The following is a 144,179-nucleotide window of genomic DNA, read 5'->3' on the forward strand; positions in this document are numbered from 1 at the left end:
TTCGAACCACACATTCAGCTGTGGAGTGTGATCCTGGGGACCTGTCCCCAGCATTCTGGGTCTCTGTGTTCCGTGGAGTCTGGGAGGTTTAGCAGTTTTGTATCTGGTGGATTTTTGCTGTTATTTCTTGACTGTTGCTGTCCCTGTTGTTGGTAAACATACCTTTTCACTTACATCTATTTGTATTTATCTCTTACTGGTGGAAAGGGAGGCAGCTCATTCCACAGTGTTCTCCTTCAAGTTGCCTTAAACCAAGATACAAATTATTTTTGTTTAGGAATCCTAAGTAATATAATGACAGGGTATCTATTGCAGACCTGCTATGATGAGCAAACTGAGTCCTGGGATCTACAAATACAGCAGAAGAGGAACTCACACATGTTTTCAAGTCTGCATTTTTTGTCTACCCTGCTGTTCTGGCTCCAAGCATGTGGTTTGTGTTCCACCACTTTGGTGGCCACAAAATCTCTGGCAGGAAGAAATTTTTATCAAATCTTCTTGATAACTATAAATGATACTAGAACACAAGCAGAATTCTAATAATGAAGGATGCACTACTTTGCTTTTCTCTGTGCAGCACACTATGATACTTGGCGAAATACAAAATAAAGAAGTAAACTATATATTTAACTAGTATCATCTTGAGAAGCTGAAAAGTCTGAAAACTGCAAAGCCTCATCAGCACTTAGATTTTACCACCCAAATTTTTTGGGAATGTGTTTCTAATGAATTAAAGCATTGCCATTAATGTAACAAAACAGCACCATCCTGGGAGGTTGTTTTCAACCAGAGACCAGATAGTTCTGTTCCTGTTTTGAAGAGCGTGCAGCATCTACCAAATGGACCTAGCAAACTTATTTTAAGAAATATTTGGGGATTAATCAGAACGCATCATGTGTCTCCAAATCAGTAATGCTCTTGCAAAGCTGCTGCTGATTTTTATCCACACACTCCTTGCTCTCCTTAGAATGACTTACATGGACTTTCATAAATAGACAACATTTACATTTAAAGTATACTTAGACCATATAACCTTTAAAAGCAGATGACTTGGCCAACCAAGCACCTTTGCAATACTTAGGTGTTGGAGAAAGAGTTGCAGTGTTATTGTGTGCCTTTGAGATACTAGACGAGTTACTGATAAAATGACTTGAAATGCTGTTCTAGCTTAAGACTTATTTGGATCTTTGGCATAGTTCAGTTTTAGACTTTTAGTCAATCGACCATTTACCTCACTCCAGAAGAAAACTTCTGGCAAAGACTTTTGTGGCTTTGGAAACTAAAAATGTCTCACTATGATAGCCTGATTACATTCACATTACATTCACCCAAAGCTCTAGGAGACAAGGCACAGTTACCTGCTTAAGGTGCACACAGCTTTTACCCTAATATGAAGGTATATTTACTGTCTCATCAATGTCCCTCTCATGTCTTCTCTGAAGTGCTCGTTGAAGGTTAGAAAGCTATTTGCCCTCTTTAAGCAGAAAAAATTGGAAATTAAACATTAAAATTAAAACCATTTGTATGGTTTACCAACCATACTCCTTTACCAACCACAACAGCAACAAGACCATTTCAAGGTTTTCTCATTATTTTGAAAGACATTAGACAAGACACCTTACTAATGCCCCCAGGAAAAAGTTAATGCTGAGATAATTTCTTATGGTTACTTATGGTTGACCCTTCCTCACTGGAAGAGTAATCTGTTTTTAAGACCATTTCTTTTACATTGTCCTCTTTCTTAAAACATATTACTTGCTATTTTACTAGAAGTTTGTTAAGATTTTACTTCCTTGCACAGAAAGAAGGCATCTTAACTGAGGGAAAAAAAAAAAAAAGAAGATACAGTGTAGACATTTTTATCATCATCCAATAGAATTTACAAGGGAATCATTCTTTCTTTTTATGGCTATTTACAATTAATAACCTCACAACTCAAATTGGTTATGAAGTTCTATATGTCAAGAGTTCTAAAGTAGTATCATGCTAACATTTCAGTCTGGTGGTACTCAAGATGAATGGAATGTCACACCAACTTTAAACAATGAGAGTTATCTGAACTGTTTAAGTGATGGTAACTGACACAGTTACTAGCTCATTAGACTTGTCCACAAAAAATTTTTCATTTCTGTTTTACAAATATTTATCAGGTGAAGTAGAACCAACTTTATTATTCGATTTTATTGAAACAATGCAAAACAAGCCTATCTCATAACTTGGAATGCAACATTTCCATCTTTGACAATGTTTAAGATATCTTTCAATAACTTCTCTTTTCAGGATAGTATGCTTATATGCTTCTAACTTTGAGAATGTTGAAGATAACTTTCAAGAACTTCTCCTGTTTTCAGGATAGCATGTTTATACTTTGCTTCTAGCTTTACAACCTTCCTTTTGTAGTACACTGCAGCAATCTGTGACCTTTGATGACACTGTCTGTGGTATAAAATTTGGTGTTAGTCTGATTCAGCAGCAGTGCATCAGTGATGGTCTCAGGACTAAGAGAAAAAGGGCTCTTTTGTTGCTTTCTCTTGCTTAAAAACATAGCATTAAAAATAGGGAACACCAAATGAAGATAATTCTTTTAAATACAGTCTCCACTTCTGAGATGCTGTATGCAGAATGACAGGCTGAAAGCAGCCCCTTGAGATTATCTACTTGTGTGCTCAGAGCAGGGTAAGCTACACTGGGTTGCCTAAAGCTGTGTCCAGCTGAATTCTGACTGCGTAAAGATGAGAACTCCGCAGTCAGTACCAGTGTTAAAAGAAGTTGGTTTCTAATTTCAGATTACATTTTCTGGTTTTTAGTGTGTCACCACTGACTCTTGCCTCTTAGAGGGCAGTACAGGAGAATGTTCATTTCTCTCTACTCCCTCCCTCAGATATTCACATATAACAGTCAGTATCCTGCCAAACCTTTTCTTCCCCAGGATGAACAGCTCAGCTTTCTCAGCATCTCTTCCTGTGCTGGATGCCCTAGCCCTTCAGTCACAGCTGTAGCCCTGCACTGGACTTCCTCCAGTACATCCATACCTTCCTCATGCCTAAGCCTAGAGCTAGACCCAGCATTTCACACATATCTGCACTCACAGTGCAGAGAACAGGGGTAGGATCACTTCCCCATGACCTGCTGGCAAATCTCTGCCTATTGGGCCCAGAATGCTCTTGCTCACCTTTGGTGTATGGGTGCATTGCTGGCTCATGTGCAGCCTGTCCCAGCAGGATCCCCAACTCCTTTTCTGCTAAGTTTTCAACAATTAGCCCCCTACTTACATACTGTTTTCCTTATTTCAGATATTAACAGCGTAGTGGGAAAAATTAGTATCTGTAAGACCTGGACTATTCCAAAAGAGCAGTACCTTGTTGTCCAATGTCACCCAATTACAGGAACCCAAAAACAAACATGCAATATTTTTCCCCTATAAAAAAAAGTCTTGAAAAGGAAAACAAATTTAAAATCAATCAATAATAGTAGCTAACTCAACATACATTAGAATTCTTCGTTGCCAGAAGTGGGAAGTAAAGAGAGGTGAGTTTTATAGAGTTGTGAATATAAAAGCAAAACATGTCCCAAACAGATCCCACCTTTAGAAGGTAATCACATAATTTACATACATGAAGTTGGTTTGAAAGCTGATTTGCCAACATTTCTAGAACTGAAAAAGACAGTTTACTGTAAAATATGTCTCTTAAAGAAAAAGAAAACAAAGCAGGAATGACACCACAAGGCTTACAAACCACTCTTTTCTTTTCCCTAAAATACAGGCATTGTCTTTTCAATGAATGCTGAATCAACTTTATTTATCAGAAGACAATTGCATCTGTACACTGGAGAACAGCCCATTGTCAATTTTACCAAAACGAAGGCATAAGAATAAGACAATCAGGATGTCAAATGTTTTCTCCATTGCTGAAATAGGTCAGAGTTGCTCTCTGTCACTAACAAGTTTGCTGCCATAATACAATCTGCACTACAGGCTAGGCTATGCCTAAATTCCATTTAAATTCCTTCACATATCCAAATCATATGAAAAAATACATATATAAAACCTAAATCAGCACAAAGTGGCAATAACTACTCATGAGCAAATGGCGTACAAGTGACCAGAAACTCTACTCACCAGTGCAATCCAGCAGAGCTGCACATACTGAAGACAAAACAGTTAGTTAGATGTTTTGTTCTGTTTCAACAAAACACAAACAAAAGCAACAAAACTGCTATGACACCTTTTCTGTCTTTTTCAATTACAGGGTGCCATAATATCCCCTGGCACAACCAGTTCTTGTGATGATCTGTTGATCATTTACCTGCAATGGGCAGGCAACCAAAACACAGCCAATATATATCACTTAACACTGCACTTCTACACTCTTTATTTGTTAATTCCTGAAGGTGAATCTCAGAACAGGCTTCATTCATCACAAAGAAAGCACTTAAACTTTTAATGGTAATGATTTCCATCAGAGATAGTGGGTAGAAGTAGTAAGAAAAGGAAATCAAACTATGTATTGAATACGTCATAAAGCTGAGTTACACACCTGTATCCAAAAGTCTTGAAGTAGGATGAAAATCCTTAAGTCTAATGTTGTTGGTCCTGAATATACTCTGAATTTCAGAACTCACAGAAGCATCCTTGATCAAAAGATTAAACAGGAACCTAGTTGCTTGAGAACAAATTTCTTTCTACTCAATTAACTCGCCAAAGTGCACAAGACAAGAATTCCTTTCAATTTCAAAGAAGGAAGTAGTAGAATTTGTCACAGGAAAATGAGTTTACAAGTAGCTTTGCAGCAGAAAGCCTGTGTTCTGAACTGTCAAACTCTAGTTAGGTGAGGCATGGGGGTAGGAGGGTGATCAGAACAGTAGTTGCTGATGAAGAAATGTGCTGGCAATTCAGAACAATGGGTTATTGCTTTAGATGTCAGATTTTCTTGAATAAATGAGTAGTTGAATGAAACAAAAAGGAAGAACTGCAAATTTGTGGAATATTGTTTACTATTAATCAACACATCCTAACCAGTTTTTATAATACTCAGAGCTACATTTAAGTATACAATAGTCTCAATCACAAAAAAACAAGCAGTACAATTAAACAACCTAAGGCCTTAAAAGCACAGTGTGTATTGTTGGAATATTATTTTGTTTACAGTTAGGCTACATATAATTAAGTTTATTTTTCATAGTTTGATTCACACGAAATGCATTCAAGGGAAAGGCAACTTAAGTTTATTTCACTATGAGTTAATAGAAAAATGTCAATATTCTCTTCTTGCCACTCCTCCCACCCCATCTAGGCCTGATTAGTAAAATTTCCACACAATACTCAAAAAACAATAAGCTTTTACACTAAATATCCAAAATTAGATCTGACCAGTTAAATGCTAAGTTGCAAACTCTCTATTATAATATTGGATAAACTTCAAGGTTCTTCTCAATGACATATTGTGGCTCTAGAAAATCAGTGTTTAAAACTACATGGTTCAAGAAGCCCTCTAGGTTTTAAGTCTTACTGGCTTCAAAGAGGTATTTTGTGGCCTCAGCAGCAATCATGCAAATAATACTTGCATTACAGCAATGATAACTTCTGGCATTATTTTGGCAAGATTAGGACTCCTGAGAACATGAGTGGGTACATTTTGTTATCCTGAAAGCTAAGGGACAACATGAGTACAAAATAAGTAAAGGAAAACTAAGCACAAAAGAAGTGAAAAATATGGAGAAGATATTTGCCTGCCTCTCCCTATAAAAGCATATGAGTAATTTCCAGTGACTGTTTATTCTTTTTACATACATTAGTATTCACTCAAATTTCATGGCTATGACATTTTTACAGAACAACTGCTTAAAAGTCTGTTTTTTAATTACACCTGTGCAACAGAGTAAGTCACAGTACACTTTGAGATGTTTAAAAAATATTTATAAACTTGTTTGTGATATGCTAAAGCACTTGGCAACACTTTTACAGCGTTTGGTTTTATATAATTAAATCTTCTTACAGTACTCCTTGTGATTTTTTTTCCTTAACATCTAAGAAAAAATAACTCACACAAAGAAATATGAACTGCCAAGTCTGACTGCATGATCATGTAATTCCAGTTTATAATGCTGGCATTAAAACCTTCATTAATTATGTTGACAAATCATTACCTGTACATTTAATGAAGGCAACCAAGATGATTTAAAAACACAACATTCAGGTTTTAAGTTACATGTTACTTTTTTATCAAGGTGTGCAGTTGTGCAGTGAAATGAAAAAAAAATGTAAATACACACCAAAAGTTATAAGTTCAAAAGTTCCTGTGACACAAACTGTTTTAATCTTTCAAGGTATTGTCCATAGAGTTCCACATCATTATGGCCTGCTCCTTCTACCCACAGTGGTTCTACAGGTCTCTGGCAACGCTCAAATAATGCCAGGCCATGTGAAAAGTCAATTACTTCATCTTCAGTTCCATGGATTATTAAGACAGGAGATGTTATTTTAGAAATTTTGTCAATGCTGTAAGAAAAAGATTATATGTGTGAAAACAATGGCATAGTTATGAAAAACATAACAGGAATTTTCTTCAGTTAAGATGTACTTAGTTTTTGGGTCTTACAGAAATATATTGCAAACAACTTTGTTCACAGTTATCCAGACTAACAATTCACTGGATCGAACTACTTGTTAGAACTAGGGATTTACATGTTATGTTTAGGAAAATGAATTACTTCCTTACAGATATCCACTTAAATGATTAGAGATGCAAAGTGCCTAGAAGGTTTACAATGTTTTGTAAACTTCTTCAGAGCAAATGTTCCTCTTTGATCTTATTCACTGATTTTTCTCCAATTGTTTTAATAAACCTTTGAAAAAAGTTTCAGAGAATTTGCCAGACTACTTGTTTTTCTGGTTGAAAACTTCTGGAATAGAGAAAAGGAAACTGAAAAAAAGAAGGCCTACAACTTACTTCGGGAATGCATCAAAGCAGTATGTCTTCTTTGTATCAGGAAAAGCTACTCGCATTCCTGAGGTCAGTGGAGAATGAAGAATCACAGCAGCACTTTCATACCTAGCAGCAAGATCCACAGATGGTACCGTTCCTATACTCTGGCCATATATAATCACATTTTCAGGGCGAATTCCATACCTAGAAAATTAGAAACATTTTAAAAGTGGTGTTTAATGTGAAACAGACAAAACCTACAGAGCAAGACAAAAAAAGCATTTCTGAAGATGAAAATTTTCAGAAGGGTACCAACTATGAAACATAAGCTGGTAGAAGAACAAGCAAGTCTGTTCTGTGACATTCCTGACTAAAACACACAATTATTTATTTACTATTTGCAGTATTTTTTCCCTTATGCCTGAATGATATTGAAATAATGATTTAATTTTTTAAATACTGATTTGTGAATGCAGTGTGGCTTGTATACTAGTTAAAAGTCTTTACTATTAACTCCAGTGGACCTACAACAGAAAACTGATAAGACTCTTAATAGGTCTTTGGTTATCATCACATGAAGCATAATCAAGTCTGCAAAAATTTGATCAGCTTTTGATCTCTGATCAAAATACTCTTCTGATACTTGACTAAACCTGCAAGCTGGTAACATTTTTTATAAATTTAGAGACTTAAAGCATGCCCATACTGTCAGTATAGTAATACTAAGCATTCCATGTAGTAGCCAAGAAGCTTGTTCTTATCAACCTAATGCACAAGCAAGATAGCCCAACAGGGAATGCAGAACTAAGTCAAACCCTCTCTAGTAAGATGCAAGTAACAGGGGCAAACAAAAGAAACATCTAGTTAACACTTATACAAGTCAGTTTAATACGTTTTTCGGCATTAGTGTGAATACAAAAAGCAATTGCTACTCCAGTTACATGGGAAAAGCCTCCGAAGAGAATGGTAATGTGGCCAAGAACGGTGCCTGCAACAGAAGTGAGCTGCTGATCCATTGCCCTGTACTAACCAGGTACTCTTACCACAGGTCAGATTGCAACAGCCTATCTAAACTTGGGAAAGGAAGTACCTTGAATAGAAAGGGATACTACATTGCATTAATACCAAACCCCATGCATAAAAAAGCCTGAAAACCAACAACAACCACACTCCCCCAGAACTCCACAAAACAAACCAAAATTCCCAAAACCCCAAAACTAAACCAAAACCCTCAAACCCAAATCATTGCTCTCATGCATAATTAAAAACTTGTTCAACTTTTTAAGTAAGAGCAGCCTAGCCTAACATCACTGTGGAATAGCATTAAGTAAGTTTGATGTTTCCCACTTCAATTCTGAAAGCAATGAAAATCAAGTGAAGGAAAGTGCACCGGTTACCTTGTCTGCAATAAAGGCATGCGTAATTTCTGTCAACACTACATAACACCCATACCCACAAATAAGTTATCAAATTAGTATATTTTGCATACCTCCAGTAAAGTCAGGGGAGCAGAAGTAACAAAAAAAAATCTCCAGTATTTATAAACATGGGTCAATAACTGTATAGGTAACCAAACACTAAAATCAGTAAAGTCTAAGAGACTAAAAATTCAGGAACATTAGAAAAAAATGTGTTTCATGTGTGCCAAGACATTCAAGTTACCAATCAACAAAACATCTCTCCCTAAAACCACAAGTACTTCTTAATAAGCCAGAAAAAATGTCCTCTAAGTTGCAACAGTATATAATAAACATTTAATTTAAAAAAAAGTATCTAGGAATATTTCAAGATTGTAGTATTACTTACATCTTACGTATCGGTAGCAGAAATCATTAGGTATGCCAATAACTCACTAAATTTGGTTTAAAACCCACTGTTCACATCTAACATTGTCTATTTAATATTCACCTCTTTATTTAAATTGTGTTCTGATAGACTGAAATGTAAAAGCCTTTAAAGTATTAGCACAGAGGCAGGCTCTGTGACACAGGAATCTTGGTGCATCATGACTACTTAATTACTATTAGTGTTTCCTAGAAAGAGTTTCTAGTCATAATCAGATCATAATGAAATTAAGACTTCTAGAACTCTAAGTCTTCATCATCAGCCTGGAAGTAGCAGGCCCTTCACCCCACTACAGTTCTCAAATAAGCAATTTCAAGCATCAACAAGATTTTCTGAAAATTCCAGCACACAAATACAACAAATTAAAGCTTTGAAACAAACCCCAAATCTAAAGGTCTTCACTATTTCTGCATCTCTTCTGAAACATCTAAGAGTATCTTAGCACCTATCCTTTTACAATTCATCTCCCAATTCACGTCACATTTGTCCATTCTGAAAGTACAGTACGGCCTTTCTCCTTCCCACAATCTGAAGAAAACTTGCACTAATACCTGACATATTGCATCCCTAGTATGGCATGCAGTTTGCACAGCACATTATGATAAAACAGTTTACAAATAATAAACCTTGCCAATTACTGCACTTGTGTTTTCTTGGATGTTGAGTTTTACAAGATACAGGACATTACACAAGAATTTAAAGCACAACTTTAGGTTTAGGGGTCACTCTAGGACAACAACTTAAAAAGTATGTTTTGGAATATATATTCTCATTTTCTCATTATTCTTTCCCCTATTTTTTTATCAAATTCCTTAAGCCTGAAGATAGATAAATAATGGCTACAAAAAAAAAGAAGCCAAGAGAAGCATTTATGATATCTGGATTAAAGTAATCCTTACTCCACCATAGTCAAACAGATTGTCCCACAGTGCCTACCAGAAACTACACGCTTTGCAATCTGTAAACTAAAATAAAGATGTCAATAACCAGAAGTGGTGATAGACTTCTGAATATTCTGGCTTTAAGAGGATGAAAACCTAAATAATCAACCCCTGCCTCCCAAACAACAAACTCCAAGCAGCTGGAAAACAGAGATTATATCTGCTCATTCCAGTCTTCCCTTTCTTCTTGAAAAGGTTTAGTGGACTGCCCCTGGCTGGATGGCAGGCACCCACCAAAGCAGCTCTGTCACTGCTCCACAGCTGGACAGGGGAGAGTAAATTTAACAAAGGGCTTGTGGGCAGAGATAAGGACTGGGAGATACCCCTCATCAAACACCATCATGGGCAAAACCAGCTAGAAGTAGAGATATTAATTGAATTTATTACTAACAAAAGCAGAGCAGGATAATGAGAGGAAAACAGACCTTAAAAACACCTTCCCTCCACCCCCTCTCCTTCCCAGCTCCACTGGCTACCACAGCAGTGCAGGGAGACTGCGAATGGGGGTTATGGTCAGTTCATCACGTGTTGTTTCTCTCGCTGCTCAGGGCAAGGAATTCTTCCCATGCTCACCATGGCATGTTCATGGAGAGCTGTTCCTCTCACAGGAACAGCTCTCCATGAACTTCTCAGATGTGAGTCTGTCCCACAGGCAACAGTCCCCTTAAATTGCTGCAGTGCGGGTCACTCTTCCAAGGGGTGCAGTCTTTCAAGGACAGGCTGCTCCAGTGTGAGCTCCTCTCTCCAAAGGTCTCCCATGGGGTCTCAGCCTCCCCTCAGGCATCTCCCTGCCCTGGTATGGGGCTCCTCCCTGGGATGTGGGTGGATCTCTTCAGCCACATGGACCTCCATGGCTGCAGGGGCACAGTTGCTTCACCATGGTCTGCACCAGGGGCTGCAGAGGAATCTCAGCCCCAACACCTGGAGCACCTCATGCCCCTGCTTCCCCACTGACCCAGGTGTCTGGAGGCCTGTTCCCATCACATGTTCTCACTTCATTCTTTTCTTGCTGAAATTACAGTGGGCAATGATATTTTTTTCCTCTCTTTGTCTTAAGTATGTTATCCCAGAGGCACTACCATCATTTCTAATTGGCCCAGCCTTGACACATCCATCTTTGGAGCTAACAGAGATTGGTTATGCCAGACATGGAAGAAGCCTCTGTAGTCTCCTGCTACCAAAGATTGGCCATGCAAGCCCAATACAACAGGCTTCCGAAATGTTTGGAAAAAAAGAAAGCCTAACTGTTCTTCTGTTGCTGTTTCTCAAAAGTATCACTTCACAATCTAAAACAGATAATTTCTTGAAAAGGTAACTGGTTTAAAGTTAAAGGGTAAAAAATGAAATAAAATAAAATATAAACATAAAAATTGTTTACTTCTCTTGATAGACTCATAATCTGTCAAACTCCAAGAAGTTTCATGTCAAATTATCAGATGACTACATACCTGGTCTCCCACAGGAGGAGTGTCAGATCAAAAGAAAAAGTTGCATTGTTCTCCTAATCAGTGCCTTATAAATACAGGCCATTGTGAAGAAGGGGAACATGACATTTACAAAGCCATATGTTTTAAGTAGTTCCTCTGGTTACAGGAGGTCAAAGACACGCTGTAAAGACTGTTGCTATCTTTGAAAGCTCATTATGTCGATAATAGGACTAATGTAAACACTGTTGTCCACTCAAGTAATCTCAGATAACTTGTGTCAGCATAGACAGACCTTCAGTGTGGGGGTGAAGGTAATGCAGAGTGTTTTTAGGTTTGGCGATAGTTTTGAAGCCATAATCACCAAAAAGGACCTTGGAAGAAAACCTTAAAAGTAGCTATGCACAGATGTACCTTCTCAGAGAAAGCACTATTCCTCATGGACAAGTTATTCAGGGCAGAATCTGGTACAAAACTTGACAGATATTTTCTGCAGTTTAAAGGCTGACTGCAACATCTTTCTCTTTCCCAGAGCAACTGAGATTCCAATTCCTTACAACACCAAATTCATCCTTTATGTTCACATACTTAAATGTTACCTGCCTGGAAAGAAAATGGAATGTAAAGAGCATTTTTGACAGAGAACCTGTTTTCACGTAAGCCTCCTGACATCCTCACAGAGTGTCTGAGCGCTCACAAACTTCTGCTTCATCACCATGCTAAAGGCATCGGTTAATGTCACTACAAAGCTAAGCTATTGCCAAAGAGAAAAGAACCACTCTCCTATTTTCAGCTTCAGCAAAGTGTTCCCCTCTCATTAGGTTTTAACAGCTAGTGAAAGGAACTAAATAAATCTTGTTTGGGAGTAGTGGAGCAATTGCTTTTGTGCTCCTTTGTGCTGCCTGTGTTCAGCGACAGGCAGGAAAAAGCATGCCACTGGTGGACTGAGGAAGGAGCAAGCCAATAAGCTGTAATGGTCCCAACTGTTCCACTGCCTCGAACCAGGGCCCAAGATAACACTAATGAAGCCAGTATCCTCTTCTGTGGCCCTATATATGCTGACAGAGATAGATGGTGTCCCATAAAAGAGGCAACCCTAAACACTCCTGGCCTGATTGTGTCAGCTTCTGGTAGGAAAAGAACTGCTAAACAGGAATGAAATATTCTTTTTTCTTTCCCTTTGTGATGAATTTCATGTGATTTAGCAGAAACTCTTCCACTATTTCCTTGGTGTTTCTGTCTTAGCAACAAGATCTTTTCTGCACTTTACTAAAAACCTTACTGGTAGTCCACCTTTTCTCTGCCCCGCCTTCCTCTTTTTTTCTCTTTGTGGAATCATAGAACAGTTAGCTTGGAATGTGATATAGTCCAGGCCCCTCCCACAGGGAGGTAGTATTTCACTGAATCAATCTGTTCAAAGTGCTGTCTGACCTTTCTTTGAACACTTTAATGGGATGTACATCACTTACATTGGATATTGACCTTACTTTATATTTTCACTGGGTATGTATCATATTACCATGATGCGCAATAAACAAACTACAAGATGCATATCTGTCTGGCTGTGACAAGGTAGGTAGAGTTTTTTTTGTTTATTTAGGTTTTTTTTTCCTTTGTTTTTTGTTTTTAATAAAAATATCTGCCATTTTGATCTGGATATACATAAAGGAGACTAATTTATACTTATTTCTGAACGACCGCTCTTAATCTAGAAGACTCGATCACTTTACAATAATGAAGTGAAATATTGATAAGATCAAGCTTAGAAGGATCAATTTTCCATAGTACCTCTTTAGGTTTACACTAGCTCTAGAGAAGCTACAGTTTGTGAAGATATTGCAACACACACATTTAGAAAACCAACACAGCACTTGGGGCACATGGAACAAGGGGGAACATCCTGAGGGAATTTTCAATGCACATTCAAAATCTTCTGTCATCATGGACATAACACATGAAATTACAGTTGCAAGTTGCATAACATGAAGGGCATGAACATTATGCACACCTGTAAGTATCAACATTCCAGGCCATAAATAAAATTCAGGAGCATTCCTGCTCTTCCTCAACTGATGTGCGCATTCCCCTTCTTGTGCATACAGTATTTTCCATTGGGACAAGAAAAAAGGACCTATGTTTTATGAGAGGCAAGCTCATTGTCCACATTGTAATCAACAAACTGCATCTTTTCTGCCTCTCTCATGACAGTTTGACCCTTTCTAAACTTTAAAATGCTACCGATACATTTGTTCTATTGTCAAGATTTCTCTTCCATGATATTTGAGCTACTTTTCCCTATTAATTTAAATAAAACCTCAATTTCTCTCCAAATGTACAAAGTTACAGTACCTCAACTTCTAGCTGAACTCCCTCACCCGCTTCTACTTCTGCATGAAAAAACCAATAATTTGTCAATTGTCAAATGAACACTTTTGGCCAGCATCTGAAGAGATTCAGTATTATTCCTATACCCGACTGTTCAATTTATGGACATTCTGTCCACTTTGACACATCATCTGATAGTGAGGTTTACCCTTCAATTTTTCAATTATTATGTGGTCCATGATAAGCAACAATGAAAGGGATGTTTGGCTTCTTACAGGTAAATCTGGTCATGAGGCAATTCTGGCATGTTTTCAGAGGTTTCTGAAGGAGCTCCACTTGCCCTGCACTTGCCTGGGGCTGGTTAAACCTTTCCACCCTTGCTAGGGTGTCATCAAAGGCCTTCAGAGACCAGAACAGCAGAAAATAGGCGTATCCCAAAATGACTCCTGGTATTTCAGCACTTGGTAGCTGTGACAGCTGGAGAAAGAATGTCCTCGCTTGCAGCTTTTATATAGTTCCATAGTAATATTCACATTGCACATGAATATGCAACAATATACAACTTTTCCAAACCTGATGAAGGCAGGGAATCACACCATCTTCTTTCATGGCTGTCATCTACATAGGTAGCTACTGCTTCCTATTAATATATTCAAGGTAAAGAATAGGGACATAACTAAGCATCTACATCTGCTGTTTACCCATTCTGATAGGCTGCCAAACTAGTTTTCTGTATTCATTTACAAGAATATTAATATTCACAGCAAAATCTCATCATCACCCTCAGTACAAGTTCCAGACTATTTCATCCCAGGTGTCCAGTCCACACTGGACAGCTTTGCTGATTTACAGGTGAGTATGAGAATTGTCTTTCCAAGACGCAAAACTTAAGATTCTAGCAAGTCTTTACCACAAGTGGTTGTCTTGACTGCAGAATTAAGCCCACACCAGCATTTCAATTACCCCAGAAACACCTTATAGTGCTGCGTTCTATGATTCCATTTTTCATAAAAGGGAATGCAGGGAGCTATGGGTAACTGTGGTCAATCTCTAAAGGTAACTTCTCCATTCTTTTCTTCATCACATCACGAACTGTGAGGCACAGTTTAAAATTCTAAGGTCCCTTTCTTATCTCATCAACAAGAATTTCCAAGGAGTTATAGCTATACACATATTTATCCTGCAAACAATCTGTCAAAATAATTTGTTTTTGCAGAATTAGTTATAAATGTTAAAGATGGTACCAGTGTGAAACAGACAGCAAGGGCTATGCCATGAAAATGAATCAAGATTGCAGCAAATGCTCAAAGGCTTCGTTCTGGTCCAGATTATTCATTGAGTATTTTAACACAGCTGAGCACTGTCTCAGGACTCAAGAGAATACCATTGCTGGATAATCAAACTGTGAGCCTGTATATCCAAAGTCATGAGCTGAACTTCCCCGTGATACATCCAGCATTCAGATAGAAGGGTGAGACCAGGTCACCCAGTTGGAAAGCTGTTCTAAGTACTACAGATCTAACCGGAAACACCAACCTCTTTTTCAGTAGTAGACCAAATTCAGTTCACATGTGTGAAATTCACAAGTTGGGCAGACAAATGTAAACTTTCTACACTCTACAGAATTACCTAATTTCTACTGGAGGGGAAATAATAATAAAAAAGGCAGACGAAAAAAGGGACTAAGGTGAGATCATTCTGAAACATAAGAATATCTTATAAGATATATTTAGAGGTCTCCTCAGCCATGTCTGCTCATGAAAGAGTACACTTAGATGGGACATTACAATCATAGAATAGTTTGGGTTGGAAAGGACCTTTAAAGATCCTGTAATCCCACTTTATCTGCCATGGGCAGGGATACTTTCCACAAGACCAATCTGCTCAAAGTTCCATTCAACTTGGTCTTGAACACTTCCAGGGATAGGGAACTTGCCTACAATTTCTCTGAGCAACCAGTTCTTCTCTTGGCAACTGCTCTGGGCAACCTATTCCAGTGCTTCATCACACTCACAGAAAATAATTTCTTTCTTATATCTAATCTCAATCTACTCTCTTTCAGTTTAAAGTCACTAGCCTTTCAATTATGTCCTATCAATTGTGAACAATCTTATTTGTTCAGAGAAAGTATATTTCATTGCTTAAGAATCGAGGTGTGAATTCAAATTGCAATCACATTTCCTTGCAGGTCTTCTATTCAGACATTTGTTATGAGGAAGAAGAGACAATAATTACAAATTATTTATAAAACAGAGCCTGTATACTGACAAAGTATTATGTTTCACCATCTAGTTCTCTTGTATTTTCTGTTACATTTAAATAATTCTGTCTTCCACATTGTTCACAAATCACATCATATTTTTGGTAAACATTACCGGCTATTTCACTGAGCAGCTAATGTCCAGATTCACCTACCAGCTACAAAACATAGTCAACAGTGAATTTGTTGCAGCTCTTGGCTTATGGAACAGGCATATCTCAACTTTCCACTGTAATAAAAATAAAAACTGAAAGTTAATCTAACAACCTAGTATGCATGTTTTTGAATAGATGAAGCTGAAAACCCCTGTGGTTGAATGGAGCTTATGATAATAAGCTTTTCCCCTGTTTATTACATGGATAACATATGCTTTTTTGAAAAGAAGTATCATACTGTTGTTAAAATGTAAAAGGAATGCAAGACTAAAGGTATATTTAAAACACTCAAAAGGGTAACCTGCTCATTAATACTACACTGATGAAGTTCTAAACTCACTGTGACAATTACCAGGATCCAGGATTCAAAATCCACATGCCCTTACACTAAGTCATATCCTTGATACTATAATTACTAAACAGGATGCTCAAGTTGCAATGACCAAGCCATAACAACACACTTCAGGATTTTTTTACCCTTTTGGTGCAAAATACAAAGTGTGGTGGGAGTTTCTGGTGAGCAGCTACTCTTACGATTGCATACTATTTTAAAAAATAGTTTTTGTAGTCCGGGTATTTGTAAAATGAGAGGAATATTGACCTAAATGGAAAAATTATGGAGAAATTTGCTCAAATTAGAGAAGCTGCACTTATTTGGTGCAGGACTGTCTAGGAGTCTCACCTGTATCAGTGAATGTGTTCAGAATCTTTCATCTTGTTATTTTATCTCTCACAAAACCAGAGGCTTAGAACACAGAAATTCCTAAAATAACATCTTTCCATTTGCAATTTTTTTTCTTGACCTTCTTATTCTGCTTAACACCACTGCTCCAAATTGCTCTTTTTTTGTTCCCATCATAAGATATTTACCCAGATCCATTACAACTTCTCCCACACATTATATTTTGTGAAGATAGCTTTCTGTATAAAGCAAAAGATGTTTCTCACTTTGAAAATACTGTAGCTGCTAGTCAGAATTCTGAAACAAAGGTGATCTCAACACCATACAGAAACAAAGTCTCAACAAGTTCTCTTGTACCAGCTTTTACTCTGCCCCTCCCTACAAAAAAAGTGTGTCACGGAAATTATCTGAAGAAACAACCTGCATTTTCTCACATCCACACCCCAACAGTGGGGTATCAACTCTAATGGATTTTTCTGACCTTTTTAATTTTTGCAGTTGAGAAGATTCAAAACTATGACAATAAGGATGATCCTCTAATGGTTAAAGACTAAACCACAGCTTAATAAATTTAATTCCATTCTTAAGTTTTCCAGCACGTAAGTAATGTATGCTGATCCTACTTAATACTGACAATGCCTTCAGCACCAGGCACCACCAGACAGCTTGGAATCCACTAATTCTAAATCACAGCACTGCTGTTTCAACTGCTAATGCATGTGAAATAAAACCATTTGACAAGGATCCTGTAAAAGAAAAATGGCAACTAATGTCTTACCTTGTTCTAAGAGCCACCCAAGCAGCATCAATGTCAGCATACAGATTCTTCTCTGTTGGCTTCCCAGAACTTGCACCATATCCAGAATAATCATAGGAGAATATATTGCAATTAATCCGTGAGCCCAGTCCTATATAAAAGCTGCTCATCTGACCCAGGTCGACAGCATTTCCATGTGAGAAGAGCAAAGTGTACTTGGCGTTAGGTGAGCAACGCACAAACATACAGGCAATCCTGTTGCCTTTACATGTTCTAGTCATGAAGCACTCAATGGCATCTTTTTCTCTAGAAGAATATTGCCAGTCTGCTCGCTCTGAGAGATGTAAAGTCCAGCGACTACCACTCTCATCACACATCAGTGTGTATGTGGGATCAGGAGGTAAGAATGCCAGCTTGGAGGCAATTTTCCCTGGGCATGGTGGACAACAGAACAGGCAACACAGTTCACTAAAGGAAAGATTATTCATCTTCTAGTCTGAAATGGAAAGAGAGAATATATCAGTTTCCAGGTACAATCTGACATTAAAAAAACCCAACTTAAAAAACGTAAACAATGTCTCTAGAAAATAATGCATAACTTTTGAACATTTAACAAAACAAAGACTTAGATATACATATGCATATTTCCATATAATATCTAATTTGATAATATTAGTTGCTTCACAATGAGTATATTATTAAAGGGAAGTGATAACTCTAAAGCCCTGCAAAACATCAAAAGCAAAACATGATTACCCAGGGAAAGAGCAAGCATGAGTTTTGGAGTTCCTTTGGAGGAAATGAAGTTCCTTATATTAAGATGTTACAGAAAGTGTTCTTCCCCTTGAAAAATACATATGTCATAAAGAAGAATTAAAATATGTTGCAGAGTTGCAGCATACTAAGGTAATGCAGATTTCTGCAGCTAAAAATTATGACAGCATTTCCTAAATACAAAGAATGCGTATTGCAATCATGAGGTATGGGCTCCTGCAAGCACTATCAGAAGTATGAAGATTGCATGAAGGTCAAAACGTAGAAGACAAAACAAGATGATGCTTCTGGTTTAGCAAACATTGTAGAGTTTTGTTACATGAAAATGTAGCCATAAACTTATCTTTGCACTTCATACTTGCTGATCTAAATGTTTTGAAAACCTTCAAAGAAATTCTTAGCTCTTTGCACATAGGAATTGGGATTGTATAAATTACACAATTGGGGTTTTTTTTCATGCTTTAAGAAACACATCCCAAACTAAATGCTCTATCACAGATATTTGTTAAGCAATATAATCTATAGTACCAATTCAAAGCCTTGGTTTTAACGGTGGGGAAGGGTGGAGGAAAAAACAAGTAAATACACTATACCTAAAGCAAGACAGGTAAAGATACAGTTGCCCTTAACATTGTGGAGACATTGTGTTCTCCTAACTTAGAGCAGTGAGAAGGGAGGAAAATCCTTTGTCGAAGCAATACTTTTTCTAAGAGATAAGAAAAGCAATGAAATTTGACAAGTACCATGCTGGAAATCAGCACACAAAAGATAAGCATTTACCCTGCTTTCCTTGTGTTAAAGCATCTGACATTTCATCTTAATGTAAACAACTTGTTCATACCAAATCTATCTACAGGTCTCAAGTTCATCTCCTGACAGTTCCTTGTGAACATAAGCACTTACAGTTTCACGTACTGTCTTTGACTCAGGCTTGAAGCAGATTTCAAACAGATTTCAAACAACCAGATTTCAGTTGTCTACAGTACCATGCTGTTCCAGAAGTATTTGGGTCCTCCAGCAGTAAAATCTTACTGCTAACTGTGACACCTAACAATATTTAGATATTTCAAATTTTATCCTTAAATTTGCACAGAAGCATAGTTTTCATGTGTAAATTTCTTTCTAAAAAAGCTTCAAGGGCAGTGTTGCAAATAGACTTTAACATATATTACAGAACAACTACCCATATTTTTGGATGTGTGAATGGTCTCTTCCTGGTGGTACAGTATGAAAGCATACTGCAAACAATGTTACATGGAGCCTACTTTTAGAGCAACAAAAACAGGCACAAAGAGACAGTCTGACAAACAGCATGACCATTCCTGGAATACTACGGAAAAAGAGTGCACAAAAAAAGAGACTGCCACAGCTAAGAGTTTTCACCCCAGGTCTCTAATTTTCTTCAAAACGGAGGGAAATCACGTATGTTAGACATGGGACATCAACACTACGAGTTTAGAGGATACGGCAGGAAGCTCCCATATGAAGGTAGATAGGCTCTTAAAGAAGATCCTGAATAAAAGTCCATATTCCTGCCAGCTGAAGTAACAATCACCTTGTGAATTAGCACAATTAGTCACTCAAATGTGGAATAACTCATCCCCATCAGATGAGATTATGTGACCACTAAGTTTCAGTTATAGTCAAAAGTCAGGTTAAGTGGAAGAAGTCTACGGAGGAATTCTAAGTATTCACAAAAGGTTTGGACTGTCTCATTCAAAGTAAAAACCCTACTGTTTGGCAGGGGGGCCATGGTGGTGGTTGCGTGTATTTGTTCTTTCTTTACTTCTCTTACAGTTATGGGCACCAAAGAAGCAACTTCTTTCACCTCTACTAATGAGTTCATCTTCACCATCCAGAAAAGCTCCTGTGATGCCTCAACATGCTTTTCCCCCCAAGTATTTATGACCCAATACTCATAACCGCCTCTATTTCACTCAGAAACTACTAAATGGATCTGTTCCAAGTGAGTTTTCCCACCTTTACAGAAACACTGAAGGTGAAGTTAGATATTATACTTTATTATAAGACCTGATTATTATTTTTTGGGAAAAATTTAATGGAATTTGTATCTCCAAAGGTGAGATATAAATAGTTTGTTCTGCCAAGGAACAGCAGATTGCATTCTACACCAGCATACAACAATAGCTACAGAATTTCTTATTTCTTCCAAATCCACTTGTCAGAAAAAATTAGAACAGGAGTTTACATTATTTATAAGTACAAACAGCCCAGAAACACCACAAATATGATCTCATTCAGAAAATATTTGCTATTTGCCAAAGTAATTTCAGAAGACTGGAACCTGGCCCACGGGATTCATGCACAGGGCAGTACTGCAGTAAACCACAGTGAATCAGCTGATATGGTAGTACTGTCCCCCAAGATAGCTTAAATGTGCTAAAAATGGGCTGTCACCAGATATGGCAAATGACATGCTGAAGACCACAGATGATGTATTATTCCTCCCCTGTGCTAGACTAACACAGGCTTTATACATTGATCTTTTATTGCAATGAAACATATGCATACTGAAACAAAATGTTCTGATTCCAGAGTCATTCTCCAACTAAATCATGGCTAACAACAATTTTCTTTAAAACAAATACATGCTACTTTCTCCACTGAGAAGACCCAAGAAAAACAGCAGGTCACTAACTGAACCAGTTTGACACAAAACACCTACTGAACTTCCACAGGAGAATAGTCCCAACTAAATGCAAACAATGTTTCTATTATACTGGAACTGATTTGTCATTCACTGTGATGGATTGTATTCACATGAGAGTGTGAATAAGCTGGATACGTGTTTTATCTGGATTCTTAGCCAAGCTGAGGCAAAAACAACTCTGACTAGATTACTTTAAGCATATGGTTCCACAAGTACAGATGAGTAACTTTAATGGGACTCATTTGACTAAGATATGTTGTGAATACCTAAGGTCTAACACGTTCTGAGCATGTATGATGTAAACCTCTGTGCTTATTACAGTATCATCAGATTCTGAGATCAACACATCTCAACAACACAACTACCTTACCTTCTATTTGACATTTCAGTAGCAATAAAAATGCCAGTGCTGTTCTGCAAACACAATTCCTGCAGTTGGTACAATATTCTAACAACACAACACCTCACAGAATACAATAAAAAATATACATCCTCTTTAAAATTATACTGCATTTTTCATAGAAATTACATAAGAAAATTCTGTGGAAGAAACTGCAGAAAACTCTTCTATTGCAGCAATAGAAGCTAAGAAATAAAACAGACCAAGCTGTATCACCCCTTCTGGGGTAGCTTTTAAAAGGAGAACCAGAGCATCTTATCAATTTCATCTCTTTAACTCTCTTATGAATAAAGACCTAACATATAAAATTACAAATGCAAAATTGCCCACATGCAGTGATTTCAATTAATTTTGTGGCAATTAGCCTTCTCATAAAGGCTAACAGAAGGAGGAAAGTGTCTATTTAATCTTAAAGAACACCTCAAGTATTTATCTTGAGATTCCTAGGACAAAACAAATGTAGTTTTTTCATATAAGCAATTCTTCCTATCCTCCTATCTCTGTACATAACAACAAGAAAGTGGAACCTATTATTCACATATTTGAATACTTCACTAAGTATTAGCCTCAAAAGCAGCCCAACCCTTGCAAACACTTATCTAGAAATCTTATATTTACATTAAATATAAATTATTCTAATTGTTTATTTAAATTAGATTGCCTATTTCATATGAACTATTCACAAGAACAAAGCCAAACATAAATACAGCTGCTGGCTTGGAACTTTAAGTGTTGTTCAAACCATAAAGAGCAAGATATAAAAATCGTTGAGGTTTTTTTGTTTGGTTATGCGTTTGTTGTTTGATTGGGTTTTTTTACATCTTTACTGTTCATTATATACTGCTGAAACAAGAAATTCTAAAGTATTTCCCCTCACATTTTCATTGAACACAATACAATGAAAATTTGAGTTCAAGCCAGGACTAATATTTACTTCAACACCTGTGCTATATTAAGAATAGAACAGAAACATATGAGCATCCTTTAACTAGTCCAACAGTTAGAACAACAAAATGTTCAGTGAGAAAGAAATCATTAGTGTCTGATTAAGTACCACACAGAAGGATTAAGAGAATATTAAGAAAGATTACACAGCAAGTCCAGAAAACAACACAAAGGAAATCTATTCAATTATGAAAAAGCTACACTAAGAAATAAAGAGAAGTAACTATTTAAGATATTTTTAAAAGGACAAAGCATAGTACATGAAAACAGAGAAGCGTGTCAGAACCAAAACCTTACTCTGGTCAATTTGATTCTAAACAAATAAACACCCCTGCTAGTCTTACAAATTCTAGCTATAACAGCGTATATAGAGAGACATTATTTTATCTTCTGGTGGTTACTTTTTATCAAAACATAACGGCACAGTTGAAAATAGAAAGGGAATAGAGGAAACACTAACTGAAAAATCCAGACATTCTTTATCACCCAAAGAAGAACAAACTAAACATCTAAAGGTTCCAGATAGAAAACTGCGGGATTAAGTCGATTACACAATGCCTTGCATGCTCCGAGCAAGACTCCGCACCCCAGACCTGCCCTGCTAAAGCCACCGGCGGCCGCCCGGCGCCGAAGCCCCGGTGTCCCAGGGCGCAGGCCGGCCGGCCACCGACACGGAGCTCCGCCCTTAACACCGCTCTGCCTTCAGGTGGTTCTACTCCGATTTCCGCAGCCGTGAAGTTTCCTAGTCAATTACCGAACAAATACTTTAAATTTTTATATCTGTAATACCTGAGAGCAATGTTGAGGCCAGCGTCACTCCCAGCCTCAACAGCAGAAGCTGAATGAATAGGTTCAACCAGGCTGGCGGGAACTAAATTAACTCCTCAGGTGTCCGCATTTGAAAAGGGTTCCGCCGAAGTCCTTAGCAGTGACTCAAAGACACTGTGTGGAGCCGAGAAAAGCCAGACTTTAACAAGCGTGTCACAAGTCAGGGCGCCCGTTTCCAACAAAGGAGTCCGGGCAAGATCGCGGAGACGGGAGCACCGGGACACACCACCCCCAACACCCAGGCACCCTGAGGCAGGCGACACCGCCAGAGACTTCTGAGCCCAGCGACACAGGCAGGCGGGCAGGAAGGCGGCCGGGGCCGGGAGCTCCCCGGCGGTTCTTGCCGGACACCAAAGCCGCGCCGCCCGCCTCTCTGAGGAAACGTCGGGGCTGCCGCGGGCCCTTCCGCTCGCCCCAGGGGCCGACACACGCCTGCGCCAGGCGGCGCGGACGGGCCGCGGGTCCGAGCGGCGGAAGAGACACGGACGGACCTGCGAGGAGGAAACAGCTCGCCCACACACCGCGGCAGCGGATCACCCGCACACCATCCATCCCCGCAACGCCGGCGGAGGACAGCCCCTACCTGCAGCTGGCACTCCGCTCGGCGGCCCCGCGCTCTCCCGACTGCCGGGTCGGTGAGGTGTGGGGACGCCCGTTGTGCCGAGTAACGGGGGAGGCGGGGGGAGGCGGGGGGAGGCGGGGGGAGGCGGGGGGAGGCGGGGGGAGGCGGGGGGAGGCGGGGGGAGGCGGGGGGAGGCGGGGGGAGGCGGGGGGAGGCGGGGGGAGGCGGGGGGAGGCGGCCGTCACCACCCCGGCCCCGAGCGGAGAACGCGCGGCCCTAGCAGCGCTGAGCCCGCCCCGCGCAGCCTCCGGAGCGGCGCCAGCCCCGCCTCGCCCGCAGACTGCACCGGCGCGGGGGAGGCCGGGGCGGGACCCCGCGGGCCGCAGCGCCAATGGGGGCGCGGCGGCACCGCCCAGCTCGGGCGGGCCCGCGGAGCGGTTCCGGGGCAGGCGGTGCCGGCCGGGATGAGCTCGGAGCGGGGGAACGTGTCGCGCACGCGGCCCCAGCGCCACCAGAACGCGCGCGCCTTCAAGAACGACAAGTACGATAGCAGCGCCCGGCGCAAGGTAGGCGGGGGACCCGGGGGCCCGGAGCTGTCCCGGCGCCACAAGCCGCCCCTCTGCAGGCTACGCGGCGCTTGGGGCCGGAGCCCCAAGGGGAAGGGTTTCTTGCCGAAAGCGTGGGCAGGTGCCCCTATGGCCTCTGAAGCCATGCCCTGTCCCTGTGAGGTCCGGTGCCAGGTCCTGAAAGGCTTCGAGATGACAAACAAGTCACGGCGCAGTGGATGCCGAGGCACCGTTGTAGTGATGGAGATACCTCTGGCCCGGATCCGCCCACACCGAGCACGCTGCTGCCAAGAGAGAAAAGTAACAAGGCGTTTCAGACAATTGTCGCTGTAAGAAAATGTGTAGTGTGATATTTGAATCATACTTATGACCTGAAAGGACCTAGCTAAGCCAAAGAATTACTAAGAGGAAAACTGAGACAAAGTGCTTACATTTGTGCAGTGTGTGTAGTAATTGAATGTTCCATGGCGCGTTATCCATATGACTTCTTGAAAGGTGTTTTGTCGTCTCAAGGCTTATGACCATGTGGTCATAACTCAAGAGTCTTCATGTTTTGAGACCTTAGGTTGAACAACTTTCCCCCATCACACGTAAATACTCAGCTTCGATCTACATACTTTTAAGAAAACTTTCATTGTACTTTAATTTCTTTTTTTTTTTTTAAAGGGGGTCTCTTCTGATCAGTTAGATAGAAAGGTGTCTTCAGCTAATCTATCAGCACTTTTGCTACAAAAGTTATCATCTTCACTCTATTGTTTCAGAAGACCGTTTTGACTTTTTTGGTTGTGAGCAGGCCAAGGGAAATAGTCTACAATACATTATTGAAATATGCACTCGGCTTGTACACAAAGCTTGTAGCTTTGGTTACTACGTAATATGCGGAAGGGGCTGAAGAACACCTGGTGTGTCTGAGCAGTAACACTACCAAGGTGCGATGTTTCATCTTGCAGGCTAAACCGAGAGGGTGACTAAGACAAAAGAGAGTTTGAATAATCTAGGAGAGTTTATCTGGTGCAGTTGCTGTCATATCAATATCCCTTTAAGTGAACCTGCCTGGGTTGTCAAAAAGAGCTGGGAGGAGGGGAACAAAGTATTAAGTTAAAACCTTGATGCCAAAGAGAGAGGTTTGGGGTTTTTGTGAGTTTGTTTTGGTTGGGTTTTGAGAATTTTTTTGGGGGGACTGGTTCTGCAAGTTGAACAGGCTGCTTTCCCGAGATTCTAAGCAGTATTATTTGTTGTGTGAGTCACTGCATGACCTCTGATAGGAGAATATTTTCTGGGTACAAACACACACACAAAAAATAAAGTAGAGAACTGGTCTATCAAAAAGGTTTTCAAAAAGTAACTTAATTCTGGTATCAGTTTTGTAACTGAAATAATCACCATAATACTCACATGGCTGTTTTTCTGATTTTCTTCCCTTTGAAAATAATTTATATCCTGTAGAACTGGCTGCACAACATCATGCACTCAAATAAATATATATTTTTTTTAATGTAGCCAAGATTTACTGTGGACATCAGATTGTCTCTTTTTTCTTTCCATTTCAAGCAAATTATTTATTTTCCCTCTTTACCTGCTGTTTCCTGGAAAGGGCTGAGTGTATGGAAGTACCATCCTGAAGAATGTGCTTCCTATTCTGGGGTGACATAACAGGATATATAGAAAATTTCCCCTTTGGTAAGGGGAAAGGATGCATTCCTTTTTTTAGGGCATACTGTCATGTACAAATTCAAGTCCTGAGATATTGCCATGTTTTAGGAATTACATTCCCCAGTTTAGTGTTCCAACTGAAACACCCTAAACCTTGCACCATTCATTCACTCACTCACTCCCCCCTCCCATTTGGTCTCTCCCTTCATAGCCCGGAGAATTAGAGGCACAAAAGGCAAAGGTCACAGGTTCAGATAAGGACAATTTACTGGAAACAGTAAATGAAATAAGAAAACAAACACTAACAGCAATAGTGTAGAAGAGATCATCCACACACAAGCATTTGCTGTGTGGGTCCCCTGGCAGTACCTGACCACAACATGCTATGTGACCTGAAACAGACCCCTCCTGACATTCCTGGAAAATGATGTGAGGTAGTATAGAATAATCTTAGTGTCCTAGCTTAGAAAATTAACCCTGACTTGGCCAGAACCAGGGCAGTGATACACAGGGTTCATTATAATGATGACTAGCCCCATTTCTGCTGTTTGTGAAATTTTAAGGAAGTTAGACTAGCAAAGTCAAGCAGTCATCTGGAGAGGCCTGGCTGATGCTTATGTATAGCAACGTACGCTGCTCATAAAACGAGGGGCACCATTTGCCGAGGCCGTCTCTACAAACTAATAGATCTTAAAGGTCCAAGAACATTTTAAAGTCTTATACAAAGTTGTTTATTACATGAAAACATATATCTGAAGGTGCGAGAGTCCTAAATGAGCATTCTTACAATTGGTTATGAGCATAAAGTCTTAGAAATAAAATACTAGTAAAGTAACAGTCTGAGCACAGGATTTAGCACAGCATCACAGCTTCCAGGTAAAATAACTTCCAATTTCAGACCCCAAGCAGGGTTCCCGGCCGCAGGGTCGCAATGGCAGGAAGAGGGTCTTGAGATCCCGAATCGCAAACAGGGTTCCCAGCTGCAGGGTCACAGTAGCAGGAAGGAGCTCTGAGGTCCTGAATCTCAAGCAGGGTTCCTGGCTGCAGGGTCGCAGTGGCAAGAAAGGGTCCCGGGATCACAAATCCTAAACAGGGTTCCTGGCCGCAGAGTCACAGTAGCAGGAAGAGGTCTCGAGATCATGAATTCTAGACAGGGTTCCCAGCCGCAGAGTCGCAAGGACAAGAAGAGGGATCCCGAGGTTCAGAACCTGTGCAGAGTTCCCAGCCACAGGGCCATGATGGCAGAAAGGGGGTCCCGGGGTCCCGAACCCGCGCAGACTTCCAACGGCGGCCCCAACCAGAGCTCTGGCAACGGGCGCCGCAAGAGGGAAAAAGAAAGGGACCCCGGGGCCCTGATCTTGAGCGACAAAGGCTACAATAGATAGTACTTCTAACATCTCATTTCAGCTCCCTGGCAGGGCTCTTTCCCCAGGCTGCAGAAGGTGGAGGTTGGATCAATAGATCAGATCGATCAATACCTCCACCTTCAACCCAGAAGCTTTTTATCTGTATGGTACAAATGCATATTCATACCTTTATCTACACTATTCAATCTAGTCTCAATTGTCTTAAGTTTGTAAAACTATGAAAAACTATGAAAAGCAGTGTCAAAAGCCTATGCACATAGCATATCTATTAGTGCAAAAAAACTCTATCTTGCTAATGTAAAAATTCTATCTTATTGTGCGTAAAACCTCTATTTTAGCATATGTGAGAAACTTTATCTTATTTGTGCAAAATTCATACCAAAATTTATAAACAGTACCCTGCTTTATTTTTGTTATGTCTAAACTCTATCACTAAGCCTGAAGCTTTTACACTTAGAGTGCTTAATTGTGTGACGCTTAAAGCTGAAGCTTAAATCTCTATGTGTGTGTGGCTTTATATATTTTAATTTTTCTAAAGGTTTTAATTCAATTCCTGCACTTCTCACTCTCTGCAGAAGATCTATGGAAAAATGGACTCCAACAGTGGTTAATGTCATAATTTAGATATGGACTGTGCTGAATGATGGCAGTTTTGCATCTCTGTGTTTTGTAATCCTGGATGATCAGATGTGTCATGGATGTTCAATGTGTGTTGACGAAAATAAGAAATCAGAAATTCTATCACAGGTTCTGATATATGAGTGAGGCTTACTCTTTTCTACCTCTCCTTACCTCAGATCAAAACAATGCTTAAAGATCCTCAAGGAGAGTGGATCTCCTGTAAATCACTGTTAAATGTGTCAGAGGTTTTGTATTTAGCCTACTGTTGTACGCTGTCCAGTGCAATACTATCTTGAAAGGCTGCAAAATGCTTATCAGCTGAAAATTTGAATCCTGCTGCACTTGTGCACTGCATTAACAATGTTGAATATTTATTACAATAGCTTCAGGTTGTACAGTGGGTGGAGTTGAGGTAGTTAATGATGGCTTTATTGCTATTTATCTCAGTGAAGCAGTATCTGCAGAGGAAATTGATCTAGCACTATTTTGACTTTGCTGGCAGTCATTGTCCAGTTGTTTTGTCACTTTTTGAAATGTTTTGTGCTCTTTGTTGGACACTGACTGTGTCATCCATTTTCTAAGCTTAAAAGCTATAGATCTGATACTTGAGAACATGCTAGAAGATCCATCTGTCTTTCTTCTAATGATCAGTCTTTACTACAGCATTACTACAGCATTGCTCTGAGATAGGCTTGTTGAGGTGAAACATCCTTGCAACAAAGTACACTGCCTCTCTACTGTATTTGGGCAACAGCCTGCAGTGCTGAAAAAGTTTGCATCTTAGGATGACCTGAAGAAGTACGAGCCAGGACAGGGTAAGACACTGTCTTATTAGTTATTGAATGTTGGAATTTGTTTATGGGTGTTTGCATTACATGGTATAATCCTGAATAGCTCTTCTCAGCAGCGTGCTGAGGAATACACATTATGTTATATGAATATATATTTTATGTAAAGCGTATTATGTAACTCATCATGGAGGCTGCAGTAGTTCTAGAAATGGAAGCAAATATAATTTAACGAGAATACTTAGAATTCCATTGTAGTAAGATGGTAAACCATGAAGTGATTCATATTTACACTCAAATGACTGATTTGTTTCTCTGTTTCTTCCCTTTCATTAAGTACATCCAAGATGATAATCCACATTTCCCTAAATTTCAATGGTTATTACCTCTGAACCTCAGCTTTACCACAGTGTTAATGTCAGTTACATTTTGAGCTGGGTGCATGGATAAATCACTTGTTTTAGTGGAAACACTGGTTGAGACTGCAGGAAAGCACTAGGAAGAGAACAGCTGAATACAGAGCTTAAATGCTGAGTCGGTAATGGTATTTTGAAGCACAGAAGGGAGATAGAGATAAACCAGTGGCTGACTGGAAATGTTAGATAGCCCTATTTCAGTTTTTTAGATAATGTTCTTGTTGCAAAGTAGAGTAGCTTGATAGGCTGAAGTGTACTATCTAGCCATTCCTGTTACTTAGAATTCTGAAGTACATTCTGTCTTGGGTTGTAGCCTTTCATGCAGGGAGAACTGGAGCAAGTATAACATCTGCTCTGGACTCTAACCCAGCTCTGGAGGTGGGACAGAGAGAGAGAGAGAAAGAATGTGTGGGTAGGTGCAGGAGATGTGTCTGGTGTGTTTGTTTATGTATCTTTGTGTATTTTCCGTTGTTTCTGGGGGAGATGGTGAGAGTCCTTCCAGTGCTCTCTTAAATGCTATATCCATAAGTTGCTTAAATTTTGAAATACACTTGATGAGAAAATATCTGTGGAAAAAGGAGTTCCAAGTAATGCTGATACAATACGTGAGCAAGTGAAGCTCTGTGGGGGACAATTTCAGCCTGTGTAATGTGTATTTGAACCCTGAAATCTGGTGTCAGTTTTCCATTTGTCAGTCTACACTGACCTACTCCTAACTGCTTTACAGTCATGCAGTGGAGGTCCTGTGGAGTTTTGTTTTTCTGAGAAGTTAATTTGTTCAGTAATCCTGCATTCATCCATGTGCAGCCTTTGTCCTTCTGCTGCATTTGTCCTTGCTGATTGAAGCAGTGTCACCCACGTTTCTGATAAGGAAGTTTATGGCTGGCATTAACATTTACACTCATTTACAACAGAATAGACCACTGATATGTGCTCAGTAGCAGGAATCTGCTTTCAGTAGAAGAAATCAAAACACCCATAGGTTCACTCGTAATTAGAAGCTTACAAACAGATGGTGAAGCTTCTTTGAAGCCCTGTCATTGCATCTTACCTGTGAGAGCTTTAATGCTAGTTTTAGCTAGGGATTAATTTGTGTGCCAAGTTAGTAGGTGTAGGTGCATTTGTTTAATACATTCTGAACTGCTTTTGGCAGGTTGTTAGGTGATTTAATATTAGGTTACATGAGCAGGCGATGTTGGTACACTAATGTGCAACTGACTGTGCATATAGTGTGCACATGGAATATTTTGTGGCCTCATACCTTAAGACTGCTTAGGTATGTCTGTATTGCATAACTGTAATTTCCCTGGATAATGTATAGACAAACTGTAAGCACTGGGTGAGTTGCACGTGTCCTTGGAGCAGAGTACACTAAAGAAAAGAGAGAGCTGTTGACTAAAACAGGAATGAGCATAAAGAAAACCCTAGAGAAACTACTGCACAGAAACATAATATAACATGTTGGAGTAGTTTTCACACCAAGAAATTAATTTCACACCAAGAAATTAATTTCAAGCACTACCTCCTATTTGTGTATGAGGGCCTGACTACCTGGATAAAGCCTGGGTAGAAAAGTTGAAAAAGAATAATGAATTTTTCAGGGCTTTGTGTGGGTTGTTGTTTTTTTTAATATCCTTAAAGGAAAGCAAGCTATTGAATGGCTAAAGGAAGAAAATATAAGCTTGTGAAAGTTTAAACAATATACAAAATATATTAAAAAGTAAATATTAATAGGAAAAATAAGCACCAGAGGGGTTTATTTGATTTTACTGGTGACTTCCCCATTCTGACTGGGAACTGATAAACAAGAAAAAATTATCCTCTGGTTTATTATGAGAACTTCTCTCACATATTTTTTTAGCAATTCCAAAAATATGCAAAAACAGACTATTCAAATCTTTCATTAGCAACAGCTTTCTTCTTAAGGTCTGCATTGCTTTTGAAAGTGGTGTATTATGGGCTTTTTTGGTCAGAGGAGATACTGAATTAAGTGTAAAAAGCCACAGTAAATTAGCAAGTTAAACTTTCTAACTGCTTACTTTACATCAACCCATTATTCTCTATTGACTGTTTAAACCAACTGCCTGGTAGGGTTGTAGAGTCTTAGTGTCTCACGTATTCACATGTGCTGAGCCAATGATTAATTACAACACCCCATACTTGAGTTATCAAAATTGAGTAAAAAATACAGGAAATTGCTGAAGAGGAGAAAGATGCTGTATGTGTGCCTCTTAGAAGGAGGAAACTAGAACTTCAAGGCTTTTGTCGTTCTTCCAGTTTCTGACCTTCTAAGCAGATGCGATGTGATTTCTTTATCAGTAGTTGTGTAAGATTTGTGGTCTTATCATGTTGAAAAGTCCAGGCGTCTTTATGCCTGGATCAGGATGGTTGAAGTGATTTTTGACACACATAAATGTGATGATAGAATCATATAATGGTTTGGGTTGGACGGGATCTTAAAGATCTAGTTCTAAACCCCATCTCATAAGCAGAGACACTTCCCTCTAGAGCAGGTTGCTCAGAGCCACTTTCAGGCTGGCCTTGAACACTGCCAAGGGTGGGGCATCCACAGCTTTACTGGAGAACCTGTTCCAGTGCCTCACCACTCTCACAGTAAAGAATTTTTTCCTAAGATCTGATCTAAACCTACAGTCTTTCAGTTTGAAGCCCCACCCCCTTGGCGTGTGACTACATCCTCTTGTTAAAGTTCCTCTCTGGCTCCCTTGTAGCCCCTTTCTGGTACTGGGAGGTGCTCTAAAGTCTCCTCAGAGCCTTCTTTTCTCCAGACTGAACAGCCGCAGTTCTCAGCCTGCAGCTGAGAGGTGCTCTAGTCCTGTGATCTACTTAGTGGCCCTCCTGTGGACTTGTTCTGACAAGTCTTTCTTGTGTTGGGGGTCCCAGAGCTGAATGCTTATGTGGTGTCTCACAAGAGCAAAATCCCCTCACTTGCCCTGCTGGCCAGATTTATGGGCTGCAAGCATTGCCAGCTCATGTTGAACTTTTCATCCACCAACACCCACAACGTCCTTTTCTGTAGAGTACTCTTTGTCCATTCTCCACCTACTTCGTATTTGAGCTTGGGATTGCCACAACCTAGGTGCAGGACCTTGCACTTGGCCTTGTTGAACTTCATGAGATTTGTATTGGTTCACCTCTCAGACCTGTCCAGGTCCCCCTGTATGGCATCCCTTCCCTCCAGTGTGTTGATCATGTCATGCAGGTTCATGTCATTGCAAACTTGCTGAGGGTACACTCAATCCCACTGTCTAAATGCCTTTTCCATGTCCTGGGTGACCAGGTCTTCTGTATCCTGTATGCCTCCTGAAAGGACCCATATTTTCCTGAGTCTGTCTTTGATCGCTGACATACTTAAAGAACTTTTTTTTTTTTTTTCCCTTAATGTCCTTTGCCAGATTTATTTCTGCCCATACTTTAGTTTTCCTAACCATCTCACTAGGTCTTTGGACAATTTCTGTGTATTCCTCCTAGACTACTTTTTCCTGCTTACACCCTCTGTAAGCTACATGTTTAAGTTTCTCCAGGAGCTCTTTGTCCATTTGTTTTCTTTCTTGATTTCCTCTTTGTAGGGATGCATTGCACTTGAACCTGAAGGAGACAACTCTTTGATATCATCCAGTCCTCTTGGACTGCTCTTGCCTGCACAGTTCTATTCCATGGCACTCTGCTAGGGAGATCCTTTAAGATGCCAAAGTCTGCTCTCTTGTAGTCCAGGGTAATGTACTTCCCACACTCCTCACTGCCCCAAGGACCTCAAAATCAGCTGCTTGATGATCACTGCAGCCCAGGCTACCCTTGAACTTCACGCCCCTCCTTGTTGGGGAGAACAAAGTTCAGCACAGTACCTCTCCTTGTTGATTCTTCTGTCACTTAGAGAAGGCAGTTGTCATCAATGTACGCTAGGAACCTGTTTGGTTGCCTGTGCCCTGCCATACTGCCCCTTCATCTTTAGCATCTTCAGCTTTTGTGATGGTCAGTGTTTTAGTTTGACTGGAAAAAGGAAAAAAAGAAAAATTGAATGCATCACTCTGTTATTGTTGTGTATTCTAGAGCAAGATTATAAGGGTACTGGGGTGAGGAAGAGCGTTGTAAAGCTCCATGAATAATAACTATACATATTTTCTGGTTCCATAGCAAATATTTAGCAGAATTTGTAATAGGCTGCCTGGTGATGAACTTTGGATTTGCTCCAGATTAGAGGTTTCTGAAGGAGTTTCTGTTTCATTCTTTGTGGTGTGCAGTCCTGGGCACAGGCTCTCGCATTCCAGATGCCTTAGGCTTTGCTGAGCCTGCCCCTGCATCACTCCGTGGCATGGCTCCTGACCCCACTGCCAGCCTGTCAGGATGAGTTAAGGGAAACAATGTCATTTTTGTCCATGAAGCTAACTACTTCTTTGTAAAGACAACCATCTACCTTCAGCTTAAGCTACTGCAGTCTTTTCTTATTCACTGGGTTCTGCTGCAGCAAAACTAGAAATAGCTGGGATCAATAAATGTATCCCTACGTGGAGAAATAAATGACAATGTTTGTATCTTACTGCCCTCCTGCATTACCAATTAATGCAAGTCGGGAGTGAGGGGGAGCACTCACTAATGCTCAGGCTAATTTGCAGATTGTTGGAAGCTTGTGTGGGCTATAGCGCTTGGAGCCTTACTTTGTGCTGGTCAAGTGCTGAAAACAAGGCTTGTCTTTGAATTGCATGAGTTTTGAAAGACAGCACGGCACTGCTCACAGCAGTTTGAATTGCAAGATACTGAATTGTCTTTAGCAGATGTCTGCTGGGAACTTACTGATTATTTTCTCCTCTCAGAAATTTTGCACATTAAGCAATTGTTTGTATTTTTTGGAAAATACATTTGTAATGCATCAGAACCACAGCTTTCTGTATTCTATATTCAAGCAGTATGCAAAACCTTGTTTGGCTGGCTTCTTAATATGCCAAGTTTGTATTTGATCATTTAGAAAATAATTTTATTTTAACTGAAGCAGCCAGAAAGTACCACACATTCAGTTATCCACACCATAGGAAAGCTCATACTAGATGTGTAAGTTTAATAAAAAAGGACACAATGGAATATAAGTCCCAGAGTACAGTTTCACTTGAGAGAAGCATCCTCTCTACCATATACATTTTTTGGAATAGAATAAGATACTGTATTTTTAAAGCTTGGCACTTTTTTTTTTGTCTTATGTATTAAAGTAGAGCTTTGTGGAGTAGTAAGAAACTCTTGTGGGTCACGAAGCAGGAAATTACTTCAGAAGATGCTGTACTGATAGAATAACTCTTTTTTTTCAGTTTATTTGTGAAAGAATAACATAAATTGTAATCCAGATTAATACAGAATAACTCCTTTTAGGTATGCTAAGAAGTAGATACGGTTTAAACCGTTTTATTGATGCAATGTTCATATGGTAGCCATTTTTAAACTATCCTAAAAATACATTTTTTGTTATATGTATTTTTATTATAGAATAAATTATATAATAAAAATCGTTATATTTTTTAACCATGAAATTTCTATTTTTAAATTTCTGAATGAATATAAATACCCATGTGATAGACAACATTACTGCTGGCATTCTTAAATAGAGAAGAAATAAAATTAGATTGAGCATACAAGGATATAGCTTGTTATTTAAGGTAAAAGTGTGGTTTGGTGCTGTTTCCCATCTCAGAATAACTTCTCTTGTGCAAATACTACTGGCCAGTTGATATTTTATATTTCTGAGAAAGCTAAACACAAAATGTTGTGTTGTAGTTTAAATTTTGGGGGGCTCCTGGGGGGCGTCCCCCGGGAGACCCCCGGGGTCCTAGGGGTCTGTTGCCTTGGTTTTTCTGAGATTTTTTAAAGCCTTCTACTTGCTTGTAAGATGGAGTCAGTTCTTTAGCTACTATTGCGATATTAAGAGTCAGTCTTTTACTTTCTCATGCTTTAGAACATAAACAACCCTTCTTGTTTTTGTTCACTGTCCTTTGCTTACATATTTCCAGCCTGAAAATAATGTTAGTTGACAGCTGGTCTAGCCAGTGAAGTGAAAGGGTAGTAACCCCAGGAGCCAATGTGCTCCCAGACCCACAAGATTATAAAAAGAAAAGAATAAACAAGCTAACCCCTCTTTTCTCGGTGAGGAGCAGCTTTCACTGAAGACTCTACCTCCATGTTGTTGATTATGGCGTTCCAAGCAACAGAGGTCGGGGTTGTTCCCGTGCTGGCAGGCAAAGAGACTCAGACGCCGGTGGGGTGCTGATGAGGTGAGGGTTTATTCACTGAGGAAGAGGGGAAGGGAAGGGGGAGAGGGAAGGGGAGCGTCTGGAGCCCTCCAGGGGAAGAGGGGCAAAGAGAGGCAAGACCCCTTGTGTTAGCATTCTTATCACAGAGGTTCAAAGGGGTGCAGTAACAGTCTCCAGCCAATGAGGTTACAGATAACTTGATACTGCAGGGAGGGTACAGACTTGGGATAAACCATACATTTTCCAGGGGTGAACAAGAGCAAACCATTTCCATAAAATGCATTTCCACAATTCACCCTTTTTTTCCTTAAAATGTGAGAAGAGAAATATGACATATGACAATTAACAATTTAAAAATGAAACAGTAATTACACAGTTTTGCAGCATAAAAGCAAATACAATTGCAGTAAGGATTACGTTATACTGTGAACTTTTATCTGACCTTGTAATTGCAGTAAACTGATTATGTGGGTTTATATTGCAAGATTTGAAACAAATTAACAAATTTGTTTGAGCCTTTTCAGCGTGACTGGCCTAATAGTGTCTAGCCTTTTCCAACTGGCTTTTCAGACCACCACAGCCCCCAGTTCTAGGCTGTGGCGCTGACTTCTGCTCCCACTCTAGGGACAGGAAAACACGTGGAGTTCCCCGGGCTCCACACACGGCCTCAGATTCTCCAGGTGGCCTGCTGCAGTTCCCCCATTGGGGCCAGGCAGGGGCAGTGAGGAATTTAAATCAACTCAAGCTGCCACTGATCTGCCATGGGATTCCCATAAGGCCTGAACAGCAAGTCACCAACACTCACGGATCTGAGCCAAATCACTCCTTTCACTTTCCAACTGGTTCAACCAAAAGGACCTACACTCTGCATGCAATTGTTTACATTCGTCCATATGTACCCATTGGGGATTTTTTTCGTCCATATTTGCACCAGAAGTGTCAGAGACCTAACAAAAGACCCCCAGTTTTAGGTCATCAAAAGAAAAACAAAAGAAAAAACTACAAAAACTGTCAAATACTTTCTCAGACACTATATCAGGTTATCAGTCACCCTCAGAACTAACTGAGGACAGCATAAACCCAAAAGCGTTACCGATTCAATAGTCTACCACTGAATCGCGCCTTACAAGAAGACAATTCAAAAACTGCTTCCCTTGGATCTACCCTTGTGACCTGAAAAGGCTTTCTAAACAGAAGGCTTTCTAAAGGCTTTCTAAAACAGAAAACAGGGGAATCTACAATATTCACACACACAAAAACTAGAAAGGCATAATTGTAAAAACTACTTCATGGGGAAAATAGAATTAACAATTATACAAGGCTGTAAAACTGGTATTACAAATTCACTTTAGCTTTGGGGTTTGGTTCTTTAGCGTTTACCTTGTGGCACTTGGAAAGCGGAAGATGGGACTGAGGGTACGTGGCCATGGTGGCCATGTGGTCACAGCACACATGGCACTAGCCATGCCGTGCCAGGTTTAGCAGGAAGGGGTTAACTCTTGGGGGTTTGTTAAGGGAAAGGGGGTTAGGGAGAAGGAGCACTGAGGGAAGGAGGGAGTAAAGGTGAGGAAGGAGGTTACAGAATTTACAAAACGGAGTTTTGGAAGGTGTGGGGCTTGGGCAGAGTTGAAGACTGCTTTTTCCTTCTCTGATTGCTGTCTCGCTGAGTTCTTTTCGCTGCTGTCCAGGGGCGTTGGCTGCTCGGGCTCAATCGACAGTGTGCGGGGCCCTTCTCGTTGCTGCTGCCGGGCGGGGGGAGGCCGCCTGTTCTCTGCGCGGCTTCTCCCGGTGCTGGGGCCCGCATGCACGCTGCGGCGGGGCCGGGCCGCTCCGCCGCCGGGGCCGCGCCGGGCCGGGGCCGCTCCGCCGCCGGCTCTCGGGCACGCGCTGCGGCGGGGGGTCCCGCCACGCCGGGACTCGCACCGGAGCCTTGCCACGCCGGCACTCGGGCCCGCGCCGGTCTTGCCGGGCCAGCGCATGCAGTGGGGCCACGCTGGGCCGGGCCCGCGCCGTGGCCACGCTCTGCAGCAGCGGTCCCGCCGCGCCGCGGCTCACACCAGAGCCTCGCCGCGGCAGAGCCGTGCCGCCCGCGCTGCCCAGGGGGCTGCGCAGCCCACGCAGCGCCGAGGCGGGCTGGGGCCCCAAGGGGCTGGGACCCGGGCCCGCGCCGGGCTGGTCGGCGGTGGTGGAACAGCGGCATGGTGGCTCACGAGGTCTCTGCACGGTGGGGGAGGGGCCGCCCCGGGCTGCAATGGCCCGGGACAGCCGCTCCGCTGGAGACGGCACCGAAACAGTGTTACCATGGTCCATCGTTGTCCCAGGGTCGTTGGTGCTGTTGCCCAACGTTGGTGCGTCATCTGTTGTAGTTTAAATTTTTGGGGGGTCCCTGGGGGGAGTCCCCCGGGAGACCCCTGGGTCCTCAGGTCGTGGTTGTTCCCGTGCTGGCAGGCAAAGAGACTCAGACGCCGGTGGGGTGCTGATGAGATGAGGGTTTATTCACTGAGGGAGAGGGGAAGGGAAGGGGGAAGGGGAAGGGGAAGGGGGAGAGGGAAAGGGAGCGTCTGGAGAACTCCAGGGGAAGAGGGGCAAAGAAGGCGAGACCCCTTGCCTTAGCACTCTTATCACAGAGGTTCAAAGGGGCGCGGTAACATTCTCCAGCCAATGAGGTTACAGATACAGGATACTGCAGGGAGGGTATAGACTTGGGATAAACCATACATTTTCCAGGGGTGAGCCAGAGCAAACCATTTCAATAAAATGCAATTCCACAATGTTGTAGGAGATGTTAAGGTGTTTTTTTCATTGTCTTGAAAATATGTCACGGTTTAAATTGTTGTTTTAAAGAGTTTATCTTAAGTGTAGAGAGCAAAAATGTTTTTCATAAAGGAAGACTAGAATTAGAGAGAGATTGAATAATTTGACTGCAAATAATGTGTGGATTCTACTTTATTGTTATCTGAGGAAAAATCCTGAGGCTATATAAACTATGTAGTATAGTGATAGCTTGAGCAATAGTAAATTAAATGCTAAGTCTTGTAAGTTGTCTTCTTTGGACAAAAACTGTGGATTTCAGGGCTTATTTCTTCTTAAATCCATTTTGTAAAATTTCTAGAGATGAAAAGAATACAATACCTACAGTAATCAATTATCAACAATATAATAACAAAAAGTACAACTATTAAGAACATCATCATCATGGTAACAATCTTGTCTTTAATCTCAAGGTACTCTTTCCATTGCAGAAAATTTCTAGACAAATGTATATGAAAGGCTTGAGGTTAATATCAAGCAAGCATATTTATAGTAGTGTCAATCATATGATGGGCAAAAATGCTTTCTAAGCAAGATAATATGCATTACAGCAGAAAGTTCTCAATATTTTTGTGCTTTTTTTTTTTTTTTACTTATTCAGAAAATAAATGCTAAGCTTCATGATGGAGTGTGTCAGCATTGCAAAGGTATCTTGGAGTGGCGAGTAAAGTTCAGGAAGTACAAACTACTGACAAAACCTAAAAAATGGTGAGTGAAGACACTTTTTGTTAATTGTTGATCCTGTAGTTGTGTTAAAACTGGCTGAACTGTAGACCTGTAAGTTTCCAAGATCATCAGTGTGTCCTCCTGAACAAAAAGTCAAACCTGAACCTGTTGTAAAACAATTTTCTAAAGTCTCATTTTACATCTGTATTAGAGGGATCTGCACATCTCTTGACTTCTGTACTTTGCTGACATTTGCAGTACACGCATTTCATTACCTCTTAGCACGTTTGCTCCTTTTCTGTAAGAAACTATGGTCCTACGTCCTGAATGGTGGCACTGTTTGCATAGAGTTTTTTATTACTTGTTTTTGTATAACTTTATTAAAAAGATGATAAATATTTTAACCTATTACAAACATGTAAATTATGTTAGTTTTCTGAAGGAGATGCTCTCTGCTTGCTTCTTATTTGCTCAGTTGCAGAGGTCCTTACCTCCTGTGGTGGCAGACACAGCCAGTGTTTCAGCAATGAAGCTCAGAGAAACCACAGCTGGGCTGTGGTGCACAGTATAGCCAGGTTTGCCACAGTAGCTTGTATTGTGGTATTAGTAATCAGTTTCGCCCTTTTGTGTAAAAAATAAAGTATTAGGTAGAAGGCTTGCTGAGTAAAAAATAAGCGTTCTGTTTCTGTGCACCACAGACGGAAATTGAGTTTTGTGGTTTTTAAACTCTTACTCAAATAACTATGTGCATCCTGTTGTGGGTTGTTTTTTTTTTTTTTCCCAAAGGGAAGAAAGCAGGCAAAAAACCCATGTAAATCATGGAAGCATTGGACGCAGAAAAAGTGGCATTGTAGAACAGCAGCTTATAACAGAACATGTGATGTTCTCCCTCATATTTTTGAACAAGGAAGTTGTGCTTCAGAGTATTCTAGCTTTACAGATGATGATTTCTAGGCCAGCAATACATGGCTGGGTGAGCCACTGTTTTGGAATGACAAGACTATGAACATTTTCAACAGATAAGCTTCTGGGTAAAGTAAAAGCATAATAGACATTAAAAATGTGACGAAAAAAAAAAAAAAAAGAGTAAAATAATTTTTTATTGCAAAAACTGAGAATGGAGGACTTCTCTGTATCTCAACTTATTTTAGTTTTGTAACATCTTTTAAATTGTGAGTGTTAGCATAACCACAAGTTTTCCCTACTTTACTTCTATTTTGAGTACTTAATTATTAGAAGTTAAACTATTTAAAAAAAAAATACATAGATTTGCCTTCTATTGGTAGCGCCCCTGTTTAGTATGACATGTCTAGGAAGAACTTTTGAGGGCTTGAGAACCACAAAAATTACTTTGAAGACAGCAGCATTACATGGGTATATTGTTCTGGGTTATGTTCTCCAGATATACGGCTTTAGAAGTGTCATCTGAATTTTGGAAATTGCTAAGTCTACAGAATTTTATATTTTGAAAAAGAATAGCCCAAGCTCTCTAGCTTATTAGGTTGGGTTTGTTGAGAATACTGTTCCATAAAGGCTTGTGTTCACAGAAAACAAAGTCTAGCACTGATTCAGTGTATACTCCTGAGAAGTTCAAGAGGAAGTCATTGCAGTGTTTGAACTAAAGGCTTTTTATTTGTAAAGTCCATTGTTGCCTTCGATATGAGGCAATGGCGACCTGGTTTCAAAGAGTCAGCACGGCAGCTCGACGTCCTCGAGCTACTCGGGCCATCTGACACGCTTACACCAATTTGGTGGACGGCAAATGGCGGTTTATTGTATTACACATGGGGTTAAATAGTCTAAAGGGTCTTCTACTATGTCAGTGGGAGGGCAAAGGATCTAAAGGTCAGTGGTTGGTGGGAAGCTAATGGGGCTAGGAGGGGCCACCACCGAAGGGACGGGGGGAGGGTCCTTATCTTCCCGTGACATCACGTGATCTTCCGAGCGCCTGTCCCTAGCTATCACCCACACATCTCCCCCCCCCTTTTCACAAAAAAAAAAAAGAGGTAGTTAGAGGCATTGGAGAAAAGGGGTACAAGGTAGTAACTTGATAAAAAAAAGAAGGGGTTTGGAAAACTTGAGTAAATTCTGCGAAGCTGACTAGGCAGAACTTTGCAACTGGCAGTGTTCACAGTTTGGTTTACAACAATTGTTGCTGTCCTACAAATAGAATGTTGGCCCGTTCTAGGCGTGTTTGAATAAATGTGACCAGCTTGTTTAACAGGCATGGTCCAATGGCGAGAGCTACGAGTAACATTGCCAATGGACCTATCAATGTGGAAATTAGGGTGGTGAGCCATGGCGATTGATTGAACCAGGACTCGAACCAGCCCTGTTGGGCTTCCCTGTCTTTCTTTCTCTGAGCCAGTCTATCTCGGAGTTCTGCCATGGAGTCTCTAACGACTCCTGTATGATCAGCATAAAAGCAACATTCTTCTTTCAAGGCGGCACACAGGCCTCCTTGTTGCATGAACAGGAGGTCCAGTCCCCGCCTGTTCTGCAGGACGACTTCTGAAAGTGAGGAAACCGATTTCTCCAGGAAGGAGATGGATTTCTCGATCCTCTGCAAGTCCTCGTCGATAGTCATTTGTAATTGAGAAAGTCCTTGGTGTTGGGTCACGAGGGCTGAGACACCTGTGGCCGTGCCGGCTGCTCCCAGGCTGAGCAGCATCGCGATGGTTACCCCGGTTATTATCTCTCGCTTGTGGAGCCGGCCCGGTTCTTCGGAAAGTTGACACACCTCCTCGTCTGAGCGGTACAAGACCCTAGGAACAATCAGAACTTGGATACAAAAATCATCAGAGTCATTGAATTTGGCCAGGGACACACAAGGACTCACCCCAGACCGTTGACAAACCCACATTCCGGATGCAGCTGGGATCACCCACTTATTGATCTTCTTGTCAGGTTTGACAACTTCGGTGCAAACCTTTCCCTTCTGCTTGGCTAAAGTTGCACTGCCAAAGCATTTTCCCTGACCCGTGACTTGACTCAAGGTGATTCCTCTGCGGGGAGTGTCCCACCTGCACTGGTGGGGGACATCAGCTGTGGAATAACTGAATGGGATGTTTAGAGCAACTCCTTCATAGAAAGGAGGTTTAACATCGTAACAGAGCCAGCATGGATTGGTTAGGTTTGGGTTGGATTCATTCAGAGATGAAAAGGTAGCTTCTAGCATGCGGAAAATGGGATTCGGGTCAGACACGGCTAAGTGGTCTATCTGAAAGGCATCTGCATAGCTGGTCGGGGTATTGGTGACTTTTGTGGGCAAAGATTTGGGGTGGATTGTGCTTTTCCTTTTTTGTGAGTCTCTAATAATTTCTTTGGGTCCGACCGCCTGGGGCACTGGCGGCTGGAGTCTGATAATCTGTACATTCACCCATTCTTTTGGTGACTGGAGGACTACTGTCCACGTCCTGCCTGTGGCCCAGCTAGGGTGATCTGGTTGTAAAACAGTCATGTTATAATCAGTGCATGTCCGGCGTGTAGGGTCCTGATAATAGTTTCGATAGAACCCTGACCTGAAGAAGGGTTTGTTACAGCCGGTGGGTGCCCAGGAGAACTGTAAGAATTTATCGGGTTCCTGTGGGTCCCACCCATATCCTGATGGTCTGGCATCTGTAACAATGGTTTCACAGCCCCAGTAACCACAGTGGCCCCACCCCGGGTAGTTGCAGTACCTTTTCCCTGTGTTGGAGGCTGGGCACCAGTAGGCCATGTACATGTGCATGAGGTGTGGGGCGTGGCGGTCTATCTTTGGTCGCCCCGGGAACAGATCGGTGATGTGGAACACAAAGGATGGGGTGCCCGGTGTGGTGATTTCTTTGAGCACCTTGTCATTTGAAAGGTGTTTCATGACCCACCTGAATGGTTGATGAGGATAATAGTCTGGGCTGGCTTGCATTCTGGCAACCAGCCCCAATAGCAAAATCATACAAAAGCATCGTTGTTGCCTGGGTCTCACCGGCGTGGGACACTTGGGTGCTCTCGGTTCGTTCCTTTTCTCTGGAATCGCTTTTACAATTGTTTGTATGTCTTTGGGATTTACTGGCGTGTATATTTTTTGTTGGTTGTCCCCTATTCTAGTAACCCTTACTGGGAATGCTTTCACTGTGGAAGCCGGTGTCCACTCAGCACAGGCTATTTTTATTTTTCCCCAGTCAGTGACCTGGGCTGGCTCATGTTGTAAACTCTTTTTGGAGTGGCTGAAAGTTTTATTAGGTTTCATTTTAAATCGTGTTGGTTCTGCTCTCTTTGTTTCTGAATCCCAATCACTGTCTGTCTGCTCTCCGGAGCTGCTTCTGCCGGTACTGTCTGACAAGGAGTCAGAGGCACACTGCCAGCTCACTTCTGGGTTTGAGTGTCGTTCAGTGCGGCTCCGGCCCCGCCCCCCCTCTCGGGGGTGGCTCCGCTCCCGCCCCCCCTCTCGGGGGTGGCTCCGCTCCCGCCCCCCCTCTCGGGGGTGGCTCCGCTCCCGCCCCCCCTCTCGGGGGTGGCTCCGCTCCCGCCCCCCCTCTCGGGGGTGGCTCCGCTCCCGCCCCCCCTCTCGGGGGTGGCTCCGCTCCCGCCCCCTGGGCTTGCCCTGCCTCCTGCGGGGCGAGGTCTCTCCCCTAAATGCTGGCAGTGCTGAACGCAGCTCCCGACGGGACACGTGCTCCTCGCGCCCCTCCCGCACGTGCGTGCCTGCGGGAAACCGCGGCCCCGAGGCGCGCACGCGCTCCTCGCCGCTGTCCCGCGCATGCGGGTCTGCGGAAAACCACGGCTCCGAACCACGCGGGCGCTCTCCGCGGCTTTCCCGCGTGTGCACGTCCGCGGGGAACGGCGGCGCCTCCCCGAACGTGCTTTCCCCACCGCTTCCCGGCGCGCACGCGCCCGCGGAAGCCCACGGCACCGGGCCGGGCGCGCTTTCCCCGCCGCTCTCTCGTGTGCACGCGCCCGCGGGAACTCGCGGCGCCGCTCCGAACATGCACCCCCTCCCCTCCTGCTGCGCGCACGCGCCAGCAGAAGCCCGCGGCTCCCGTCCGAGCACGCATTCCTCTCCCTCTTCCCCGGCTTTCCCCTGCGCGTGCGCACTGGCGCACACCCACGGCTCCGGGCTCTCCCCACCACAAACGTTCAGACCCCGCCCCTCCCCGCTGCCGCCGGCGCCATTTTCAAACCCGTACGGTGGCGGTGCCGGCCGCGTGCTCTCCTGAGCCACGTGCTCGGCGTCTCTGGCCTCTTCGGCCAGTCCTTGCCAGAAAAATCGCACGCGCTGCTGCGCCTCGGGTACCGAACTACCGATCGACGGCAAGGGGACTGAGGAGGGACCTCCGGATGCCCGGGAAGGCTCCGCGGGCGGGGGGGAAGCCGACGGGCTCGGGGTGGGGGTCGGGGGGTTCCCTGAGGGCACCGGGGGCTTTGGGCTCGGGCTCCGGGAGGGGGGAAGCGTGCTTGGCTCCCGCGGCTTCTCGCACTCGGATAAATCATTTTCAGACGCCGTTTGCGTGGTGGCCCCCACTCCCAGCTTAGGAGTGGCCAGCAAACACACACGGGCGGCACTCCAGGTCTCTTGTTCTTCCAGCGCTTTCCGTAAACTTTGCTTGACCCTCCCCCATGCTTTAAGGTGTTTCCCGCTCCCTGTGGATTCCGTATCTTCGGCCAGCGCGAGTGTACACCTCCCCCATACCTCCGAATGGAGGATTTCTACTGGGTGCTCTATCACCCCAAGCTCCAGTAATCTTGCCAAAGCAAGTTGTAAATCTCTGGGCTTGCACTCAATCCCCCACTGTCTGTGAATTACACTTACAACCTTCGCGATTGCCTCCATGAGTCTCGCTGGTCCGGGGACGTCTCCCCCGCCGAGGGTCAGTTCCTTTGGCCTGCCCCGGCCGCTGCTCCTGTCCAGGCGAAAAATCCCGACTCCCGAGCGTTTTTCTTGTTCCCGGGTTTCGGCACCAGAATGTTGCCTTCGATATGAGGCAATGGCGACCTGGTTTCAAAGAGTCAGCACGGCAGCTCGACGTCCTCGAGCTACTCGGGCCATCTGACACGCTGACACCAATGTGGTGGACGGCAAATGGCGGTTTATTGTATTACACATGGGGTTAAATAGTCTAAAGGGTCTTCTACTATGTCAGTGGGAGGGCAAAGGATCTAAAGGTCAGTGGTTGGTGGGAAGCTAATGGGGCTAGGAGGGGCCACCACCGAAGGGACGGGGGGAGGGTCCTTATCTTCCCGTGACATCACGTGATCTTCCGAGCGCCTGTCCCTAGCTATCACCCACACAGTCCATGTACTTTTTTATGCCATATACTATTTTTATCATTAAATCAGAAGTTATGCAACTTTTAAAGTAAAAACTACCTACTGAAATGAATGGAAATGTTTATTTTGTCAACTTAAATATAAAATTCTTGATTTAATCTTTCTTTTTCAGCATTTGTTTCAGCACTGAGAAAAGTAAGGGAATGGCAATGATTTTGATAGTGCTATTTGATAAAACACCAAGTGTTTCATTTGAAACCGGCCTAAATGTGTTGTTCTACTTATGTGGAGCGTTTGTTCCTCTTTTGAGTATTGTATTTGAACACAGAATCTTTAGTAAGTGTCCACAATATCTTTTGATCATGTTTTCTTTCTCTTCACAGTGTGAAGTGCCTCCAGAAGACTGTCAAAGATCCTTATCATATTATTTGTCGACCATGTGCTGGAAAACTAGAAATTTGTGCTAAGTGTGGGAAACAAGAAGAAATAGTAATTCCGTAAGTCGTTCATAGGGTATATAGTTTCAGTCCTGAACTGATAATTCCCCTTGTAATAAGCCTTGTTTGGAAACTGTCAGGAAGCTGTTGTACATTTTGCCATATTTTCAATAATCCAAACATCAGTCAGTAGGAGTCATTTTCTTCACTTTCTTCAGATGAAACTGGGGGTGAAATGCTTATTGATGTTAGTGGGCCTAAGCCAAAAAATGCCTTACTTGGATAAGACTTTTTAACACCAACAGATAAATTGTATATCTTAAGAGCAAAGCACTTCAAAACAGGTTTTGGTGTAAAGCATCATAAAATATGCACAAACCACTTTGCTGTTTGCATTTTGTCTGCCACTTGATTCAGTTACTAGTGAACAGAAATAAACAGGAACTAATATTAAGTACAGTTACCACAGTAAGTTTAGCAGGCTTTGGGCATTTTTACTAGCATTCTCTCTTTATTGAGCATGATACATAAAATATTAATTCACTAGTTTATGACAACAGTCCAGCAGTTGCTTACTTGGTCAAGCTGTTCAAATATTTATTTTTCTTTCTTTACAGTCTCTTCTGTACTCAGTAGTTTTTTATGCATACTTTCCTGTGTTTTATATCCTTTCTATTTGGTATAAAGTAACTTTAGGGTCTTTTATTGCTCCTCTCCTCCATCTTCCCACCTCCTGCCATTTTCCATTCTATAATGGGATGGAATGCCAGGAGGATATTCTATTCTCCATCTCATTCTTGTTTTAATTCCAGAAATGGGTGATGATAACATCCCTTTTGCTTTCTACAGTATTGATAAAGGACAAGACAGAACTGAGAGTGAGACTTCTAAAAATGGTCAAGACACCAGTAAATCGAAGGATGAGCTGGATTTTGGTACAAATTTTGGTAGTGCAGACAGTGATGAAGATTCTGAAGTGCTTGAAGAACAATTTAAAAGTATGAATTTTTAAACAACAGAGATCTAAAAGGTTGTGTTTACACAAGAGATTATATGCAATTAAATATGGAAAAGCAATGCTTGCCTTAAACTGCTTCAAGCCCTGATTTGACATCTAAGATCCTTGTATGAAAATGTTGAATTGTGTTGACAATGTGACATGATGACACATGTGGGGATTTGTATTAATACACATTTCTGTGTATTAGGAACAGATTGCTTTGAAAATATTCAGAAATTCTATCTGTAAGCATAGTTATTTATTTCATACATGTAACAACTTTCTGTTTTTGTGGAATAAAGCCTCTTCGTGTAATTGTTTGAAATTCAATATTATGTGGCCGTTGGAAGTATTATTGTCACCTGGAAATCTACATGGAAGACTAGAATAAACACAGATAGGAAGAGCTAAAGCAGCTGCAATGGTTTTCTGAAGGAAGAACTTGCAACATTCTGTCACTGAGTTTTCGAATGGAGTCTTACCCTTATGCCTGGAGAGTTTTGTTGTTTTGGGGTTTTTTTTCCACAAAAAAGAAACAAATGTTTTAATGCCATCACCAATACAGTTCATGAACAGTTAATGCTTATTTACCATGTGTAAATATGCATTACAGATTTGTGATCTTGTTGCTACCAAACAAGATGTTGTTTTGTAAAGAAAAAACCTGCAGACTTTAGAATTCCTCATAACTGGTGTCACGCTTTCTTTTCATTCTCAGAATTCAGAGATTCATCTGCATCTGATGTAGTTCTCTCTGATACAAAAAGACTTGCATAGTGGAGTGATGCTTATAGAGTTACTCCCTTCCCAGTTTCTACTCCACTGTTGTTTAAGCTATACAAAGAACTTAACTGAAGTTGCAGTAACTGTCTTTACAGGATTCAGGATGATTTGATTTCTTCTATACTGTCTTTTTGCTCTTTTCATTTAACTGACACTGTATATACATTAACCTATGACAATATACTGTGCCATATCAGCTTTAGGGCTTTGCCTGATTTTCAGTAGTGGGCATGGAAAAACTTAATTCTCAAACTATGTTTTTCAAGTGCTCTGTGAGGAAATTCAGCTCTGAGATTGTTGCCCATCCCTGCACTGGAATGAAGGAAATACTGAAACTTAATCCTTTGGGTGCAGACAGGCACCCCGTGTCTCTCCTGTGAAGCTGGAAAACACCAAAGAGGTGTTCAGTGGCAGAATAGGAGGTTGTCAGGTGTGTTCAGAAGTGCTGGATCTGAAGGTCTTATTTCACTGACAGATAAGTCCTCCCAAGGAGACAGCAGTGACATCTGACTTAGTGTCATGTCTGTTGTCCTGCCAGATGACATCAACAAGGGCAGAGTAAACAAGGAGTATCCCATGCACATGCTGCAGATGACCATGTAGGAGAGTGCGAGGAAGGAAATTAATGAGCAATCTGGGTTTTACGTCAGAAGGGGTCTCTCTGAAGGGGAAACCGTGACTGTCACCAAAAGTGAATTTGGCTTTTGAAAGTGACATATGAATGGGAAATGTTCTTCCACTTGGAAAAATCTATAATGGCCTTGTACTTTGTCGAAGGGTGAGAGGAAATTCTGGAATGATAGGAAAACATGATGGAACTGGCAGGAGCTGTATAATGAGAAAATAAGGGGAAGAATTCTCTTCTCACACTGGTGACACAACCTGTCAGTACCAGGAGTGAGCAGAGCGACAGAGATAAATGATGTGTTGCAATACAATGCAAAAATGTTTGTACAGAGGGAAAGTCCTCTGAAGTCTTCATGTCACACTCCTGATGCTCTGTTGGAAGCTGGCACTAGAGCTGATGAAACCTTGTTGTTGGTGAGCACAGTTGCAGTGGGGACTGACTGATGTTAGTCCAGCCTACCTGAAGACAATTTTTGGTTCTGACAAGCCTTCTGTCTTTGGTTGTAATTGTGGCTAAAGGATATACTGCTAGAAATAATTTCTGCAGCACTGTTTAACATGGTGGTTGTGAGTCAGCTTACAAAATGGAAGCTTCACAAGGGAAAAAGAGTTTGCTTTTTACTGAAGACACTTCTAACACGAGTAAAAGAACAATTGTAATTTTGTTTAATTTTGACTGAAGATTAGGATATATTTGGAAGTGCATTAAGCTATTATAACTCATACTATAAGAGTTCCAGATATCAGGGATTTGGAAGTCTCTGAGGAACTTACTGAACGGAGGATAATGAAGGAGTAGGACCCCTTTAAATGCTGATCTTCAGTAAAATCATACAGAATTGAGAATATTTTTTAAAAAGAAAGGAGATCAAAAGTCATCAAAGATTTTTGAGATCTTTAGGATAGTCATATAAATGGAATGATTTTTAGAGTTTTTAATTGAGATTTTGAAACCATTCTACCTCTTCTTTCACTAATAATAATGAGGTTTTGTCTATAAATGTTAAAGGAAATAAAAATACCACAGTGCCTGCAGGGTAATGAGGTGCAATTTAAACAGTATGACTGATCGAGGGTTTCAGAATATGTCTGGACCTTGCAGTGCCTCTCCAAATCCATTACTGAAGACGAAAATTATAAACGTTAGTCATCTGAAGAATACTTGATGCATCACTAGTGATGCAGTGATGTTGCTGACAGTTGAGTTCCTGTTATCAGCTTGCCCTTAGGAGTATCATTTGGCATGACTCAAACAGAAGTAATTAATTAGATCATGAACTGCTGTTATGTGTGAGGCAGGCATGCCAGATGATTTACTCCACTATGGGAAATGCTCATCATAGGCTGGAGCTGCCAGACTTCAGGATGGTTGACTCGTACACTTTTCAGGAAGTCAAATTGCTATGTATATGGATTTCTTAAGACAACCTGGATTCATTGCAGTATGAGGAGAGTCTGATATGGACACAGTGCTACCTCTTAGCATAGTCCCTTAACAATCTTCTGCCAAAGTTCAAGCACATCTCTGAGACATCCTATCATCAAATGTTCTGGAGGATCAGGTAATGCAAAAAACATTGCCGCACGTTTTGCATGGGCTGGGCTCTTCTATTCTTGTTTTGACTACTGGTTAATCTGTATTCCTCTAAAATACTGTGAGGGTTTAAAAGACTACGGGTTAATTAAGAAAAGTACAGCTTGCTTTCTCCCTATAATGGGCCTGTACTTCGATGTTGAGGCATAAATCATAGCATTAGCTATGGAAGGAAAATAGAAGAAAATGTAGCAGGTCATCAAATGTGAGCCACCTTGTAAACCTCTATCCCTATAATTATCTATGTTTTCTTTGTTTAGGGGTTCTCACAAGTAAATGTATGCTGGTAGAAAATGCAAAACTTATGGGAAAATGCAAAAGTACTTATGGGAAGCATCCGTCTGACTTACAGAGTTAATGAGGAAAGCTTTGTAAGTGACACAGAGAGATGCCTTTGATTATCAGATGTTTAGGGAGCTGCTCACAAAAACTGACAGCATCTCAATATTCCTGCCTACCTTTCATATGATAGCTAATACAATTCAAAACTCTTGGTGAAAAAGAAGGTATGAACTCTGCATACATGCCCATCACATACAGTGAGTTTGTAAAGCAGAGTTCCTAAACTTTGAAAGAGTTGAAGTGAGTTCTTTCTATGACTTGATAACACATTCGCAGACAAATTACCTGTAACAGACTAGATATAAAATATTTGGCTTATTTCATGTTGTAAACTTTTTTGTTGGAGCCCCTAAAATAGTTCAGATGAAATCACATAAAAGTTATCATTTTTTTTCCTGAAGTCAGTGAGAAAACACTTATTTGTAATAAGGTTAATACCCATAATTCAGTCATCAACAATAAGCTTGAATTTGAAGACTTGAAAACGGGAGCCAAAGGCATTGAGATTTTACCTGAATCTTTCCTTGCATTTGCCTCTGATGCAACTTCAGAAACCCAAATTGAAGGGATCAAATGTATTCTTATAAGTGCTTCAAAAACAGCACCAAATACTTTAATTTGTTTTTAAATGGCAACAGAGAAGACCATGTTTTTATACAAAAACAAAACAAAACAGAAAAAGAGTTTATGCCTGTTACAGAATGGCACCACTCACTTGAAATCTGTCTTTTTAGGACATCTTGCATTTTGGAGCCTCAAGACTGTAATACCTCTTCTTGCACTTGACTTTCAGCTTGCCTAATCTTATATGAGCAAGCATGACACCATGTGTCAAAACTATGAAAAGTATTCATTGCGTAATTACTACTAAATGTATCAGTAGTGAAACTTGTAGCATTTTTTGAGTACACATTAGCAAAGCTACGTATTTGATTTTGATTTTTTTTTTACAGTTTGATTTTTTTGTCCTCATCTGGTCTTGTCTCCTGACGATTATGTTCCTTTTAGGGTTGTTTCGTATCCTTTCCACTACAGCCGCTACACTCTGAAAGTTTCTAGCCGGCATGTGAGCTGATACAGCCTCTGACTGTCAGCAACAATGTATCGCTCCAGATTATTCCCAGTAGAAGATTGCCAGAACTGTAAAACAACTGTTCTGCTTTGTGGGTCCACCTCGGAGATGGACTGTATGAGTTTCATCAGACACAGGCAAAGCTGGTAGATCAGCTCTCCAAAAGAACAACCCCATAACACATAACACATAACCCCCACTACCACAACCTTGCCATGCAAAGGCAATACAAAGTGGAAATGCTTGTGAGATGTGTGTGAAATGAAATAAAGCCATGGGCCTTGAGGGAAAAAATGAAAAGGCCCTACAATATGTTTTTTAGTACTGGAGAAATAGAGAACAATCCCAAACCTTCCATATCCAAGAAAAAATAAGCCCCATAAAACTGGACTTCTATTCCTTTAAAGCAACAGCAGATATGCTATTGCCTACATGACAAACATTTTTAAAGTCTCTATGGAAATGGCTCATATCTCATTCTCCAAAGAAAATAATTCTTCAGTAGCAGCTTAGTTGTTATAAACGTGAAATGATTAATTCATGTTCTTATGGTAAATTGGAAATTTATAAAACTGTATAAAGTTGTATCAGGTAAAAGTTTATGTTTTCAGAGATTTTTGCAGCAGATGGTGAAAACAATCAGCCCTGAAAAAGCAGGCGCCTCCATTCAGAGAGGAGCAAAGGACTTTTCCGGGAAAGCTTGCAGCCGTCTCTAGCACCGGGAGGGGACCTCCGGAGATAAGCTGGCACCAGCAACTCACACCTTGGCTGTTGCCTTCACAGACCATCAAGTGACATCATCCATATCTCGATCCTTTATTGACCATAAGGATCCATAGAAACTGGACATTAACATTTGAACGGAGAGAGAAACTCTTTTCTGCTTGGTCGGGGAAACTCCTGAATTTGTATAGTTAGTCGGGAAACAATGGGAAATATGGGGAAATATTGCCGAGGGCAGAATAAAGTGTATAAAAACCAAGCCCCAAACCGGGCAAATTTGTGAACCATTGGGGGAGATAGCAGGCTGCCAGACCCTGTATCTCATGGTTCACCCTTGGCATTTCCTGGGAAAACTCTGTCAAGTTTCTCTGCTGTTGGTGGGTTATTGAAATTCCATGATTTGATCTGTTATTAATAAACCAAATTATTATTTTAATTGGAATATCGTATTGGCATTTATAACATTATTCTTTCTGACAGTAAGTTTGTGATGGAATGTTCCAGGATGGAACAAGCTTATGCCTGTATTAGTTAGACAAAAGTCATAATAGACTCTTTATGTTATAAAACTAATCTTATGCTTTTAAAAGATCATAAGGAATTTGCCTAAAAAATGTCTAGAAAGACTCAAGCTGTATTGCTATCGTCTTCCCATTTTAGGAAATTGTTGCCTTAAGGTTTAAGCCACCTCAAAACTATGCAGCAACCAGAACCTCAGAGCTATGGTTTTTACTGTGTTTCAGTGAGAAGTTCTCCTTTATTTCCAGTTTTTATACTATCTTTAGTTAAATTTGGGTATTAGTAGTTCTGATATTATGAACTCTCCTTTTAAGAAAGAATTGTATTTTGGATCACCACATCTAACTAGGTGCTTCTTTCTCATCCTCATGACTGCACCTAAGGTCTGTGGAGACCAAGTATAGGTAGTGGCTGTATGTTACTATGGCTATGTTCAAAAAATCTCATTAGTGGCTAACTGGTTGTGAGCCGCCTCCCCCCTCCCAAAAAGAGAAACAAAACAAAAAATCTCTAAATGAAACAAAATGAAATCCAAAAACAAGACAAAAAATCCAAACAAAACCAAACAAACCTAAAAACAATCAAGCAAAACAGTAACAATAACATCCCCTCTCCCCTGCTGTTGCACTTACCCAGGACACTCTCAGAATGAATCCTGTTGGGCATTCTTGTCCCTTGCCACTAATGTGTGCCATTAATGAGAACAGAGTTTGTGGTTCTAAAGGAAGGGTAATGCATATGCTTTAGTCTTTAAATGGAGAGAAGAGCCTCTGTCAAATATCTGATGGTGCCAAGCAGTGTTGTCCAGCCAAGTTTGTCTAAAATGCCATTTAGAGGTAGAGGGCGGGGGGAAGGTGGGAAGAAGGGGAAGAGAATGTGGCAGGAAACAACTTATAAATGTGAAAGTACAGAAGTTCACACAGCCTGCACCTGCCCTCTCTTCAACTCTGCAGTCTTCAGCTGTCACTGTAATGTGCATGGAAATTAATCCAAATAATAAACCTAGAGCTTTCTTGTAATTAGCCTGACAATAAGTTGTGTTTCTTGCCTCCCAGCCTGTCAACTGAGGTTTTTGGCAACTTCCAAGGAATAAAATACCTAGCTGCTGTTTGAGATAGCTTAACTTTTGTTGAAATGAAAGCAATTCAAAGGAGGCATTACAATAGACAGTAATTATTGTTTGGTACTTCTTGCCTAAATGGAAAATTATCTAAAAAAACAGTGATTCAGATTAAGAATCCCACTCATAGAACTGAAGCCAGACCTTCACAGTGACAAAACACAGTTATCACTACTTTGCCTTGGTAATCTGATAAACTTTTTAGTGAGATTTTGTTTGGATTTTTGTTTGTGGTTTTTGGGGGGGTTCAGGGGCTGTTTCAGTTTTTTGTAATATTAAAGAATTTTACCATTAGTGACCCTGTTAAGTGTAGATCTTTTCTTCACAGAGCTACTGCTTAATAACCGTAGCTCTGAGTTTTGTTAGTCTGCAGCTGGGGAATGTGCTGTGGCTCAATTCAAGCCAGCAGTCAAGCCCCAGGCACGCACTTACTCACTGCCCCACCCACAGGATTGGAGAGAGACAGGGAAAGGCTAGAAAACTCGTGGGGTGAGATAGAAACAATTTGATAGGGAAAGCAAAATTCACACACACAATTACTTAATTCCAAGTAAGGAATTAATTGACTTCTCCCCACAGGCAGGCAGGCATTCAGCCATCTCCATGAGAGCATGGCCTCTCAGTGTCCCACATGATATTGACATGGGAAGACAAATGCCATCAATCCAAATGTACCCCCTTCCTTCTCCTTCCCCTCATGTTATATACTGAGCATGATGATCTGGAATATCTCTTTGGTCAAGTTGGGTCACGTGTTCTGACTCTGTTTCCTCCCAGTCTCCCATGCACCCATACCTTACCGCTGTGGCAGCACCAAGAGTAGGAAAGGCCTTGGCTCTGTGTAACCTCTGCTCAGAAATAACAATCATCTTGGTATTATGAACCCTCTGTTCAGCACAAACCCAACACAGCCTAATGGCAGCTACTGTAAAGAAAATTAACTCTACCCCAGCTGAAACCAGAACAGAATGCTGTGCCCTTTCTTAAAGGTAAGTGATTTTACAAAGGAGCTTGATTTACTGATCTTGAGTAAACTGTACTGGTAGATAAATGTATTTTCCCTAGTTGGTTTGACATCAAGCTAGCCCTGTCTTCATGTTTGACATACTTTAATAAAGAATTGGCTTCAAGTTTTTTCATTTATGTTTAGAGGACTGCTTTGCCGTCTCATTGTAGAGAAGGCCCCCAAGTCTGTGACAGTTGTTGCTCCAGAGTATAATGCATACATAAATCATCTAGAGTAGATGCACGAGGTCACAGAACCTACTTTTTTTTTCCTCTCTCTTTTTTTCTTGTCTTTTTTTTTTTCTTCTTCTTCTTTCTTTTTTTTTTTTTTTTTTTTTTTTTTTTTTTTTTTTTTTTTTTTTTTTTTTTTTTTCTTTCTTTCCCACTTGGTAAGTGTGGAACGAAGAAAGTAATGCTGGGAAAAAACCGCAAAAAACCAAAAAACAAAACACCATAAAAAACCCCGAAAAAACCCCAACAACCCCAACAACCTACAACAACAACAAAAACACCTTGGCAAATTTGAACGTTTGTTTGTCGGTGCCGAAGTACAAGCCTTCCTGTTGCTGCTTTTACCTATGTCCGTCCGCATGTTTCGCTCGCAAAAAACCTACTTTGCGACACCAGGTGTCACTGTAACAAAGTGAAAAAGCCTGCTTGCAAGTTATCTTCACACTGCTCGGTGGTACATCAGGCTGGGAATCTCGAAAGGGCTTTGTTTTCATTCCCTTGAGCTGGCTGGCCAGCTTTTAATTCACAGGGATGCGGCTCCTCTTGATCTGTGCACTGAGCTGCGACCCAGATCACATACACTTCTAGCAAGCTTCTGAGGGGAAGATGTTGGGATCAAGGGCAGATACCTGAACTGGAAATCCTGCTTTTAATGTGAAGTTTGTTTTTAGGGAAAGCTTAAAAGGCTGTACTTCCCAGCCTGGCTAACACACCTGCAGCTGCAGCAGCACAAGTAGGCAAGTGCTGAGTTTCGAAAAGTAAGAGCTACCAAACTCATAGTCTATGCTGGCCTCTTGTAATGTGAATATTTAATTAATTAGAACAATGCACATAAATAAAAATAAAACCCAAACCAACCAACCAAGTGAACACCATACAAACACAATAAATTACACAAAGGAAAGGATTACACATACTTAGATTAAATTCAACTCATTCATTTCCCCAGAAATCTTGGATAATCTGTTGTAGAGTTGTTGACAGGGAGAGAAGCCTAGAAATTAAAAAGTGTTGCCAGAAAATGACATTTAACTGAGAACTCTCATTTTCTACAGCAGCTTCTCAGGAGCACCCCTGAACTGGTAGCTGAGAGGACATGGAGATGTGTGTCAGGACCAACACAATTTTTAATATTTTCTCTAGTTAAAATATATATATATATATATATATATATATATATATATACGTAGAAAACAGTCTGCCTTCCTGTGATGAATTCCTTCTCAAATATCACTTGCTCATTTATCATGGTAAGCCAGCCATAATAGAGAGCCAAATGCTCACACAGCTGCTTGCTAACTTCCTTCTCTGCAACATGGGAAAAGGAAGAAGAAACGGAAGGAGACTTGTAAGATAATTACAGCTTAATAAAGACAGCAAATTGAGACCAAACCCTAACCTTAGTCCTAACCCTGAAAGTAAAACATAAAGTAAAAAATGGGGCAGTGCAAATCAAAAAAAAGAAAATCACTTGCCACTTCCAGGAGGTGTTCAGGTAGCAGTTGCTATCAGAAGAGCAGGGCTTTGCCATGAGTAACACCTGTGGGCTGCCATGGAGAAAGTCAGCTCCATGTCAGCCAGACCCAATTTCTGTCCTGAATGTGCTTTCTGAATTGTTTCAGTGTCACGGCAAACTCAGCTCTGAGTGCCGAAAATGTAAATTATTGTAAAACTTCCAGTGCAAACATTTGTTGACACATACTGAACAAATTTGTAAGAAACAGTATCAGCATACTGTTGATGGGGATCTGTATGTACCAATCTAATGAAATGTTTGCCTCTCACTAAAAGTAAGTCACTGTGTCCATTAAGGGGTATAATGCATGATTGGCAGTTCTTTCCTTGAAAGAAAGGTTTGAACATGTATTTTAAAAAGGATTAATGTCTTCTTCATTGTCAGCAATTATAAGACTGTCAACAAAAAATACCTCTAAGGTGCTGAATAGCTAGGATTGGGTTATTTGGAATCATTTGAGTTTGAGAACAGCAGCAGCATTTGAGTTTGTGGTTTGTCTTTTTCTCTTCTGGAGGTTCCTCAATCCCTTCCCTCCATGAATGTGTGTGTGTGTGTTCTGGAGATCATTGGTTTGAGTGTGGTCATGAGACAGACAAGGTGCAATCATAAGTGCTTAGGAATAGAGATCTGAAAACTATTTATTGGGCACTCCCCCTCAGTAGTTTTCAGAGCTCCTTCTTATTTCTTTCACAATTAATTTCAGACTTTGACTGGTGATCTCTAGCAGATAACCATGTGCATGAGAACATTCAAATCCATGCTAGCACATTGTTTTATTTAGTCTTAAAGGTGTGTATCACTATAGAGCAGCTTTATAGAACAGCACTGCACCAAGTTTCCTTCTGAAGTACTAAGGGACTTTCTGAGACACATAGAATTGTTCATTTATCTCAGCTGTAATGTTTGTTTGGATGGATTAAGGTTAGTTTTCTTCCTAGTAGTTGGTACAGTGCAGTGGTTTGGATTTATGTTTTTGAAAGACAGAAGAGTTTAAAGGGTTTGGTAAAAGCCAGCAACTAAACTCGCAACAGAGACTGGCTCATTCTGCTCTTCCCACTTCTCCTCTTTCTTCTTTACTTTCTGGTGGGACAAGGGAAAAAAATCGGAGTTAAATAGAAAACACATGGATAGAGATAAAGACAGTATAAAATGTACGGGAAGAGGTAAAGGTAAAGCAAAAACCACACACACAGCAAAGAAAAACAAGGAATTAGTTTACTGCTTCCTATGGGCAAGCAGGTGCTCATCTCTCTCCAGCAGACCAGGGCCCCATTAGAGGTGATGGTAACTTGGGAAGAAAAAGCCATGCAAATGGTCTCACTTCCCCTTTCTGCCTCCACTTTATATACTCAGCATGCTGCCATATGGTGTGGAATATCCCTTTGGTCAGCTGATATCAGCTGTCTTGGCAGTGTCCTTTCCCTTTCCCCTGCCTCCTCTCTTGTTGAGTGAAGTGAGAAAAAGAAAAGGGCCTAGTGCTGTGTAAGCACTGCATCAAATCCAGACTGGATAAAAATCAGTGGGAATGTCAGTACTAAATCTAATGGTGTCTGGATCTGACATTTTCAAATCTCTACTCTGCTAAAGGTAGTTTTGAACGCAAACCCTTCTGCATTCTGCACCCAGATCAAATCTTGCTCCTGCTGAGAAGACCTTGTGGTTCACATGGAATCTCACCGTAATGAGATGATTCATACTCATATCCACAAATGCTTGTTTATCCAACTTAGTCACACAGAAGCTGTTTTGAAAAGCTGTTATAGAAGTTTATATTTGTGATGTGAATTTTTCTTGCTAGAAAGGCCATTGTACCTAAGGAGGTTTTAAGTCTCAAATAAGGTAGATTTGGAGGTAAAACTCTTTTCACCCCATCAAATAAGTGATTCCTGTTCATCCCAAAAGTAAATTCTCTGACCCAAATCTTGGGAGCTGGAGGATTCATCTTCCAATGGTGCAAGACAAGTGGACACAGAGGAGTTAGATAAGACAGCTACCAGCAATAATTCTGTTTTTTCTAGACTTTTCTCAGGCAGAGCTAAAGATTTCAAACATCTCTCCTCTGTTTACTTGACTGGGTTTTGACTCTGAGGGTATTTTATACATTGGAAACAAAATAGATGAAATTTAACAGCATTTGTTAAACCTTCCCGAAATTCCTCCATAATTTTTTGTTGCAAACTTAAATGATTTCTATGGTAACAGCAGAAGAGTGTTTCTAAATTTATAACATCACATTGTGGGTGGGCACCAGTGCTCTTCTCTGCTGAAAGATATTTGCAATTGAACCACCATAGGTAAAGTCTAAGATTTGTGTAAAACAAATGATGTATTTTTGTTGTTTTACTTTCTAGGGAAGACACAACAGTCAAAACGTTTGTTTTTGTTCGCAGTTTAGCTAATTAATCACTTGGCTTGGCTGCACTAAATGTGGTGACTGGCTTAGCTGCACCACCAGTGTTCAGGTGTCAGGAACTCTTCCTTTACAAAATGCAAATTATAAAAGTGTCAAAATCAAATGTCTGGTCACAATCATAACTGATGACTTCACCATGGTTTAATCATGAATTACAATGTGAGCAGAGCATTTATAATTAAAGACCAAATCAACAGCATGAAAGGAAAACACGCTTGAAAGTTACAGCTTTCACAATACTGTTCTCACATAGTGACAGTACTAATATTGAGTTAAATGAGGTAAAATTAATATTCATTATCACAGGAAAAATCTAGGTGTTCTTGATACCTGATCAAAATAGGCATATCCTTAGTTCTTTTTGAAATGGATAAGGTAGTGACTGGGTCTCTATTAAAATATGAAAGTGTTTTTTTTTCTGAGGAATATTTGAATTTAATCCACAGTGTTTCCTGAATTGCAAAAAGCTCTGCAGTAAAAGGTACAGACCATCATGTAAGTAAATTGTATAAGGAACAAAGCAAAGCGCATGGATATGGAACAAGATATGTTTTGTAAAGAGATGTAAGATAACATTTTAGGACTTGGATGTTACATTGGAAAATCTCTTTCTGAAAGCTCTTGCTTGTGTATATAAAGTAACACAGAAACACAGAATGATTTGGGTTTGGAAGGGACCTTAAAAATCATCTGGTTACAAGCCCTGTAATATGGGCAGGGACACCTTCCTCTCCCAGAACTACCAGCTCTTTTCTCTCCTAATTAGGAGTGGATGAGATTTTGAACAAATGGACAAGAATAGAGAAATTATGTCCTTTCTTTACCCAGTAGGTAGAAATCAAGAGCAGAAATACTGTTTTCAATAACATTTTCCTAATCATATTTTAGCAACTATTAGCAATTTTTATTAGCAACTTTTTTCCTGATGCAAAAACAGCTACAAGGTCAAACACAATGCAGAATGACCTAGAAAATATTCCATGCACCACAAAACACTTCCTTAAGAGCTTAAATAGTCCTCATGGCCTTGTGCTGGCAAACAACTGGAGTCTTAATTCACTTCATGAAAAATATGAAATCTGGTTTCATGAAAAATATGAAATCACCTTAAAAAAACCCCAACAAACCCACTTTAACTCTAGCTTGGTCAGTTCATTTTTTACAATTGCTGTTTGCAGAGTGCAGGAATTAATTACTCTGATTAATGTCTATGGTATTTCACATCAAATGCATACCTGTTTCTTTGAACAGTTTTACTGAATTGGGTCCAAATCAGAACACAATATAGTTTCAATAAGGCGGGCCGGCTTAAAGATATAAATTATACATTCCCTCCCTGTTTCTGGCTTAGAAGCAAGTAACCATGGAGACTAGAAAAGCTTAACTTCTGCACAGATTCTGAGATTGTCACCTTTCATAGCTTTATTCCCTTCTTAACCCCCCCAAAGAATTACCTTGCCAAAATAACTTCATTTCTTCATAAAGTAATGCTGATAGAAAATCTTCTTGCAATTCAGCCTAGCTCCAAACTGCTGTTGTTGTATCACACAGCAGGTTATCTCCAATCTCGTATCTACAGGGCAGTTTTGATGACAAACTGGGGGAAAAAAAAAAAGCTGACCAAACAAGTCCAAAGGACAGTCTCCATATGAAAGATAAGACCTTCAAAACCACCCCTGTGGCTGGGGAGCCTGGTCTGTGCTGACTCCTTGACACAAGAAGCTCACTTTTGGGCCCTGTGCAGCTCACACAGCTGGTACAGGGCCAGCCAGCATTCAGCAGGTTTATACCCAACCTGAGAAATGTCTCCAGGATCACCACTGTGCTGGGAAGTCCAGTTTGGAAAGACCAGAAGGGAGTCAATGCCCAGACGGAGACAGAATGGGATTTCTGGTGGTGAAAGCAGTCCCTTGCCCCCAGCTCTATCAAGCTGTAACACTGCCATCACCAACAACAACCCTGAGCAGCCGCTGCCCAGCAAGGGTCACATATCTCTTCATTTGGGGCTGCACAGTGGGCCTTCTTGACCAGTGAGCTGTCACCCTAACAGTGACAACTAATCCCCCAAGAGTTGTTCTTCTGCAGGCCTGATATTTACAGCATGTACATCAACCTGGACTGTGCATGGTCACGCCATGAAAAATCATGGATTGTTCTCCAGAACTTTTGTCCTATTATAAATGCATAAAGATGGGTATATCTCTTCAGTAGGTGACCTGTAATACCTTAAAATGCATATGTCCATAAATCATTCTTATCATATAGGGATGTCTGCTAGTGAAGTCCTCTGCTTACAGGAAGTGCACTCAGATATATCACTTCATGGACCTCTGTCTGACAAAACTGGAGCAGCAACAGTTCCACCTGATTAGCTGGTCTAGGATCATTATGATGGCTGAGATCAACCTTTGAGAAAGTATCTTCCTTTTTTTTCTTTTCCTTCTTTCTATATATTGTGTACTTTTTGGAAGTGTAAAGAAGGCACTTAGGCATGTGTTTATACTCAACACCATACATTCTCTTAGTTCTTCAGTTTCAAGATAAGATATGTCTTATAAAGCCTTGTCAAAAAGAAGAAACTCAAATATCAAGATAGACAGGGCACCATTTTACAAAATCACTTTGCAAAGAAGCCTCAAGATCTTTAACTACTTTTGGTATACAACCATTCTGAAAAAATGAGAAAACACTTGGAGCAAGGTTGGAACTAAGATCCCATAGTTGTGTATCTATTCAGCACAATTCTTTGAACTGTTTTAGTACAGCTCCCTTTAGAAAGAACAAAAGTTCACTCAACTATACTTCATGGAGCAAAGTCTCAGCTGAGGAGAAAACTTACATTTTAATTGTCTGCTGGACTGTGACTGTAAAATGGAAATTGATGCTGTCTACTTCTGTAATTCAGATCTAGTTTTAAAACTGAAGGTGCTCATTTCTGCAGGGCTGTGACAGTATTAAAAGCAGAACTGGACATAGTGCTAGAGTAGTGTATTTTGGTGGAGAGTGAGAAACAGAGGGATGCTGCTGCTAGCTATAAGGTCTTTTCCTGAAGATGCAGTAAATCACACCCACAGTATTATAGGAATTCTCTGGACTGTTGATAAAAGTTGTATTTTGTTGTTCTAGTAATAAAAATATATTAAATTTTCCTTCCTTCATTGCTGGTAAATGTAAACTGAATTTTGTAGCAGAAAGAAGAAAACATGGTGGGGAGCTCAGTGTGACTTTGAGGGATACAAGGAGGCTTTTGATCTCCAGTCAGGATAAAGAAGATTTCTTTCTTCCCAATATGTGTTGTGAGCAGAGTGCTGGTTTGGGGGGACAAGCTGATGACCACCTCTCCTTGTCTACACCCAAAATTGGTGTGGAGTAAGACTGGAGATGCATGAGCCTGGATAAAAATAAGGGATTTAAACTGAAGTCTCATTCTTTTGGAAGTATGTCAAACCCTACCAGCCCCAAGATAGGATTATCTCTAGAAATACTTGCTGCCTGGTCATTTACGTCTTGATTTTGCCTGAGCTGTTCCCTGACACCGTTATCATTGATCTTTCCCAGAAGTTAAATTAAATTACCAGGTGAGACACGCCATCCACCTGAAAATCCATTTCTTTCTTTTTTTTTGTGTATAGTGGAAACTTCTTTGGCGATTATAAAGTTGTTTTAATCCTTGCAGTTCACAAATGGAATGCAATGCATGATATACATGCCCTTTAGTATTTCTGTGATGTGATATCTGACAAAAGACAACTCAAATGATACTTGTAATAAAAAACCCTGCAATAATTAAAAATACTCAGCATTTTAAATCCTGTAGACTCTAGGTATTCCAGTTATTCTGTGTGGAAACTCAAGACTGATATATTCCTCTTCCATTTGAACAATGATAAAGTAATTTTGAGATGTATGATAAGACCTCTTTCTAAGAAGCAGTAACCTCCTTTTTTTTTTTTTTTTTTTTTTTTTTTTTTTTTTTTTTCCATACTCCCTGATCTACAATTAAAAAAAATGTATTTAACTGGGCCCCAAAAATTTTAAATAATTATGTTGGTCTTTGAATTAATGATGTCATGTGTTTCTCTACCAAACGTGCATGGATGAATTTGATTAATGAAAGGGGATTTAAAGGGATGAGTCAGAGAACAAAATACATGAATTCAGAAAACATGTGCTAGATTCTGAGGACAGGTTTCATGTTTCTGTTCTGCCCAAAGTTTCACCAAACTCTTCTGATACTGGGGTGTAAGAGATTGTGGGGGGTGGAGGTATTTGGTGAAAGAGAGGATTTCTGTTCTTTCTCTTTCTGTGGAATCTCTTGACCATCAAATCAGACAGAGCTGTGTCTTTTCTGAGGTTTGATTTAGAGTAGCTTGAAATTCTTTTATATTATTCTTATTTCTGTGAAATAAGTCACAGTGTTGCTGCAGCCAAAACCTGTGCATTGCTTAACATGCTTTATTAAATAAAATTAAAAGTATTGCCTCTCTTTCCTCTTACCCTCTCTTACCTACCCCAGGTGTCAGACCCATTAGTTATTTTGTTCTGTGTGCGTGCCACATATGTCAAGAGACCGAGTGATGTCAGAAGCTACAGATTTTGTGAAGTTTGTTGCATAAAAACAGTAGAACTAAGACGGTGATATCTGGTGTGCAACTATTAGAAGGAATCAGATAGCAGTCACCTAACAGGCAATGCTCTTCTAGAATATCAGTAACACATATCTGGAAAGGCCACAATAGAATGCTCCTTTTGACCTACAAAAGGAGGAAATAGTACTTTGGGCCAAACCTGCCAAATTTGTTTCCTTTTTCTTTTATCACAGTTGTTATAAATGCCAATCAGATATTCTAATTTTAAGTAATAATTTGGTTTATTAATAACAGATCAAATCATGGAATTTCAATAACCCACCAACAGCGGAGAAACTTGACAGAGTTTTCCCGGGAAATGCCAAGGGTGAACCATGAGATACAGGGTCTGGCAGCCTGCTATCTCCCCCAACGGTTCGCAGATTCGCCCGGTTCGGGGCTTGGTTTTTATACACTTTATTCCGCCCTCGGCAATATTTCCCCATATTTCCCATTGTTTCCCGACTAACTATACAAATTCGGGAGTCTCCTTGACCAAGCAGAAAAGAGTCCTTTTCTTAGTTCAAATGTTAATGTCCAATTTCTATAGGTCCTTATAGTTGATGAGTGGTCGGGATATCGAAGATGTGGCTTGATGGTTCGTGAAGGTGGCATCCAAGGTGTGAGTTGCTGGTGCCAGCTTATCTCCGGGGTCCCCTCCCGGTGCTTGGGACAGCTGTGAGCTTTCCCGGAAAACTCCTTTGTTCTTTTCTGAATGGAGGCCCCGGCTGTCTCAGGGCGGTCAGTTTCACCATCTGCTGCAAAATCTCTTAAAACATAAACTTTTACCTGATATCACTTTATACAATTTTATAAATTTCTAATTTATCATAAGAACATGAATTAACCATTCCATGTTTATAACAATTCCCCCATTTTTTCTTTTATTAACTATTTGTGTTCGCATCGTCATCATTTGTAGATTTTTCTTTAAATCTGCTTAAAATTCCTCTTTTGCGTTTCTTGTTCCTTGGAGAAACACTTGGCTAGCGATTCCTGAACCATGTTTACCTTTCATGCTTTTTCCTCTGATCTTTCCAATTCCCTTGTTCCTGAGTGCCTTTGAGTGCCCATCAGTTACTTGTGTCTTCACAGGTGTAACCTTTGGGAGGAGCCACCTGTCACAGGGCTGGCCCTTCACCGAGTGCACAGCCTGGCTCACACTCTCTAGAGTGATCCGCAGGAGCTTCCCTCTGTCTGACCCAGCATCTGTCGGGTTGCAACCGAACAACGGGGGAGTCCATCTTCGAGACAGCAGGGGCTCTCTGCTCGGACCCTCGGGGTGGTTCGGACGGCACACCTCCTTTTGAAAGCTCCCCACCGAGACAGCTTTACTGGTTCTGCCACACAGGGCACTTTAATAGTTTGACGGCACTCAGTGGCTAACACTTGGGCCTTTACATCCAATTTTCCCTTTAACCCCTTTTTGTATATTGAATACCACCCAGGATAATTTGGTTCTATCAATCCCAAGCGTGTAGCACAGTCTAAGAATAACATGGTCAGAATCTGTTCTTCCTCAGAACACCTGTAGCATAACCCCAGCGGTCTCCACCCCCACTTGCAGTGCACCACCCAAATTTCAAGACAATAATTGCATTTGAAATGGATATATGGATTGCAGGGTCATCCAGGTTCAGAGCAGCGAATGGATATTTCTTCTGCCATTTGTTTCTGATCTCCTGGGGGTGGAATTCCTTCTCCTTTAATTTCTGGAGCCCCGGATTCACCTTTCTTGATGTTCTTTCGCACTAGCACCTGTTAAAAACAAAAACAGGGGAACCCTCCAACTGAGGGGTTAGCACAGATTATGCCTTTCTTATGAAAGGCTTCCTTATCCGAAATTTTTCTGATTGTATAAATCAACGCCTTGAAATTTTATCATAGTTTGCTTCTGTTTAAACTTTTCAATTAAGATCTAGGTATAATGCAAATTTAAATTTGGATATTACTTTTGAAAGAAAAAATCTTCAGGATTACTTTTTAGGAGGAAATTTAGCTTTCACTGTTATTCAGACAATCTGAATAATTTGAATGGGTTTTTGCTAGTTCCTAAGTCACTCATCATTTCTATACCAAAATAATTACAAAACAATTCACTACACAATTCTTCATACAACTCAAAATCTCTCTTTCATGTATGAATGATTCAATTCTTTATCTAGATTTTAAATAATTCAATGCTACATTCAGGAGTCTTCTTTTATCCTGTTAAAAAAATAAAATTAACAAAAAATTCTACCTCCTATTGAACGAGGTGTATACTAAAACAGACAAACAGTTCCTCTTAGGTTCCACTTATACTTCTGACACCATCCACTGAGCACACAGCAAGTAAACAACAAACAATAAGACAATTCCAAATCCTACAGCATTAATACAGGTTTCAGTTCTTTCAAAGAAAATTCTTAGTTAAAAAAAATCATAGAAAGACACAAACAATTCAGACTTATTTCCAGAATCGAACTCAGCACATTCAGAGTGAGTAGATATACTGACAAACACTCATGAAATCTAACATCTTACAAAGCTAAGTAATCACAGCAGTTTCCAGGACAATTAGTTGTTAAGGTTACCCACATTCTCATTTAGTTTCTGCAGTTCCAGTGCGATGAGTTTGCACCACTGCTACTTAACTGCATTACCAATTCTTATTTCGGATCCCTATTAAGCCTATTTTCAGAGCCACATAGCCAAAAGAAAAAAGCAAATTCTAGCGAGACAATTGAACCATCTTCCATTTCTATTTTTAGATGTGCTTCTAGCCGTGGCCAATTCTCACTCAGCCTCCAAAAAAAACATTTTCCCTGACAACAGCTTCTCACCCTTTCTTCAGCCACACCTACTAATCAACCTGCTCTGGCAGTTCTGCTGTTAGTCTAATGACGACACCTCTTACTTTGGTTTGTAATTTCATTGCCTCGGGACAATCCTTCTCCGACCAGAAACTGGGCGGGGTTTCAAGCCGTAGCAGTACGGAGTTTTAATTAGGGGGAATTTACCAGAATTGCCTCATATTGTAATAGCTAATTATTTGTGTTTTGTTGCAATATACTCCTCACATCGTGAGGGGTATACACCACCAAAGGGGCACTGAAAGTTACTTTCTCTGCTTCTTCTACCTTCAAAACAACGGCCACAATTGCCTGTTAAACATGTGAACCATCATCGGCTAACCAGATCTTAATAATTCTGAAACCTACTGGTTTCATGGCTTCTGCCCACTCCCGTGTAAGAACTCTGTATGCTGTGTGATTGCTAACATCCATTCAAAGCTGGAACCCCCAGGTAATGTACCAGGGCAGTTCCATCAGCCAACTGTGCAGATCTGCCTACAAACCATTTCTCACATGCAGGATCAGCTGCCGACCCCTATTTCAGCGTGGCAAGATACAATCCCGCCGTAGTAGCTGAAGTGACTTCCCCAGCTTGCCAGGGAGCCGATCTAAACAATCAATTGAGCGGCATAACTCCATGAAGGATAACCCTAAACAACACCTGTTCCTAATACAAACTAAGAGAGAAAAAAAACCCCCAAAACCTCCCCCACAATCCCGGGGGAGTACCCCGACAAGACACAAAACAAAAAAAACAAGGCACACTAAATAGAAAAAACTGATACCACAAAGAACAGAACTTATTCCTTCACTACCTACAGAACACTTTTAGGATACATATAGACAAGGGACACTGGAGCAGTAACCTTACTGAAGGTACAGCCTTTCCCAATACAGATTCGCAATACAGAAACCAATACACAGGCACTACTGTCTGTCACAAAGAGCTTTTACAAAATTAGCTTTTCATTTGTTTTTTAAATCTAGACTAGTCCATTTTTAAATTACTTTTTCCTTTTGAAATCAAATTAATAAACAATTCAATGATACCTTCAGTGTATAAATATTTACCCATCAAAACACTGACTATTCAAATAGTTGAAACCCAGGCAAACAGTGGTTTGTTTGTTGTTTTTTTCTGTTGTATCTACCAAACACAAATGTCCTCACACACATCAGTTATTTTTAGTATAAATTTTTCCCTGCATGTACTGCTAACAACATTCAGAGAACACAAAACTTCCTGAGGAATATCACAGAAGTTAATCCACAGCTTAGCTATTCCTCAGCTGACAAACATTAAGGAAGAAATAAATCTACACAATCATTCACCATTCAGTAATACAAGCACTAGAATAGCTCTGAGGCCTGCATCCTCCAAACCCAGGGACAAACAAAAAAAGACACAACACCAAAAGGATAACATCAATCATCTCCTCCAAGAGATTAGCTATTAGAAAGAAAAATCCCTGTTTCTATCAAACAAACACACAAAGATAAAGATTGCAGAAAAATCACAGCTAGTTCAACCAAGCAAAAATCTCCCATGCCCAGATATGACCTGGAAAAAAACTTTGAAGTCCGTCTCCCTCTACAGAGACTAATACTCGAGAGGAAGGAAAGAAGAAGAAGAAAAAAAACCACCTTAATTCTCAGCTCCTATCCAGTACACGTAATGGTGATTAGTTATCATGTCCACGCCACCACTTTTATCTAAGCTCTAAATCACAGATTTTACTACTATAGTTCTGACTTTTAACCTCCTGATTGTAACAAGCAGCTCCAATCTGAACACCACTTGATTTCAAACAGCAGCAATCATTTCAAACCTACGAGTCACGTTTTGTCACACTAAAAACCTATTTTATAGCAAACAGGTAATTGAGGAATATATAAAAAACTTCACTAGACACGTGGACATCTTTCACACATAAATACAACTTCCTTCCCATAAGGCAAGCTTTCATACCTATATTCAAAAGTATTTCTTGTATCTTAAAAAACCAATATGACCTTCCCCTATTTTTCTGTAAAGCCCAAAAATTCAGTAATTTAGCCGCTGTGAATTGCTTATTTACTTTGGTTCCAAAAAAAACCCCCCAAAATTTACTTATGTTAATTATACTAGTTTCCTAACTTCTTTTTAATTTTTTTATTCAGGCATTCTGCACCTTCTATCCTCTAATTAACTCAGAGGCAGAAAAGAGAAAGAGGTAAAAGGAGAAAGAGAAAAAACCCAGAGGAAAAAGAAACCCTTTTTAAATTTTTCTGTCAGATCACGGCAAAATAGAAATATTCACGAAATATCCAGCAAAAAGAAAACACTAATGCCCTTTCTAGCAACTCAGTTTTAGTCTTGATTCCCTTTTCCCAATCTTTAATTCATTCTAACTTTATTCTTCTCATTTTGGGTCCTCACTCCTGTCCTGGATTGTTTCATACCGTCCTGGACAGAGGATTGCTGTCTGTCCCTCAGCTGCAGAGAAAAAAACCCTGCTGCTTCTGTCTCCTAGCAACCGCACTCGCCTCACCGCTGGGGGGTTTTGTTTCCTTTCTCATGTTAACGAAGAAGAAACTGAGAAACTCCACCTAAAAAACCCTGCACAATTCCTAGGGAACTTCTAAAAAGTGCCCAGCCCAAAAAAGATCTACCATTACCAAAGAGTTAGCGAGATTCCTTTTAAATTTTCTCGGATTACTCCCGCCGCTGCAACAATTATCGCCCTCGAGGATCCAGGTCTCAGTCTGGGCTCTACCTGGTGTATAATTGTCTAAATTATACCTTCCCCCTTCCTTTTTCTTACCCTTCTTTCCCTTCTCTCGGTAATTTGGCGTCGGTGGCCGGGGTTCGATGTCGGAACCTGAAACGGGGACCGGGATTCCTCTCGGGAATCCCCTCGGGCGAGAGGAGGAGGGGGGCGGCCGCGGAGCTCGTGGTTCCGCATGGTCTCAGGATGACGTCACCGTCACCGAGGAGGCCGATGAGGAGGCGGGGTTGGGAGACAGCGCTTTTGGCCACTGAGCCGCGAGAGAGGCTTTTCCTTAGTCCAACTTATCCAGTATTTCCCTTTTGTTAGAATACAGTTTCACCCGTACCCAGTACCACAACAAGACATATGTTAATTCCTCCAATTTTTCTCCTTTTCCCACAGTAAAAACACCGAAAAGCTTCCTTAAATTTATATACTTTCCTTTGGCTCGGGGGTGACTGTCCCGATTTCTCTCTAATGCCACCCTTCTTTTCTAATCATTCGGGTCTTTGGGGTGGTCCCTTACTCTGGATTTCCTGCACGGGTGCTTACCAACACCCATGCCTGCGTCTTTTGCCACATATACACCTTTTGAGCTTCCCTTAATAATTCCTGCAAGCCTCTTCTTTGCCAATAATCAGTAGTGTATATTCTGACTCGTCTACTTCTCTCAATTCCTTATTCCTTACATACTTACACAAAGCCTGACAAGTCCATGAATCAAATGTACCAAACATCGGCCAAATCACAAGTTTCTCTATTTCCTTCTTTCCCCAAAAATTCATACACAGATTAATCATATGTTGTTTAGATGCCCATCTCCTAATTGGGCATTGTTGCCATCCCTGCAATATTTCTCCCAGCGGACTTTTCTGGGGTATTTCTGGAAAGGCTCCCGCTGGGGTTTTTTCTTACAGAATCCTCAAGATTCAACCCCATCCTTCCCGTGGCTCAGAAGTTATGATGGGTTTACACAAAAATTAAATCCCGGGTCTGTTGTGACCTTGGAGCCGTTAACATAGTTGTCCACCAGAGGATCGATCTGGGGAGGTTCGTTTAACAGCGGGCTCGACCACCGCCACCGAAAAAATTAATAGACCCTACGGTCGCAGTCAAGAAGGTTTACTCTTCCCCGAACTCTACTGGGACATCTCCTTTCCTTCCAGACTCCCGGTGACCACCAACCTCCCCGTCGGGAGACACTCACACAAATTTCACAAACCCACTCGCTTCCCTGTTGATCGGCCGTGCCCCTCGCGGGACGACAGAAACGCGATCTCGAGGTCCGCTCTCGCTTCGTGATAATATCACGTCTCTTTCACACACACACACTCACACACACTTTATCATTCGCTAGGTCACCCCCACTCAACCTCGCAATACTTACGATCCGGTTTTCTTGCGTGGATTCTTCGTGCACGTAGATTTTTACGAGTGAACTAAAGCCGCGGTTACCAGGGATACTTCCCTGCTGAGTTCCTGAGCCCACCCAAGCTAGCTTGTCCTATTTTGCCCTCCGCTGTGGTGGTATTTTTGGGTTCGCTTAGCCAGTAGGTTCTGCTGGACTTGTCCCGATCTGCCGGGCCGCTTTTTACAGCGGGGCACCTCCCAGTCAGATACGGGGGTCCGCAGATTTTCCAAAACTGGCCCCGCTTAGGGCACCGTATTGTTATAAATGCCAATCAGATATTCCAATTTTTAATAATAATTTGGTTTATTAATAACAAATCAAATCACAGAATTTCGATAACCCACCAACAGCGGAGAAACTTGACAGAGTTTTCCCGGGAAATGCCAAGGGTGAACCGTGAGATACAGGGGCTGGCAGCCTGCTATCTCCCCCAACGGTTCACAAATTTGCCCGGTTTGGGGCTTGGTTTTTATACACTTTATTCGGCAATATTTCCCCATATTTCCCATTGTTTCCCCACCAACAATACAAATTCGGGAGTTTCCCCGACCAAGCAGAAAAGAGTTCTTTTCTCGGTTCAAATGTTAATGTCCAATTTCTATAGGTCCTTATAGTTGATGAGTGGTCGAGATATCGAAGATGTGGCTTGATGGTTCGTGAAGCTGGTACCCAAGGTGTGAGTTGCTGGTGCCAGCTTATCTCCGGGGTCCCCTCCCGGTGCTTGGGCAGCTGTGAGCTTTCCCGGAAAACTCCTTTGTTCTTTTCTGAATGGAGGCACCGGCTGTCTCAGGGCGGTCAGTTTCACCATCTGCTGCAAAATCTCTTAAAACATAAACTTTTACCTGATATCACTTTATACAATTTTATAAATTTCTAATTTATCATAAGAACATGAATTAACCATTACACGTTTATAACAACAGTGGTCCTGACCTCAGAGATCTAAAGCCAGTCAGCCCTGGTGAACATCAAGAGCCAGAAAGGCTCTTGTTTCAGACATGCAGTATGATACACATAAGGCCTGACTAATGATGATAAATTTCTAATTGATAAGCATTTGCCTAGTCTGAATATAAGTAAAAACCATACATAATTTTTGAGGTTTGGCTGCTCCCATCACAGCAATCCACAGATGCCTAACAAAACAGCTGCAACACTATTAAAATGTACTTCTGTTTATGTCCTCACAATGGTCTTTATGCTTTAATACACTAGGGAGACAAGATAAACACTACTGCAGGGAACATCTGAGGAGTAAATTTTTCTCACAAATAATCTTTTTTACAAGTACATGTTAGCTGCCCTTATAAATCTATTTTACAGTGTTATGCATGCTAATCAAATCCTTCACAGACCTCAGAAAATGTAAATACTTTTGTAAGAACAATGGTTACATTATCATCACAATTTAACCTTGCAGATGGCCTTCAAAAACTCTGGTGTCAAAAACTGTCATTTCAAAAACCAGTTTCAAAACTGGTTTTAGCAGAGCAGGTAACCTGTCCATGAGGTCTAACTGTACCATTTTCTGATTAATTAGACCGTATCTATGTCTCAGCCTTGTACAGTAAACCAATTTAGTAGGACAAACTTCTTCTGTCTGTGCTTTCAAAAACTAGAAAATATCAAAATTTACTTTATCTCTGACAGGAGCCCCCCCTCATCATCATCATAGCATAGCCTTCATCAAAGATTAGAGGCCCTGCTGCAGACAGCACCCTCTCCCTCTATGATGGCTTCATTTACTATGACCTGGGAGCTGTTGCAGCATTATACTCAAAATCCTCCTTATGAGACAAAGGAATCATAACTTATGTACAAGTAAAGTTAGAAATGTATTGTTAGGATGATGGAAATCTTAAAAGACTAACTCATGAATCTTTAATCATCTGTTGGATATGAGGGTAATCTGGCTGTGAGATCTGATATGCATGAGTTGATCTGACTGATCTGGTTAGCTTAGGCAGGTGTTTGCTTTCTTCCTTGACAATCCATGTATGTTCCTTGTGATGCTGTGTACTCAGTTAATGAGGACAGCTTCCCCAGTAGACACGGTATTGTTCACTGGTCAAGGGTGTGTGGTAGCTGTGCTCCCCTGCTGGAAGCTCTTAGTAAACTCAAAGTCCCTTTGTAGATGAATGTAAGGTAGTCAAGCATCCAATGCTGAAGACACATCCAAAAGAGAAGCTGCATGCAGCAGTCTGCCAGTGGCTTTCTTCTTTTAATAAAAATTTCTCAGGGCAATGGAGCTGGTCTACAGAGTAACTCATATGAGGAATGGCTGATGGAGCTGGAATTGTTTAGTTGTTTAGTTGTTTAGTTGTTTAGTTGTTTAGTTGTTTAGTTGTTTAGTTGTTTAGTTGTTTAGTTGTTTAGTTGTTTAATTGTTTAGTCTGGAGAAAAGGAAGTTCAGAGGAACCTCATCACTCTCTACAACTACATGAAATGAGGTTATAGCCTGGTGGGGTTGGTCTCTTCGCCCAGACATCAAGTGACAGGACAAGAGGAAATAGCCTCAAGTTGTGCCAGGGGAGGTTCAGGCTGGACAACAGGAAGAATTTCTTTACTAAAAGTGTTGTCAAGCACTGAACAGTCTGCTCAGTGAAAGTGTTCAAGACATGACCAGACTTACACTTAGTGCTATGGTCTAGTTGACGTGGTGGTGTTCAGTCAAAGGTTGGACTCAGTGATCTTGAAGGTCTTTTATAATCTTAACGACCTATGATTCTGTGATCTAGATCTAATTATTACAGAAGATGAATTAACAGTATTTCAGTCAAATCAATTCTATATGGAAAAGTTTAGGTAACAATAAAATTAAAATTGGAACATCCCCATTCTGTAGTTTTTATCCCTGTTTTTCTAGAGCTCATCTGCCTACTGCTCTCCTGCATGTTGAAGTTGGCAGATTTGGGCCCCTAAAGAGAGTAGTGTCAGAAGCTGTCAGCCTCATGAATCATTCAAGAGGAAAAAGATACTGATATCATTGGTTTCTTCTTTGTCTCCCCAGGAGCCACTTGAGGCCACTTGCATGTTTGCTAACATGATTTTTTTTACATTTTCCTTTTTCTTCAGTGGCAGGTAACATTATGCTGCACCCAAATTTACTGTATATGGGGCTCTCTACATATGGCAGCTGTCATTTTTTTGTTCTCTTTGTTACCTTTAAAACCAGTTCTGGCCAGCTCTGGGTCTGCGTTTCTTTAACTGATCACAGGAGATTTGTTTATAGCTGCAGAGACTCTATCTAGTGCCAAGCTTGTTCCCCACCTTTTATCCCCCCATGCCTGTACTCCTCTGCATCATACTGTGCATCTCTGCTTTTCAAAGCCTCTGCTTTTGCACCAGACCTGGGTTTCTCTGCCTTATGTCATTGTGTCAGAGGTGCAATCATCCCATTCTGCATAGAATGACTGCTTGTTACTGTTATCTGTAAAAAAATGTGGTTTGTACTACACACAAGTAAAACAGATTCATCACCAGCACCTGTTCAATTAGAGGAATTGCTTTCACAGAGACAATATTGCTGAGACAATAACAAGAAACCTTCAAGTCAATAAAAATTCAGCCAACAAGACTGACAAGCTTCTGGCCCATGGTCTTGCAAATTCAATACAAAGAGTAAGTGTGACATGTCTGAGCCCCTGTTAGCTGCCCTGAGCCACCGTGGAAATGGGGAAAGATGCCATTACTGCCATTTCTACCCTAAAAAAGCCAACCACCAAGTGCTTCTAGGAGCATGCTTATTCCTGAAACTCTTGGGAGGAAGGAGAAAGGGAGTTGTCACTCCTCAAAGGTTATTGATGGAATGAGGATTTATAAAAACAAGATCTTAAGCTGTTAGAGAGTGTCCAAAGGAGGACCACGAAGATGGTGAAGGGCCTAGAGGGGGAGCCTTGTGAGGAGCAGCTGAGATCTCTTGGTTTATTCAGCCTGGAGAAGAGGAGACTGAGGGGAGACTTCATCACAGTCTTCAAAATCTTCATTAGGGGAAGCAGAGGGGCAGGCACTGATCTTGTCTCTGCAGTGACCAGTGACAGGATCTGATAAAATGGGCTGAAGTTGTGTTAGGAGAGGTTTAGGCTGGACATCAGGAAGAGGTTCCTACATTCCTAACCTGGATGGTGGCTGGGCACTGGAAAAGGCTCCTCAGGGAAGTGGTCACAGCACCAAGCCTGACAGAGTTCAAAGAAGCATTTGGACAATACTCTGACGCACCTGGTGTGACTCTTGGGAATGGTGCTGTGCAGGGCCAAGAACTGGACTCTGTGATCCTTGTGGGTCCTTTCCAACTCAGCTTATTCTGTGATTCTGTCACCTGGATGCAGGGATAGAATGTACCCTCAGCAAGTTTGTTGACCATAGGAAACTGGGGGGAGTGGCTGATCCACCTGAAGGCAGTGCTGACATTCAGTGGGACCTTGATAGGCTGCAGATTTGAGTGGAGAGAATCCTAATGAGGTTAAACAAGTGTAAGTGTAGGGTGCTGCACCTGGCAAGGAATAACCCCAAGTACCAGCACAGGATGGGGCAGACTTGCTGGAGAGCAGCTATGTAGAGAAGGACCAGGGAGTATTTGTGGCTGACAAACTAGTTGAACATGAAGAGAACATTTTTTTCCATATAAGTGAAGGTGATCACAGAATGTTAAGGGGTTTCTCTGCCCCTATCCAGTGCTATAGCCCCATCCTAGAAAGTCACAAAATTTGTCAGGTATGATTTTCCCTTTGTAAAGGCATATTATCTGTTATTAATCACCTCTTCCTTTTCCATTTGCCTTAGCAAAGTTTCCAGCAGAATTTTTTAATGATCTTGTTTGTCACTAAAGTGAACCTGACCAGTCTTTAATTCCCTGGATCTTTTTTCCTTTTTTAAAAAAATGCATGTTATATTTCCTTTTTTCCAGTCATCAGGGACTTCACCTGACTGCCATGATTTTTAAAAAATACGAATAGTGGCTTAGCAACTTCATCTGCCAACTCCCTCAGGGTGTGTAGATGGATCTCATTGGGTCCCATGGACCTGTACACATTCAGGTTCCTTAGGTGGTCTTGACACTGATCTTCTCCTTTGGTGGACCTAAGGATTTTATTCTCCTGATTCCTAAATCTTGTGTTCTGGACTTGGGAGGGGTGGCTGGAGGACATCAGAGAACAGATCTTGGACTTCAAGCACAACATCTTTGCCTTTTTCAGAGAACTTGTAGGTGGTATCTCATAGGAGGTATCTCTGAAGGGGAAAGAATTCCTGAAACCTTGTTGGCCTTCAGAGACAGCATTCTCCAAGTATGAGAATGGTCCACTCTCATGAGAACAAAGAGACATATCAGGAGGCCAGGTTGATGAAGCAAGAAAGCTGTGACACATCTTTCTCAAAAAAATGTAAATACAGGTGGAGGACAGGGGCAGGATACATAGAAGAAATAAATAAACACTGCCAAGGCATGTAGAGTCAGAATAAGGGAAGCCAAAATCCCACTGGCTTGCAAGAACTGTCATGGGCAGTGGATGCTTCTACTATTGCAGGATGGGGTTGGTGATTCAGTGGCAGCAGATATGGATAAGGCAGGTCTTCACCATCCTTCTTGTTGTCATCAGCAAAGCCTGCCAGGCCTCTGCACTCAGTGAAGGAGGAGAGGACCTACCAGCCTAGTATCACCGCGAGGCCTACCAGAAAATGAGACTTGGAGAGACAGGTCTGGGTAGACAGAGCATGCAGGGCAGAAGACTTGCCCCTTAGTTTATTTTCCTAATATATACCTGTGGCAAGGTGACCATGGATTGGAGAATGGTATCCCCACCTCTCCACCACATTGGTCAAGGAGGCTGTCATTCAACCTCCCCTTCTCTTGGAGAAGGAATTCATAACAATGACAATATTTTTAAAACATGGTCTTGTGTTTACATTCACGAGTGTGAGAAGCTGCACACTTCTCCTTTAATATGAACACTCAGCAAACTAGGAAAATTCATGGCAACAAGCCTAGTTTAATGATCAAGTCAGGGATCATTCAGGAGCACTTAACATTCTGAGACCTGCCCTGCTACACCAGTGTGCTGAGGGAGGTAGCTGATGTACTTGCACAACCAATTTCCATCAGCTTTCCAAGGCTGCAGATACCAGGGAGAACACCAACAACTGGAAAAAGTGAAGTGTCACAGCTGCCTTCAAAAAAGGCAAAAGCCGCCTTGAGGAACTGCACGCCTGTTGGCTGACCATCAGTCTGGGGTACAATCAAGGAGGGAGACATCCTGGAGCCCACACCTGGACACCTGAGAGAGAAGGCAGTGATGTGGAGCAGTCAGCAAGAATTTACCAAAGTTGCTGCTGGAGAAAGATTCCCTGCAGTAAAATTCTTAATCCAAAGAATTTGCAGAAATAAATGAGGTATTCATCTGAAGTAAACACAAAGTGAGCTACATGATGTTTTCTTCAGATGTGAAATGCTTACTTTTTTAGAGGTTGGGGAGTTGGAAAGTGGGAGCCAGTGCCAAAGCCTTGTAACTCCCAAGGCTAGATGGAAGATCACCTGATGTGTTAATTCAACAGAAAAAAGATTCTACTTTTGCTGCATTTTGTCTTTTTGTGTGGTGGCTGTATTTTGCAGGATGCTGAAATTTGTATATAATAAACAAATTCCTAGGGATCATAATCTGCAGAATGTCTCTTTTGCTGCTTTCTATCCATCAAGTTTTCCTGAATAAAATGAATGATTCTTCTATGGAAGAGTCAATATGTACCATCCTAGTAGCAGCTCTAGACACTCTCATTTCTACATAGTGTCAGAAAATAGAATGCAAACTGCTTTCCTTTATTTCTCCTATTGCACAAGAGCTGAAAAGATATGATTCAAAAAACCACATTTTTTGTTCGGGTAGAGAAAGATTCAAAAGGACCTGTAAAAATATTTTAGATTCCTGAATATATGTTCCTCCTTTAGTGTTCATTGAATCTTCAGGATGACTGACTGTACAAAGCCTGATTTTAAACCAGTGGAAGTCAGCTCAGCTCCATTAAGGACCAATCTATTAGGCAAGGTGGCCTCTGTGTGTCAGGCTCAGTATAAACACAGCACTGAAAATCTTGAAAAGAAAATTCAGTTTAGTCATGGAATTCTTGTATTTTTATGAGCTGGTATGAGACATGAGAGAAGGTCTTCCCTGTTATTAAGAACAGAAATAAAATTTTATCACACTTCTCAAATACTTTGCTCATAAATAAAAAAACCCCACACTGAAAATGATGTCTGAAGAAGAGGAATATTATAGAAACATATATGATTTATTCAGTAATTCTACAGAATTTCCTTAATGTAGAAAGCAGCAACTGATCTTTCAAGCCCTGTCTTTCAAATGTAAAACCAACCAGTTTCTCAAGTATTTGCCAAAGCAGCCATAGAAGTAATATTAGAAATATCGAAGAAACAGTTTTACCCAGTGTCCCAAGACAGAAAGAAGGCAATTATAAAAGGGAAAAATTCCCTTCAGTTTTATTAGAAACAATGGACTAATTTTTTTTTCCAGAATAAAATCATCAACTTGTTTATTGGGTCCTTCTTTATTATGCTATTCACAATACTCATCACAAATGTTACAAATGCAGTCTTACTCTCCCCTCACTACTGCACCTGTAGTGATACATAATTTGAGCCCATAGCAGGTACAAGTCTTATTGCAGCCTCCTCTTATGGAACTTCTAGTGGGAAATAAGGAAATTAGTTTGTTGTGTTATTGTTTAGGAATGGTATTCTCCAGCTTTGTGCTCCCATTAAAAACTTGCCCTGCTCAAGAGAGGGGAGTTGGGGGCACAAAAGGCAAAGACCACTGTTTGAGATAAAAACAAATTTACTGGAAACAGGAATGAGATAAGAAAATTAACAGAAACAGCAACTATACCAGTGACATAAAGTACAAAAGAGAGAGGTTCACAGGTAAAGTGCTCACCTAAAACTGACCAGAAGAGAGCCCTTCTCCCTGGAGGAGACTCCCTTCCCCCACTCCTGGCAATGAATTGAGGGGGTATAGAATAACCTCTGGGTTCTGGCCATGCCCATCCTGGCTACTGCAAAAAATAACCCTGTCCTGGCTGGAATCAGGACAGATATGAAATAAATTAACATATTTTTATTTTCTCCCTTCCTTTTTTGTCCTGTTACTGAGTTCCCAGATTCTTCATCTAAAGTCTGTCCAGTCACAGTCTGTTGTAACTGGGGCATTTGAAATGGCTTAGAGAACAGGTATATGACCTGCAGCCACTCTAATTATGAAAGAACAACTTATTACCTGAAAGAACAACCTGACAGAACAACTACTTGTAGAGGCCACTTCATTATAAGAGACAGGCTGACCTCAGTTCTGTCTCTTCACACTGTCCTCGAGATCTCCCCTTGAGGAAAAATTAAACTTCCAAATTTTCAAGTAGAAATCTCAGAAGCCCTTTAAGAAAATACTTTGGGAGTAGGAGTTTCAGGGCTAGTATAATAAGCTGTTTCACATCCTCCACATTGAAACCGCCTCTCTGAAACTTTTTATACCTCAGTTAGAGATCTGTTAAGCAGAAAGCTATGAAAAAATTCTTTTTTGGCTGTGCAAGCAAGCACCCAATGGAGATTGGACAGTCACAACAGAAAGAATTGCTGCTAAGTGAAACATATAATTTCAGAAGCTTCAGTCAGAAAAAAGGGAAAAAACCAGGCCCAGAAGCACTGATAAGGCTTGCACATACAAGCTTATCTATACTGCTTGTGAAATAGATATTGTCTTAGCAGGCACGCTTTCACTGCAAAAGCTTCTAATATGTAAACAGTCTTAAAAAACCCCTCAAGACCATCTTCAATCAGGTTCATCTGAGCATGATTTAAAAGAATGAATTATCAACAAAGTGGGTGGTTGCAAGTGGGAAGTGAATGAAGTTTTCGGCACTGAGAAGTTAACAAATTCTGGTGGGTGTTGCTATTTTTGTTTAAGGAACACTGAGTTGTGTTAGTATTAATACAACCTTCAACTAATCAATTGATTTGTTTTTAACCATTACAGGGTATTAGAAAAGCTATATACTCAGTCCCTAAACTAGTTCAATTAGGTTGCCTAGAAAATGAACTACAATCTGGCTTTTCTGATTAACTCCTTTACTGTACAAAGTTGTTTCACAATATGAACATTCTCTCTCCGTGGAGAAAGAAATGGATCCCTAACAGAAATGAAATAAAATTTGAATATACACAAAATCTTGTGTTTCTGCTGTATTTTACTACCAAAAGTATAAGCAAGTATAAACCAGTTTCATTTTGTGATGTAAAACACAATTGCCCACTTTTTCTTTTGTAGTTTGACTGTGTCAAAATATTCTGGCTTTTTCAGTTCAAACAACTGCTCAGTTGATGAGTGAAAGATGCAAATGAGGCATTCTCTGCAGATCAGCCTTCCTTATAATTTGACACCTTTTTCTTTAAATCAATTTTGTGATTATATAGATGAGATAAAATCAGAAAGCCTAACGACAACCATTTCAAATCACTGCCTGTTATTTCAGTTCCAGTTAGTTCCAGTGTGATTCAAGATTTCTAAACATACAGGGGATTTAAATTTTGCAACAGCAGAACTTTGAGGTCAGTGTTTGAGAAGCATCACCACTCATATCAGGAAATCAGCAGGGGTAACTGAGAGGTCCATGACATTTTTCAGTCAGAAACTTGCTTGGATATTTTACATTTCTGCATGATTTCCCTGGTGTGACACACCAGACCTGGCATCACTGGAACATGGTTAATTATTGTTTAAAGTGGTCTAGGTTTTGCTAGCATGGGGCTCTGCAATACCCCAGACACCCAGCTTTGTTAGTTTCCCAGTGTCCCCTGGCCACTGGCTGTGCTGTGCAAATGCCTCTGGAGCAACCATGTGTTTCCTAGAAACCAGAAGTTGCCATATGTCTCTTGTATCCAGATCACCACCTGGGCGATCAACCGATGCTAATCCTACTGGGGATTGTCCCTGGGTGTTGGCAATCCCCTTCTGCACAGTGAGGATAGCCTTCCTTCTTGATAGTCATTATTGCAATGCTGGATATGACAGTTCCAAAATCTGTCTAGCTTTATCATGGAATCCACCTACCCAGAGCCTCCACTGAGGGATGGCACACATACATGATCTCTAATCTTGCAGGGTTGGGAGGTCTGTAATTGGTCCAAGTACAGCTGTAAAGCCTCTGACTAGCACTTACCCTTTTCAGGAGGTAATGTTTTACTTAAATCTCTTGTATATAAAGCATTTTAAAAGAAAAAAAAAACAGAGTAAAACATTTTCTATAACATTTATTTTTGAGAATAAAATTAGAAATCCGGTTGATAACTGTGGGAGTTATAGAACTTGTCTTGGTCATGTAAGGGAATTTCTTTTCCCAAGACCCAGCAGGTGTTTCTGCCTGTATTTGCCTTGAAAGGTGTAGGGTTGGCTGTTTGGGACACAGCAAAACTCATGTGGTTGTAGAGTTACAGTGTAGAAGTTCCCTTTCTCAAAAGACAGCCAGAGCAGAAACAGTATTTTTGGCTGGTACTTACCTGGTTGTCCAGACAGAGCAATAGGATAAAACAGCTCTTCCCCATGACAGTGAAGCACTCACTGAGAAACTGTGGTAGGTTTCTCAGCTGTTTTTCTGCAGCTCTATGTGGAGGACTGAGAAAAAGGAGCCTATTTGATTTGCATAAATTAACTGCCTTTTACAAAGGCTTAGTTGTGGGGGTTTCTTTTCCCTCCTGTTGTATCTAATAGAAAAAAAACCCCAAATTACAGTGTTCTAACACTGAAAGTGTGTGAATGAGTGTGACTTACCAGGGACCAAGATTCTCAAAGCAGACAATCCACTTTGCCTGCTCTGTCTTTCTGTCATGGTGTACTATTTAAAGCATCATACTTGCATATCAAAAGAGCCTGTGAGTCACGACAGAACTTCTGAATCACAAAAAGTCTTGCTTGTGCCATGGATGAAAAAATAGCTTCACTGTGAATGCTAGCAGGCAGGAGATAATTGAATACCTGTGTGTATGAGAGTAGATGTCTGGAATAGAACTTCTTCATTCCCAGCAAGCAGCCTGCTACTTGATAGTTGCAAGGGTCATGGGGTGGACCTGTAAATACTGATAATACCTGGCTTAAATATAGATGGCATGTCCAGCATTTTCCAACTCTTGAAGGGATGTAAGAGATCATTTAAGAGACTGATCACATATTCTGCTTCTGCACATAGACTATTCAGGTTAGGAAAGCTTGAGCCTGGAAAACAGTGGGTAAAAAAAAGACAGCTTCCAGGAAGTGAAGGAAGACTCTGGAGATCAGAGGGCTGAGTGAAGATGAGTACCAGGAGATGCCCAGCATTCTTAGCCAGCAACACACAAGAGAGGTAACTGCCAGAGGTGGCACAGCAGGAGTCTATGTGACATTCTGCCGGACAACACTGGGTCAGCAGAGACCTCCCTGCTGCAGACTGAGGTTGATAACTCGGAGCTAATGCTGGGGGAAGTGAGGGTTTCAGTGCATAGCTCAGTCCCTAGATCCTTGATGAGCTGTCATTCAATATGCCTCATCTGGGAAACCTTGACAAGTTGCTTCGTATTTTTAATTTAACGATTTTTAAAGAATTGCAGAGCAAAGTTTTACTAATGTGTGCCAGCTGATGCACACAGATGCTTTGGAGTAGAGATACCACTGCTCTTTCCCACAAGCCTTGAAAGAAATGATGAAAGAAAAAAAGGACGGGAATTATTTACCTCAATGATTTTAGGTGCTTTTTTCCCTTAAATTAGATTTTCTGCTATAGTGGAGTGGTAAAATTCTAAAAAGCAATATTGAAAATTTTAAAAAACTTCACTCTGAATATTTAGCTGATCTGTTTTATCAGAAATGACACAAGATGGAGTACCATACACTGTCTGTTGTTGGCCATCCCACCAACTCATATGAGAATGACAGACCTCTAGCCACACTATTCATGTGAAAGTATATTATGGTATCTCCACTAGAATTATGAAGATACTGATGATGTGCTCTAAATTCTTCTTACCAGCCATTTGAAAAAAAAAATACAAATTGTCATTGGTACATGCTGCAAAAGACACAGATAGGAAGAGTAACAAATAATAGAATCCACTTCTGTGATCTGGACATCTTGACTGGCCTGTCTCAATAAAATTGTGCATACATAGACAGAAACAAATATAAGTTACATGCAGATGAGTGACTAATGTATATTGCATTTATTCTGCAGGTAACTGAGACATAGGACTGACTGATCTATAAGGCAATGTGACTTGTCAGTGAAACAGTACAAACAAAAAGGCAAACATGCTGGTTTTAGCTGTGTAAATAAGGACATTACATAACCTCTTCATTTGGCCTTGCCATGATTGTTTCTAGCATATGGCATTCAGTTCTCAATGTCCATGACAGACACTGAAATCAGACAGAATCAGAAAAAGACATAAAGAACGTTTAAGCAGGGAAAATAGTCTGTATCTTGAAGGACAAAAGAATGTAATCCATTTAACTTGTCAAGCAGAGAGTAAAGGGATATGCTTGGTGCCAGTGAAAGCACAACTTTCATAAAGAGTTTTCCTAATCAATATAGAAATATTTTGTGTTTGGGAATCCAATGTGAACAAAAATTATAAGTAAAATTTCTTTTTTTTTTTTTTTCCTAGGAAAGGTACTTATCAATGAAAATAGTTTGGTACCTCTTATTGAAGGCCATAATGAATTCTCTATTACTGGAAAATTATTAATCAGGGTCTTTCTAGAGATATTTGAATAAACACACACAAACTCAGGTGTTGTCAGTGGCACATATTACACAGATCCTCAGACTATAAGATCACAGTTGTCTCTTGTTTATACAAAATTTAGCTACCTATATGAATGAAGGGAGCAGCGATGGAACATATCAGTTTAACAGCCTTGTGTTTAGTGTCTCAGCTTAAAACCGGAATGGAAAAGGTCATCTCTTCATGTCACTAATGTGAAAAACTGAAAAGCAAATTTAAAAATGGAAAATTCACAGGAAATTTTAAGGAAATCTGAAGAAAAGTTGGTGTAAACCATAACAATATTTGAATACTGCAAGGCAACAAAATACGTCTGAGAACAAATTTGAATGTGATAGTATTCATCCATTCACTTAGGCTGAGGCCAGCTATGTGAGGCTCAAAAAGGCCAAGTTCTGAGTCCTGTCCCCTGGGTCAGAACAGTCCCCTGCAGTGCTATAAGGTGGGGCAAAACTGATAGCAGGAAAGGGCCTGGGGATGCTGCTGAACATGAACTTCTGGCCAGTGTGTGCCCAGTGGTCAGAAAGGCAGTATCATGCTGGTCTGAATCAGCAACAGTGTGGCCAGCAGGACCAGGGCAAGAATTGCCTCCCTGTACTGGGCACTGGTGAGGCCATACCCCAAGTCTGGTGTCCAGTTCTGGGCTCTTCACTACAAGAAAGGCACTGAGGTGATGAAGGTCATCCAGAGAAGGGCAACTGAGCTGGGAAAGGGTCTGGAGCACAAGTTTGATGAGAGGTAGCTGAGGGGGCTGGGCTTGTGTAGTCTGGAGAGACTCAGGGAAGACCTTATGGCTCTCTACAGCTGCCTGAAAGGAGCGTGTAGCAACATGGGGCTGGGTTCTTCTCCCAGGTTACCAGAGACAGGACAAGAGTACAGAGCCTTCTTCTTGTAGGAAGAAGCTTCACCATGGAAGTTTCAGGTTGGACATCAGGAAGAATTTCTTCAAGGAAAAGGTTGTTAAACATTGAAACAGACTGCCCAGGGTGAAGTCATCATCTATGGAGGTGTTCAAGAAATGACTGGATGTGGCACTTGGTTCTATGGTCTAGTTGACAAGGTGATGATCAGTCAAAGGTTGGACTCAATGGTCTTAGAGGTATTTTCCAGTGTAAAAGATTCTGTGCATGATATGCAGGAGAAAGACTACAGCACGAAGAGGAGTCACACAAAAATAGAACTGAAAAAGTGCTGTTAGTTACAATCCAGTCAATAAATTGAGGAAGAAAAGAATGCCAAGCATGATGAAACAATGTTCTTGGACAACTCTTGGCTAAAAAAGACAAGTGATCCAATGCTTCTTAACTTTCATTCATGGCCTCTGCAACATTTCTTTTTGTCTTGGTGCTCTGCTTTGTGGTAGTATGTTGTCTGTGCTCATAATGCTCCCGTCAGCAAAGTTTGTCCAGATCTCCTGCAGACGCATTTCCAGCAGAAAAACATTGCCTTGGCATTGCCTTTTGGAGTAGCACCGTGAGGATTTTGTGAATCCTGTTGGGATTCTCTTCTGAAGGTGTCAACAAGAGCATGGGTATGTGACTCGATATGTGTCCCTCATGTCCTGAGATTCAAGAAGAAAAGCGCACTATAAAATTCTGTTATTACCTTTACCTTTGGGGGAAAAAAAAAAAGGATATTTTCAGAAGAAGGAAGATACACAGCATAGTTTAGGTGTTTTTGACATTTAAACTCATCTAGACTAAACCCTCTATCACAGGCAGGGACACTTTCCACTAGTCCAAGTTACTCAAAACCCCATCCAACCTGGTCTTGAACACCTCCAGAGATGGAGCATCCACAGCTTCTCTAGGAATCCATTCCAGTGTCTCACCACCACTACAGTACAAAATTTCTTATGGCCAATCTCAATTGACAGTCTTTCAATATTAAATTGCTACCTCTACTAAAGGCCAAGGAAAAAGTCTTTCTTATAAGAAATAATTATTTACAAGATCCATGTAAGAAAAATATGAGTTGAAAAGGCACAATAAAATCTCTACTGAAGTATTTTCTTCTCCAGGGTAAACAAACTCAAATCTCTGTCTTCATAGGAGAGGTGCTTGAGGCTACTCAAAATTGTCATCACCTTCCTTTAACAAGTCCTGCTGTGCTGGGAACCCAAGAGCTGGATGCAGTACTGCAGGTGGAGTCTCACAAGAGCAGAGTAAAGGGACAGAATCCTCTCCCTCACCCTGCTGGCCACACTGGTTTTTGTGCAGCCCAGCATACAACTGGCTTTCAGGGCTGAAAAAAATGCATGCAGAAGATTCATGTCTAAATTTTCATCTACCAATATGCCCAAGTCATGCAGGGTTGGTCTCAGTTCACAGCTTCTGCTGATGCTGGTGACTGCTTAGATCAATTGGACGTGGTTGAACTTCATGAGGTTCACATTGTCTCAGTCTTCAAGCTTGTCAAGGTCCCTCTAGATGGCATCCTGTCCTTTCAGCACAGCAGCTGCTCCACTCACCTTAGTGTCATCTGCAAGCTTGCTGAGAATGCACTCAATCCACTGTTTCTGTCATTACTAAAGACATGACCTTACCAATGCCAATACAGGTCCCCGAGGGGCACCACTTGTTAGGGATCTCCCTTGGATACTGAGGCATTAATAGCAAATCCTTGGATACAGTCCTCCAGCCAGTTTTTTATCCATTTAGTAGTCCACCAGTGAAGGACATCCCCCTAATTTATCAACAAGGATGTTGCAAGAACCAGTACCCTCAATGGCTTAAGGTTACACCTTACTTATTGCCAAGATTCAATGTGTTGATCTGCTGGAGGGTAGGAAGGCCCTTTAGAAGGGACAGGCTAAGACCGGCAGCATGAGGTTCAACAAGGCCAAGTGCCAGATCTGACACTGTGGTGACAACAATCCTATGCAGCCCTTCAGTCAGGGGACAAGGTGGCTGGAGAGTGGCCCAGGGAAAAGCCCCTGGGGGTGCTGGTCAACAGCCAGCTGGGCAGGAGCCAGAGTGTGTCCAGGTGGCCAGAAAGGCCAAGGGCATCCAGGTGTGTATCGTTGTGGTGGTGAACAGGACTAGGGAAGTGATTTCCTCCTTATCAGTACTTGATACTGATAAGGCTGCACCTCAAATCCTATGTTCAGTTCTGAGCCACTCAATTAAGGAAGGACTTTGAGGTGTTGGAACAGGTCCAGAGAAGGGCAAAGAAATGGGTGAAAGTTATGGAGCACAAATCCTATGAGGAGCAGTTGAGGGAGCTGGGAGTGTTTAGTCTGGATGAAAGGAGACAGAGGCAAGATCTTATCATTCTCCACAACTACTCAGAAAGAGTAGCATGATGGGGGTCAGCCTTTTCTCCCAGGCTACCAGCAGCAGGACAAGAAGACACAGTCTTAAACTGCACCAGGGAAGGGTTAGATCGGATGTTAGGAAGAATTTCTTCACAGAAAGGGTGATTGGACATTGGAATGAACTGCCAAGGGAGGTGGCGGAGTCACCATTCCTGGAGGTGTTTAAGGACGGAGTGGGTGTGGCACTCAGTGCCATGGCCTGTTTGACATGGTAATGCTTGGTCACAGGTTGGACTCTGATCCCAGAGATCTTTTCCAATGTAACTTGTTGCAGACAGGTAGAGATATTATAAAAGAAAGGCCTTATAAAATATGGTTTAGGTTGTGCTACCCTAGCTAAACTAGAAGTAGCTTGTTAGTTCCCATAAAGACAAATTATAAGAATGAGCACAACAACCTATTCTTAGAGGAAAAAATAAGTTTGCACCTGCATAAACAATGGATCTGTCCCATGAGAATCAATGAAGAAAATATGTAAACATATCTAGAGAGAGAAAATTTGATAGAAGTATGCAATAGTCCTTACCCACCAATGAACTGAGTTTCACTGTATTGCTGACCAATTAGGTTTAACACAGTGCCTTCTGATATTTCCTATAAATATGAGCTTTGTGAATACAGATGGGGCTTTTCTGCATGAGAAAATGGAGTTCCACTTGCTTATTTATTACAGCAGTTACTGATCCTGTGATAGAAGCTTAATTTGGTGCTCTCTGTTGTAGCTCTAGAATTGCATATCCAAGTTGTGTTCACCAGCAAATGATTTGATGCTAGCTGATGGTCATCAAATGCACTGTGTGTCCATGCCTAATGTGTCCACACCTAACACCACATACCTTATATGTCCATGTGTATTCATGATTCCTGCATGAATAAGTTTACAGATCACATGTGAAATCAGACTTTTGTAGAAATATTGCAGATTTCCTAGTCTATACCAAGAGAAAACTGTGCAAGTATAAAAAGAAAACTACTGGAGGACCTTGCAAATGGAGTTCAGAAGGAGAATCTTTTTGTGGTTTCCTGCATGTAGTCATCATTAGTTCCCTTCAACCAAGAGGAAAACCATGTCAAGCACACAAATGGTTCTCACCAATAGACAATGTGTTACTTGAAATGTAGATAAAAGACACATCTACAACCAAAAAAACAAACACAGCTTGGAAAAGGAATTTGAATGTGCAGCTCAATCTGCTCAAACTGTCAACATATACACATATATTTGGTTTCTAGATGACACATGCTGGTACTACTTTTAGCTTATATGATTGAGTGCTGAAGAGTCAGCAAGGCAGAAAAAGCAGTGGTATTATGAAAAAGACCTACACTATCAAAAATCCTCTGAAAAACTAAGCAAAATGTAGACAAAAATAAGGACTGGGGAAATGAATACAGAGAAGATTGAGGTGCATACACATCTGTCACTTTCCAGCTGTAGGCAGTCATGTGGTCTCTACAGAGGGTACTGACAGTAGTAGTAGTACTGACCATAATGCTTCTAACTAGGTGAACAACATCCCACAAAGCCCTGTTAGGAAAGGGTGAGGCTGGGAAGTGTTAGTGAAAAATGAACATTATGATCAGCTTTTAAGTGATGAAAACTCCACTTTTTTCTATTTCTCAGATGTATTTGCCTTTTGGGGAAGTAAGAGGATTTTTAGCAGCTTTTTAGATTGAATGTGGATGAATATGTACATCTACAAAATATAACTTCTTTTCTCTCATCTTTCTTCCTTCCTTCCATTCTCTCTCCTTCTTTAAGAGGAACTGTTGAGAAGTTCAAAATATTGTATACCCTAAGTTAGAGACTACCATTTTTAGATGGCTTCAAAATCCCGTTTTGGATGCAATGCAGGAAGTTTCTGTCAAGAAGTCATAGAAATAAATTCCTTTTCAATTCCAGAACTGTTAACCCGTAAAACTACGTACCTGTGAATAAGTAAGTTAGTTAATTCAGTGTAAATACATTACTATTACAAATGGAATTCAGTAAGTGTTTGGTTAGTTTTTAAATTCTCACAGTTTATATATTTATGTTTTACTGTCTTCTGGAATTAAATGATGAACTAAAAATATTGTGATATTATTTTCATATTTCTAATAGTATTCCTTAAGCCTGATCACAAAACTTTTCATGATGATTTTGCTACTTTACTGAACACTGCCACACTAGAAGGGATTCTTCAAACAGCTTAGAAACGCAACTGCTGGTCAATACATTGCAATTATTAAGTGATTTTACAGGAGTAGGTTTGGATACACAGACTATAAATTACATCTGTGAATGAGATTATTCATCATGGTTCAGAGTTCAAAAATCCCTAAAAAAGGAAATTCCAGCATCAGTGAAATTTGCTCTTTGGTAAAGCAGGAAAAGTGTTAATGTGTGAATAGCAATATAGCAGAAGTAAATTGTAACATCTTGCTTTAATTCATTATGACAATTTAATTGTGATTACATGTCTAAAGTGTTTTATCTTCTGTTAACAATGCAGAGTTAGGTAAATCATCACTGATAGTATGTTGGAGATTATTATCTGGTTTTATTAGTTTTAAGTGTGAAAATGAGAGTAGCAAAACAGTCTTCTTTGAACAGTTACTTACAGTGGTTTATGATATTGCCATGACCAGAAATGAGAAATCCCCTTCTAAAATGTGTGTTGGCTCCACCACACAATGTAATTCCACAGAAAAAGTTTATCAGTTAAAGTTGTCAGGCAATAACAGCAAGTCATATCCACTTTTTTTTTCCCATAAGCCTCTGTTAACAGCAGCAGACACCCAAATTATATTGTATTCTCTTTTAACATGATCAGAAGTAAAGTCCAACAGGAAAATTGATTCATCCTCTCTGTCTTGTGGAAAATACAAACAAATTTGTCAACAGCATCTTTTGACGTATTTCACCCATTCATGCTTGTACTTCTAGTGAGCAATGAATTTTACTAATATTTGTGTAGCATTTCCTGTCTCTTCTTAAGAACTGTTCTGGCTTAGTTAATACAATCCCTGTTATGAGCAAGCCTTGTCAGTAAAAAAAAAACAAACTTCATGAATGTAAGAGCTAACATCAGCCAATCTGCTCCTCAGTTAATTATACATCTGTGAGCAAACAGAATGTGCCATTTTTAAGTTCTAATGTTGGGATATTTTATGACAGTATTATGCCAGTACTGGTCTCTTTAAGAGACAGGAATAGTCAAACTCCAGCACCTTCTGGAAGTGTCTGAGCCTTGCCTTCCCAAGCCTCTGTGGACTTGGGTACCAAAGGCTGAAACCTCTAGCTGGGACCTGCAGAGTGAATACTCATGGTAGTAAATGACAAAGAGATTGTGCTTATGGTCATTTCTTCATATTCTTTTTGAAATGGGTAATTTTTTGCTTTTAGATGGAGTTGGAAAAGTTAAGAAAGGTAACATGTTCAAATTATATAATTTTTTGGTGGGAAAATGAGGTGTATGAAGTAGCCAGTGCTGGATTAAAATCTAGCTCCCAATTTAATTTTTCACTTCAGAGTAGTTATTTATCATGCCTTTCTTTTTTTTTTCCTTTCTTCCCCCCCCCCCTTTTTTTTTTTTCTTTTTCCTCCAAGGATTGAGTAGCTGCATAATCAGCTCTTCCTTATACAGGAAAAAAAATCAATTATTGGCAGATAAATCAACTGTATTTTTTTTCTCTCTCCACTTACCAGTTGCTATGTTACAAATTATGGACAAGGTCCATTTTGACAATAAATGCTATAATAACATTCATTGCCAGATCAGAGTAATAATTCTCATATCCTGGCACTCAGGCTGCACAGGCACTGACCTCAACAGGCTCATGACAGAGGAGTTTCTTGTTGGTGGCAAGTACCAAACCAACTATTTTTTGAAAGCAGTGGGGAGAAGCAGGTTTCTTATATCTCAGATGTTGCCAAATCAGCTTAGATGCTTTGGATCAAGTAATTGAATTCTTCCTTGGTACAGTGTGACAAGTGAAGACAAGATCAGAAAGTGAAAGTGTTAAGGAGAATAGACTCCTATAAACTCTCTTAAGGAGAATAGACTCTTATTCTGTTAAAGTCTGTCCTTGTGCTCCTAGAATTACATTGGCTGGTTATTCTTCTAATCCTGAGTATGTTTATCTTCAGCTCTCCCCTAAAGACTCATTCCTATAATTGCCTAGAAGTAAATATTTTAGAAGACATAGAACGTCTGATAAGCTACTGAATAATGAGACAGAATTTTTTAAAAAAACAGGACTAGATCAAAGTACACAGTATTAATTATTAAGTGTACTAACACATATATGATAATATTAAATGCTTCTAAAAGAACACTCGTTTACTTGTTAATCATTTAAAAGAAGTTAAATATCTCTCTCCAGACCATCAAGTATTTTGGGGAAGGAGAAAAAGAAAAGAGCTACTTTTTGACTTAAAAGTTAATTACCATGTAACAGTCACAACTGAGCATAACACTTCCCTTCCAGATGTTAAAGTGCCTAGCCCAGTTTATCCCAGAAAAACTAAACATACTTCAGTCTTACAACATTTTAGAATGACTCAGTTACTCAAGTCTCACCTTGACTCATGCAAGTATCTAGGGCATGCATATGTAACTGGTTGCAAACTAAAAACCAAAAAATTCTGGGAGGAGGAAAGGGTGTTAACCATTCTTCCACCAGCAGTTTTCCACAACTCCCATGCTTTCCCATGTGACAGCTGGAAAAAGCAGAAAATACCTCTTTTTGACAGTTCTTTTGACAAGGAAATTGTACAACTTCAGAGTGTTTGGAACACAATGAAGCAAAAAAAACCCAACCAACCAACCAACCAACCAACCAACCAACCAACCACCACCACCACCACCACCAACAACAAAAAAAATGCCAAAAAAACCCCAAAACCAAAAACCAAAAACCAAAACAACCCCCCCCCACAAAACACCAAAAAACCAAAAAATCAAAAAAACCCAATCATAAGCAGTGTTTGATATTGACATTTCTCCCTAAAAGTGCTAATGAAAGGGACTGCCCATATTTTTGGTTTTCTTCCCTTACACAAATACTGCAATCACTGCATTCCATTTTGTAAGGAAGCTGGAGGCAATCCATGAGGTTTGTAATGGAAAACCAGGGTTGAAGCAGTCAGAGATTCTCAGGAGCTGCCTCCTTCCTCACCAGACACAACCAAAAAGTTCCTCAGGAACACCGAGCTCTGCTGAGTATTATTTTGAACATCAGTGTAAATGAATTTGGTAGCAGCAGTTCTCTTGATTTACCTCTCCAGTGTGCTGCCCTGGGACAGCTCTGTGCTTCACTTAATGCAAATCAGGCTATTACAGCTTTTGGCACCAAATCCGAGCCCTTGTGCTGCCACCAGGGCAAAGGCAACTCGTCAGGACCAGCAGCTGCTGCTGGGAAAAGGTGTTTTCACTCCTTTCTTCACAGGAGGAGCAAGTGAATTTACTGCTGCACGGCTTGGTCCTTTCACCCTATTTCTCACCTCCGTTCCCTTTATTTTTCAGTATCAAAACCAGCCTTTCTCCCACTCCTTATCCTTCCTGCTGCAAAAGCCAATTTTCCTTGTCTGCAGTAATAGCTTGTAAAACAGCTCATTTCAGTTGCAGCCGTGATGACCACAACAACATCACCCTGAGAAACAACTTTGGAAGAAGGATTTTTGCAAGTAGAAATTGAGAAGTCTTCTGGTGCTATAAAAAAAACCCAAAAAAACAACTCTGCTCTTTAAAGAAACAAAAAGTGTTATTGTGTTTTAAACAGTCTGAACGACATGAAAGATTTTTATGTCAGTTTCATCTCCAAACAAGATTAATCTGCAAGACTTGTAATCTGTTTTGTGTACTGTTTTCTTACGTCCGACATGCTAGAAATACAATGAAAAACTGCAATGTGTCTTAAATACCCAATTTTATGACATTGTGAGTTTTCTTAAAGAAAGACCTGCAAGACCTCTCACAAGACTTGCAAATATAAGTAAGTAAAAGTCACTTTCATATGTCATTTTTTTCTTTTTTTAGACACTTTATTGCCTGACTGAGCTGATCTCAAAATCCATGTAAGAACATCCCATGGTCATCAGTAAATCCAATATTGTTTTGAGTTCATTCTCATAACATAACACATTCTTATGCAAAGAAGGCAAAAGAGAGGCTGATGGCTTGCCCCTAGCAGATTAAAATTAAATTTATTCTGCACTTTCCTGCTGTGTTTCTCTTTTCTCCCACCATTAGTCTGGACAGCTTGTAGGAAAGATAACCTGCAACGCATTTGTATAGTGTCAGCACAATGGAGAGTGCAAAGGTCTTTTAATGATAAACCATGTAATGACAAACTTTGCAATGCAGCCTTGAGAACGGTAGTGTCAGTGCCCTTGGTGCCAAGTTCATTTCTCACTTGACAAGTTGATGAATAAAGAAGACTTCAAACATGAATTCAGAGTGTTATCATTCATACACATAATTCTGCCTTTGTGGAGTCTTATTCCAACATTCTCAATAGTGATTGTCTTAGGATGTGTTCATTTTGTATTTTGACTCAGGTTGTTGGAGCAGAATGTTGTTCTGCAGACACATTTCTCTGAGTTAACAGAATTAATTTTTCTCTGCCTTTCATTTTCCTGAGGTTGTTTTCTCTTTTTTTGTATACCATCTTCGTTGAATGAGGCTGCCTGTTTCTGGAAGTTCTGGTACCTCAGCTGGCATCTGTGCTCTACTGCTACACTCTTCTAATGTCCAGTACGGAGGCCTGATGAGACAGTCTGACATTTGAAGTTCTTAAAGTTCTTTTCCAACCTACAAATTCTACTGTAAATTAAACTTCTGCAAGTGGCTACAACCCGCAGGTTGGCTGCTAAAGTGAGTTGCCAGACTCTCCCAAAACACTACCAGACACCTTGAAGGATCTCTCACTGCTTCCTAGGGGGAAGGGGGGAACCCAGGGGGCATTTCTCCTGTTGTTCGCGCTTCTTGCACACATCCCTGCGGTGGGAGCAGCAGCGGCGGGGGGCCGAGGGTTGGGGTGGCACCGCCCGGACACCTCCGTCCGCCGCGCACCCGGGGGAAGGCGAAGGGTGCGGCGCGGCCTCCCGCCCTCCTTGCGCCGAAACCACTCCCCGTAAAGAAAGTCACCAGGGGGTGGGGAAATGGTGACAGCTCCAGGAAGCCGCCGGCGGCACCGTGAGACACCGAGGGAAGGCAGCCCGCGGGGTGGCAGCTCCCAGTCCGCGCCCGCCGAGCCCGCCGCCGCCATGGGCTCCCCGCAGCGCTCGCCGCTCGCCCACGTCTTCAAGGGGACTTTCGTGCACTCCAGCGCCTCTGTCCCCATGGAGATCCTGCACGGACACCTTCTGGGGGTGGACGATAACGGGACAGTGAGTTCGGGCTCGGCGGGGGTGGCCCGGCGCGGGCGATGCGCGGGGGCGCTGCCAGTGCGGGGATGCCGCAGCCCCGAGCCCGGTCCGGGGCTGGCCGGGGCAGGGCCCGCCCCGCCGGTCTGCGAGGGGAAAGCGGAAAGTATTCGCGCTCCTTCTGTCGGGGCAGGCGCCGCGGAGAAGGGATTTCGCACTTGGGGGAGCTGGAGGTAACCGGGATAGAGCGTCTCCTCGGCACCGGTCGGTGCCTGGCGTGAATCTGCTTTTGAGGTGTGCTGAGTGCTCCCAGAACAGCAGCGTGCCTAGAATTGGCATTTTCAGATTCTCTGTTTTCTTTCAGTTTCACAAGCGGTTTTTTTATTCTGAAGGTGTCTAAACAGTGATGGTGAATAACAGCTGTGTACCCACTGCTCAGCCGTCTGAAATAAGGATTTTTTGTCTTGTCACAAAAAACCAAAAATACCCAACCCAACCCCCCCCCCCCCGCCCGCCCCCCCCCCCCCCCCCCCCAAAACCCATGGCTTATACCCATTAATAGTTAGAAAGATGGTGATGTTGGGCATTTCAGTAGTATGATCCAAGCTTAACACAAGCACTGCACTTACTGATAATGCAGGAGAGAGTCTGACAAGGAAGCAATATCATTTCCTTAACAGTATCACACTTGAAGCTCAGTGTCATAGTGCAGGCTGCATAAGTAGAATGGTGATTTCTTGTAGACTCAATAACATACATGGGCACCCTAAGTAAAATAGGTAATTAAAAAAAAAAAAAAAAAGGTAATTTTCTTTCTTGTGGCTAAATAACAGGTTTCAGATTGTGAAGCTTCAGAACCATTTCAAATTTGTGCAAAGCACATTTTGAGCCCTGACAGTGTTTATTTTCTCTATTCTCTGTTTGGGTTCATCAGGGCCTGTTTCAAAACAGCCCTTTTATAGCTGTTGAGGAGTCTGATGCAAGGTGTCTCGAAGTCTGTGAGGAGCTGTATTTTGATGAACAGAAAGGGAGTAAAAACTTGCATAGTTATGTATTGGGTAGTGTTCACTAAAACAAGAGATTTGAATGAAAAAAGGTTTGGCTGGTGTAACTCAAGTGCAGAGGATGGAAATTCATACCCCATCCCACTCTCTTTAATGTAAATTTCTGGGAAAGTGTCTCTACACAGCACCCATTTGTAATCAAGATTTTTTAGTGATTTTCCTGAAGAAGTGGTACATTAGTAAGCTACATGTAGGGATCTGTGCTCTCACTTACTCTCTCTCCTTCTTCTAGGGAACAAGCATTCACAATATTTGTGAATGTTTTCCTTGCCTAAATTGGCAGAAGGTTGGGGTTTTTTTAATCCATTAAAACACTGTCTTCCTAAAATAAAATTCCCACCAGAACACAGTGACAAGCACTTTTATTTTATTCTCTTTTTATTACAAATTGTCAACATTTTAATATTCCAGGAGCTGATAAAGTGAGTATCCCATATGCTCTCTTCTCTCCCTATTACTCATATTGCACCCTCATGCAAAACAACCACTGGAATCACAGAAGAGTTGGCTTTTCCAGAAAGACCTAGTGTTTAAAAAATTACTTACTTATTCTAATTTTCAGCAAAACTTCTTCCATTTTCCTCCCAAAGATGTAAAATTTAACTAAACAGGTATCCTTATGCCTCATGTTGCTAACTCCATCACATAAAAATTTTGCATGGTCTCTGACAGTGTATAAGACCTTCTATGAATAACTGGGTACTGTTTTGCAGTGTGAGTCCCTGCATGGCCTCCAAGGGAGGTAAAATGTCATCTCTCTCTGCTTTGCCCCAGATGAAAAGGAAATTTTATGAAGAAAAACATTTCTTTCAGGTATAAAACTCCAAATTATCACCAAGTTAGCAAAGTAAGGACCATGTTTGACTGAGTGGTTTGCAGAGCAGTGTAGTGTCTTTCTTGAGGAACAGCAAAGAGAAACACCAACATTCCTCAAGGTAAAGAAAACAGACATAAGTGCAAAATGTGAGCTGCTATTGAAATGTTGGTGTAATTATCCTAGGTGAGTAGAATAAATAAACTAAATAAGCAAATAGAAAAAGAAATTAAGCTAAAAGCCCTCATGGAAGTCACAGAAAGAGCAAGAGTTGTGGAATAAGGATTTTAAGCACAAGGTTTGATTTAAGCCAGTTGGACAGTGAATGGACACAAGTCAGCTGTACAAGGAGGAAGGTACCAAGGCACCAACATCCATCTGGGGCTCATTGCTTCGCCTTTCTCACAGGCTGGGCAGTTCCTTTAGCAGCTGAGTCTAGCAAGGATTCTTGTCTCTCGTTTAGCCTCACGTTCCAGTTTTGGGAACTAGGCAAACATTAGGCATCATGTCTCTAATTACAAAAGTCATTTAATAACTGTGGGGATAGGCAGGGAAGACAGCTTGTGGGAGGGAAAAGAGGGATAGACCCCTTCTCATGTTTTCATAAGAATGTCATACACAGAAACAAAATAAACAGGCACTGCTGGATCCAAACCAACCACGTTCCTTCAGCCAGTATCATTCACTTACCATTCTCTTGTTAGCAAAATATTAGTGCTGTGGTGCTTGAAGGCACCCAGAATTGGCTACCAGGGTTGATGCATGATTTAGTTGACCAGTTATGCTTTAATGGAAGAGCTTTGGGCATCACTTGGTATATAAAAGGCCTGAGTTAATCACAAGTGTAGGGAGATCTTTACCCCTGATCTTTGGATGCTTTAGCCCCGTTACATGAGTAGCATGGGAAAACTTATGGAAGTGTTTGGACAATGGTGTTAGCAGCCACTGGTTCTGCTTTATGTGATATACCTTTCCCAATTATTATTGCCAGTGCCAGTTATTCTCCTTGACTTCCTTCTTTAAAGCTGAAGTTCTTGTCAAGTCTTGTGCACTTGCCTTGTTCCGTAGTGACTCAGCTTTAGAATTTCTTCTTGCTTCTACAGTATTGAGGTGCAGAACTAATTTAAAGAACTGTGCATCCAGGTGGTTACCTTGAATGCATAAGCAAATAGTGGAGCAAATATCCAAGCATAGGATCCTGAAGGGCTTAAAGCTTTCAGCATTAAAAATGCATCCTAAAGCAATGGGAAAAAACTCTTGGCTGACTAAGGAATTCCACTGGGAATTTTGTTCGAAAAAAATGTAGATGTCTTACTAATTTACCCATAGTCTAATTCAACCATAATAGGTCAGGTGTCAGGTTTAGAATTGATTTAACGTATCCAGCTTCCTTGAAACATATTTTCTTCATTTTTCCGTGATTTAAGTATTGTATTTTTCTGCACCCTAAGAGTACATAACAGCCACTGCTTTTCCATGGCAACGCCTGTTTCCAGAATTTGTCATCTGGTGTTTCATGTTTCTCTCTTTTTTTCCCTCCCTCTTCACCCATCTACCCCCCAGCAGCCCAAACATTGCTCATTCTGCATTTTGACTTCAGTATCTGAATGACATTTTCTTTATTGCACAACAAATATTTCAGTAGGTCTGTATTCCAAGCCTTCTGCAGTTATACAGTTAAGTATTCCTCTTTGCAGGAGGACAATACTACTTCTTGTGAACTATTAATGGAATACTATAATCTTGCAATTTTTCTAGTGTGGTATTTATTTATATGGCATTATTTAAATATTTTCTGACTGAAAATGTAAAATATCTGCTCTTTAGACAATATAAATCATATCAGGCATGATTAATTTAAAAGACTAGGCAGCCAATAACTTCTTGTCTACAGTTTAGCAGCCTTTATAGTTTAGCGGTTTTACTTATTTTTGTCTATGGAAAAAACCAGAAAATGGTAAATTTCTATGCAAAAAAAAATACACATAAAAAATGGCATGCAAATAACTGCTGAACAATGCTTTTTTAGTCCGCTTGCTCTTCCTCCTAAGTTTCTTCTTATTGCCATTTTACAAATACTAAGTCTTGCATTTTTAATTTTTTTTTTTTCCATTTTAACTGTTGCCCTAGAAACTGCTGTCATGAGGGTGATACAGGCCTTCAGTGTGGACATCATCCCAGGAGTAGAAGGATACGGGTAACAGGAAGAGTATTCCCTTCAACTTAGGGGAATGAACTCTTACACCAAGGGAGTTAGAAGACCATGAATTGGTTTCTAGCAGAAGCTATGGTTAGAGGCAAGAATCTCTCTGTCAGCTCAGATAGGCAGTCTTAGGCCAGGGGAGATTTCCAAGTCCTCTAAACTGTCAAATGTTGAGGAAACTGGGATCCCACCTGGAGCTTGTCGTGGGCATTGTACTTCCTAGGCTCCTCAATCTCTGTTTCCTGGGGAGCTATCATGCCTGTCAGGGACAGATCAGAGAATCAAAAAGTTGAGAATTCAGCTGCTGAGAGTCATGTTGTGGATTAAAATACCATGGAATTTAAAAATAAATTGGAAATGTGCTAAAATTCTGACTAGGCAATAGCAACTCATCATCAGTAGAGTCTATGTTCACTAGGAGTCAAATGGGGTTGAGTTTGGCTCCAGATTGTAGGGTTTTATTTTTAAATAAACAAAGATTTCAGCATCCTTTTAGCCCATTCTGTAAAATGGAAATATTATCCACATTTTCCCCCTCAATTTATTTTCTCCTAAGCACTGAAAAAAAATTTAAAAACCCAACACAAGCAGAAAATTAGAAAATGCTTAGCTTGATGTCAGTCATTCATAGGCAAAGCAGGTAATTTGACCCCTCTGGTTGTGAATACTGTGCCTGCATTCCTGTAAGGCTGTTGTACACCTCCTCAGCAAGTGACTGTACTGCTAGCACGATCTTATATTATAGGACACTAAGGTCTGTGCTGTTCTGCCTGTGTATTACCTGAGAAGGAATTAATTGTTTTTATTACAAGTTATAAGATGGGTGTGGTTATTCACTGGATTATGAGAAGCTATTTCAAAATCATGCTTGATAGTCAGGAAGAACAAGTGTCTCAATGCAAACCTAACACCTTTGCAGTAAGTGTGTAAAGTTGGTTTTAAGATATAACTTGTTTTGCCTTCACCTAAAGCTGATGTGGGATGCACATTTAAAGTACTTAACTATGTTTTCTTTTTTTTTAGATTGTGTTTGTGGAACAAGTTGATCAGCTAGAGAAACTGGCTAAGACATGGGAGTTCAAAACATCTGACATAAGACAACTGAGTAAACAGTATGTGTTTTGTTAAGATTAGCTTCAGCAAATGCAGTTTGTTCTTTGAGTGAGGTAAAGTGAGTCTTTGGAATACATTTTGACAGGCAGCACTTTAAATCCATATGATCAATGGGCAAAATTCCATTTGAGTGCAGTGAGAGCACTTTACCAAAGGTGCCTGTGTTATGGATGTGAGTCAGAGGGTGGAGAGTTCGTGTTCTTTTTGCATTCCTTGGTTTGGGATTGCAGATGTGGCTGAATTGTGCTGCTGAAGCATACTGCACAGAACAAAAGGGCATATTTAATTTTCAGGCATAATCACTTCTGTGCTCAAAGAAGTAAATGCCATTGTTTCTTGAGATTGCATTTTATATCCATTTTTGTTAGCAGTGGGCTGTGCCTAACATGAAAGTCCAGACATAGTAAATGCAGGTAACACTGATACTGCAGATATGAAACTCATTTGCTTGGACTTTGACACATTTCATAACAAAAAACAATACAATTAGAAGATTTAAACCTTCTAAAGACAGAGATATTGATTTCTCACTAAACTGCAGCTGGAGCATTTCTTTTTTCTTCATCCAAAATCCCCTGACTTTATGGTGAAATGAAAATGTTTTGGACTCTACTACTCTTTTCATGTAGGAACACTGTCAATGACTTGTGGCTTAGAACTGAGAGCTGCAGGATCCCACTAGTAATCAATTGTTAAAAAAATGTATGCTTTGCTGAAGGGCTAATCATACAGTATATATAAGTAATCAGATATTTTCTTCACTTGAAGTAGCCTGAGGGAAATGGAAGATGCTGAGAATACGGATCAGATTGAGGAAGACTTTTCAGCATTTATAGCCTGCAAGAAAACAGAAAGAAGAGGAGCTAAAAAGAGACAAAATTCAGTTCATTCAGTAGTCAGGGAGAAGGAAAGAGGAGTGAGAGAAATGTTATGCAGTTAGGAGTTTCAGCACAAAACAAATTAGCCATAGCAACTTCCTAGTAATGTTGAAATTCTCATCCCTGTTATTGAAGGAACATGACATGACAACATACAGATTTACAATTACTTTGTAAATATGCTTTTCCTGTCAAGATACTGAGCAGAGTTTTTTTCATCTGTGTCTGTGTCTGCATTTTTAGACACAGTGTCTGTTCTTCCATTAAGCCTTGAAATTAGTTGTTTTTATATATCTATATAGACATGTAAATTACATAGAGGAAAACTAACATATAGAAGGTCACATTTTGTAGATATAATGGTCTGGAAGCTAGAGGCTTTCCATCTATATTCATACTAGGAAACCAGACTGTGTACAAACCTCTTTTCCAGGTGGATTTTACAGTGGAATAATTTTAGTTATTGTGGAGTCAGTTCCCCTTTTTTTTTGTTGGCATTTGGGGTGGGTCAATATTAGAGATAATTAGATCAACTGTGCTCTTATACTGTTTTTCTTACAGTTAGATATATGTATTTTGCTGTGTAAATGATATTACTCAACTGCTGCATACCAAAAGATGGGTATGAGTAGAGGTACAACAGAAGTTTATAGGCTGGTGCTGGAAAAGACACGTTAATCTGTACTTGCTGTTTATTCTGGTGGATTTTACTCAATATATTCTTTAAAACAAGGCTAACTACCATGAAGAATTCTCAGGCATTTTTGGATGTAGTATTTTGGGGTTCCATTACAATTTTATTTTCTTTCCTTAGTGAATTCCTCATGCCGGGATTGGTTGATACACATATTCACGCCCCTCAGTACTCATTTACTGGTACAAGAGTAGACCTGCCTCTTTTGCAGTGGTTGACTTCCTACACGTTCCCAACAGAAGCCAAATACCAGGACAGTGGTTTTGCAGAAGAAGTGTATACCAGAGTTGTTGTAAGTTCTGCAAACAACATTTACCTACTTGACAACATTCATTTTTGCGTAATATAGGTATGTTTCCAGAAGCAGAAATAGTAGAGACTGTTTTACTGTCATGGAAACCAGATAAAGCCAAGATTTCCACTGTTCTAATTGCTACCCAAGATTGTCTGTTACTAGCTCCAGGTTTGTTCTCTTGTTGCTGGCAATAGAGTTCATTTAATCTCAAGGTTAACAATGAACTGCTTATCATCTTTTCTGAATACAATGACCAACATTTAATCTACTCTCAGAATTAGTACAGCCAGCAGGTGCAGACAACAATGCAGCAATAAACAAGAATAATAAAAAACCCACTAAAATTCAGGGTTTCCTTTTCTACACAAAAATCCTCTATTATGAGCTCCCCATCTGCAAAAATCACATGAAAGAGAAGATACTTTTCATAGGTGACAAATCTGGAGTCTTCTGGAGTAGTAAAGGAAGACATTGCTGCTGCTAAAGTCATTATATTGGGAATGTCTTTCACTGCAGGGTCCTTAGATGGAGTCTCTCAGTGGTATTGTGGGACAAAAAAAACTGTGTTTGAGCTAGACTGGTTCTGAGTATTATAAAGTTTTTAAGATCCACTGGATAGACAATAACCAGCTAGGTCATATTGCCGAGTACCAGTTCTGTCCTACAACTGAAATTTATCCTTTAAAATGTGGACTGAAGCATCTTCAACAGATTAAATTATTTGGCCAGCATAATTTGCCTTGCATTTGTCTGTTACTGTGACAGCATCTATTGTCATCATCATAATAACAAATCTTAAATAAATAGTTATGCTGTTCCTTGCCACACAAATTTAAGAAGAAATTGCTTTCTGCCATCTGCCATGACAAAAACATGTAGAAGCAGCTTGGTCATAAGCTCTAGTGACAAGCACACATGCCTCAACTGCTTAAAACGTAGAGGGGACCTCACATTTGAGTTGTGTGCCAAATACAGCGCAGGCTGAGTGTACCCCAGCACCTCTAGAGACCTCACCCTGCAAGGGGTGTCACAAGAGCATCTGGAAAACAGCCGCCAGAGAGAGATGGAAGTCAGTTGTGGGAGCCTGAACACCACAGTTGGGCTCTCCCTAATCGAACAGAACAGGGTCAGGAAAATGTCTTCACCCACAGAAGGTACAGAATACCAATCACTCTGCAGTGATTGATGGGGCCAATAACAACCTTCCCCTGTTAGAAAAAGGACTAAACTGTCATGGAGCACATCTTCTTTCATAAGTATCATTGTGCTTTTGAAGCTGCAGTGAAAACACCGTGGATTTTGCAAATCAAAATCCTGTTTTCAACATACATTTTCTATACTCGCCAAAAGAAAAAATGTAGGTGAAATTTTACTGCTTTTAGCTGGAACCTCCTCTTTGTGCTGATGATTTTAAAACAGAATGTTTTTAGATTTAATTTAACAATGTTGTTAGGATTTCAGAAGTAGAACGTTATGAATTTTAAAAGCTAGGAGAGACAAAGGTAACTTGTGTCAGTAATCATATTGTGAGTTTTGAGACTTTTTGGTGACTCTTAAAGATTTTCATTTGAATATTGTAAGGAAAAAACAGAGCTTGAATTCATGTTTGTCAAATAATTACCTCTAGCCTTCCTCCAAACATTCTGTTGGGTATACCACCTTCCATCTCATTAAGGAAAAAAAAAATTCTCAAATTACTTGGCGGCCAGAACCCAAAAGTACAGTTTAAGCCTGTATGTTGGATAAGTGGCCAACATAGTTTACGTCAGTCCCAAGGACAAGAGAAGCTACACATTTCATCATGAATTAATGTAACTAAAATTCCTGATCATTTATTATTATGTTCCCCAAAAGTAATATGAAGAGGTATCAACCTCCATTTCATTTCAAATGGTATATTAGATAAATTAGGTCATAGTCTGAGCAGTTGTGCTCAGTTTACTTTTACAGTTGCGTTTGTTATTTTGTATTTGGGGACAACAAAGATTTTTGATACATGAAAATCTGACTTGTTTTTCCAGCTAAATCAGGTTGCTAAAAGAATGTTCCCCAAAAGCCTTGCTTTTCTAACATTAGATAGACAGGGCTTCACCATGAAAATTGGAGAGCCCTTTATAACATTAAGCTAGGAAATAACAAAAATGACTAGTTGGTTTTATTTCTAAATATAAGTTAGAGTATTTCCAGTTTGGGGGAAGGAATATAGACTGGTTTCTATGGGTTTAGCCATTACAAAAATTCTGAGGAATTTTTTGTATTTATTAACCCTCAGACTTAAAAAAGCTTTTATGAAATTAAAAATCTGTATTTTTACCTTCCCACTTCACTGCAAAATTTCACAATAACTATATGTTCTTGTAGTTTGGAATGAGACTGCCTGTTCTGCATTTTGGCAGCTTTACTGATTTTTTTTCCAGACAGTTGAAACTGATTTCTTTTTTTAGAGGCGAACTCTAAAGAATGGCACGACTACAGCTTGCTACTTTGCAACTATTCACACCGATAGCTCCCTTCTTCTTGCTGAAATTGCAGGTAAGCCTGACAGCGATTTTTGAAGGATATTGTGTCGATCATGTTAGTTAAAGGAAACAATGTTTAGGAGTTTTAGACTAGCTAGGGATCTGTCTTTCTCCTAATTTTTTTAAATTCATTGTACCTGTCACACTATGTCCCCAAACCCCATCTATTACCCACATTCACTTAAGCACCTCTATCCTACTGTTGCTACTCCTTGTCTCCTCAGCCTCAAATCTGCTGCTGGCTGAGTGTCATGGGTTGGCACTGGCCAGATACTAACACACTTATGAATATATGTTTTTCCTAACAACTACTATGGGATGTGATCAAGAACAGAGCAAAGCAGGCCTAAAACTTGAAAATAGAAAGAAAACTTTATTAAACTACATAAGAACAGAAATAGAACAGAAAAAAACCTCTAAACACACAAAAACAAAAATGAAAACCTCCCAGAACATTTTCTTCTCCTCCTTCAATTTTCACCCTTTACACGTTACCTTTCATAAACCAAAACTCTGGGTTCTTAATCAAAACAATCACCACTCAGACAAAACTAATCTTCAATTCAGTAAGGGAGAGAGGAGTCTCTCTCTCACCATAGATTGCACCCCAGAAAACACAGATCCACCCTTCAGTGTTTCCATGTAACCCAAGGGACCACCCGGAGAAGTCTGCCAGGGTGACACTCTCTTTTCCATGTCCAGTGCTCTCACCACTGTCCATGGGCCAAAGCTGCATACAGGGCTCTTTTAAGGATGCTTGCATGCCGGGCTCTCTCCCTCTTTCCCCTGGGGCTGAGGGTTCCAAGAACAGACCTTCCCTGAGGGCAGAGGGCACCACCACACGCTCTCCCTCTCTTCTCTGTTCGCTCCACTCTTACAGTGCCAGTCACTGTAGCAAAGTTGAGCCGACTGCATCCACCCAAAATACAGTCTGTGTTCAAAAGGACTCAGGTTCAGTCTATGGCTAACATTATGCAAGAAAAGTCCAGCCCAGAAAGCCACTCCTCTTCATCACTGCCCATCTGGGATTCTTTTCATTTTCTTTTGTCATCTCAGTCCTAGGCTGTCTCTCTCTCTCTTCTCACAAAATACTATACACGAGAATCAATGTCTAGAAAAAGTTTTCTTCTGCCAAGAAAGAGTTAAAAGTCTCTCTGGCTCCCGGCAGGATCGCAGGCTTGGCATATCCCTACACAGCCGAGAACCTTTTCTGCCCCCCCACTCTTTCTTCACTGCCGGCTGCTGCCAGTATCAATTCCGAAGCTCCAAAGCAGCAGTCTCTCTCCCTTGGGGAGAAGGGAGGAGAACGGGGACAGAGGGCAGGTCCACAGTCTTCCACCCTTCTGTCTTGAAGAGGCTCCACATGGCTCTTCCCCTCCCCCACCCAGCCCCACAAGCTGGGGGCAAGGGGAGAGATGTGTGCTCACCTTAACCGGAACCCAGTAAGAGGGCAATCCCTCTGAAGTCCTTACTTTTAACTCCTTGTGTTCTTAGAGGTGTGTCCAACCTCTCAGTGGCTACTCCAGGTGCCAGCATAAAACCTGACCACTGATTAGTTTGCCCACAACTTCCTGGAAAACTCACTTGCCCCTCAAACCAGGACACTGAGTTTGAATTAGGTCTGCTGGACTTGTTCTCCAGTTGCAGCTCTCTGCTCTTTCTAACCTTTTGTTATCTGAGGTTTAAAAGAACTGAATGACAGGGAGCCTAATCAGTGCGATAATTTCTTGATACTCTGAGGTTTCAGCTGATAAGCAATGCCAAAAAACTTCACACACCCTCTGAAATCAGAGAAGTGAAAGTTGTATCAATCTTATCCTTTCCTTCTGTTCACAGCTGCAAATGCCTGCTGTTTGAAAATATTGTAGTTCTTGCAGGATTTCTCAAGGCTCAAACAGCTTGTAAAGTAGAGAAATTTAATAAGAACCTCAGATTTAATCAAAAATTACCTAGTCTTTCTGACTTAGTGGGAAAATTTTGAAACCATTACATTAAACAACTCAAATAGTATGGACAAAGGTATCTGATTTAGAAACAAATTTGACAGCCTAGAATTGGATATTATATGCATGGTAGTCATCTACTGCAGTTACTGTACTTTGATGCTTGTGTTTCTCATTTTTGTGTCACAGCCATCTTTATATACTACCATTAAGAATTCTGGTTGTATCTAGTGTAATCTAGTTCTTGTTTATGAAGTTGGGTGTTCATGTGGAAGACAGCTCCTATTTAGTGTTGTTTGTTTCCTTATCTCCTCTTTTCTTTTTATACTTGAAAGTCATGTGAATGATCCTAACTTAGAGACAAGATGAGCATAAATTCTGATCATCTTAAATGAAGCTGGGTGGGGTGGACTTCAGTTTTTTATTTCAGTACAAGCTTTGGTAATGGTTTCTGAGAACCGGCGATTCTGAGATTTATATTCTAATGCATCTCAACAGATAAATTTGGTCAACGAGCATTTGTTGGAAAAGTCTGCATGGATATGAATGAGAGTGTGCCACAATACAGAGAGACTACTGCTGACTCTGTCGAAGAAACAGAAAGGTAAAATGATAAAATTGATGGCATAAACTTTTAAAATAAGGTTTTTCATAAATCTGAAAAGTGAATGTGAATCTCTCTAAGAGCTTGCAGGTGTGAATTTATTTGCAACAGGTTTTTTTCTTCCAACAGTACCGTCCCCTGCAGTCCTAGCAATTCCTGCATATCCAGTTGCTGCACAGCCCAAGCGGCATATCCCCTGGCTTTTCCAAAGAGAAGCAGAACAGATCTAGAGTTTGAGACGATATGTGTGTTTTCTGCTGCCTCTTTTGCTTTTCAGAGCTGTGTGTGGAGGTCATGGGACCTGACATATGATGGTGAGGTGGCAGCCAGTTCCTTTGCCCGCATTAACTTCTGAGCTATTTCCTTGCACCATTTAGGTTAAGGCTTTGACTCAAGTTGTAGAACTCAGCTTTCATACACGGCATTTTAAACATCTTTTCTCCCTCAAAGCACCAATCAAACTACTCCAACATGCAGGTGAGAGACTGAAAGAGCATCAGATGAAGACATTTTTTATAGTGGAGGAGAACCAAGACTGGAGTACGGCAGCTTACTGTCATATGTTTCTCTTGTCTTTCACATCCATGGTCAGAAAACAGTCAAGCAGACATACAACACTTCTCGTGGAACTATTTATTTACTTATATGAATGTTTCAAATGTCATGCTGAAAGAGAAAACCCCTAAGAGTAATATAAATATCTTAATGGCGCTTGTGTTAGGTCTCTCCCTTGTTTTTACAAATCATGCTAAAGCATGACAATAAAAGTTAGAAATGGTCATGTATTTCTAATGGTCTTTACATTTAAAGACATTTTTAAAACTAAAATAACATTTTAAAAAGGTAATATTAGTTACCTTCACTCTTCTAACATTTGTTTTCCTCTATGTAAATCCTCACCATCCGTAACAAGTCCTTTCAAATGGGCCTGAAAGAAGCAGAACCAATAGTTCTGATAGTTTTAAAAGCTTCAGAAGCATCTAAATAACTTTATAACTAAACAACTATGTAACTTTCTTTTAAATATTTGTATTGTATCTGCATTTCTTTTTGGTTGTGTGATAAGAAACTCAACTTTTTTCCTCAGCTTTGGGTGAGAGGTTGCCACAAGTGCTACATAGCTGTCTAGGGAAGAGAGCTGTGTGCTTCTTTGCTTGGTTCTGCAGAACTTACCTGAATCACAGCAATACAATTGCAGAAGAATGAAAAGACTGTTTCATTAAGGGGGCAACATGTCAGTTGGGTTTTTGTTGTTTGGTTTTTCAAGAATCTAAGAAATGTGATCTGTCACACTGTCAGAAAATTGACTACACTCATTTCAGTTACTTAGAGTTAACATCCAGAAATATTTGTATTGCATGCATGGAAAGAAGATACAATTCCAAGTGCTTAATATATTAAATTTAAATTCATAAAGGTTTGAAACTACAGTTCTTTGTAAAAGATGATTTATTAAAAAGTTAGGGAATTGAACTCTGATTGCCATCTATGGTACTATTAGTTATAGTCAGCTGTAAAGATGAGAACCTATGTTCGAATCTGTCCTGCTACAGAAGACAGTGATTTGAAGCTGAGCTTCTTTCCCCATAGAGAAGTACATAAGCCAACAAACTATAGGGTATATTTGCAAAATATACATATTTCATCACATTTCATCAGTTTTGAAATAGCTCACACTGTCCAAAGAATGTGAGAAAGCATGAAAGCAGCCATATTGAAATTTCAGCTTGTTACCTGGGCATTATACTTCTGTTAGAGCTTCTGCTCAAGTGAGTATTTTATTGTGTCAGGTTAATCAGGAAGAGCAGAGGCAGGCAGATGATAGCTAATTCACTTTTCATTTTGGCTCCCAAAGTTAGACAATGGTGGGCTCAAACTCCTTTGGTGATTGCAGAAGTCAAACTCAGGTCTCTCACTTCCATCTGGTGATTTAGCACAAGCTTCAGGGCTGTGAATATAGCCTCTAGCATAATTTTCTTTTCCCTCTGAAGATATTTGATAAAATTGGTACAACATGTGTTGTGATCAAAATGACACAGTTTTCTTACTATGAACTGTGACTCAAAAATTCACAGAGATCCTGTCCAGAAAGCATCTCAAACTGTTTTTCAGAAGTCACTTACAATGAACAAATAGACTTTCAGAGAATTTCCTCCTTCCAAACTAGAAGGAAGTTTAGTTTGCTCATCTGCACTCTCTGTAGTGAGTGCTTGGGGTTTTTTCGTAGAGGTCTGAGGTAGCATTTTATTTGACAGAGTAAGTAAATCTTTATTTTCTGGAAGGTAGGTTAGCTTTAATATAAGCATTTCCAAAAAATCAAGGCTTCTTTAAGTGAACAAGGACTATGCGTCTACTGTAAGGTATAAGACATTGCTGAATCTTTTAAAATTTGGATTTGAAAGGTTTAAACACTGCAATTTGAATTTGTGGACAGACAAATTTAAGTTTGGTTTATTTTTTCTTTCTCAATATTGCAGCTGTAGGTTTTCAATTCATTTAATGTAGCATGTGTTTGGTTTTCAGGGAGAACTCACAATAATTACTGCTTGTCTAATGTTCACCATTTCAATGAAAAAACAATAGTCTGCATGTTCAGAGTCAAATTTAAAACTAGCATAATTTGGTGCCACTATCCTGCTTTATTATGTTCCCTTGTTTTATTTAATCTGAAAATCTGACTCAGCATTTTGTAAAAAAAATTATTTGTCTGAAACATTTAACAGGGTATCCAAGTATTTATTTTTTATATTTTTCATAATTTGTAACATAGAGGACAGATTTATAGCAACTTTATTTCTACCCTTTTCCAGGTTTGTTAAAGAACTACTGGAAAAACAAGTAAGTAATCTTTTAAAATTCATTTCTGTATTCAGAAGATGCTGTGTGAACACACGAAATAATTAATCCTCCTACCCAAATCTATTGTCTTAGTGACAAATCAATAAATATACATCTTTCTGTGTAATAGACAGATATCAACACTCTGAAAGATTTTCTGCTAGTCATGTTAAGAAATGTACAACTATAACAGTGTATAATCAGTTTTCTGTGCTCAGAGCAAAGCAATGACATGTTTGTTTCTCTACCGAGTTTGAAATACCTGGCTTCCTAGACAGGACAATTTTCAGTTTAAGAAAGGTGGAATTCAGTTTATCACTCTGTGGTATACAAGTAGACAGGCTAATTGAAGGAATTCTCACCAGCAGAAATCATTGTTTTTGTCAGTAAAGTTACTAATCTGCTATAAAATTAATGTTTTGGATCAGCACATGTCTTAAAGTGTGTTTCTAAGAAATTAATGCTTACACTCCTGTGGTAAAGATAGAAGTTTACACTCCAATATTATATACAGCAGTACTTTTATCAGCCTTTAGTTTTCAGTGGCTTCTTTTGACATCCCATTTTAAAATATTCAAGAGGAGTTGCCTGGAGTTTAATGCCTAAACCATATATATCGCTAGAGTAATGCCTAAATTATGTATTATTAGAGTAAGCTGGCTAATTTGCAGAGACCTGAGGTCCTTTTTTGTGGGAGATAATACAAGGAACTACAGTCCAAGTCATCACTTACTGGCTTGTGAAAAACTCTTACCTTTGACTGATGATAAAACTAATCCTGCTGAATATTTTTCTTGGAAAATTTTAATCTAGAGATGCGAGGTGTAAATCTCTGTAGTTCTTGGTGTCTTCTCCACTGTTTCCTACTCTATATCTGATTATACTGGTATTCTTCCTATCTAGGGAGTTTAGGGGTTTGTGGCTGTTATAAGTAAAGAAGACTGAACACGAAAATGGCTTTGGTTTTGCAGAAGCTTACAGTTTTGCATCATTATGTCTTCAGTGATCCCAGAAGTGGGACTGAAAAATATCTGGTCATTCAACTGACTTATTTCTCATCATGCATATAGTTGGTCAGCAAATATGAAAAAGTATCCAATGCTACTGAAGACTGGTAAAATTTCAGTGACTTGATGAGAGTTCTAATGAAAACAAATTCTTCAATAAAGTTCGTTAAAATTGTTGTAAGAAATCCCCCACTTTCAGTCTCTGTTTCTGCAATGAAATGTCTAATGAAAGCAAGGAAATGATTATACAGCTTAATTTTAGTTGGCAAGGTTGCAGTAAGCAATAAGCAATCAGTACAAGATGTAATTGCCATGTAAATACTAGTCTTACCTATAGTTTCTCAAATATATATGTAGAATACAAACCCTGTCTTCTATTATTTTCAGTATCCCAGAGTACAGCCTATAGTAACCCCCCGCTTTGGCCCCTCCTGCACAGAGGACTTGCTGAGTGCCCTTGGGGATTTAGCACAAACCCACAGTCTCCATGTGCAGGTAAGCTCTGAGAGCTCTGTGTGCCATTTAAATGGTGTGGACAGACAGCATGCTCACCATCTCAGGGTACCTTTGGGAGGAGATACATGTCTGCTATCCTGATCTCAGAATCCACTCTGTTGTAGGCTTGTTCTCTCTTTTACTTCACATAATACACGTCGTGTATTATTTTACCTATTATTTTAACATCTTCCAAAAACTGGAAGTGGGTCCATTGTGTCACCACACTGCAGGGATGGACAGGGGTACCGTCTCATACCACTTTTAAAGGAACAAATGGAGCTACTTCTCTAGGTCCTATGAAAACTTCTTCAAGTCCGATGAAAAAAGAAATGCAAGGACTAGATCTAACTATAGGCTTTACAAACACAATTTTTTATGAATGTATGTTTAGCACCAGTAGATTGCTCAGAAGTTTGTGGTGTCAGATTCAATGCTGTTTAAGGGACTCCCTCTATGCATTTTCTTATTGCAGAGTCACATAAGTGAGAATGAAGAAGAAGTCAAACTTGTGGAGAACATGTTTCCTGCCTACCAGAATTACACTGAGCTGTATGACAAAAACAAGCTGCTAACCAGCAAGGTAGCCACATAAAAACTTTCTCAACATAACTTGTATTAATCCATGTAGAGAATATGATGCTTTACTGTATTTACCTGGAAATCTTGTATTGTTCTGTCAAGGTCAGTGACATCTGGGGAAAAGTAAATTTGTTTAATGTTCTCTGTTGATGTGTTGGATCTTTAAACAAGCCCACACTGTTCCTAAGTATTTTAGAGGAGGCAAAAAAGAAACATGTTTTATGCTCCTTGATTCATTTTCCAAAGGCTCCAAAGAGAATGGAGGCAACGGGATTAGAAGGAAGCTAGATAAAGCTGGTATTGTAGGAACTGGTAATTCTTGGACAGTACCTAGTTATCCCTATATTCCAAGGATATTATCCAGTTTTTGCACGCTGGTTTGCCTGAGGATTTCTTTTGCTCTGTTACATTAGGACCAACTTCATTTTCCTCCTGTGGAGAAGCAGCCCGGCCTGTTGAATTCTAAACATCAACCTTGCTTGCAGACAAGTGCACGTTACTGCTCTGACTATCCAAAAGCACTCTCATCTCATTTTGCCAGCTGATTTTACCAAGCTTTGAGAGACACACTAGCCTGAAGAACTAAAATTCATTACATCTTTATGTTGTTGAGATAAATGTGATATACCTGCCCACTGTAATTACAGGTTGGAGAGCTAGGGCACACCTAATTAAATAGTGGACTGCCCATGCAAAATGAATACAAACAACCCAACTACAGTCAGAGTACTTACACATCAGCCAGGTTAGTTTAAAAATTTAGGAGAGAATTTTCAGATGCAGAAAGGGCATCTGGAATCTCCCTGGGAATTAGCTGTTGAACTCCCATTTCTGTGTTTGAAATTGTATCCCAGTAAATTACTTGTTTACTGTCCTTTTTGCTTGAGAAATCAATATGGATTACAGAAGTACATACACAGAATAAACCTTTGTTTTCTCACATGGTCCTTTGCATGCTGATTTGATGTGCGAGTGTTCTAAAGAGCATATTTGTGCTGCAAAAGCACGGGTCTTAGTTCTGTGACCTGTATGCACACAAGTGAAAATGGTAATGAAAAATCGTGATTACTGGTGCCTTTTGGAGTTGGGCTTATTGATATTTGGAAAGCATTCTATTAAACACAAGCATAGTATCAGAACCTCAGATATTGTCTCCCCATCCACTCGAAGTAAGACACCAAATAATTTTTGAAGTGTTTTAAAAGCAGGGGTTTTTTTTGGAACTGTTCCTGAAATGTTTCTTTCTTTTTAAAAACCGTACAGATTGGCAGGGTTATGCTTCAGTAGCTACCATATGTAGGTCCTTATCTGAAGACATGGCTATTCTCCTTGTGTTTTCAGCTACATTGAACTTGATGAGTAGAGATGGGAGGGCTATAGTGCCATTAGGAAATTAGTGCCATTAGTGCCAGTGCTCACTGGAAACAGTCTCGGTGCCATGCTCAATTTTATGTGCAGATTGCAAGACCTGACAGAGCTCTTGCTCTTCTCTTTCAGTGGGCATTTGGTATATGAGGTAATGCCAATTAGATTTGTATGGGAATAATTGGTTTATGCACTATTAAATTATCCTATCCTATCCTATACTTCTGTGGCTTTTTCTTGTGAACTATTTTTAAAGTCAGTTATGTAGGCTAAGAAATAAAAGTAATTTATCAGTTGCATAAAAAATTAGATTATTTTACTTAAAGAATATTTAATGTCTCTCTCTCTCCCTGCTGCAAATCATTGGAGAGCCAATAGGAACATGCTTAGAGTACATACGTCTTCCATTTTATCTGATGTATTCCTAACCCCAGAGCTTAATCTCTGTGTTAGCTACAAAATATAAATTGCAAACTTGTTACAGCACTAGGACAGCTGGGAAGTTCTCATTTCTGTCTTTGGTCACAGCAGTCATTTCAAGAGCAAGCACCTTGTATTCTTATATTTTAAAAAATGCAAAAAACCTGAAGGAATGATATGTCAGGCACACTGAAGTTAATCAGTTTTAAGAGTTTTAACCCCTTGTGGGTTTTAAGAGCTTCATTCAAGAAGCGCATTTATTTCACAAGATGGTAACATGTGTCCTTTTTGGCTATTTAAAGCAGGGCAGCAATCCTCACAGCAACAGAAGTAAATGAAATATTGAGTAAATTGGTGATTCTCTTTTTCTTTAGACAGTGATGGCTCATGCCTGTCATCTTTCTGAAGAAGAGCTGAAACTTTTTAGTCTTCGTGGAGCAGCAATTTCACATTGCCCTAATTCTAACTTTTCGTAAGTTAAAAAAAAAGAAAATAGAAATCATGTATAATTAAATAAAGCTGTTGTTTGTATAGCACCCTGAGTTGATGCTATCATTGCAAAGCTGTTTATATGATAACTCAGTAAACCATAAATGATATATCGGATTGAACATGCCCATTCATCATCCCCTTCTGCATAGAGTGCTCTGGACTGATTTGTGGCCTTTCAGTTTAGTTATTGCATCTGTATCCATATATGTGTAAATATTTATTTTCTAAAAAATTGTTTCTTTTTGCTGTTCTGTCAGTGGCAGAATCAAGGTATCTCCCTTCCCCCTGAAGTGTGATAATGTCTTTGGGGAATGGACTGTAAAGTCCTCTTTCTATTGAGCAGAGATGAGATGCTGCACGCTATCCAGCCAGAATAAATAATAAACCAAGCCTTGCACAGAGTAAGGGAGAGTCTTCATCATAAAATGACTCTACAGCCCTTCTTTTCCTGAGATTTTTTCTGCATGTAGCACACAGAACATTTCTTCCTCCAATCCAGGTTGCGCAGTGGTGTCTTAAATGTGCGAAAGGTTCTCGAGCACAATGTGAAGCTTGGTCTTGGCACAGGTTAGTAGTTTGCTGTGAAAATGGTTTCTTCTGGAAACCACTGGGAGATACAAAAACATTCACCTGTTCATATTTAAAAATCAGCATGTCTCCAAATTTTGGTCCTCCTATGTTTTCTTCACTGGAGTAAGGGAGTCTAAACTATTGAAATCTAGGGTTGGTCCAAAACTGTTTTCAAAGAAAACAAAAAATTAATGAACAGTTTTGTTGTTGTTGTAAGCTTAAACAGGGCTTGAATGACGACTTTTCAGGTTCCTGTTTTTGTTTTGTGTTCTATTCACCTGACTGAGTGTGAGAGCACTTTTATTGGGAATTATGGCTTCAGAGACAGTGCCTAGCAGTAGAACTTGTTGGGTTTACCCCATACGTCTCTTCATAACTTTGAATTAAAGCTTATAGAAATTTAACATAGAAAATTATACCCAAATCTTGTTTCTAAGAGTTTGATCTCTTCTAGACGTTGCTGGTGGATATTCAGCTTCTATGCTTGATGCTATAAGGAAAACAATGGTGGCATCTAATAGCCTTCAGATCAATAAAGTGAATGAAACAGGACTAACTCTTGAAGAAGCTTTTCAGCTTGCCACTCTGGGAGGAAGCCAAGGTAAGAAGAAAATTCTTTAGTGTGCACTCAGAGAGATACAGATTTTTTGATTATATGTCTCCCTGTCTTCATGAGAGATTCACAGATTTTCTGATGGCAGAGTGAAATCTAACTGGTGGGCAGAGATAATCCTTCAGTTTCTCATACCCATACTAAGCTTTTCAAAGAGGAGTGCTTTATTAATGCTGAGACTTTATTAACAAAATCTTAATGGCTTTTCAGGCTTGTACATTTGCTTTGCAAAGATCCTAAGACTTCTTAGTCATAAGGCTATAAGTACTTGTCTACTTATTGTACCAGCTGGAAATTTGTTCTCAGCAACCATCACCTAAAAGAAAAACTGCAATTACTTTAAAATCATGCATTCTATTTGTCATCAGTTTCTAATTTTGCTTGTGCTTTTTGAGCTGTCAGCGAGGCAGTTTTTTGCAAATCAAAACATCATGCAAATCACTTCTCACTCAGGGAAAAGCAGAAAATTTAAACAGGCTTTCCACCATGGTTGTTCAAAACACAGTTGCATTTGCAGAATGCAGTCATACAGTGTATGAGTTATCCAGTTTTGGAGAATCAGTTTTGTTGTGATCAGTGTCCACATAAAAATAGATACAATTAAAAAAGTTTTAGTGGAACTGATATGATTTAGCAAAGAGGAAATCCACGCATAAGTAAAAACCTATTATTGTTTCAGTTAGTAGAAATGAGCTCACTACCTTCTAAAGCACTGGTCCCAAGTCTTCTCAGTATAACATGTCTGTAGCTGCCAAAAAACTCTACTGGCGATTATTAAAGGAAGTATAAAAGAGGAAGTGAAAATGTCATCAAACACTCAGGTCTTTTCAGGACTGTGTATTTCTGGAGAGTGAAATGGGGGAAATAGAGAAGACAGAAGATGAGCAGGAAACAAAAAGTGTTCTTTTTCCTGCAATATATACTGTTCTACAAAGTGTGAGAATAAACTAACTGAGACACAATAAGGAAGACTCATTAAAATCCCAAACCCATATGTGGTTTCCCTTCCCAGCTACTCTTGTGCTTTTTTTATATTAGATTTCCTTAGTAAAGTGTTAATTTTTAATATTGATTTTAAGCTGTTCTATCTTTACTGAATCACTTTTAAGGGTAGAACATAAATTATTTCTACAAGCTTTCAGTAGCCTGGATACTGAAAAGGAAAATTTCAGTAGCAGAAATTTAAATGAGTGATTATTTCATTGAAATAATTTGCTTTGTTAGGACTCCTAAAGACTTGTCACCCTCTTGTGTTTAATCTAAAAATTGCATTCTGCTCAAAATCCTGAAGGAACATGAGATCATTTTAGTTGAAACTAATAGATAATCAAAATATTTCATAATTTGTAGGAGTTTAAATGTCCTTGAGATATTGTAATATTCCTGCCACTCACAAAGTTCAGTGAAGACTGAAGTTCTTCCATCAGAGCAATCTGAAAACCAATGAACAAATTATTTGCAGATGTTATGCTTCTTGAAAACTTAATTTCAGAGTATTGGAAAAATTTATTTAATTCACAGATACTTTCTACAACTTCAAACGGTCCTAAATTATTTCTAAAGAGGCACAAAGGCTTCTCTTTAGGTATTTTAAGCACTTGCAAGCACCCAGTCCCTGAAGATTAATATGTAAGTTTTCAGGGCATGTGGACCTGAGAACCTGTAGTACCTATGAAACATTGAAAAAATAAAGTTAAATTATAGACCACAAGACCACAAGCCAAGCCTTCCAGGTAGGTATGAGACCTTCAGACCGGCTGTGATTATTTTTCCACACCCTATTATTCTTTGTTCCTGCTAATTGCAATTACTCACTGGACACTTCTTTTATTATCATATTACTATATATTACTATTTCAACAGGCCTATACAACCCTTCAAAATTGCTTAAACTTTTTTAGAAACTGCAGTCTAATACTGCCTTAGCAAGATTAGTGTTATTATATGCTTTACTGTTTCTCTGACATCATGCAAATTTCGAATTTAATTTCTTTGCCCTATTTGGACTTTGAATCTTTTTGCAATATAACCTATTGTTTCTTAAGTATTTTAAGAGCTCAAGTGCTCTTAAAGGACTCACTATTCAAATTGGTTTTGGGTTTTTCCTCCTCATCATCTAAATTTTTATTTGTCTTATGAATATTTCAAGTAGGTTGCCAGATAATTCTACAAGGTGAAAGGAGGCTGGTCCCAAAGATGTGTTTATGAGCTTATTTTCTTCCTCAGCTCTAGGACTAGATGATGTGATTGGAAACTTTGAGGTGGGAAAAGAATTTGATGCACTGCTAATCAACACGAAGGCTTCAGATAGCCCTTTTGACTTGTTCTCTGCTGATGATTTTGAGGTAATCAGAACAGGATTGATGCTCAAAAAATTAATGGAAATGATGTGGGGAAGGTCCATGATAGAGACCGAAAACGTTTCTTGATTCTGGTGACAGGACTTGGGTGCACTACACCCCTGCTGTCTGTGCTTCAGCCTAGAGTTTCATATTTGTTTTTTCTTCAGAATCTTGCTGGCCCCAGGGACAGTGCCATAACACTATGAGCAAAAATGCATGTAGTATTTTTAATGCATGTTTTATTAGCCCAAGATGGCAATTACAGTTATCTATTTGCAGTGACAAATGGCAGCCAAGAAAAAGCAATATAGTCAATACTTAGAGTTCAGACTGAAAAATGGCAACCTGTTCCCAGAGAAAGGTTAGGTTTCCTCTTCTACATTTTTATTATAAAATGAAGCAAGTACTCAAGATGGCTAATTTGAGTTAAAAGCACAATTTTCCTCTTAAAATTAAGGCCGTATTGGTTTTATATTATGGAAACCCCTTCTCATTCAAAAACCTTCTCTAACTAAATAAGATAATTAAGAGCTCTTACTTGCATTTATAGATGTGGCCAGACTGCCTGGAAGTAATTCCAATTCTGTAAAAAGTATTATTTTAAAGCTAAATCTAAACCTTTTAAGCTAAATTATTGGTCCTTAGCACTTTACAAACATTTAAATTTGAAACACTTAATTTCAAAAAGTAAATTATGTATGTTAGGTTTTGATTTCACTGTAATATTTAGGAATATTTTGGAGAACTATTTTCATCAGTTCTTTCAAGCTTCAAATGATTGTGATCTAGGACAGCAGATATTGCTTTCTGAATTTGTTTTCTCCCATTTTTTTTAATAGGACAGTCTCCAGAAGTTCCTGTATCTAGGTATGTTTTGCTTTTCAGTTCAAGCTGAATTCTCTTTTCCTACATCAAATGTTGTCTAAATTAAAGTTGGGGTTAATAGTATATTTATTTTTGTATAATTAAGTATACATTTGTTTTCAGTAATTTAATATGTTTATTCAACTCTTATGCGAACAGTAACCTGTCCCTAATAATTAGTATTAATATTTTAGATTAATAAATAAAAACTGGTTTATAATTATTTGTAAATATATCTGGGCAGTGTCAGGACTGGGGCTGCTCTGTTGTGATGTTAAGGTGCCTGGTGCCAGCTCTGGCCACAGCTGTGTCATGCTCTAATGAGACTTTTGCCTTTCTGAGGAGCTGTCTAGGCCATACCAGCTGGCTGGTTCCCAAGACAGTTCAGATTCTGTGCAACAAATCATTTTCTGTCAGATACATTATGTTTTCAGGGTTTGGATCTACTGAATACACAGAGAATCCAATACAGTATTGCAGCCGCTGATAGCTGCAAATAATGTGTTCCAAAACTGTTTTTGTGGACTGCATAATTTTCATTAATTAAATCAGTGTTTGTATTTATGTGCAAATTTCTGTTTGGATCATGTTATTTCAGGTGATGATCGGAATATATCTGAAGTTTATGTGGCTGGAAAGCAAGTGGTTCCTTTTTCAAGCTCTGTATAAATCCATTCTCCTTTTGCAAAATACTCTACTGATCATTTTGCATCTGATTTGGAAAAGATCGATTAAACACAGTGCCTGATCAACAGGAATGAAACCTCACTTAGGGATAATGTTATAAAACTTGCAAACACTGAAAATAGACCTTTCAAGACTTACTTTACTGAAATTTTCATAGTTCTAGAGGGAATGGCTATTTAATTTTCTTTGTAAAAATAATATTTGGGCATTGATTGGGGATTTGATAAATACCGTATTTAAAGAGGACATCTGCTGCTCTGTTTAGTTATAGTATAGGAAACATTATGTGGAACAATGAGATGCTCATTGTCTATAGGAATGAAAAAAAAACCCCAGTGCTTGTAAATTGATTTTGCAGGTAATGAATATCACGGGAGAATACAATTTCCATGATATTATCATCAAGTATGGAAAATCAGTGTAATTTTGGAGAATGTAATTTTCATTTTTTTCCTAGGAGCATTTTAAAAAAAAAATTTAATTTAAAACATTATTTTTAAGAGGAGTTAAGAAAGAAGTGTGTGTTTATAAATAAATAAGGGTCCTTATCAAAGAGTTTAGACTTGTCATTTGTAGTCAGACACTCCACTGAATTACCTTGATCTGAGTGATGGCTGAATGAAACTTCCATTAAATTAGAAGCAGGCACTAAGACATCTCTGCAGGCCACACATTGGCAAACAATTTAAGAGGGTTTTCTGGACTAGAAGAGTGCTTCATTTAGTTCAGCATCCTGTAGAATCTTCCCAAACTCATTTGCTCCTGACTGTTCAGACAGGATTATATGATGTCCCTTCTTCTTTCTGTAAGGGAACTGAGTGGATTTGAAACATTTCCAAGAGAAACGGTCTCTTTCTGGCCATTACCACCTTTGACTTGAGGTGAAAATCATCACTGAAAAAAGTAGCTCAGCTTTACTGTGCTCTCTGCGGTTTTCAATGTGGCAGCCATGATTCCATCCCTGTACAATTCTTGGATTCCAAGTAAAAAATATGCCCTTTTTGTTTTGGAAATCTATCTGACTTCCTTTCCTAAAAAGGCATATTTCCCTGTGCCTTGTTTTTGTTTTTGTTTTTGTTTTTGTTTTTGTTTTATTTTGTATTTTGTTTTGGTTTTTGTTTTTGTGAGATTTGTTTTTGTGAGATTTGTTTGATGAGGGGATTTCTTCTTGTTTCTCTATTGTGTTCTTGCAACACAAAGAATGTAAGCTTTAATTTCAGGGTCATCAGAGACCAATATTGTATTTAGATACTGTAAACATGTATTGAATATAGTTTTAAGGCCTGCTTCACACTTTGATTTCACTAAGCCTTGTTCTGCACTTTTATCTCACTGCCTGGGGATATAGGACTTACCTCTGTTCACAAAACAAGGGAGGTCACTGCACCAAAGTTTCACTTCATGTCTACTTCAGAGAGAGTGCTTGGCCCAATGACACTCATGTTCTGATTTTAAAGCGTTTTCAGAGCTTATGCATTGTTATAATGACACCTTCATGAGACAGCATAGCATCAAGGGGAAGTGTAACAGCTGATTTGGGCACTTAAAGCAGTACAGTCTGTCCAATGTGGTTTTCTTGCCAAAGCTGAGGGGCCATACCAAACAGCAGGGAAAAACCAGAAGGTGTCTTGAAGACATCACCTGGGTGCAGCCATTCGCTGAGAGTTTGCTCAGGTATCTTCCAGGTTGCTGCACTATGCCGCTGCTTGCCGAGGTACAGCCTTCCCACCCATTATATTCAAAGACTTCTAAGGCCGTAGGAGTCAGGATATAAGGATTATGATTCACATATTCCATCAGGGTGTTTTCTCAATCATTATGTTTTTCATGTGTCCCAATCACAGTAGCACACTTGCTCAGCAAATAACAGCCTTCAGCTCTTTAACTTGCTTTCCTGATTCAGGGACATTTTTTGTCATGAATTTTGACATGAATTTAATTGACCAAATTTCACATTTCAAAACCAAAGAACTGTGAGACACATGTTTTAATCCTCCCAGTTACTGTTTGAAACCATTTTTAGGGAATCACATGGTTTTCAGCTTTGGCTTTCCTGTGGCAGAGAAAGATCACACAGCCTTGTGTACAATGTATGCTAGTGCCCTACTTCTTTGCCTCCAGAGCCATGAATTAAATCAGTGCTTTTATTTCAGTAGTAGTCTTAACTGTCTCTGACTTAATTGTTTTTCCATTATTTTGTGGTGTTTTTAAGAAAGGGATTCAGCATTTCTTCTTAAAATACTTTTGGGGGTGGACAGGTTGCTTATTTACAATTTGAGAACACACTAAAACTTTAACAAGTTCAGGACTACATTGCTGGTGCAGTTACAAAGGGACTGTCTAGGATAACTGCTGCCAGTGAGCTTTGTATTTGAATTTTTACTGGGTCATGACCATTTTGACTCTTGTTAAATTCAGGGACAAGGTAAGAACTCACTTTTTGATTATGTTTTTTTTTTTTTAAAGTGTCTATTATTCAGACATTACCCAGATATAGCAATGGAAAATCAGCTTTTTAAGACCACAGCTGGAGGAGGAACTCTGTCTGCAGGTAGTGCCATGGGCTGCCTGCAGTACTCTGCAATGCCCAAGACCAGGAGTCCCAAGGTGGATAGCACTATATTAAATGCTGAGGTGTTTAGGGGTAAAGGAAATAAGTCTGAATTTTATGTCTGAGGAGCATGTTAGTGGAGGAATTAATATAACAAATAAACTGAGAGGTTTTTGACAGGTACATTTAAGTAGAAGTGAATGGAGAAAAGATGTGCTGCCAGAGAAGTTATGTGGGGTCATCTGAGGCAGTCCCAAAAGCTTGTTCAGTGGAAGATGACTTATGCACAAAAATGTTAAGGTTTTAGGTCATACAAAGAATGTAGTAGTCAGAATTCTCTGAAGTAATTTAGGGAAAATTACTCACTAAGGATCACTAAGGATTCCACTGCAAAGTCTTGGCCCTTGAGGCTCTGTGCCTGTGTGTAGATTGCCAAGATGTTTGTTTCGGTGGGGCAAGGATCAGTGGATAATAGCACTTACTGCTGAGACTTGCATATCTACACTGTATGCAGCTCAAGGCTACATATATTCTGCTTCCTTGCACAGATGTCCCTACTGCATATGCACTTTGAAGCAGGCCAAGTAATGGGCTCAGATTCTTAGTGTCTCTTTTAGAGACTGGAGTATATTTGGAAGGCAGCTGAGCCTCCAGTGTAGTTTCCTCCAAAATAAGCTTAATTCTTGTATACTGAAGCCACCCTGCAAACTGAACTAAGGTTCAACAAGGGAGGATGATTAGCAATTTAGAACAGCACTATTGTCTCCAACCAAAAATGCTAATGGAGGCTAGAACTTGAACTATTCCCCCTCTGTCCTCATCCTGTCACAGAACTTAGTAGCTGAATATTAATTGAAGCAACCTTCTTCCACCTTCCTCAGTTTTCCCCAATACCACCTCGGCCCCGTCCCCCCAAAAACAACCAACCAAAAAACCCCAAGCCCTGAAATTAAACAACTGAACATTAAGGGAATATGAGTATGTGGAAGAAAATAAAGGAATAATTTTCAGTCAGTATAAATTGACACATATGACAGTGTAAATTGACTGATTAAAGATAAAACCTCTGGAAAAATGTACATGCAACAGATTCCAGATGTCTCTCCCCACAAGTTCTTTTACCAGATGGTGGATGAGATCTTTCTTTCTTAATATGTCTTTATGTTCAATGGTAGCACATTATTCAGACAAAGGAAAAAAAAGGGTATTTGTGTAGAGCTTGCTTGTTGGGACAATATGCTTACTGTGTTCTATGGTCAGATAAGCACTTATTTACTATAAATAGAATGTATTTGGATTACTGTTATATTTTGATCTCATTGTGTCACTTTAGGTTTTGATATACTAGTAAGAATTGCCTATGCATTATGCAGCATTATTTGAATTATTCCTGCGTGGCAAGTGGAGTTCTGCACTTTAAAATGTTGTCTTGGCCTAATGATTATATTTATGATGTATTTTTGTGCAATCCTAAGGTTTTGTAGGGGAAAAATGTGTATTTTTTCACTGTACTGAATTTTTCAGTAAGTCTGCTTTCTTTTAGAAAAGGGAACTTTAAAATTACCCTGTCTAAAAGTCTGTGCCTGATAATACACTCATGAATGGAAAAAATTATAATGGTTTTGTGAACTTGAATAGTAATATTTAATGTAAAAAGAAGTGCAGATAAATAAATTTTTTTCAAATCTAATTATGATAATACAATGCAAGTTAGAAAAATATGTTATTGTTGAATATCTACAGTTCTATTGAGCAAAAGAGAACATAGTTATTCTTGATTATTCCTTTTAAAAAAATACTTAAGCCTTGAAAAACAAAAAGCACAAGTTCTTTCAAAAAATATCCCAGTTTTAAAAGGAAAGGATACTAATGTCATGATTCAGACAAGCTGCTTAAAAATACTATTTTGATCATTTCCAGGAACAATCCATAACAGATGATAACGTGAACATCTTTTAAAGTTCTGGAATTTCATGAATAAACCATGCTGCTTTATTTGCAGTATGTGTTAGGAGTCAGTCACCTGTTAAATTATAGTGTAGAGTCACAGAATAAGCTGAGTTGGAAGGGATCCTCAAGGATCATCATGTCCAGCTCCTGGCCCTACATAACACCATCCCCAAGGACAGGAAAAAAATGAATTGTAGAAGATATTTGAAAAGACTGGTAGCAGAATACAAAATACGGCAAAGTAGAAAGGAGATAGATCGGAGGAACTTTTAAAAAGAAGATGACATATCAGTGAAATTTTCAGTGTGAAATGCTGAGAAGAAAGGATTCGCAGGTAATGTTCTATTAGATCATGGATGTCATTTCTTCTAAAAGTCATTGAGGTCCAAAACCTGACCAGGTTTCCAAAGCAGATGCTTATATGCTTAAACATACAAGCCCAAATACCTCCTCATGGCATAATTATGTAACTCTTCACAACTTCTAGACCTCTGCTCTAAGATTTAAATCAAAATTACCTGTAATGGCTCCAGAAGAAACATTAAGACATTACATTTTATCTACACCTGTCCTGTGAAACATTTAGCACTGGCCAGGACACAGGCTGAATTAGTCTGGTCCCAGTGAAGAATTTCTGTTCCTGCATGCCCCAGACATCATTCCCTGTCATGTGCTTGCTGCTGCAGTGATAACTGAGTTCAGCACAGGACAAAGAGTCTGGTGTGACTGAAGTCACAGAACACAAACTGTTTTAAATATCAGATTGTTTAGAAATTAAGCTCATTTCTGGGACCACAGCACATTTTAAATTACGCAATCATATATCTAGTACTGAACTTCTAGATACTAGAACTTTGGCTTAAAGTTGTGAGGTTTTTAAGCCCTTGCACCACAAGTGCAACAACTCATGCTCCTCTCAACAGAGCAACCAGCAAATGACACCCACAAGGTATGAAGAAATGTAACAACAAAATCAACAAATACCATCCTTGGGAAGCCAAAAGGATATCAGCAACATAAAGAACAATCTGTTTTTTAAAGTTAATAGAACTATTAGTTTATGTGGAAAGGCTGAGCAATGTTTTTGGGAGGCAGTTTCCTGGAAACTTCAATGGATATTCTTTCTTAGAAAATGCCCAGAATCAGTGTGCTCCGACCAAAAGGTCTCTTGTTGCTTCTGCAGAGGCAGTCACTTCTGCAGAAGTGAATGCATTAGTCATGCCTAGACCTGACTTCTTTACCCTGTCATAACTCAGAAGCGTGTATTAGCTTAATTCTGACATCAGTTTGTGGTTTCTCACAGACTTAGTCTTAGTTTGAAAATAACTATGCTAAAGGAGTGGAGCTGGGAGAAGGATAAGGATATAGAGCAATCTTTAGCCAGCCTGCCTAGTGCTTCAATACAAAACATTTGTCCCACCGGTAGATGTTACATTTGCACAGCTCTTAGACTCAATGATTTGGCTTAATGACTTGAGTCAACTCATAACAAACTCAGTCAAGGCTAGGACATAAACTGTGAGCAATTGACAAGCATGTAAAAACATTTTACCTTGATCTACATTTGAGCCACCTTAGCCAAGGAGTCCTAGGCATATTTAGATACAAAAAAAATCCTTAAAAATAAGCCTGCAGAAGAAGGAGCCAGTTTTGGTGACAAGTGAAAACTGCATCCTATCTGGCCTTGTGGCTTTGGAGCTGGGTTGTGTACTCCTCTAACAACTTTTACTGATGAAGCTTTTAGAAAGCATTAGCATGTGCTGAGGGTGTTTGCATCCCTTGCATCTAGACAAATTTTCTTTCCCCAAAGGAGAATTCACATCTTGCTGGAGTAAGTTTTTCTGATGCTAATTTGTCTGCTTGTCACCTGTTGTGTATAAGCTCTGGTTCATGTGAAAATGCCTAACTGGAGTTAATGTTGTTGAATTTATCCTTCCTTTTGTACTTGTGCAGTTTCAAGGAAGGAAAATATATTAGGAGAAACTGGTATGTCCACCACGATTTCCACTGTTCTGCTTGGTTTTGGTCATGCTAAATAGAAAGTAATGTAATGTTGAATCAAAATAAAGAGACCTTGTGTTTACATGAACCCTAGTCTCTTTCTGTATTTGACTTTTGAGAAGAGAGAGAAAGCTGACATGCTGACTAATAAACAATGAAGGTCATAATTCACAGCAACATTCCCTATTCTCTGAGAAACCTGGGCAACCCCCCATCATAGGAGTTTGCAAACTCTGCTTAATATGTACAATGCTATTTTAGGGGTCTTTTTTCAGATACAAAGCTCTTACAGGTTTTTATGTATCTTTATTACCAGATTTTTTGCTTTATAAATAAAAGCCAGTGCTTCAGTAACCACTCTATTTTTTTTTTGTTGAAGTATACTGTCCTGAAATGCTTGCTTCTTCTGCTTAACAAAAGAGTCACATCTCCTTTGATGTGTGTTGCTTTACTTTCTTACTTTTCAAAGCCTAGACATAAAAATGTCCCCAGTCTAAGCAGCTCTGAAAATCACCAAAATAAAAACTGCCATTAGAGGACCACAAATTACACCCTTGAGGATTTGTATACTGAAATATGAGAATTATGTGCGAACTGTTACCAACTTGCTCAAAATTTTGTGCACAAAGAAATAAAGCTGTTCTGTATTTTCATCAACCAGCAGAGAAGAGAAAGTGGAAGAAAACTTCTGTATAGACTACTGTTCTTAACAGGAGGGCCCATTTAAGCTTTCTACATGGGAATTCTGCTGCTTGACATTTTACTTTTGAAAAACACCATTAAGAAATGCTTTTGCAATATTTCACTTGAGTACTCTGTTGAGACTTACCTGTCTAAAGCAATATGAGCCCCAGATGCTAGCGGAGTTCTTAAGGTGTATAAGGTTTCCAAGTCAATTTGATGATCTGAGAGCCTTTGGTATGCTTTCAGTAAGTCTCAGTATATAAGAATGTTTCACTACAATGAGTTGATGCAGGCACAGTCTGTACAGGTGAAAACAGTTTGCAGTCCCCCCAAAAAGTCACTGAATAATCCTGAACACTTTATCAATGCAAATTTATCAGTTTTCTCCCATGACTGTAAAGCAGACAACAAAAAATTCTCTTGGTTTGAGATCAGATACTGGATCACTTATATTTCAGCTTAATTGGTTTGCAGTTCATGACTGAAGAGCATAGTTAAAATGCAAAATGCAGGTTGTTTGCCCTATACTTGTACTCTGTAATCAGCTGTCTTCCTTTCAAAGCATGTGGCTGCATTCTTGCATTATTTTTAATTAAATATGGCCTTTAGGAATTACCTTAAAAATATGGTATAAGGGCCATGAAATCAAGCTGAAATATGAGCAATGACTCTTCCTTTCATAATTGGTGTTATTTGCAACATCTTAAAATATGGAAGTGTTTTTCTTTGTAGAAACTGGAAGTATTAAGCAGTAGGTACATTGTCATCTCAGCCTCTGCTTGAACCAATCTCACCCCCCTTTCACACTGGTGAAAGTTCACAGGTGTCAGAAACCCAAATTCTCTGATAATTCATAAAAATACCAATTTCAGCTAGATCAGGGCAGCATTAATGCTCACTGTACTCTCTCAGTGCTCTAAAAATGACTCCCTGGCCTTTTATTTTTGAGAAAGAATCCCCATTGTTGCATTTTTATGACTTGTGAAACAGCAAACAGATTTGCCACGTGAGATCTGCACTGCCTTGCAGGACACAGCAGCAAGTGCTGAGCAATCCTCCCTACCTCAGCTGAGGGGCTTCATCTGGGCATTTCCAGCACTGTTATACAAAACTCACTTGCTTCGAGGGCTAACAGGAAGAAGTGAGGAGTTTGAACTCCGTGCAGCAGATGCTGTTACAGAAAGAGAGATTCACAGATTTTGTAAGTATAAACCTACAAAGAATTGATGAGTTGCAATCCTCCGGTCTGACCTTTCCAGGTCAGAGAGGGGTGGCTGAGGCACCCATGAGGCCAGGTCTCATGTCTTCACCACGTATCCACCCGTGGGGCTGAATGTCTCAGTGAAACACACACAGAGTGGATGACCAGGATTAGAGTTGTTTCAGACACAGTACGTAAGAGCAGTGTGACACTGTGCATGTGCTAAGCACCCAGAACCTCAACTTATAACAGGTCTTGTTCCCTTAAGCGTAAGACGAACCCTGTGCTAACAGTTTGGGAGGCTGCTTGGACACGCTGTTGCTCAGCCAGCCTACAGAGGCAGCCCAGACTCTCTCTGGAGCCCTGTTGGACAGCAGGGAGACCCCATCACCGTGGCAACCACATCTCAATGACATCACAAACTGTCAAACCAAATTCAAATTGTTGCATTTGCACTTCTTCTGATACAAAAGTGATCTCAATGCAGTTCATGTGCACAGTCAGCTCTCAGCTGCACCCCTGCCTGTTTTGGGAGCTGCAGCAGCTGTCTTGTAGCAGCTGCCACTTCTGGCTGTAGGTGCTGATGTGAAACTGAGACCAGGTGAGGCAGCATGACGTGGTGTCATGAGCTACCTTCATAAACTCCTGCACTTCAGTCTTTCCTCTCTTTAAAATGAGCAGGGCTTGGCCTCCTCTGTAAAATTCTGTGAGGACTTAAAGGAGAAAGAAAAGATATGAAAATAAGAGAGAAAAAGGAAAGAAAGTGCAAAAGGAATAATGAGAAGGAGAGAAGGAGGGGAAAAAAAATGTATTCAGCTTTTTCCTACACTATTTCCTAGGCTTTATCTTACAGAGGTGTTTCATACCAGTGGAAGCAGCTCAGGGAGGTGGGTGGAGGGTAATATCTCCTGTGCTGCTCTTCCCTATCGCTGCACAGGCCTTCTGCAGCTTCTTCTGGAGGCTGCCTGCCAGGACATCTACAGTCATCCTAGTCCCCTGGTAAATCACAGCCCTCTGAGAATGCCCCTTCAAAGTATCATGTTTCATCACTTTTTGTGAGCCCTTCACACCTCTGAAGCACAGTCCATCACCTAGAGAAGCAACTGCTTGCATGCAAGTTGCAGTTGTTGCCCTACAATATGTACTATTACTATCATTTTGTACTATATGACCTTCAATGCCACATAGACCTGCCATTAAAAAAGTCCTCCAGACTTCTTGTAGTACTGAAATCTGCACTGGAGAAGAGGACATAACCTGCCCAAAGAAACACCTTGTTGTTTAGGCCATGAAATTTCATTTATAAAATCACTGCAACAGTAACAAAACCCCCAGCAACATAGACCCTCCAGGATCTGTGGAGCTACCTGGTGGTTTTGTCCACAGTGCAGGTGTTACACAGGCTGCAATGCTGAGGGCTACAGCCTGCGGAAGCATGAAATGAAGGTGGGCCATGGTACCATCTCACAGCACCTTACCTTGTCCCAGTCACATATGAGTGTGTGACAGCACATCCCATGTGGCTGCAGGATCAGTGCCAGGCTTCACAATTGCCTCTTCCAGGGCAGGAAGCTGTGGATACGAGCGTGCTTGTGCTTGCAGCTAACCCTCTCCATTATTTTCTAGGTCGTTCCTGCAAAATGTGATTTGATTTAATTTAAAGTGCCTGGTAACCTTTTTCCAGAAAGGAAACAAGGTTTTGCTTCTGAGTGAGAAGAAAGTAGATGTACTTTGAAGGTGATGAAAAAAGAAGTACACAGTTGTCACAAATGAGTGGTTTAGATCACTTGAGGAATCACTGTCAAAAGTATTAAAAAAGCAATTTTAATATAAATTTCCAGAAGCACAGTTTAACAAAGCTCAATGGCAAGATTCTTTGCATTACATTCTACAGAGATGAAACACACAAAGTAAAATCAGATAAGAATTGATTCAGAATTACTTACTAGGAGATGTAAAACAGGTAAGGACGCAAAAGGGGAGACCTACCTTCTTAGTTATGAGATTCAGGATGGGCTCCCTCATTTTCTAGACTACCAGCAGATGTCTGTCAAGTTGAAATCCCTCATGAGTGCAAGGGTGGCACTTGTGAGATTTGTCTCAACCTCCTGTAGAGTGAATCACCTGTCTATTCATCCAGGCTAGGTGGTCTGTAACAGACTCCTACCAGGACATCCACTCTGCTGACCTTCCCTTGCTCTTTACCCACTCAACCTGTCATCATCATCATGGGTTTCAATCTAATCTAAACAATCCCTCACAAACAGTGCTACCCCACTGCCTCAACTGCTTCACTTATGTCTTCTAAAGTTCTTAGAGCCACCCAAGAAAAAGTAAAATTGCACCCATTGCAAAAAACCCCCAAAAAACAAACAAAAATTCTCCTTGCAAATGTTATCTGTAAATTCTGATGGGAATATTAAAGTGTTGTGGGACTTAATAGGCATCAAGCTGGCTTGAGCAACTCTTTCTCCTACATAAAACCCATTCTGCGGTTTCACAGAAGCCTTCAGCCATTGATGACCCTGGCCCTTCTATCTTCAGACCAAAAAACCCCATAACTTTCTTATGTATGAAAAATAATTGGAAAAAAAACCCCAACAAAACAAAACAGCAAAGGGAGTGGGCACATGAATGCCAAAGTTGTTAACAGTATTATATTCTTCACATAGACAGCAGGTACATCTCTATGTCACACCACCCCCTCTTCACTGTGTGTCCTCTGCAGGGCTAACTGCATAATTCATTAGGCAAGGATGTGAAAGGCACCGAGCTGGGTCAGACCAAAGGTCTATCTAGCAAAACTGTCATGTTTCTAGTAAGACTGATGAATAATAACGATGTGCAGGAGGAAAGCAGGACACAGAACAAGCGTTCCCCTGCAGAATTCCCTGCTTTCAGCCAGCCAATCGTATACATTTAAGTCAACACTGCATTAGAGAAGTTTGTTTTAGCTCTTTAGTTTATCTAGACCCTTTCTAATACATTCATATTTTTTGCTCTTTGCAAAATCCAGCAACTGGGAATCCCATCTGTTCATTTTCTGTTGGGTGGCACAGTCCTTTCTTCTGTTTGTTTTACTGACTGCCTAAACACATCCCTGCTTCCCAGACTGCAAGCTCTAGTGAACAGTATAGTGTCACCTTTTTGATTAGTATCATCACAGTCCTTAAAAAATGATTTCAAGGAAGACTAAGAATCTTTTGTTCTTCTTATATTTTTTGTTTCATTTACTAAATGGGTATGTTCATGTATTTATTTTGTAATTTAGTTTGACACAGGAATATTAGGGCTGGACAGTAAATTACATGTGAAGGAGACTGGACTGGTTTCTCAGAAAACAAGGAGGAGCTGCCAGTACTGCCTATCTCCCAAAAAAACTATTTCATAGACCTGGAAGCAGTAGAATTTTGCACGTTTTGCAAGGGCCAAACAGGCTGGCATTTCCCTGAAGCCATTAAAATATCTTGTTTCTCCTTGCTAAGGCTGATAGACCTGATGAGCTGGGAATTGCTGGAAGATGGTGTCAGATTTGGAGTTCACCAGACTTCAAAAGAAATATTGTGCGGCTAACATCCTTCCCTTGATCCAAGACTGATTTACAGCATCAGATTTCCACCTTTTCCTCCTTCCTCTACAAATGTGCTGTGTCCTATGAGAGCTACTATGAAGAGGATAGTAAAAACTCTATGACAGGGCATAGAAGGAGGGGAAAGAAAGAAGGGTATTTCCTTCTCCCCACTGGCCCTTGTGTATGTAAAACCTAATTCTTTAAATAGACCCTTTCTGACAAAAAAAGAGTACAATCAGAATATGGAATGTTGCACTTCTAGTAAAGACATGAGAGGAACTGGCAGTATAGCTGGCAGTGGTGTTGCCCTGGGCGTGCCGTCTCCTTTTGGATGTTTTGTGTGTTCCTGATGATGTACATTCTGTAAGCACTACCAGAACTTTATGTTCTGGGACAACTTTAAAAATCTGCATACAAACTACAGACATACTTGAGCTCTGACCTCAGTGAATTTAAAGCTTGCTGCAACTGGATTCACAAGGTGCAAAATAGCCCTTTGGATCATGACTCATACTCACTTCTGTTATTCACATGAGCACTCAGAACCACTTTTTTAATTCTCCTGATAAAACTCAGATACTGTGGTGACAAATGTGGGGTGAGTGGATGAACTACATAATATTACTAATAGCAAGGATAAGAATTTGTGAGTTGTAAACCCAAGATTACCATGCAACTTCAACATCCTCATAGATGCAAAGACCACGAAAATTTCAGCTAGCCTTCTCTTGGAATAAGGTCACAAACCCAAGGTATTAGACATTAAAAAGAATTACTTCATGATAATCACAACAGCCTTTTAAAAACACTTACTCATCCTTTTACTCTAGAAGGCAAAAATGACAGCATGGCCCCACTGCTTCCTTATGTCTTTTGCAGAGCCCAGGAGAGACCAGCTGGACACTGTGGCTTCTCTGCCAAGATAGGAGGTACAATGATGAGCACCTCCCTTGGCCTTGAGGATTCACCTGCCAGCTCTGCCCCTCTCTGGAGCAAAGGCAAGGCAATGCTGACTGCTTGTAAAGGTCTAAGCAACTTGCTCTGATAGACATTGAAAGATCGCATCATATTGCTCCCCTCTGTAATAACTGTGCTGCTTTTGAAGCATTAAACCTTACAGGCATAATTTAACCAACCACTTCCAGTCTAAACAGCATGTGAAGATTTATATAGAGAGGATTCTTGCCTGTTCAGTAAACAGTACACCCTGGTTACTAAAAATGTCTATATAATTTTTTTTGGGTGGTTCTGTTACTTAGGCAGGCTTCTGAAGTGTTAATTGTGATATTAGTGCTAAATGCACTGAGCTATCTTTTGCATTTACTGGAATTGTGACTCACTGAGCTGACTAAATCTCTACATGTTTAACTTCAGAACAAGGCAGAGCTAATGTATTTCAAAGTGGTATTTGATAAGCAGATTATTCCACTCCCTACAAAAATCCATACTAATTATTAGACAAAATTAAGTATGAGAATGAATTGTGTGGTGTCTCTCACTGACATTAATAGCTCCCACACTTCTCTCTGCATTTTGCTTGGTCTACTCATCAAGCTGGGTGTGAGCACCTTGAAGCAACCACATCCTCCACGTCCTATCTTCTGGACTTGGAGACCCTGATTTTAACATTTTATCATATCATCATAAAAACAGAACAAACACTCTTATCTCCTATTACAGGTATTTGCATGACAATTCACCTAAAATCACAACATAAAATTCCCTGTTGCAAATCTTTATAAAATAATAAAACAGGAAAAAAAGTACTCCCCCTTTTCTCACAAGTCAGATCACATACAGAAAAATTCACGTGGAGGCCCTATAAAGAACAATCTTACTGTAGGCATTAAGCCTTTCTTGTTATTAAAGGAAAAGTGTTTGAAAATCAAAAAAGGGACTTGAAGCACAAAACAAGCTCACTGGAGGATCCACATGGCTGCTTGCAGGGCCTTGTGCAAGCTTTTGTGGCACTGTTGTGTCTTGGCTCTGAGCACAGGTAAACTGAAGCCAGTATGTCTTGTTGCAACTCAGTCTTCCCTGCCATTTGCAATGAATGTGGGGTATGAGACCACTCATGCTGGAGCAATGATGGTGGAGGAAGTGTTGTCCTCCCCTCTTGCAGGCTCAGCTCTGCCTGGCTCAGCATTTTCTCTGTCTGATAGCCCCTTGTCCCAGCATCTTGGGGACCAGCAGAGGCAATATTTTGGGCATAAATACACACCCCTCCATGGTGCCCTTGGCAGGGCCTGGCAGCTGACTTCATCCACATATTGCTGAAACTCCATCATCAGATGGAGATCAGATCCATCATTGCAGTAGTGATGTGGCATAGACAGCCCCCGGGCCCCATGCCCTGCCCTTTTGGCCTATTCAAAGTCCTTCTGAGCTCTGGTGCTTAGCAGTATAAGGTCAAAGTAATCTGATTGTGCCACGGCTTGGCACTATCAGCACAGATAAAACAAACACACCTGCCTAAAGTATTTACTTGTTCCTAGAACTTTGTTCTGGGACTAGCCAGAGTGACTGACAATTTCTTTAATTGAAAAAGTGGGGTCGTTTTACCCTTGGTTTTTAGCCTTGGGAAAGGGGAGCCTGAAGACATCAGTTAGTTTACTTTAGTATTTTTCTAAAAGCACTTTCCTCATACTGAAATTCCTTGTAAGTACCCGGGGAGGAGGAAAACAAAAGGCTCTTATTCGGCTGCTGAGTCACTGAAGAGAGAGGTTTGCAGTGGTGTGAGGATGCGTTGCCTGGACAGTGTGGCTGGGGCTGGCACTGCAGGAGTATGGCTGGGAGCCCCGCAGCCCTGACAGCCAGCCTGGCACCGTTGCAGTGACACAGGTGGCCCCAACATGCCTCTTGAGAGGCATGACAGCTGGAGCTCCCCCTCAGGTGGGGATGGGGGTGTCAGGGCTCAACCCACAGCAGGGAGACCCTGATGGGCTGTGAAATCACCCGTGATTTTTGTGATTCACTTTCAGACGTGCCAGAGGGAAACTGAGGCACAGTGAAGACTGTGGTTAGCATCTGCTAACCATCTGCAGTTATATTAAGCTGAATCAAACTCATGAGTTGATTGAGTTTCTACATCTGTGGGCTGCAAATGGCTCTTTCCTTGAAGTAGGAAAGAAAAAAAACTATAAAGTGTGCTCAGGGCTGTAAACCTGTGCACACAAAAGGTTTTGAAACACAGAAGCATATATCTGATCTCTGAACACGAGGCTTTGCTTCTCTACACACAGCTTTCAGATGACTGATTTGGAAGAGTGAGGGACAGGGATTTTCAGATGCAGCTCTCACACAGATCTGGGCAGCAAGCAGGTGTGTTTGAACAGCAGACTTTTTAAAAACACAATGACCAGATTTGGGAAAACAGATTTTAAACAGTACTCTTTGTCTGTACTCCACCTAACTAAACTGTATTTAGTTAAAAACAACCCAAACATAAGTTAGCAACTTCACTGTTAGTTAGTTAGATGTTAGTAAAACATTCCCTAAAAAGAAGCGTATTTAGCAGAAAAAGAAGTGGAAGTTACCCTGACTGCTCAGGACTTGCATTCCATAGTGGTATTCTTGCTTTCAGCTTTTCTAAAAAAAGTTCTCTATTTGTAGCCCAAACCAGCATACTACTTATACTGCAGGCTGTGCATATATTAACTTACTTCCTTCAGTACCAATAAGGTCTGCAAAGATAGGTTTTCAGCACAACCTTTTACCACAGTTAAAAAACAACACACACACACACAGAGATCAGCTTTTCAAATTATGTGAACTGCTTTAAGAAAATCAGACATGTTTACTTCAGACTGTTAAAGTGCTATCACGAGTGGGGATGAAATGAAAGAGAAAAGGCCAGTCAAACCTCGTGCAGGAGTTAAGTTACAGAGTAAGGGTAAGGCAGCAGAAGTGTATGGGTATTCTTGCCTATTGGTGCTTGTTTGGCATTGGTGTGACAATTGCTTCCTGAGCTGAAGTGCCAGTGACTGAAGAATTTTAATAGCCTGATGAGTACCAGGTGTTGTGCTGGGTGGATTTTAGCCTCCAGAGAAGCATACTGGAGTTCACAGATCTTTTGGGGCAGTCTTTGCTGTAAGGTAAATATAGAAATGGCAACTCTAGGCTTCATCTGGTTTTACCCACCAATGATATGGTGGAGCTGTGTCTTGAGTAGTGCCTTTTCAAGATTTTTTTAAGCCAAGGGGATGCTGCTCCTCTCCTGGCCCTCCCTCATACCACTCTGGAGCTTGAGGAAATCAGATAATGCCACAGCAACACTTAAAGAAGCAAGAAGAGCTAGGTAAAGAACATGGCAGTTCAGAATTCAGATGTTGCACCTCCCTTACTGAAAAATGGCATTAGTTGGCACTTGGGGCATTCCTAGATATACCTCTGCTTCTGGTAGTGTAACTCACTGACCCTCTCTGAGATCTCTGACATGGCTCTTTAAAATGAGGCTTTTTAAATTGAATCACTTGACCAAAAACAAATCAGGAAGCAACTGCACAATTTAGGGTAAAACTAGTGCTGTAAGACAGTAAAGCAGCTGGTGGCAGTAGCTGGTAATATGACATAGCTGGAGCCAGAACTGCAGGACCATGTCCTCACTGACCCCTTCCGTGCTTTGTCCGCCCCTCTGTGCACAGGGGACGGCAACCCTTAACCATCAGCATGAGGGGCTCTGTGAAACAAAGAAGCAGAGTCAGTAGAAGTCCTGATGTTACTATTCAGATACAACCTTTGGCCTTCAGCAGCTATTTGCAGAGTGAGTGTTACATGCCTCTATTTACTGAAGGCAGGCCAACATTGAGAAAAGACTGCGCTGAACTGTGATTCAGCCTCAGCAGATGACAAACACAACCCTACCTAGATGAAATGAGGAGTAAATTAACTTGAATCTCAAGGCCAATTTCCTAACATAGTACAATTTCCAAACACTAGCTTAGAAAATGTTGCTGAGAAGCCAGTGAACTGCTACTACTGTGGGATCTTTATCTATCGGCAGGTCCAGATATGTAACTACTAACTACTTTCAGTAGAAGTATCCCCTTAAATGTAAAGCTGTTTCCACAACCCGCAGGTGACTGCCTCACACTCCACTAGCAAACCTTGAAGTCGCAACGGCAAATGTTAATCTTTGCATCACTGCTATGCCTGAAGCTACCAGCCAAACTCTTTCAGCACGGAGACCAAAACTGCAGCTCCTCAGCAGTGTGTGCAAATCTGTGTGTAGTGGTCTCACCTCCCTGCCTGCCTATCATCCTTACACTAGACCCAGTACTCAGTGAACTTCCCACAAGCTGCTGTGGTGCCTGAATTGACAACAAAACACCCAAGACTGTGGTCATACAAGGTCAGTCAGGAATTCTAACAGAAATACACAAATCAGTATGGGTATTATCCATCATACAAACCCAGCAATCAAAGGAACCAGCTCAGTCTCACTCTGAATACTGAAACAAGACTGAAAGGGATCAAGATTTTTCCAGGGTCATAAATCTACTTTCCCCTCATTAAATCCCATGCTACTTAAAATACAACTAAGGAAAATCTACTTTAGCCTAATCCTCTTTAAACCCAATCTGACCTGGTCTCCCAGAAGCACTATCAAAGGCACAAACTGTGCACAAACTGTTTCACAGGCTTTATTGGGAGGGAACTCAGTGTACAGTCATCATGCACCGAACTTGTCGCTGATCCACTACAGAAAATTCAATCAAATCTAAAAATGTTTTCCACTCAAGGAAAACCCTAAACAAAAAATGACACAGGCTGGGTGGGTTTTAAACAATATATATATATATAAATATATATGCACTATGGTAAACAGTAGATGAACAAGAATGAGAGATAGTGAATTGATTTCCTTTTCCTCAGATCTGTGCTACAATCTCACTACCAAGTGCTGCTTCACAGTGGGAATATCTTTTGTTCATTCTCTTTTGCTATATTTGAAAATTAATATTAAACAGGCAAAAATATTAGACACGGGCATTGTAAGTCTCCAAAAGTGAAAGGTCAGAGTGGTAAATAGCATTTCTTCATCTACATGCTTACTAACAGCTTTCACAAGATTATGCTGACAAGGTAACAAACATCTCTACCAAAAAGCTTTCAGACAACAAAATAAATACCAGTCAAGACTGCTAGCAGTGAAATCTGAAAGTAAACTAATAAAAAGAAGTCCAAATAATCATCTCTAAATGGGCCTAGTTAACATTTAATGACACCTTTCATAAAGGCACTGAGAGATATGACTGCAGTGGAAACACAAAGCTGACAAAAGCTCTGCAGTGAGCAGGGCCCCATACTGAATCATGGCTTCAGTTTATCTTTTGATATTATTATTGTAGCATCTAGGAGCAATAGGAAGAACCTAGAAACACATGGACCAGGAAAAGGCTAAAAGTGACTTCCCACCTGTAATGCTCACTGCACTATCAAAATGAACTCCTGGTTCATCTCCAAACAAAGCATTTAAAAAGTAGTGATGTTTCCTTGCTCAAACCAAACCATGGGGAAGATTGCTGGATATCAAGGAGGGTAAAATCAGTTCAGACACAGCCACATTGTACAGCAGCTTAGCTAGTGGTTCAGTGGCCAGCTAAGGTGCCTTGAGTCCAATTCAGCAAGTACATTTGGCTACTAAGCAGTGACTCTTAACCTCTTCCTTCGATTTCAACATTTTTCATGAAACATGCCAGTCTTGGTGATAAATTAGAAAATATGGCTCTGGTCTATCAATAGAGAAGATCATGCTGCACTAGCAAACCCCCCCCCCCCCCGAAATTTTTTTAAAAAATCCAAAACACACATAATCCTCCCAGTAAGATAACTGAGAAATGTCACCTGTGCATGGATCAAAAATAGCATCACAGAGCAATGGTAGTAATTTAGCACTTACAGGCATCCTAATGGGATTTTGAAAGGAGGAAGGTTCTGGAAGTCCCTTCTCTTGACATAGGTCATGACTAACTTGTAAAAAGCCTACTTCACCCTGCAACCCTCCTAGATGCTGTGTCAGCTGAGTGAGGCCTTGGACCAGGACTCATAAATACTTAAGAGAATCACTGAATATTCTGAAGGGATTCACAAGGATTATCAAAGTCCAACTCCTAGTCTAACCTGCATTGCCTTGTACTTAGGTGCAAGAGTAGATATAATTATCCCATTTATTTTTTGTTTTCCTTACATAGTGAATAAACCTCAGATTGTGATAAGCAGGCTCACTGCTGCTTGGAAATGAATGCAGATGAACTGGCTGTAGATACAGAGAGGAAATAAAGAGCACCACAAGGAGGTTTAATGAAGACACATATCTCACTTAGGCAGTTTGAGCCAAAGTAACACTCCCTCACACATTTTCCAACACTGCTACAATGCTGTCCATGAGCTTACAACAGAAACACACACTGAAATGAAACAGGCATTAAAAAAAAGCATTTCTCATCTGCATCCCATCTAGTACAAAAGACAAGTACGAGACAGTTTCTTCAGGAAGCTATGACACTAGTAATTTCAGTTATCAACTTTTTTTGAATAGATGTTACCTACACAAAAAAAAAGAAGTCAAGTCAGTGGTTTTGGTTGCTATTGTAGGTGTTGATTCTTGCATTTATTTCAGTAGTCCCATCTTTACCCTTTTTTACATCAAATCACAGACTGCTGATATTCCGCTAATTTGCATCCTACAGAACTCAATTCTTCATGAGTGACCCAGTCTTTGGTTCTGCTATATTAGGCTATTTTAGGTTGATATGCCTTTTCAAGCAGAAACAGCCTCTGTATTTTCTTCGGTTAAAAAAACCCCCAAACTCCAACCTGCTTCTTTGGCCCTCACTAAATTACTTCTAAAAGAGGCAACTTAAAGGCTGAAGCACTTTCTGCTAAGTGATTACAGTAGATTAAGTGACAATTCAGGTTTGCAAAATGATATTTAAAACACTCTGTGGTGATAACTCTCACTGCACTCACAGACAGAACTTTGTTCCTGCACTATATTTTGACATAGTCACTAATTATTTTTCCAATTGAAATTTTTGAACCGTTCAGGTTTGTCACATGTCAATTCCAGTGCTATCCAGATACCTTCAGATGCATTGCCAAAGCTCTTTGTGTCTCTTAATCAGAAAGCAGTCCATTAAACATTCTGGGTGTTTAATTACAACAAGAAAAAAAAAATCAAGTAAGCCAGTAATATGTTATTTTTTGAGAAAACATATTCTTATTTCTGGTTCACAGAAAAACTAATGAAATGAGCAGAAAAATCTGCACAGAGAGCCAAGTTCCATTTGTGACCAAGTCATAGCTACTTAACACACCTGGATACCTGAAATAAACTGATTCTTCATCCACTGTACATTTCCTCCTTCAAGCAGACGCATCAGATGATCCTGTACAGCAGCTCAGAACAGAGGAAAAATGACATCTATTTTGACTCATCAGGGACACCAGACCTGTGTCAAATCCTTAAATACCTTCAGTGACTAGAAGCCAGGATACAGTTACACTTGTGAACAATCACCTTCCAAAGGAATGTAACCACTGATCAACAGTATGGTTTCAAAGAGCTAAGTACCATGAAGATAGTCAGGGGTTCCTGACCCCATGGCATCCTTATGCATCACAACCAACAACCAACAAAAGCATATGGCAGCTCATCAGCATTGGAACCATCACAGAAAGGCCATCCTTACATTCCAGATTTCAGGTTTAACATTAATAGCTGTCACTAAGTTTGTCCAGAATCCTGTGGAACACAGTAATGCACAGCCATAACACTTGGGGCTAAGCAAGCATTTCACAGATTGAAGATTATGAAATCATGACCCAGGTGTTTTCATCTACTCATGAGTTTATATGGTCCTTTTTGTCCATAGTCACCATCAAAAAAATCACCACCATTGTTTAAAACAGTGAGACTCCTCTCAAAACACTGTGTTTATGCATGAGTTAAAAAGATGTTACTCTAACAGGCAAAATTTAAATGGAGATCAGTGATACGTGAAGCAATTATGTCTCTTTCTAGGAAGATGTAGCAGAGCCTGCATTTAAGTCTAAGTAGTATCCCCATTCACATACTTTGTCAGTACCTGCTCTTTTCAAACAACCTTCCCCTCCTTCATTTAGGGAGCCTCAACAGAATCAGTGCTCAGGAGTGATTATACATACTAGATACATTGTTAAAAGAACAAAGCTCTGGCCAGCTTGCAGACTTGAGGACAGGCTCATACCCCACTTTAGTGTAATTTACGACACAGTTCACAATTTTACAGGAAAAAGAGGGATTTTTTGTTCCATACTTTCCTGTATGGATGTGCAAAGATCAAATATTTCAACCTTTGCACAGAAAAAAATCAGACTGTGATTGAGACCACCATAATCATTAACTAACAATATGAGTACTAGTACCAGTCCTAAACCACTCTAGCCAAAAAAAAGTATCAAAACCAGTTCCTCAAACATCCAGCTACAATATGGCATTCTCAGGCTTTTAAAAAAAAAAAAAAAAAAAAAAAAAAAAAAAAAAAAAAAATTCAACACTTTTATGCTGTAGTCGAGTTGCCGATGTTGATTTAATACAAAAGGTAGAAATACTTTAATTTTGGTGTTTTAAAGCAGTTCCATGATGAAGTCCCAGAGCATGGCTGTGTTCCCTTACTGGAGGTACACACAGTGGCTGGATTTTTAGCTTATCACGTTGACTACCAACTGACTGGTGGGATACACATTATCCACTTCTGATACAAGCAATTTTTACAACCATCCGGTATTGAAGACGTCTTCCTTCATTGCAACATGTGCTGTGTACTGCATCCTTTTCCTTCCCACTGGAAAAGACAAACCAGGTACTTTTAATGAAGTACCAACAAATACACCTATATTTGGTTGAAGACGCTGACAGTAACTCTGCCAAAGTCTGCTGGTGAGGACGTGGACAAAACAATTCAGTCAGTGTACTGGCTCTATCACGACAGATCCACTGGAAGAAAGTTAGTAGGTTCACTGCTAATACTTTCCTTTTCTCCCTTTAAAGCACATTGTTGTTTGCTGGCATTTTCATCCGGTCATCAAGTAGTTACCTGTATTCCAGTTGCTCATGCAATTTGCCTCAAAAAAACCTCATATACCCAAATAAAGACATAGGAAGCTTATGCATAAGACAACATCAGTAAGAACTTATATTAAGCTTTGCACTTCAGTCTCTACAAGGTTACATTCTCATTACAGCAAGAACTACAACCAATGAACTATCATAAAAGGAAGTATTTCCTTCTGTACATTATTTACATAATACGATATAGCATAGATGCTGGGTAGCTTATGTGCAATACATAAATATGAACTATCTGTACATGTTTGCATATCTAGTAACTCAGAAGAACAAAGTTAGAAGCGAAAACCTGACGCTTTTAATAGTGAAGTAAAAACCAAGACTTAACACTGTCAACAAAAATCAGGTCAGAAGTAGTGCCTTGTGTAAGTATGTAACTATTTACAAATGACAACAGGCATTACCACAACACTAGTCTAAACCGTATTTGTTTATATAAAAAACCAAATTTCATACATCACAAAAACCCCTTCCATTATAACACAGAAGTGATATATATTACCAGACAAGCATCAGTGAAGAATACTGCCTTTTCTAGAGTTGTTATTGTACAATGCCGTAGATAACGCAGCCCATGCAATACACCCAAGAACACTACAGTCCTATACCCAAGTACAATTAAAAATGATAAAGCAGCCCTCCAAGAGTGGTTCCAGCTACCATTTAAGTCTACAGCAGCCATGTTAGGTATGGTTTTCCATGCAGAACAGTGCAACTGTTACATTTAAAACTAGAAAAATGAATTCCTAATATTCTTCTGAACTTGGAACACACAGAACATAAGTAGTACATGAATAATAAACTGCTCTAGTGTTTCAGCAACTTATTTAAACCTGTATTGCTTGATAGAGATGCTGTGATACCTCTAGAAACATTTGTAACTGTTTTTTGAAAACCAATCTTACAATATTGTGCTACACAACACTTTTAGCTAGGCAAGGAAAAGCAGACAACTCTGTTGCAGGTCAGTTCATAAGCTCCTAATGAGACGTTTCCTTTGGGAACTTTTTTCCGAGATTTTAAAGATAATGTGATCTTTTATAAAACAATTTTCTTCTCAGTATATGATTTATTTTTCTCAGTGCAGTTGTTAAGTGACTCAAATATGGCACCAACACTCATCTTACTGGGATGGTAGACCCCTCTACACAGCTTGCATTCTGCTGGAAAACTAAAATGGAGTGTGGCAACTAAAAGTAGAATGAGATTTTAAATGATGGAAGTAGACTGCCAACTGTTTTGATGTATCCTTCTCCAAAACAGGCATATAACACTAGCCGAACATTAAATATCTCATGCACATCTCAAAAGGCAGAGCTGCTGCACACATGCAGATTGTATACATCTGTTTGGCACATGTGAACTAGTATCTGTCTCTGCGCATGTATATTCCTGTGCAGGCTTCTGATCATCCATCTACTCTGCGGAGGGCATATATATTTTCAATGGCTGTATCTATCCAATTCTGCCTGTAACAAACACCCAAACATTTGAAGTATCATTTAGACAGGACTAGAAGAAAACTTTGGAAAACAAAGGAAAATGACCATGCACCTGCTCTTATCATGTTTTTTAGGATGTATTGAAAAAAAAGCCCCACAAAAAGTCAGTCAGTCTTTTCACAAGCAGATTAATTTATATTCTCTGAATTTTTTCAGCTACCACAACTGGATTCTCTTTTCTGATTTTTGCTGCAGCTTCTGCTTTGTAATCATATGGGCAGTTATGCTTGTCAGAATAACGGTGAAGTCCACAAAATAGGTTTCCACATCGGCAGTCAAATCCTGTACACAGAAAAAGAAGCAACATTACTAGGAAGATTAGCTTTTAATTAAGGTCTTAATTAAGAGCGCAGTCACCACAAAGGGTATATGTTTGTCTACTATAACATACAGAGTAAAAAAAATAAATGGATTTGCTAAATTGTGTGAATTGTGAAGAAGCTGATAAATTTAATAGAACATATATTTTGTCAAGTTTAATCTAGCAAGAGGTAACTAATGCAAATTTGTTTAAAACTGACAGCATTCTCGTACCTGTAAGACCAACCTTCTTCCTGCACATGAAACATCTGTTCTTCTTTGGTTTCGGCAGTTCAGGAGCTCTCTCTTCACTCTCTGAAGTACCAGGCTGAGAAACTGATGGGCTTGGTTGAGTAACAACTGTTAACGCACACAAAGGAACTAAGGGTTAAATTTGCTTTTCTTGACTTCACCAGGTATCCACTAGTATGCATACATTAAGGATTAGTTCACCCACTAAGACCCTGACATCTGTTGCCTAAAGTACTACACAGACTAGTCTAAAAATGTGAATCAGAAATAAGGATTTTTAGGTACTTTATTCATCCCTTCCAACTCTACTTGAGACACTCATATTTTTCCTCACATTTCAACCAGCTACAAAATATATGGCACTTATTCATTATACCCATACAGGCTTAAAAGGCATGACAGAAATTCCATGTATACATTTTATATTTAAATAAATCATATGAACAAGTAACAATCTAAACCAGTAATGATACTGTCACAGCTAAAGTTGCTGAACACAGATACCTCTGTGGGAAACGTAACAGGAACGTATTTTAGAAGAAAATGAAATTCAGTAATGTGTTCCTGCTACAGTACTGGGTTTTTTTGCCACTTCTGCAGTAAAGTCAGGTATCTAAAGCACCTCATCAGGATAGCAGCTAGGAAGCTGTTAATTTTTTGACAGATCCAGAACACAGCTACAAAATACACAGTTCAAAAGAGTCCTCATTTAAATAAGATAGTACAGATTTGCATATCTGTATTTTTGTAATTTATTCAGTTTCAGGGTTCAATCATATATAGTCAAAATGAATACTTTCTCAACTGCCTCTTTAGACATCTTTAGGCACGTCTGTTTTATTGAAAAGTGTTTTTTCCCAAAAATTTAGTTATTTTAATTGATATCCTCTTTATATGCAAAACTGGAATTAAGGAAGGCTGGGAGATGCACTTATACACAACTGTGATACCTGCTCTTGGTACAAGTTTGCTAAACACTCCCAGTGTATAATAACATCTATCATAATGCCTATTAACTACATAATGCATTTCATAATAAATGGAGTATATATGCCTCAAGGACGTATCTGTAATCAACTTCATTCAAACATTGTTTGTTAGATGAGATTCTTTTGGATAGTACTTACTTTTTAAAATTGTGTTTGCATTGTCATAGAAAACTTCACAATTCACCATACAAGAAAGGCCGCTGGCAAGACTTTACAATCTAAACAAGACTTATAAACAACAAACTCTCTGAAGTAACAAAGAACCTTCAGTGCTCATCACCAAAGAATATCATGCAGCAAAACAATGACTACTAATATCTTCTTATACTTCTATGTCATAGCAAGAGTCCTAACGAACAACCAAGGTCATTTTCAACCTTTTTTTTTGTCACATCGCAGATATTTTATAACTTTTTTTTGTGAAAACAATTTGTTTTGTTTAAGATTCTCTAGATGAACAAATTTGACATTCTGAATTTTTCTTTAAATCCTAAGAAAATCAGTGTTCACTACCAGTTTGTCTACGAGAGAGCCTGTGACCAAAACCTGGCTCAACAGCCAGCAACATCACAGTGTGCCTATTGGATGTTATGCACCTTGGCTAACAGCCATCAGCTATGGCCTTAAAAAAACCTAAAGACTAAACACCTCCTCAAAAGCATAGTCAAATTCCTTTAAAAAAGATTTGTTATACTGCTAGTTTGTTTCAAAATGAAATGCTAATTGGAAGCCAAGACAGATGAATAAGAGCAACCAGAAACATGTACACTGCAATTTGGTGTGTAGTTAGCTAAGGGAAAGCTTCATTTACATCAGAACCAATTAAAAAATTTCTTGTTCTTGCATGCTGTTTCAATATTTTGTTCTGCTGTATGCAAAAGAAAATGTAGAGGGGGCAAATGAACAGTGACATAAAGTCACTCACAACATACACTAAGAGAAAATGAAAATGAGAACCATTTATATCACTGCCTATAGAGAGAACCTTATGTCACTTGTCAAAAAGGACGCAAAACTGAAAGCAGGTATTTCCCAGGAATGACTAAGGCAAAAAGACAGCTTTGTAGCTAACTCTACCACAAAACAAAGCCTCTGACAACAAACTCATCCCTGGAAAACGTTACCAATTACTAAAGGTATAATTCCATCTTCGCATCAAGAAACAGCAACAATGGCAGCCCACAACATGTAAAGTGATGAAAGTGATCCTAAGAAACTGCAGCAGCACATTTCCTGAAAGTGCTGCTGAACAGGATCCCCTAACTAAAACATCTTCCAAGAAGGAAAATCAGTACACAA

General features: G+C 40.1%; 5 protein-coding genes across 11 annotated transcripts in view; 2 read left to right on the plus strand and 3 right to left on the minus strand.

Moving 5' to 3' along the window:
- Nucleotides 1–4,977: 4,977 nt before the first annotated feature.
- On the minus strand, nucleotides 4,978–23,629 carry ABHD17B (abhydrolase domain containing 17B, depalmitoylase). Of its 2 annotated transcripts, XM_063423629.1 has the most exons (5): nucleotides 23,517–23,629; nucleotides 22,895–23,047; nucleotides 17,337–17,811; nucleotides 6,951–7,130; nucleotides 4,978–6,499 (listed from the first exon to the last, which is right to left on the minus strand). In XM_063423629.1, the coding sequence occupies exons 3-5, from the start codon at nucleotides 17,801–17,803 to the stop codon at nucleotides 6,280–6,282; spliced, it is 867 nt and encodes a 288-aa protein (XP_063279699.1). In that variant the 5' UTR covers nucleotides 17,804–17,811; nucleotides 22,895–23,047; nucleotides 23,517–23,629; the 3' UTR covers nucleotides 4,978–6,279. The 2 variants fall into 2 exon arrangements, with proteins under 2 accessions (XP_063279699.1, XP_063279700.1); XM_063423630.1 differs by lacking the exon at nucleotides 22,895–23,047 and having other exon boundaries at nucleotides 23,517–23,615.
- A 124-nt stretch (nucleotides 23,630–23,753) lies between these two features.
- On the plus strand, nucleotides 23,754–51,900 carry CZH9orf85 (chromosome Z C9orf85 homolog). 2 transcript variants are annotated; one of them, XM_063423632.1, is made up of 4 exons: nucleotides 23,754–24,061; nucleotides 38,570–38,676; nucleotides 45,264–45,377; nucleotides 46,167–51,900. In XM_063423632.1, exons 1-4 carry the CDS (start codon nucleotides 23,960–23,962, stop codon nucleotides 46,327–46,329), a joined length of 486 nt encoding a protein of 161 aa, XP_063279702.1. In that variant the 5' UTR covers nucleotides 23,754–23,959; the 3' UTR covers nucleotides 46,330–51,900. The 2 variants fall into 2 exon arrangements, with proteins under 2 accessions (XP_063279702.1, XP_063279701.1); XM_063423631.1 differs by lacking the exon at nucleotides 23,754–24,061 and adding an exon at nucleotides 24,068–24,390.
- Nucleotides 40,382–45,257, minus strand: LOC134564647 (serine/arginine repetitive matrix protein 2-like). 2 transcript variants are annotated; one of them, XM_063423628.1, is made up of 2 exons: nucleotides 42,498–45,257; nucleotides 40,382–41,657 (listed from the first exon to the last, which is right to left on the minus strand). In XM_063423628.1, exons 1-2 carry the CDS (start codon nucleotides 44,441–44,443, stop codon nucleotides 40,775–40,777), a joined length of 2,829 nt encoding a protein of 942 aa, XP_063279698.1. In that variant the 5' UTR covers nucleotides 44,444–45,257; the 3' UTR covers nucleotides 40,382–40,774. The 2 variants fall into 2 exon arrangements, with proteins under 2 accessions (XP_063279698.1, XP_063279697.1); XM_063423627.1 differs by having other exon boundaries at nucleotides 40,382–45,257.
- A 41,053-nt stretch (nucleotides 51,901–92,953) lies between the features above and the next one.
- On the plus strand, nucleotides 92,954–122,009 carry GDA (guanine deaminase). Its single transcript, XM_063423132.1, has 14 exons — nucleotides 92,954–93,390; nucleotides 98,471–98,559; nucleotides 100,253–100,424; nucleotides 102,872–102,959; nucleotides 105,388–105,493; nucleotides 108,304–108,331; nucleotides 109,726–109,833; nucleotides 110,309–110,416; nucleotides 112,575–112,672; nucleotides 113,192–113,259; nucleotides 113,717–113,863; nucleotides 116,102–116,220; nucleotides 117,057–117,084; nucleotides 117,680–122,009. The coding sequence occupies exons 1-14, from the start codon at nucleotides 93,163–93,165 to the stop codon at nucleotides 117,748–117,750; spliced, it is 1,458 nt and encodes a 485-aa protein (XP_063279202.1). The 5' UTR covers nucleotides 92,954–93,162; the 3' UTR covers nucleotides 117,751–122,009.
- A 17,270-nt stretch (nucleotides 122,010–139,279) lies between these two features.
- ZFAND5 (zinc finger AN1-type containing 5) overlaps nucleotides 139,280–144,179 on the minus strand; it is a 17,254-nt gene continuing 12,354 nt past the window's right edge. For all 4 annotated transcript variants that reach the window (XM_063422342.1, XM_063422343.1, XM_063422344.1 and 1 more), the window contains 2 exons: nucleotides 141,874–141,999; nucleotides 139,280–141,621 (listed from right to left, as the gene is read on the minus strand). In XM_063422342.1, coding sequence (XP_063278412.1) covers nucleotides 141,473–141,621; nucleotides 141,874–141,999 — 275 coding nt within the window. In that variant the 3' untranslated portion in view covers nucleotides 139,280–141,472. The remainder of the gene's footprint in view (nucleotides 141,622–141,873; nucleotides 142,000–144,179) is intronic.

The sequence above is a fragment of the Prinia subflava genome, chromosome Z, assembly GCF_021018805.1.
Source record: "Prinia subflava isolate CZ2003 ecotype Zambia chromosome Z, Cam_Psub_1.2, whole genome shotgun sequence".
NCBI lineage: Eukaryota > Metazoa > Chordata > Aves > Passeriformes > Cisticolidae > Prinia > Prinia subflava.

Coding starts and splice junctions, on each gene's coding strand:
- ABHD17B (XM_063423629.1), bottom strand. CDS start 17,803: ATGAATAATCTTTCCTTTAGTGAACTGTGTTGCCTGTTCTGTTGTCCA. Junction 7,131..17,336: donor TGGGTGGCTCTTAGAACAAG/GTAAGACATTAG, acceptor CTAATTTTCTAG/GTATGGAATTCGCCCTGAAA. Junction 6,500..6,950: donor TGCTTTGATGCATTCCCGAA/GTAAGTTGTAGG, acceptor TTTTTCTTACAG/CATTGACAAAATTTCTAAAA.
- CZH9orf85 (XM_063423631.1), top strand. CDS start 24,280: ATGCCGAGGCACCGTTGTAGTGATGGAGATACCTCTGGCCCGGATCCG. Junction 24,391..38,569: donor CGTTTCAGACAATTGTCGCT/GTAAGAAAATGT, acceptor TTACTTATTCAG/AAAATAAATGCTAAGCTTCA. Junction 45,378..46,166: donor CAAGAAGAAATAGTAATTCC/GTAAGTCGTTCA, acceptor TGCTTTCTACAG/TATTGATAAAGGACAAGACA.
- LOC134564647 (XM_063423627.1), bottom strand. CDS start 44,443: ATGGAGGCAATCGCGAAGGTTGTAAGTGTAATTCACAGACAGTGGGGG.
- GDA (XM_063423132.1), top strand. CDS start 93,163: ATGGTGACAGCTCCAGGAAGCCGCCGGCGGCACCGTGAGACACCGAGG. Junction 93,391..98,470: donor GGGTGGACGATAACGGGACA/GTGAGTTCGGGC, acceptor CTTTTTTTTTAG/ATTGTGTTTGTGGAACAAGT. Junction 109,834..110,308: donor CCCACAGTCTCCATGTGCAG/GTAAGCTCTGAG, acceptor TTCTTATTGCAG/AGTCACATAAGTGAGAATGA.